The sequence below is a fragment of the Salvelinus namaycush genome, chromosome 23 (genome assembly GCF_016432855.1).
Source record: "Salvelinus namaycush isolate Seneca chromosome 23, SaNama_1.0, whole genome shotgun sequence".
Classification (NCBI taxonomy): domain Eukaryota; kingdom Metazoa; phylum Chordata; class Actinopteri; order Salmoniformes; family Salmonidae; genus Salvelinus; species Salvelinus namaycush.
The window spans coordinates 34934553-35078731 of NC_052329.1; the positions used below are offsets into that span (position 1 = coordinate 34934553).

A 144179-nucleotide genomic window follows, 5' to 3' on the forward strand; every position below is an offset into this window, starting at 1 on the left:
GAGCAAACATTCCATAACTTTAGGCGGCAGTAAATCGCTAAACCTTGGCTTTATACCTGTTCATTCAAAACACACTCTAGGTGGCAGTATGCACCCTTTCAGTTTGTTTGCCAAAATGTACTACTTCAAAATAGAGATGCCTCAATGGAACCAAAGATATTTATAACTAACCCAAAATCTAAATACCAATGGGAGCAAATGAAGCATAGTGGGCAGAACAAACAAGGAGGTGGGCAGAGCCAATCACGAGCTAGAGAGATCCTATTGACACATTCAATCATGTATTTGCATATTTCCATTAGGGAACACTTTCTTTGAACAGTGTGCACTAACTCAATTTGCCATTGCACTCCTTGTAAACAATGCCATTTTTTTTATTTGTCAAAGGGTCACGTCTACAAAGCTTAGTGCACTCTGTTCACAACAGATTCTAGTTTAGGGAACTTTAAATTGTACTGAGATCGGGCTTTTCTTCAATGAGAAAATCAGCAGAATGTCGTCCCGGTTCCATCTCGGTCCACTGCCGGCCACTGGGCTTCCTGTCCTCACCATATTTGATTGATACATCTGATGAAACATCTGGCTCCTTGTTCTCTGTGATGGCGCTGCCTGTGCGCACACAGACACCATAATGGGACATTTATAAAGATGATATCTCTATCGTTCTCAATGCTTACTCCATAGTGGCTGGCTGGGCAGGGGAAGAGAGGCTGAGCCCTCCTCCTTCAGACTTCTCTCCAGTGAGGGGCTGCTAGGTGAACAGGAGGGACACGCAGACACCACGTGAGAGTAGACACTGGAATCAAAACAAACCATATGCAGTTATGCATGATATTCAAATGACGTTAGAGAAATCTACATAAATATATATGCATTGTTGACTTGTTAAAGCATAACTTTGAGGAGCAGGTAAAATAAATATCTGCATGAAAAGGAATTCAGATGGTAAATAGGCCTAGGCCTACTAACTATATTAGTTTGACTAGGCTATAGCCTAGTCCAGGGATCATCAACTAGATTCTGCCGCGGGCCACTTTGTTCTTGAGCGGATGGTCAGGGGACCGGAACATCATTACAAATCATTTGTAGACTGCAAATTGACAGAAACAATCCCAAACAGATATAATATTTGACTAAAACATAATAATTTCAAACCTTGCATACATTTGTATACAATCACATGCTGTATCTCTCTATTATGATTGGGAATACTTTGGAAAAGATTTACAAAATTAAAATCTCTTCGGGCTGATTTGCTGGTGCTTTCAGTCTTTTATGTCCAACATTGAAAAAAATTGTTGGACATTTTGCACAGAAAAATTGAGGGGCCAAATAAAATCCCCAGCCAGCCGCCAGTTGGGGAACCCTGGCCTAGGTTATGTCACTGACATTTTATCATGTTTTATGAATAGCTTGGCTCTGATGAATATCAAGTGGCACATAAACTGTCCATAATATGGTGCTGTTAGCTTCAGAATAGAGGGAATAGAAGGACCAAATTACATATCTGAACCTCTGTTAAAAAGCTATGTCCATAAGATATGTTTACTGCCAATTACATTTCTGTCATTGTCAAGCCAAACATTATGTTTGTGCAATCCATGCCAAATACCTGTCACTCATTCTGTGAGAATAGCGATCTAGCTAATTTACAGCTCAGATTTTGCTCAAATTAAGTCTTTGATATACTAGCTAGTACTACAGTACAGCAAATGTACATGATGAGTACTGCAGAGAGCTAGCTAATAATATGCCAATCATATCAGGGACAAATACGTGCAGATTGACTCGAGCACGAAAAAGAACACGAAACAAGAACCGTGAACGGACAACGCTACGTCAGAAAATAAATATGTCAAGCGTGAAACGTATTTTATAGCTAGGATAAACGTCGAGGTTGATTACGACATGATTTCATAAACGTTACACATAATCATTCTGTACAATTTGACTGTAGCTTTCACCTGCTAGTTATCTGCAGGATCAGTGGTTTGCAATCTTGCAATTTATTACGGTTACACTAGTACGATTAGCAAACTAGATTAGCTAACCGAAACGTTACATTGCATCTTCTCTACGAATGGTCAGACTGGTCCAGACTCCACACTCAGCATCATTGAATGACCCAATGTAAAGACAATGCATCAACATGACACAACTACTATTGTTATAATACGATTGCATTAGCTAGATATAATCCAAAGTGATAGACATACATTTAATATTTTCGCATTTCCAAACTCACCTTTATTGACCTACTCTGTGTAATTGTCTTGTTGTTGATCCAGCTGTCATTGCCCCCCCTCTCATCCCGGAAATTACGTAGCTTAATAAAACGTCTGGATATTTTCCCTAGATCGTGGATGCGCAGCTTTGTACACTACATGTACACTACATGTCTTTGAATACATAACTGGTAATAATAACCAATTTACAGTCATAGGTAATGCTACTATAGCTGACTAGACTTAACACTGGTAATGATGGAAAGGCTTGATAATCAGTTTGCTGACGAAATATGTTGCATGTCGGTATCTCTGCTAAAATTTGTTCAGGGATATACTTCCTTCTCTTCTTGCTGTTGCATACAAATACACATTATGAATTAAGTTTGATGACTTTGACTGGGCAAAACCTAGTACATTCACTTGTTCACGACAAGTGTCACTGAAATTCCCCTGACTGTCAATCACTTTCTTGCCCTGTCCTGCACCGCCCTCTCCTGGTAGAGAAGCTTGTTGTTTTGGTTCAACACGAAGAGGCGCTGTCTCTACTGTCACTGTACTGGCGCCATCTCTACTGAACATCCCAGCCTAGTTTCATACTAGACGTAACATAGTAAATGTAAATTCGAGACACTCAAATGTTATTTTTGGTATGGTTATATAAGGCAGATGGTTACTTAAGGCAAAAATGAAAGGAGGATGGTTGGTCAGGGTGGATGTATAACGCAAACGTCTAGCAACCCAAAGGGTGCATGTTCAAATTTGATCAACTTTTCAACTGTTTAATACTTTTTAGCAACTTTACACCTACTTAGCATGTTAGCTAACCCTTCCCCCAAACCTAACTATTCGTAACATATTGTAGGTTTTGCAAATTCGTAACATTTTTAACTTTAGCAAATTCGTAACATATCATACGAATTGTAATTTGTAACATATCATACCAAATGGATGATGGAAATCCACAATTTACTATACCCATATGAAACGTAACATATCGTACTAAATGGAGTGTCTCGGATTTATGTAAAGAATAATAGAAAATACTCTGAGACAAGATTGAACACCCTGGTGGAGTAGAAGAGAACCAGGGCCTGGAGAGCCACCACTGTGTACTAAACACACTGCAGGCTCAAATGGTTGTTGTTGTTAAGGTAAATTACTGTTGTTACCTTACATGAAAGTGTAACAGAAAAGCTTCTTGGGAAAAAACGACTACAGGAAGTTTCCTCCCACTGAGTGGTGTAAATTTGACTCAACTAAACATTTTATTTTGCCACCTAGTTGGACAACAGGAAAGCTCTGTTTACTGAAAAATAGGTCCTATACTCCTGAACTGACCAAGCACTTTTCCGACATTGCCCAAATACACCACCTACCCATATGACCCACCCCGCTGTTTTCTTTCGGAAACCAAGCTTGAGTCTCGTCTCTGTAACACCCCTGAGTAATGAGAGAGGGACTCTTTGGGTGGATGGGCGGGAAACAAAACAGAAAGAAATAGCATTGTAAAACACAAATAGATGCAGACCTACACACAACAGTTGTGCTGTAGCTTTCTGACCCTGTAGTTAGGTGCCAGAAAACAGCTATGGCAGAGGACTCCATCCAGACAGCGCATGGTAAGATCTGTCTGTGAACCTTGTTTTCCATTCAGGTTGGTTACCCAGGAATTGTCAGCTCAGCTCTGTCAATGAAAACTTTACATGATTGGTTTAACCCTCTCTCATCAATGAAATAAAGGAAAGTAAACAGCAGGCCCTTCAAAACACTGAGATGATTTGGGAGTGAGGTCCCATCAATATCCCATCCTTAATGGTAATTTAAAACAAAGCCAAAATATTTAATCTCTGTTGTCGTTTATTCTCATTTAATTCGATGATTTATGTACAATTTCAAGGTAGATCGATTATTGCATCCAGCTGTTCAATTATGGAACATCACAGGCAGGGTGAACCGATGAAACGTTTTAAATCAGTGTGTGACCAAAGAACAGGTGGAGTAGTCTCAGTCCACAATGTCTGCTTGTTGATAAAACAATTATAATAATAAGGCTACTAAAAATCAAATAAAAAGGTGCAGTATCAATCTAATTATCTGAGGATTACAATATTTAAATGATCAACAATCATGAATAACAGTAATTATTAACTGTTTAATTTACAGAGGTAAAAAGTACACAGCTGAAAATAATCTTTATCTTAATCTTCGATGATGGCGGTCAGATTATTTTAGTCAGGGTCTCAGCATTTGACAAAACCTGGGGAAAACACACGCTTGAAATGACTACACATTCGTTTGACTGGGATTTAGAGTTTGACATTGATTACAAGACAATCAAACCACACTACAATAAATACGTTCATTGGTTGGTACATAAATAGGCAGTTCTGATTTCATCCATTCACACAGGCTTCAATCGTCTCTTGAGTTGCTCAACATACATTAGCCCATATACTGTATGTCACAAAATGAAAATAAACTATGAATCTTTTATTTTAAATACAATGAAAATCAGCACAGAGATGATAGATAATAAAAATGATGTAGTACCTTAGATCGAGCCTTTATCATGTGCAACTGTAAAACAGACTCCAACTTTACCCATATCAATGTCAGCACGTTATGGGATTATATGTGACATTTTGATTTATTTATTCCAAACAGTGCTCTTGATCAGTAGTACTGATTTAAACCATAGTTCCTATGTAACCCTCATAGTCACATACAGTATGTGCAGTATTAAGAATCTTCCCCAATAGGTTGCTTGTGTCTCTTTCCACTGCCCTTTGTCAAAAGGAGTCAATACCAACAAACCACAGAGATTCAAGTCCACAAAGTCCTCTTAAATTGGTCTTTTTAAATGTGCACTTATGAAAGCTCTTCCCCAGTCTTTCTCTAGATGAGTAAGGACTAGGCAATATCGCTCACAAGGGAAACAGCCGTCACACTTTCTTTATCTAGGTGGCTGTGAAAAGTGAAAGGTCACAACATGGCTATTCTTTCCATGTGTTGTTCCACTTCCTCAATGTGTTGTGCTGTCCGCCCCTGGTATCGGCACCATGTGCAGAACTTGACGACGAGCTCCATTGTGACTTGCTGTTAAACAGCTGTCTGTCTGCTTGAGTCATCGGAACGTTTCCAGAGCGGTTGGGGCCGTTAGAGCATGTCGTCGTACGCCTCTCTGACCGGGGCCCTCTTGGTACGGCGTGGTCTCAGGCTGGAGAAGCAGGAGGAGGCAGTGAGGGCGATGCGGCTCAGGCCCAAGTTCAGGCAGTGCACCTCGGATGTGACGGGCACCTCGGAGAAGAGGGCACGGTCGCGGGACAGCCGTGTCAGTGTGTCACTGTTCTCAATGTCCTTCACGATATTCAGGATCTCCTGGCGCTCCGTCTGCCGAGTCATCCCCCGGATGTTCAAGATGGCCGACACATGTTTCTTCCTGCAAACAGAGGAGGAGAAAGAGGGCTTAGTCTAGTTCATGTTTTGATCTACCAATAAAAATGTATATGCAACAAAGATGCCATATAGGCCACATCTAGCCAATAAAGATTGAGTTGATTTGAGAAGAGTGTATCTTGCATCACTGCAATGGCAGAGTCAACCATCACAAGGACATGATAAGGGTAGGAATAAAGAGAATCATGAAAATACATTATAGAGAGGGCAGTCGGCCCTGAGGCAAGTCACTAAGGAACAGGGAAAATTGGACGAAAGAGTTTGCAAAATACAGTTAGTTAGAGAACATTCCCAATGGTTGGGTCACACACTTACATACAAACACACACACAAAATGAATAAAACATCTGCCTGACTGGCCTTCAATTCGACACCTTGGCCTCTGGAAGTCTCCCTGCAGGAAAGCAGGAGCTGCTCTGATGCCGCTTCCTGTCTGTGGCGACACAAGCTGAGCAGCAGCACGAGGCTGAATGACAACCAGCTCTGAAGACTAAAAGCAGCCCTAGCCCTGGGACGGTAGTAACTCCACCTTACCTGACACCCTAGACCCACTACCTTCAACACCATAGTGCCCTCCAAGCTCATCACTAAGTTTGGGGCCCTGGGTCTGAAACCCTCCCTGTGCAACTGGGTCCTGGACTTCCTGACGGGCGGACCCCAGGTGGTGAAGGTAGGCAACAACACCTCCGCTATGCTGATCCTCAACACGGGGGCCCCACAAGGGTGCGTGCTCAGCCCCTCCTGTACTTCCTGTTCACCCATGACTGCGTGGCCGTGCATGTCTCCAAGTCAACCATCAAGTTTGCAGATGACACAAAAGTGGTGAGCCTGATTTCCAACAATGACAAGACAGCCTACAGGGAGGAAATGAGGGCCCTGTCGAAGTGGTGCAAAATGAAGGAGATAATCGTGGACTTCAGGAGACAGCAGAGGGAGCAGAGGGAGCACGCCCCCATCCACATTGACAGGGCCGCAGTGGAGAGGGTGAAACGCTTCAAGTTCCTCGGCAGTCACATCACTGACCACCTGAAATCGTCCATCCACACAGAAAGTGTGGTGAAGAAGGCGCAACAGTGCGTCTTCAACTTCAAAAGGTTGAAGAAATTCTACAGATGCACCATTGAGAGCATCCTGTCGGCCTGTATCACCGCCTGGTACGGCAACTGTACCGTCCGCAACCACAGGGCTCTCCAGAGGGTAGTGCGGTCAGTCGAACGCATCACTGGGGGCCACTTCCTGCCTTCCAGGACATCTACAGCACCCAGTGTCACAGGAAGGCCAAGAAGATCAACAAGGACCTCAGCCACCCGAGCCATGTCCTGTTCACCCCTGCTACCATCTAGAAGGCGGAGACAGTCCAGCTTCTATCTCCAGGCCATCAGACTGTTAAATATTCACCACTAGCCGGCCTCCGCCCAGTACCCTGTCCTGAACTTTAGTCACTGTTACTTACCGGCTACCACCCATACTCAACCCTGCACCTTAGATACTGCTGCCCTATGTACATAGTCATTGAACATTGGTCACTTTAATAATATTTACATACTGTTTTACCCACTTCATATGTATATACTGTATTCTAGTCATGGCTCATCCTATATAACTACTGCTGTACACACCTTTTCTATTCATATACTGTCCATATTGTCTACAAACACTATCATATACATTTATATTTATATTCCGGACAAAGACATTGCTCGTTCTAATATTTCTCAATTCCTTTCTTAATTTTTTGGGGGGATTTGCGTGTGTTTTTTTGTATTGTTAGGTATTACTGCACTGTTGAAGCTAGGAACATTAGCTTCTCTCTACACCCGCGATAGCATCTGCAAAATATGTGTATGTGACCAATAACATTTGATTTGACTTTGATGATAGAGCCTCAATTCCTTGAGGCTCTATCATTGAAAAACTTGAAAAACTCAATTCCCACCATGACCAGTGATTATCATCCAAAAGAATACAACGATAAAGGGGTGGGCATCTTGGCTTCCGGGAAACCTGAATTTAAACTTTATTTTTTGCTGTTAGCTACTACGGAGGCTTAACTAGCAGTTACATGAAACCAGTTGATTGCAATTGGTCTTTGGGAGCGAATGATGTCATAAAACCAATGAGGGTATTATTCTACATAGTGTATAGGATATTTTGAGACTCTGAAGGGTCAATGCCTGGCACAGTTGCAAACATCAGGTGTGTACTTTACAGAGGGATTTAACACTGCAATATGTCAAAGATTGTACGGTACAGTTCCTGTTTTCAAAAGGAACTGGGAGAACCCTGAGGACAACGGTAAGCATTCTCCAGATCCAAGTCAAGATTCCAAACAATACATGTGGGTCTGTTATGAGTTAAGGATGGAGACAAATCTTAATTTAGAAAAGATTCCATTGAGGACTGCCTCCTCACGCCTGTGTGTTCCTACGGGACTCTTTAGTAGCCGACTGCCAACGCCAGGTTATGCTACACAGCTACCATGTCACGCCTGGGCAGGAAGTCCGTGTTTTTGCTTCGTCTTCGCCCAGGACCCGAGACGGACAAACGAACAAGACCCCCCCCCCCCCCCCCCCCCCGTCCCGTCCCGTCCTTTCATGTGCGCCAGCGACGGCCAAAAAGCTCCCCATAAAAATAAGGAAACGACTCAGCTCTTGTTTGCTTTTAACAAGTTCCTCATTTGCCATCCACAATCAAGACAGAACAGTAGTCATGTTTGTTTGGGGGTGTTTCAGTCAACCTGAGCTTTTGGAAATGTTGGTGATCGCATGGCTCGATGGAAGTCCTGAAAATATGACTGTCATTCCGCGTAAGTGATCGCTGCCTCCCGTGTTCCTTACCGAATATCTGGGAACTCCCTCACCAGGACCCCCACCTCCATTTGGATGGAGGGGATGTCTTCCAGGAGGATGATCTCAGAGAGGTGTGGGATAGCACTGTCCAGCCAGGAGGAGGGAGATTCCTAAAGGGGAGAGATAGAGAGAGAGAGATGTGATCAGAACAGATCCTCTACACAGCACAGATGAGGATACAACAGTATTAACAGGGCTATTCATGTTCAAATACCTCTGCAGCTCATGACAGGTCAACTGGCTATTCTCTGACTCAAAGCCTTTGAATCTTAGACCTTGGCAACGGATTAAACCCAGAACTAGATTACGTGGTTTCAAGTCTTAATGGTTACAACGAGGGAACCATCAGATAACATAGACCCAAAACGCCAAGGTTAGAAGTACACCGACAGTACTGAGCATGCAAACTCAATTACCTGAGCATCAAAGTGACCCTGTTATTCTGAGAAGACTAAACCGTGTGGTCGACCAGAGGTCCATCCTGGTCCTCCACTCGACCCGAAAGGCCGGTCAGTGCTTCTAAAGCCCAGGGCAGGATGCCAGACCACTCGTCTCTAAACAACGCTATCCTGTTGTCCAGAGAGGTGACAAACGGATGTTTTATCTAGAGCAAGGGGCGGACGCCACAGGGGAAGGATAGGGAGTGGGCTGGGGTGAGGTGATTGCCCACTTGTGCATACGGCCTGTCTGGTCATTCATCTCTATCTCGGCTACAGTATCCATTCTTCACTTGTCTCCTTTGTTCGAACTCATCCGGAGTTGTTTCAGTAACCCTCACAGACAGGCCACATACCAGTCAAACGTGATTAATGAGCACACACTCGTGAGTGCAAACACACACACACACACACACACACTGTCCGTTGTGTCATGTCACAGGCAGCACCGTTGCTCTGACAACGCTTCTCTAATATAGTTGTTCTAGAATGGCTCACCAGATCTTTGAAGAGCACTTCCATCTGCTTGCCCTCGTCGCGCAGTCGTCCCGCCATCCTCTTCCTCATTCTGAACGACGTGCAGATGATCCTCCCCCTCATGATGGAGCGCAGGTATTCCATCAGAACCCGTCTATGCACCTCTCCCACCAGGACCTGGGAGAACAAGGGAAAGATTAATTCACTCATTCTATCAACCAATCATCCGTTCAGTCAATCGATTAAAAAACAAACATGTTGCTTAGAATTAAAAACAGTACCAGAACTATGAGTTATTAGTGTACATTGTGCCGGAGGACCTTAGCACCTCCCCATGTTTACATGGCTCATACTTGCTGTGTCTCTGCCATGTACCTGATAGGGTGGGCTGTCCACCCTGCGGAACTTCTTGAAGTGTTCCTTAATATGGGACTCGATTTGCTCATAGGTCTCTGTGTTGTTCAGCCACTTCCTCTTCACCAGCTTGTCAAAGAAGGGCTAAATATGGCCAGGAGAGGGAAAATGTGAGGGAGCGAGAGAGACAGGAAAATGGTGAGAGAATGAAGAAGAGAAGGAGGCAGAGAGATGTGGGTGTGGAGACGGCCACGTTACCTGAGTCAGATCCTTGTTTGATGCATAACTAAACTGTCCGACTGGAGTTGTGTCTTCCTATCAGGATGTGTGGGCCGTTTGGACCACAAATTCCATAGATTGTGACTTCCTACCCGACGACAACAGCATAAAAAGCCCCAGCTCGGTCAAGAGGATGCGACATGCGGCTCTGTGCCTCTGGAGGACTGGCAATGCCCGTCTCTATGGCGGCTACTGAAGAGGAGTGGAACTTCATAGCCTGCCAGTAACTATGTGGCATGCTGCCAATCTAATCTTATTTAACCATGTTTGTCACATTGGAGCGTCTATTTTAGGGCCTCAGTTCCTCAGCACATCCCTGAGAACTTTGAGGGCAAGCCATGAGGAGAACACTGATAAGATGTGCTTTATATTCTGGGACACTTGGCAGACAGAGGGACGCTTGAGGGTGTGTGTCTGTGTGTGTGTGTGTGTGTGTGTGTGTGAGGGGGGGGGGGGGGGGGGGGGTGTAAATGTTTCACTATTTTTGTGAGTACCAGGAGTCATCATAAGAATAGTAAACCAACTAAAATTCTGAGAAGTGAGGACAAAAAGGCTATTTTGGGTTTATGTGTTAGGTTTTGGGTTAGGGTAAGGGGTTAAAGGTTAGGGTTAGGGTAAGGGTTAGATTTAGGGTTAAGGTTTAGGGTTAGGGGTTAGGGAAAATATGATTTTGAATGGGAATCAATTGTTGGTCCCCAAAAAGTATAGTAAGATATAGCTGTGTGTGTGTGTGTGTGTGTGTGTGTGTGTGTGTGTGTGTGTGTGTGTGTGTGTGTGTGTGTGTGTGTGTGTGTGTGTGTGTGTGTGTGTGTGTGTGTGTGTGTGTGTGTGAGGTTGTTTACATGTTGTTTTGGAAAGCTGTGACCATGGGTGTGTTTATGAATCCTTTGTGTGAGTGTGTGTATGTGGCGTGTGTGTTCGCCTGCGTGCGTGTGTGTGTTAAGAACACTTACCCTTATGCGCTCATACAGTCTGTCGCTCAGCACCTTCACTCCCTGGTTGACTATTCGGTCCAGGGAAGTGTTTGCTCGCCTGGCTGAGTCCTCACTGATGGCAGGGTCGCACTGCACACAGCGCTGGACAAAACCCCTGCACACACACAGTCACAGCAGACTAATGAATACATTGTACACTTACATGATTTATGCATGTTTTAAGGAATACTATGATGCAAAACACATCATCGAGACAGTTTTTGCTCTGTACTTGAAAACTTAACGGCTGATATGCACCATTTTGGGCGATTGTATTAACAGTGGACTAATGGACAAAATACTAAAATCTTGTTTTTGAGTATAGTAGTTAAAAGAAAACTCCACTCAAAAAATGTTTTGGGTATTTGTTTTATTAGTCCATTGTTGATATAGTCTCAGGATGTTTTGCATGTCTGCAATCCAGTTTTCAAGATATATAACTTAAAGATATATCGAAAGGATGCTGCGTTTTGCATCATACTGGCTGTATTTCTGTATTATTGGGGAAATAGACCTACTATAACACAATGCAGGCTACTCCTGCTACAACAGTCCTACCTGAAAGGGGGACAGCAGTTGACCAGGGCGATGGTCTTGGAGACATATCCATCCTCGTTATCCCCAACCATGTTGACCAGACCCTCGTGGAACATCTCCACTTTCCTTTGGAAGCTGGAAGTTAAGCAATATTAACAGTATTAGAATGTCTCATAGAGATGTTCCTTTCCATATTCCAGTTGAACTGGTTGATTCCAGTTGATATATTCTAGAATTATTGCACAATAAAATGTTGCTGGCAGTGAGGAAACTATAGGTTTGGCCCTGTGTCATTCTATGAAGGATGACAGAGACTTTGTTCTAGGCCTCAGTATGTAATATGTAATGATACAGTGTGTTCTAGGCCTTAGTATGTAATATGTAATGATACAGTGTGTTCTAGGCCTTAGTATGTAATATGTAATGATACAGTGTGTTCTAGGGCTTAGTATGTCATATGTAATGATACAGTGTGTTCTAGGGCTTAGTATGTCATATGTAATGATACAGTGTGTTCTAGGCCTCAGTATGTAATATGTAATGATACAGTGTGTTCTAGGCCTTAGTATGTAATATGTAATGATACAGTGTGTTCTAGGCCTCAGTATGTAATATGTAATGATACAGTGTGTTCTAGGCCTTAGTATGTAATAGGTAATGATACAGTGTGTTCTAGGCCTTAGTATGTAATAGGTAATGATACAGTGTGTAACATGTCATTCTACAGTGTGTGGTCCTCTCACCTGTACAGGAAGTCAGCTAGACCATTCAGACTGCACTGAGCCACACGGGAACCCAGGTTTCTGTTGATGGCAGCTGACTGTTCAAGATCTACCTGCAGCCTCTGCGTGCACACACACACACACACACACACACACACACACACACACACACACACACACACACACACACACACACACACACACACACACACACACACACACACACACACACACACACACACACACACACACACACGATGTTACGTTGGCAAATGTGTATTATGTGTGAAGTGCTAACAGACGCTTTCTTTTTCTCTTCCACGGCATCTGTGAAACATGAACTGAAGCATTAATGACGATGATGCATAGAAAGTGTTAGTATCAATCATGGCCACTAGAGGCCAGTGAAGTGACTCTAAAACAGTGAGCTGTGATGGAGTTCTAAGGGAAGTGTCTGTATTGACTTTGGCTGCTGCTTGAGGAATGTTTTCTCTGCTCCACCAGATGGATGAGCTTATCCTCAAAATACAAAATGACCACATTTAGCAGCAATACAAAACAATCAGGACCGGCCTCATCAAAATCAGGGGAAGAAATCAGTTATTTACATAAGCTCCTGATGTGTGTGTGTGTGTGTGTGTGTGTGTGTGCGTGTGTGTGCGTGCGTGCGCGTGTGCGTACCTGGATGACGGTGCGAGCCAGTGTGATCTGATACTCCTCGATGTGCAGCGTCTCCATCCAACGCTTCTCCTCCTCGTCCAGCACCTGAGACAGCTCTGTGGTCACCTTCTCCTGAAACACAACCAGACCTCGCAGTCAGACACAACTCAACCATGCACTGAACCACTGTGAGCTCTCCAGCCACAAACTATCGAAATATTTCCAATTGATGCCATCAACACATCAAGATGGAAAAAGTTATAGAATCACAGATAATACTGTAAATCTGACTTGGTTTGTTATGATACTGTATATAGTATATCCCCAGTAACAGCTAACCCCTTGTAAATACCCCCCTATATTTAAAGTTAAGGTTTCCTCCCATTGTTGCTTGACTCAGCTGGTGCTGATTGCCAGCCGACAGGCCACGCTGCCAATAACCCCTGTTCTCTTTTTCCTCTGTGCGATTTACTTGTGGACTATCATGTCTACCTACGTGGACCCTCCATCGCAAACACTGCCTGGAATACCACATACAACAGTGTTCTAGCCTACTTGGACCTGATAATGACCTAAGCTAAATGGCCTGTTGTCTGGCTTCCATTGTGTGGTGGTCGTTGCAGACAGGAAAACCCATGGGCTGACCCTGAGACGCCGCGCACTGATTGGCTGCACTGGTCGGAGTGATAGCCCTCCCTTTAGGTGGACAGGAAGGACCATAGGTGCACCCTTTCCTCAGGCCGGTAGGGAGACACGGGGCGCACCAAATGAAGGGGGGGGGGGTTGACGGGTGGATGGTTCGGCCCTTACCCTGACGGAGTTGAGGCAGTCCTGCTCCAGTTTGTCCACGGTCTCCGAGGGCAACAGTGGCCCCAGCTTGGACCTGTTGAAGGGCATCGTCATGCTGACTGTTCCAAGGACGTCCCTGGAGAGATTACAGTAGGAGGACAGAGTCAGTGGCATACTCATACAGTAACACTTAACTAATTAACGATTGTTTATGTACAGTATAATTGACAGTATTTATGTACAGTATTATGAACAATAACATTACACCACCTTGTAACATGCGTTACAGTGAAAGTATAAAGTGAAAACGAAATGAAACATTTTATGACAAGTTATGCAAGTTTGTTACAACCTGACATTTAGCTACATACTTTTGTTCTTTCTTGTTTTTTATGCAATTCTGCTACTTCCAGAATCTGATATGTGTAAAACCCCAAGTTGCAATACACAATTATTGAATGGATGGACACCCACTTGTTATAGATGTTGTAGAGCCAGTCCAGCAGAGAGTAGATATCAGTAATCAGCAGCTGGTCGTCAGTGATGCTCTGCAGTCTGCGGGCCACCGCCTGGTGGTAGCTCTTTAGGTACACCTGGAACGGTTCATACTCCTCTGGGTACACTGGCACCACATTCCTCTTGGCCGCCCCCAGGTCCTCCACCACCCGGGTCCGCACCCTGTCCAGGTAGTCCGCCAGCTCCCCGCCCTGGGCCTCGTTCCTCTGGGGCAGGCTCCCGTTTGCTGCCTCCGCCAACGCCTCCTTCCACTGCTGCTTCAGCTGCCTGGGTCTGGGGCCTCCGGGGAGCGCCCCCTCACCCTGCGCCCAGTCCCGATCCGCCTGCTCCTCCTGCTGCAGAACCTGCACCACCAGCCCCAGGTTGGGCCCCGCCGTGGGGGAGCGCAGCGACTCACGCACCACCGCCCACAGCTCCTTCTGCAGGGCTTCGTACAGCAGCTCCACGTCTTTGGCTTTGCGCCTGCCGCCGTCTTTGCTCCCGGGGCTGTTGAGGTCCTCTGGGATAGCACCACCTGCTGGCGATGAGGGCAGGGTCGCTGCGGCCGCCTCGTTACACTCCTGCTCCAGCTCCAGGATGTGTGTGTCAGCCAGGAACAGGTCTCTCTTAGTCACCAGCTGCAGAATTTCTAGAACTAAAGGAGAGAGGAGGAAAATGCATGATACAACTCCACATAACACATGATAAATCATGCGTAGGCAATACAGCTGTATTAAGTCAAAAGGTATAATGGAGACACGATCCTAATGGAACGATCTGGGCTCTCACCTGTCTATCTGTTATGGTACACAACCCACGACCTGGTCAGATGGTCCTATGTAAATCCAAGACCTACTCAAATAAACATGACTATTCTTTGCTTTGAACGTGTCAAAGAGCTATGTTTGTTTTCACATCAAGCTCAAGGCTAAGCCACAGTGTCACTTCCAACACAGGTTCCCACGTCAGATCCTATCCATATCAGAGGCTCCAGGCCTGAGAGACAGATGTTGTTTGTCCCCTTTTGGCGTGTTGTTTTTGGGCAGATTGGACACGGTTAGACCGATCTCTCTGGAGGTGGGTTAGTTTCATCTCTACTTCAGTTGCACACTTCAAAAGATCCCATCAGGGACATGTGGGTGCCAAACATAAATCATCCTACAGTAGATTCCCACAGAATGGCTAATCGTGTGTCCACTCACTGTCCTCTCCTTAGACGCTTCCATATCAGTTTGAGGCCTCTTATACGGCTAGCATAGCTATGGAATAGTATTTAATAAAAGTACACAGTGCTTTGCATTAAAGTGGAGAAATTGTATTTCTTGTGGAACTCCATCTTGGCTTCAGAGAGTTCCATTAAGTGTATATAGACTTTTAGAGCCCAGTCTCACCCACTGAGGTGATCTCATCATCTCTTACTCTGATGTGGTTTGAGAAAAAGTTTTTAAATTAGTACTTAAACCAGTGATGAAGTCGACCATTTCCCATCGAAGTCACCAGACACTCCTCTCTGACATCACCCCTCGCCCTCTGGGAGGAGCAACACAGCCCGTCAAAATCAATGAAGTCCGATTGTCAAGACCAACCCCGTATTTTATGTCTAATAGCCCTTTTTGATTCAGTTCACAGAAAAGTCTGGTTGTCAAATCAAATCAAATCAAATTTTATTTGTCACATTTACTGAATACAACAGGTACATTTCACCGTACAGTGAAATGCTTACTTACAAGCCCATAACCAACAATGATTTAATACGTTTTAAGATAAAAAAAAGTGTTAAGTAAAAAATGGATAAGTAAAAAATGTAAAAATAAAAGTAACAAATAATTAAACAGCAGCAGTAAAATAACAATAGTGAGGCTATATACAGGGGGTACCGGTTCAGAGTCAATGTGCGGGGGCACCGGTTAGTCAAGGTTATTGAGGTAATATGTACATGTAGGAAGAGTTAAAGTGACTATGCATAGATAATGAACAGAGAGTAGCAGCAGTGTAAAAGAGAGGTCTGGGTAGCCCTTTGATTAGGTGTTCAGGAGTCTTTTGGCTTGGGGGTAGAAGCTGTTAAGAAGCCTTTAGGTCCTCAACTAGAGGAAAACACAAAGTAGATTCGTCATACAAGAACACGTGCGCGCTCAGATTTGTCCAGTTAAAAAAAAAAAAATTATGATATCCTTTGGAAGGCAAGAAGGGTTCTTTGGAAGGCATTAAGTGTTGTACATAGAACCATACCTGTACATCATATCTTCCCAGCATGCTCTATTGCAGGGTGATTTAATGAATTGTTTGTTTTAAAATCTGTGTTTTTGCTTATACGTTGATTGGTTGAATAATTGTTTGCTACACAAAGATAAATAACATATATTTTTCTAAACTAATCCAATCTGTTAGAAGTTGGGCTTATTGCATCCGTTACTGAGATGGTTGTTCCAGTTTAGATGATTGAGGTAGTCTCAGTATTCAGTCTTCCCTACCCTGGCAGTCATTCTGAATGCAGGTTGCGGGTGATTATAAGTTAAAATTGTTGGATATCCTAACTCTGGCTGGATTCCAATAGGAACTACACATCACTTTGCAAGCCAGCTTAATGTGACTTGCAAGCATGATGTGGCCTGTAGACCAGGAGTGTCCTAACGTTGCCGTGTTAGGGTATAACTAGGCCATCAAAGAAAGGCCTCTATATATATATATATATATATATATATATATATATATATATATATATATATATATATATCATAAGGCCTTTCTTTGAGGACGTATATATATACAGTACCAGTCAACATTATGGACCCACCTACTCAATCTAGGGTTTTTCTTTATTTTTACTATTTTCTACAAGGTAGAATAATAGTGAAGACATCAACATTATGAAATAACACATATGGAATCATGTAGTAACCAAAGTAGCCACCCTTTGTCTTGATGACAGCTTTGCACGCTCTTGGCATTCTCTCAACCAGCTTGGAACCACCTGGAATGCTTTACCAACAGTCTTGAAGGAGTTCCCACATATGCTGAGCACTTGTTGGCTGCTTTTCCTTCACTCTGCAGTCCAACTCATCCCAAACCATCTCAATTGCGTTGAGGTCGGTTGGTTGTGGAGGCCAGGTCAGGTCAGGTCTGATGCAGCACTCCATTACTCTCCTTCTTGATCAAATAGCCCTTACACAGACTGGTTGTCTTGTTGAAAAACAAATGACAGTCCCACTAAGTGCAACCTAGATGCGATGGCGTATCACTGCAGAATCATGTGGTAGCCATGCTTGTTAAGTGTGCCTTGAACTCGAAATGAATCACTGACAGTGTCACCAGCAAAGCACCCCCACACCATCACACCTCCTCCTCCATGCTTCACGGTGGGATCCACACATGCGGAGATCATCCGTTCACTTACTCTGCGTCTCACAAAGACACGGCGGTTGCAACCACAAAACTCAAATTTGGATTTCCACCGGTCTAATGTCCATTGCTCGTGTTTCTTGGCCCAAGCAAGTCTCTCCTTCTTATTGATGTCCTTTAGTAGTGGTTTCTTTGCAGCAATTTGACCATGAATGCCTGATTCACACAGTCTCCTCTGAACAGCTTATGTTGAGATGTGTCTGTTACTTGAACTCTGGGAAGCATTTATTTGGGCTGCAATTTCTGAGGCTTGTAACTCTAATGAACTTATCCTCTGCAACAGAGGTAACTCTGGGTCTTCCTTTTCTGGCTCATGAGAGCCAGTTTCATCATAGCACTTGATGGTTTTTGCGACTGCACTTTCAAAGTTCTTGATATTTTCCGTATTGACCTTCATGTCTTAAAGTAATGATGGACTGTCATTTCTCTTTGCTTATTTGAGCTATTGTTGCCATAACATGGACTTGGTTTTTCACCAAATAGGGCTATCTTCTGAATCAAATCAAAATCAAATCAAACCAAATCAAATTGTATTGGTCACATACACATGGTTAGCAGACGTTAATGCGAGTGTAGTGAAATGCTTGTGCTTCTAGTTCCGACAGTCCAGTAATATCTAACAAGTAATCTAACAATTTCCCAACAACTACCTAATACACACAAATCTAAAGGGGTGAATGAGAATATGTACATATAAATATATGGATGAGCGATGGCCGAGTGGCATAGGCAAGGTGTAATAGATCGTATAAAATACAGTATATACATATGATATGAGTAATGTAAGATATGTAAACATTATTAAAGTGGCATTATTTAACGTGGAATTGTTTAATGTGACTAGTGATCCATTTCTTAAAGTAGCCAGTGATTGGGTCTCAATGTAGGGAGCAGCCTCTCTGAGTTAGTGATTGCTGTTTAGCAGTCTGATGGCCTTGAGATAGAAGCTGTTTTTCATTCTCTCGGTCCCAGCTTTGATGCATCTGTACTAACCTCGCCTCCCAGATGGTAGCAGTGTGAACAGGCGGTGGCACGGGTGGTTGTTGTCCTTGATGATCTTTTTGGCCTTCCTGTGACATCGGGTGCTGTAGGTGTCATGGAGAGCAGGTAGTTTGCCCCCAGTGATGGGTTTGGCAGACCTCACCACCCTCTGAAGAGCCTTGCGGTTGAGGGCAGTGCAGTTTCCGTACCAGGCTGTGATACAGCCCGACAGGATGCTCTCGATTGTGCATCTGTAAAAGTTTGTCAGGGATTTGGGTGACAAGCCAAATTTTGTCAGCCTTCTGAAGTTGTCTGTATAGGTGGACCATTTCAGTTTGTCTGTGATGTGTACGCCGAGGAACTTAAAACTTTCCACCTTCTCCACTGCTGTCCCTTCTATGTGGATAGGGGGGTGCTCCCTCTGCTGTTTCCTGAAGTCCACGATCAGCTCCTTTGTTTTGTTTTGTTGAGCGAGAGGTTATTTTCCTGGCACCACTCCGCCAGGGCCCTCATCTCCTCCCTGTAGTCTGTCTCGTCATTGTTGGTAATCAGGCCTACTACTGTTGTGTCGTCTGCAAACTTGATGATTGAGTTGGAGGCGTGTATGGCCACGCAGTTGTGGGTGAACAGGGAGTACAGGAGGGGGCTGAGCACGTACCCTTGTGGAGCCCCAGTGTTGAGGGTCAGGGCGGGTTTGAGACCCAGGACCTCCAGCTTGATGATGTGCTTGGAGGGTACTATGGTGTTGAATGCTGAGCTGTATTCAATGAACAGAATATAGGGCAGTGTGCAGTGCGATGGCGATTGCATCGTTTGTGGACCTGTTGGGGCGGTATGCAAACTGAAGTGGGTCGAGGGTGGCCGGTAAGGTGGAGGTGATATGATCCTTGACTAGTCTCTCAAAGCACTTCATGATGACAGAAGTGAGTGCTACGAGGCGGTAGTCATTCAGTTCAGTTATCTTTGCCTTCTTGGGTACAGGAACAATGGTCGCCATCTTGAAGCATGTGGGGACAGCACATGCTCTGAGGACGTGGCTAGAGATGCCGTCTGGGCCAGCAGCCTTGTGAGGGTTAACACGTTTAAGTATTTTACTCAGGTCGGCCACGGAGGAGTAGAGGGGGGCCCAGTCCTTGTTAGCGGGCCACAACAGTGGCACTGTATTATCCTCAAAGCGGGCAAAGAAGGTGTTTAGTTTGTCTGGAAGCGTGACGTGGCTGGTTTTCATTTTGTAGTCCGTGATTTCCTATAGACCCTGCCACATACGTCTCGTGTCTGAGCAGTTGAATTGCAACTCCACTTTGTCCCTGTACCAGCATTTTGCTTGTTTGATTGCCTTGCGGAGGGAATAACTACACTGTTTCAGCCATATTCCCAGACCTCTTTACATGGTTAAATGCGGTAGTTTACGCTTTCAGTTTTGCGCGAATGCCGCCATCCATCCATGGTTTCTGGTTAGGGTAGGTTTTAATAGTCACAGTGGGTACATCATCTAAAATGCACTTATTTATGAACTCACTCACCGAGTCAGCGTATAGATCAATGTTGTTCTCTGAGGCTGACCGGAACATATCCCAGTCGGCGTGATCAAAATAATCTTGAAGCGTGGCTTCCGATTGGTTAGACCAGCGTTAAATGGTTCTCGTCACTGGTACATCCTGTTTGAGTTTCTGCCTATAAGACGGTACGAGCAAGATGGCGTCGTGGTCGGATTTGCCGAAGGGAGGGTGGGGAAGGGCTTTGTATGCATCGCGGAAGTTAGAGTAGCAGTGATCGAGTGTATTACCCCCGCGCGTAATGCAATCAATATGCTGATAGAATTTAGGTAGCCTTGTTCTCAAATTTGCTTTGTTAAAATCCCCAGCTAAAATAAATGCAGCCTCAGGATATATATATCCAGTTTACATAGAGTCCAGTGAAGTTCCTTGAGGGCCGTCTTGGTGTCTGCTTGAGAGGGAATGTACACAGCTGTGACGATATCTGACGAGAATTCTCTTGGGAGGTAATATGGCCGGCATTTGATTGTAAGGAATTCTTGGTCGGGTGAGCAGAAGGACTTGAGTTCCTGTATGTTGTTATGATTACACCATGAGTTGTTAATCATGAAGCATACACCCCCGCCCTTCCTCTTCCCAGAGAGGTGTTTATCTCTGTCGGCGCAATGCATGGAGAAGCCCAGTGGCTGAACCGATTCCGACAACATATCCAGAGAGAGCCATGTTTCCGTGAAACAGAGAATGTTACAATCTCTGATGTCTCTCTGGAAGGCAACCCTTGCTCGAATTTCATCTACCTTGTCAAGAGACTGGACATTGGCGAGTAGTATACTTGGGAGCGGTGAGTGATGTGCACGTCTACGGAGCCTGACCAGGAGGCCGCTTCGTCTGCCCTTTCTGCAGCGCCGTTGTTTTGGGTGGTGGTCCAAACAGAGGATCCGCTTCGGGAAAGTTGTATTCCTGGTCATAATGTTGGTAAGTTGACATCGCGCATATATCCAATAGTTCTTCCAGGTTGTATGTAATAAGACTTAAGATTTCCTGGGGTAACAATGTAAGAAATAATACATAAAAAAAACAAAATACTGCATAACTTCCTATGGACTCGAAGCGAGGCGACCATCTCTACGACCACCCCTACCTTGTCACAACACAACCGATTGGCTCAAACGCATTAAAGGAAAGAAATTCCACAAATGAACTTTTAACAAGGCACACTTGTTAATTGAAATGCATTCTAGGTGACTACCTCATGAAGCTGGTTGAGAGAATGCCAAGCGTGTGCAAAGCTGTCATGAAGGCAAAGGATGGCTACCTTGAAGAATATCAAATATAACAAATACTTTGATTTGTTTAATACTTTTTTGGTTACTACACGATTCCATTTATTATTTCATAGTATTGATAAAATAAAGAAAAACCCTATATATATATATATATATATATATGGTCAGGGATGAATTGATGAGGGAAGTGAGGAAGTGTACAGACAGCTCAAAAGGTATGCTTAGATATAAAAATGCTTGGTTTAAATGTAATCTGGCACCTTATGATAATATCTTGATGTTTGTGTATTCATTAGGATGAGATAATATGTGCCTGTATTGATGATGTGTGTTATGATCCCATGTACTGTGTTGTAACTTCGATGTAATATCCTAGGCATGTTCGTGCAGTATATTAAAAGATGTGTGATTTACAGCAGTCAGAATAAAACACTCATTAAAATGAAAATGTAACGGGCAAAGAGGTATGCTTAGATAACTAATGCAGAAAAATATACTATTTTTACGTAGTGATTATGGCTGTAGATTGCAGGAAAAAGCTTTCGTCACATACTTCTCTAAAACAATGGGTGCATGACGCCCCTGAGACCAAGCCCTACTTTATGGCTTTGATTCAATCTGTGGTTTTGCCGCCCTAATGTAATTGGCTTATATACTATAAGGCTCCTTGAGTCCTTTTCACTTGACCTCACTCACTGAATGCAATTGTGAAATGGAAAAGACCCATTTTTAGGGATATTGTGCAAAACACTGTGGCTTATTTACATAGTTCATTCCAATAAACAGTCTTAAGTGCCATCCTTTTACAGGTACTGATGCTTTTGAAAAGCTTTGAAATGCTCTTCTTGTCTGGGTCCCATGAACTGTATACTGCGATAACATTTTAGACCAAAGTTCAGTCAGTTTTTATCTGATGGCAAAGTACCCATGTTGATTAACTTATTGGTGGTTATGGGAGTTGGCTGGCAAAAGTGCCACTCTCTGCATTTTTTTAATTGAACCTTTATTTAACTAGGCAAGTCAGGTAAGAACAAATACTTATTTACAATGACGGCCTACACCGGCCAAATACAGACGATTCTGGGCCAATTGTGCGCCACCCTATGGCACTTCCAAACACGGCCGGTTGTGATACAGCCTGGATTCAAACCAGGGTGTCTGTAGTGTCACCTCTAGCACTGAGATGCAGTGCCTTAGACCGCTGCGCCACTCGGGAGCCTATGGTGGGACCCGGCGGGTAACAAAAGCATAGCAGAAGTTCAAGAGGACATTAGGACAAATGGGGAACGGTCTCACATTCTAAGTTGCTTATTAACTGACCAATCCAAAGATCAGCCATCGACAGAGTGTTCCCAGTACCTGAAAGTTTTCCCAGTACCTGAAACAGGTGGATGGAGGAAGCTTTCCAATCATACCTACAAAGCAATAAAGCTAGCATTATGTATATTTCAATACAGACATATTTAAAGCTTCTAAGCTCTATACAGCAAGGAACACGTCAAGGTATATATTACCATGTTTTACCGCACCAATAAACCAAACCGTTTTATGACTTACAGAGAACTAGTTGTGGGTCCAAGCTATCAGAGTACGGGACAACTACACCTTTATAAAGCCAACCCTTCCATTCAAAGCAACTAACTACAGTTTGAGAAAAAAACTATTGAATGCTTGCTTGTGAAACATACAGTTGAAGTCGGAAGTTTACATACTCCTTAGCCAAATACATTTAAACTCAGTTTTTCACAATTCCTGACATTTAATCCGAGTAAAAATTCCCTGTCTTAGGTCAGATAGGATCATCACTTTATTTCAAAAATGTGAAATGTCAGAATAATAGTCTAGAAGGATTTCTTTGAGCTTTAATTTCTTTCATCACATTCCCAATGGGTCAGAAGTTTACATACACTCAATTAGTATTTGGTAGCATTGCCTTTAAATTGTTTAACTTGGGTCAAACGTTTCGGGTATCCTTCCACAAGTTTCCTACAATAAGTTTGGTGAATTTTAGCCCATTCCTCCTGACAGAGCTGGTGTAACTGAGTCAGGTTTGTAGGCCTCCTTGCTCGCACACACTTTTTCAGTTCTGCCCACAAATGTTCTATAGGATTGAGGTCAGGACTTTGTGATGGCCACTCCAATACTTTGACTTTGTTGTCCTTAAGCCATTTTGCCACAACTTTGGAAGTATGCTTTGGATCATTGTCCATTTGGAAGACCCATTTGCGACCAAGCTTTAACTTCCTGACTGATGTCTTGAGATGTTGCTTCAATATATCCACATAATTTTCCTGCCTCATGATGCCATCTATTTTGTGAAGTGCACCAGTCCCTCCTGCACCAAAGCACCCCCACAACATGATGCTGCCACCCCCGTGCTTCACGGTTGGAATGGTGTTCTTCGGCTTGCAAGCCTCCCCCCTTTTTCCTCCAAACATAATGATGGTCATTATGGCCAAACAGTTCTGTTTTTGTTTCATCAGACCAGAGGACATTTCTCCAAAAAGTACGGTCTTTGTCCCCATGTGCAGTTGCAAACTGTAGTCTGGCTTTTTTATGGCGGTTTTGGAGCAGTGGCTTCTTCCTTGCTGAGCGGCCTTTCAGGTTATGTCGATATAGGACTCGTTTTACTGTGGATATAGATACTTTTGTACCTGTTTCCTCCAGCATCTTCACAAGGTCCTTTGCTGTTGTTCTGGGATTGATTTGCACTTTTCGCACCAAAGTACATTCATCTCTAGGAGACAGAATGTGTCTCCTTCCTGAGCGGTATGACGGCTGCGTGGTCCCATGGTGTTTATACTTGCATACTATTGTTTGTACAGATGAATGTGGTACTTTCAGGCATTTGGAAATTGCTCCCAAGGATGAACCAGACTTGTGGAGGTCTACAATTCTTTTTCTGAGGTCTTGGTTGATTTCTTTTGATTTTCCCATGATGTCAAGCAAAGAGGCACTGAGTTTGAAGGTAGGCCTTGAAATACATCCACAGGTACACCTCCAATTGACTCCAATTATGTCAATTAGCCTATCAGAAGCTTCTAAAGCATGACATCATTTTCTGGAATTTTCCAAGCTGGCACAGTCAACTTAGTGTATGTAAACTTCTGACCCACTGGATTTGTGATACAGTGAATTATAAGTGAAATAATCTGTCTGAAACAATTGCTGGGAAAAATACTTGTGTCATGCACAAAGTAGATGTCCTAACCAACTTTCCAAAACTATAGTTTGTTAACAAGAAATTTGTGGAGTGGTTGAAAAACGAGTTTTAATGACTCCAACCTAAGTGTATGCAAACTTCTGACTTCAACTGTACATGGAATGCTATTGTGTTACAATAGTTTACTCAAAAGAAAACTCAAAGAGTTGTTTACACATTCTGTGTGATAAGTGCAAGGGGGTAGGTCTGGTATTTACAGTCATTACACAATGTGATTAGAGGGGTTAGAGTAGTGAATCACTGTGTCCTAGAGTGTTTGGAGATGCTTGTCTCAGCATACCGGCCAGCCCAAGTGAGGTGACTGGAGCATAGCACTTGGAGGAGAAGAAAACTGTTGGATGAGAACCAGGAGGAGTCAGCCATGTCTCTTACTATCTGCTAATGATTGGGCTGCTGTGTGTCTCAGCATCAAGTGTCAAACTCAATAAGGCTCCCGATCTGCTTGCATAGCTCATTTGTGGCTCTGGGCAGCCGGATAGCAATTCACATGCTGTTGTCCTGTATAGCCCAGCAGCATGGCAGGATATGATGTAATTTCCTACTCCTCCAGTCCAGTGGTGTGGTAACTGAACACAACGACCCCAGGAAAAGGGGCAGGGAGGTGTGGGGCTGGGGCGGTGACATGACACCACTTTGGGGACTCTCTCTTATAGGCCTACGAAGCACATCGCACCACTGATATGGTGCGTCACAGATCAGCTGTGTAAATAACCATCCCTCTTTCTCTGTTCGGGGCACCGCGCGGCTTCCAGGAGCCTTTGCAGTGCTGAGTTGCCCGTTTAGAGGATGCGGGGGCGCTCCGCTTCCGGCCTGCCGCCTTGCTCATCCTTCCCTGTCCCGCTTGAGGAAGAGAAGTAGCGCCCAGCGATGCCATGGCTCCGCCGATACCCCTCCCCCCAACAACACTCCATTATGGCCAAAGTTGCCTGCCAACGCAGCGGAAGGACATCTAAATATAAAACACAATGCAGCCAGGCACATCTCCCTTAAAGAGAGTGGGTGGTGGAAAATGACTGTTCTTCCTCCCTTTAGGAGGACACCACGTCTTCCACATGATGGGTGTCTCCCCCCAGACAGAGCCCTCAGCCTGGGCGTTACCTGTCACATGATGTAGCTGGTGGTGACGTGTCACAGAGGGTGTAACTGTGTCACCCACTGGGACGATTAGTTCGCCGTGGCTCAGCCTGCGCCCAATCACCACGTTAAGGTGAGAGGTCAGTGGACCTCATGTTTAGTAGAGATGGGGGAATTTTTAGAGACCCAAAACGCACCAGAACTGGATTGCCAGATGTTTGAGGGCTCTGCACAGAGATTTGACGGCCTATCCAGGAGTCATTAAAAGCACGGATTGGCCTGGAATGGGCAGTTCCACAGATGCTTAGCTAAGCTACACAGAACAGGGTCTTTTGTTCCAAGGCACTTGCCCTCTAAGCCTGTCATAAGCAACAAACCCAGCTAATGTATAGCAGTGGCACCACCCTTCCTCAGTGAAAACCACAAAAGGTATAATGTTGCGAGGGCCGCCTATGGGATCTATGGAGGCTTACATATTATGTAACTTTACCTTGAGGAATTTAGGGAGAAATGTTGGGCTTTTGTATTCCCAAAGGGAGTAAAATAAATTCTTCACTCAAATAAAAGCACTGACTAAGCAAGATATGTAGTGTACTCTCTTTTCAAATTATGCAGGGTATCAACGCACCTGCAGAACTGCCATCGAGACGCTCTCCAGTCATGCTGCTCAGAGCCTAGCAGCACAGAGGGTTATATTGTCCGGGGGTGTCAAACACAAAGTCAAATATGAGCCTCCTTCCTGGATGGCAAAACCACAGTTCTCTCTGCAGTGAATTCAAAGCAGCATCATATGTTCCCCTTAAACTGTATGTCTAAGATCGAAGACCCCCATCTACGCCCACCACCTCCTTAGTCCTCTGCAGGCTTTCTATGGGTACTGTATGTGGACACCTGAGCTCTAGAACCTCACCTCCCATTCTCTGGTACCCATTCAGCCTTTATCTAGACAGAAGCAGCCTAGCCTGGTCCCAGATCTGTTTGTGCTGTCGTAAAGCCAACTGCTATGGTTGTTGTCAATGCCAAACAGACATGGGACCAAGCTAGAGGCAGCCTGCCCGCCTTCACATCTAAGCGCGTGCGATCCAAAATCAAAAAATCAAATAAGCAGAGGAGCATCCAACAATTTTCCCACAGCTCCACCAAAATCCCCCATATTCCTGCAGGCACAGCTGGGTCAAATCTGTTCCCCCATTTCCTTCCTATCCTCTCCTTCCATCCCTTTCTCCACAATCCTAAATTCAGCCACAACAAAGCAAACCTGGCCCTGACCTGGCCATGTCCTGAGAAAGCCTTTGGTCCCAGGCAAGCCCTCCAGGCCTCGGTTGTCCCTCTGGATGGAGAGTGACATGGCGTCCATGTGAAGTGAGCGGCGGCCCAGAAACAAAGAGGCCTCCTCCCCAGCCACTCCCTCCCGTCAGCACACGCCCCGGCAGGGCTGGGACTGATCACATTAACTCATCCTGGAAGTCAATAGTGCACTGTACTCAAATTCCCCTTTCTCCTCATTGCTCTGGACATTCAACTGACACTGACAAAACAAACACTAATCGGATCATAGGAAAAGTACACTGCCTGGGTTGTTACTCCGGCAGAAAAGGCAGCTCTGCCCAGTTTTTTTTTACCAACTGATTGCTCGTTATACTGTTTTTCTATTTGCTGCCATAGTGAGGTATGAAAACACGTGTTACTTTTGGCACACGGAAACTTGAAACTGACTGTGTTACAGCTGGTGTGTTTCAAGGTCATATATTGAATATGAGAGGAAGCAGCATGCATTTCATCATGGCTAATATAGCCATTTGTTGCTAGGATCCTGACCTGGACACAGTTTTCACAGCAGTTACTGCAGGACATGAGCCAGTGCTAGTTACGGTTTTATGGTTCAGGGGCCTTGGGGTTGTCATTTGGCAAGGCCTGGAAATCATTCACTAGGCTGTGGCCTGCACCTCCTATATGGCCCTGTTATCAAGGTGCTCTCTGATGCCGTCTGGACCTCTGTGAACTCAACCCAATGTGGACGCACCCAGCCAATCAGAGGGGTATGACACACAGAGATTACGACTACCATGTTAGCTGGGTAACCAGAGAGGGCTGATGATGATGGGGAAAGTGGGTTGGAACAGGAGGCTGTGGGCTGAGGGCTTGGTCAGAATATGTTGTAATCTCAAATCAAATCAAGTTTATTTTATAAAGCCCTTCGTACATCAGCTAATATCTCGAAGTGCTCGAAACCCAGCCTAAAACCCAGCCTAAAACCCCAAACAGCAAGCAATGCAGGTATAGAAGCAGGTATAATCTGACCCTAGCTTTCTGAATACCTGAGGCCAGGTTGGTTGCCACACTTATCTGATTGGAAGAACACTGAAGGGGAAATCCCATGCGGAGGTACAGGGAGCAGTGTTGAGGTTGCTGTATCTTTGTGCCCTTTCACACTATACATATGTAACTGCTTTACTTTCAAGGTACAGATGGGTTGCAAGACGTGCTGTGGTTTCACATATGAATATGTGTTTCCTTAGTTTCAATACCTATCATGGCTGCATTCTCTTTTCTATATTCTGTCTTGAATTATTTAGCATCAACACACTGCATCTTTGATTGAGGGATCATTCAAATGTAGCTTTCAATATGTCTGAAACAGTTGGCAAATAGTCTGAATAGTCACTCACTCTCCATTACTGAGGTATTTCCTGACACTTGAGCACAGCCACACAGTCTACTTAGCCGAGCACAGACTGTTTTCTTTCTGGAATGAATGCCACAGTACTGATGTCCGCAAACATACACTGTCCGTTCTGTTTTCCTTAGCTCCTGACTCTTTTTTTAAGGACCAGTCTAGAAACAAACAGCCTCAAGGAACAAAGGCTTGTTCCATGTTGAAGGAGGGCCCAACTCTTTACAGAGGGATGGCCTGGTGAGAATGTTACTGCTACTGCTATTAAACCATCTTGTCTTAATTGTTTTATTTAACTAGGCAAGTCAGTTAAGAAGAAAATCATTGGGTTAACTGTCTTGTTCTGACACGACTTCTGCCGAAGTTGGTCCCTCTCCTTGTTCGGGTGGCGTTCGGCGGTCGACGTCTCCGGCTTTCTAGTCACCACCGATCCATGTTTCATTTTCGTTTTGTTTTGTCTTATTCATACACACCTGGTTTCCATTCTATTAATTAATGTTCCTTATTTAACCCTCTGGCTTCCCTCTCTGTTTTGTGTGTTATTGTTTGTCATGTGGGTTCGTTCAGTTGTGCTCTGGTATATTGTGTTTTTCCTTGGAACATTTCTTATATATATATATATATATATATATATATATATATATATATATATATATTATTTTTTATTTTTTTTATTTTACCCCCTTTTCTCCCCAATTTTCGTGGTATCCAATCGCTAGTAATTACTATCTTGTCTCATCGCTACAACTCCCGTACGGGCTCGGGAGAGACGAAGGTCGAAAGCCATGCGTCCTCCGAAGCACAACCCAACCAAGCCGCACTGCTTCTTAACACAGCGCGCCTCCAACCCGGAAGCCAGCTGCACCAATGTGTCGGAGGAAACACCGTGCAACTGGCCCCCTCGGTTAGCGCGCACTGCGCCCAGCCCGCCACAGGAGTCGCTGGAGCGCGATGAGACAAGGATATCCCTACCGGCCAAGCCCTCCCTAACCCGGACGACGCTAGGCCAATTGTGCGTCGCCCCACGGACCTCCCGGTCGCGGCCAGCTGTGACAGAGCCTGGGCGCGAACCCAGAGACTCTGGTGGCGCAGCTAGCGCTGTGATGCAGTGCCCTAGACCACTGCGCCACCCGGGAGGCCCTCATTTCTTATATTTTGAGTAAATTCGGATTATTACTCATATCTGTGTCCTGCGCCTGACTCCGCATTTTCCCATTCACCAACAACCTCACTTGTTCAGGGGCAGAACGACAGATTTTTACCTTGTCAGCTCAGGGATTCGATCCAGCAACCTTTCTTTATAAGACAATGATGGTGTTAATAAATATTTACCAGCTTCAACATAACCCTGAAAAGACCTTTCAAGTAGAAGTTTCAGTTTTGTAGAATGAGGAAATGAATCTAACAAGCTATGACTGAAAGAAACAAGAGTTCCCTACTGGTCATGTCTTTTTGATTTAAGCGGGCTAACAACCACTGTCACTGTTCTGCTGCACAACAGTTTGTGCTGACAGCTGAGAGAACAATGCCAGAAAGAGCCATGTTTCCCCCTAACAAACACGGTCAAATAAACAAATATAACGCCTCTTCGCTGTGGGTCAGCTGGAGGGAGGGGGGGTTCATCCAAGAAATAACACACATGGTTGAAACACACAGAGTGGAGCACGCATCCCATTCCTCCTCCGTGGATCCCTCTTTCATCACTCTCTTCGTACGGCACTCATGCATGGATCCCCGGGGCGAGTTGTAATGGTGTAAAGCTTTGATATGACAGCCCGTATGGCTGAATTTCTAAAGGCGATAAGGCCATTCTGTCCTGCTTCACTAGTCTCAGATATGTCATGGGGCCCAGTGGTGCAGGTAAAATGGCATGAACATGGAGAAGCAGCATCTATATAAAGACTCAGAATGTGTGACGTGTCCTCTGGGTCACATCAATGGAGCCATGAAGCCAACAGCCTGTAAACCACACATCTCAGTGATATTTTGAGCGTGATACGATGGTATTTGGACTGCTTGCTTAGTGAAAGGCCAGGACAAAGAGCGAACATGTCTGATCCTGAGCTCTCAGCAGTGTTTATGTGCTGTTGGTGAAACTGGTTAAATGAACTTGTGCATTCTTTATAAAAACTTTTTTTTTTTTTAAATGGGGCTGTTGCTACCACCTTTAGCCTTACCTTTACTCTTCACACAGAGAGACAGGCACATCCTGTTGGTATTAAACATGAAAGCTGATCTCTAGCCATGCTGACATGGTGGAATACCGTTACTGAGTGCCCTCACGCTATCCCGAACGTTAAGCTCTGGATTATTTAATTCAGACTCAAGGAATCAAGTTCTATGCTTTATAAAGATTTAAAAGACCTATCGTTAGAAAATGATTAGTGTATAATAAGGATTCAATAAAAAAAAGTCATTTTCCAGCAGTGGTTATTCTAAGCAGAATGGAGTACATTTTCCAGCAATTGTGTTAACTGTAGTCTTTCATCCTGGAGATGCAATTTAATGAACAAAGGTTGGGGACAGAGCAGCACATATTTCATGGAGAGGAAGGCCAGTGTAATAGTGAGTAAAGCCCCACAGCCCCATCTTACATCAAATATTTCTGTGGGAAACCCTTTGGTTGGTCCTCCTGCATGGGAATGACCGCATCTCTCAGCAGTGGCCCAGTTGGACCTGGTCTCCTCTATCCCAGCGACATCTTTCTCCCATTGTTTCCAAAGTGTCCAAAAATAGCCCAGACATTGAGACATTCATAACATCATCTCTGTTGTGAAAATAGTAACATACTGCAGAGAATATAGCGGGAATGATTGTTTGCTGGAAGGGAGGCTGACACTGTTATATGATAGACCTGTGAAACATGGAATGCTCAGCTGAACTGAAGTAAACCTTGGCCATAACCATCAACTAACTGTTTGGGTTATTATCAGCCATGATCTCCATTAATTTGAGCAGTATCTTATCTCTTCAAATGTAATGGGGAGATAGCATAACCTTACTGGTTCAGTTACCAATCAACAGTCATTGAAATTCATCATAAGACCCCTGTTGGAATCATTCAGAGTGGATCCCAGTGCATACTGGCTAACCCTTAGTAACCCAGAGCTCCACTGAGGGCTGTCCTTACCTGAGAGGGGCTCCCTTGGCTTCACCTCCTCCACCACCTCCTCCTCCACCACTTCCTCTTCATGAGACGAGTGGTCGGCCATGGACTCCCTCTTCAGCTTACCCAGGCCCACCATCTTCATGAAGGAGAGCCGGCGGCTGGAAGAGTCACCCCCTTCGCTCTCTGAGCACAGCTCCCCGTTGGTCAGGCTTTCCTTGCGAAGGCTCTCCCTGCACTTCCCTGCAAATCTGTGCAGAGAAGAGGTGAAGTTAAGGGTTAAGGGGTTATGTTATAGGAGATGTGGGCTGAGCTCAACATCCTCTACTAAACCACTCCTCAACAGCTTTTCTCTACACCTCTCGTACCTGAGTAAGCTTCCTTCTGAGCTCCGTCGGCCCTTCTTCTTCTTCTCTGAGGTGGGGGTGCTTGCTACGGACCCCTGAGGGGAAGGGGTGGCAGTGCCCTTACTGCGGCCTGACATACGGAGCCCCTTGCCCAGCTTGCCCAGAGTCTTCAGCGGGGACACTCCTCGGATGCGTTCAAGGGTGCCCTTGAACGAACTCTTCCCGCCACGTCTCTCCTCGTTCGCTTCGTTCTCATCCTCCTCGTCCTCGAAGGGATTACGGTCTCGTGGCACGCCCCCGTCCAGGAGTGAGTTCGCCTGAGCCCATTTCTCATTGTCACTGGGCTCCTCAAAGGCGCTGGATTTCAGGTTCAGGCTCATTTTGCGAAGGATCAGCTCACCACGCGTGTTCTCCAACTCCCCGTTCACCCTGCTGCCTCCCTTCAGCCGCGCTGGGAGGTTCTTGAGGATGGGCATGCTTCCACTTGGGGTTTAAACTAAGGAACAGAGAGAGAGAGAGAGAGAGAGAGAGGAAGAGATGTGGAATGATTACATGGGACCTCTTCCAAGAGATGCTTCCATTAAATTGGACCTGAATGAAACTGATAGCACAGTATGTCACACATCTTTCTTTGTTCATTTTAGTAGGCTACCTAATAAGATTTCGTCTGATACAGCTAACGAGGATAGTTACTAAAGTAACTCAGATATACAGTTTAAGATAACAGTCATCTGTTCACCCAATGTTATCGCCCCACCCTTGTGTCAGGTAATGAGAGAGTTCAGATATAGGATGGTTATCAGCAATCATTAATCATCTTTAAAGAGAGAGTCATCTGATAAAACATTAACAGGTAACCTTCTGCCTTACCACCCAAACAGGAATCACCATGGAAACCCCAACCCTGCTTCCGTTTGGGTGGGAAGACGGTTGTGAATAGATGTGCTATGCTATCATAGTCATGTGGCTGAGGTCCAGGATGTGGGCCTATTTTATTAGGTTTCAGATCCTTGTTCTACTTGTTTATGCGCTACAGTCTTTGATGCCCTTTGACCCTTTTCAAGAAAACATGTTTGTCCCTCTTCATGGTCTTCCTGCCACACCGAGCGCCCTGGGATATTTACGGCTGGTGACAAGGGGAAGGGACAACGCTGAATCACTTCCTCCTTATGTGTATGTGTGTGCTCAACAAGCTTTGGGAAAATGAAGGAGACCGCTATTTCCGTGCCCTTATTTTGGGGAAATTGAAAGTGACCTCTGAGAACATTTGAGTGGAAAGTCCTGAATTGATCACTTGAAAACTCAAGAGACCTCTGCTCACCAATTTACAATGTTCTCCTTCCTACTCCTACTGATACCTGATACAAACATAAAAAGTATTGATTTTGTTCTAATTAATAAAAATTCCTTAATGAATTCTGGTTAAACTATAAACTAAGTCAAACATTATGAATGATACGCTTGGATATAGCATATTCTAAAACACATTCCATATTAGATTTAAAAAATTACTTGATTTATGATGTTTCACAATAACGTGAATGGCTTTACACAAATTATTATGGTCAGGGCATTTTAAATTCCTAAAGAAGACCTATTGTTTTGTAGCTTCCCTAAGTGTTTTAGAATGACAGTGCTTCTGGATGCTTTTTCCATGTGGGTAGCTGGGCATTCAAGGTTTCCATGGACAATCAGAAAGCCAACCTTCAGATGAACCACACTGAGAATATTGTGATATTGTATAGGAGCTTTATACACAGCTGAACTTATTTAGACCAGGTCGCCGGCTTGGAAAAAGACCCACCTGTCTAGAGAGAGGAAGTAACCATGGGGCAAAGGAAACTGCTACGACTGAAACGTACAACTGATGACTGGTTTGTGGCAAGGGATATTATATAACAGTGAACCCTTTCATTTTTGTTTACACAACATGAACTTAGCCTATACAATGGCTATATGAGTCCAATAGATGTGACCGAATAGGCCTGTACATGAATCTGGTTATAAATGTGTTATTACACACCCTTACTAATGAAGTTAGATCTTGTCCATTTGGTTCCATGTCATGACTTGCAGAAAACGCATATGAGCAAACAACAAGAAGCAAGTGCAACTAGCGGCAGGACAACAAGGAAACAAAAGAAGATAGCGAATAGTTCTGCAAAGAAAACGATAGGCCTATCCTTGACCTTTAGTAGTCAACACAAAGCCTCATGAACAATGGCTTTCTCAATTCACAGATATCAACGTGAAACGTGATGTTGACAACCCGAGTTACGTAAGCATGTGGCATTGCAGACAGTTGGTGACACGAGCGACACGGATGTCTGATAAGCTTATGAGAGCGGCTGTAACAAGTGGTCCCGTGGACAGCCCTCCCTGTTGTTTACCCCCTGCTCTCCCACACCTCCTCATCTACTCAGCTACTAAAGCCACACTGCAATTCCTGCTCTAATTATAACCTAATCAGAGCTGCCATTATGAAAGCAGCGGTTAGATCACTGGGGGAGATACGGGGACCACTTTCCCAGACTAACTCCACTTCCTGTCTCGTCCAGGACCAAGTAGCAGACAAAAGGGACAGGTCCCCATTGGTCCCCTCCTCTCCACCTCTCCAACAGGCCAACAGCACAACTCACCAGCCAGGCCAGACATCTCTGTTTCGTTAACACACACTATCGTGGGTCTCATCTCTCTTGACACAGATACACTTAAAAAGCTTGTACATCATGTCCTTCTGGATTGGCTGGATATGTATGATGCCAATGTGTTGTTTTTTAGCCATATCAACAAATAACACTATTTAATCTCATGTCTTGAATAGGCCTACACTCAGGCTTGACCTCCAGCTATTTAACATTTTAGAGACTTAGAAAAAGGCTTAGAATAAGTTTGAACTGTTGAACTGAACCCAATAGTGTGTAATTAAAGACTTCACTTGGTCCAAAGTCCCCTCTCTGCAGACATCTTGTCTCTTCAGAAGGGAGAGAGCGGGCATCAGGCTACTGCAGAGAGGCCAGGCCTGCCGTCAAGATGTGTCAGATATGAGGGGCTCCGCTGCGGCTCCATTCTGGCCTAAGGCCACTCGCTGATGGCAGTGGTTAGAGGACAGGCCCAATATTGTTGGAAGGGCCCCAAAAACATACGGTCTTGTATAACTTTCCTTGAGGACAGAAGCTGCTCTGAGAGTGACAGTGTTATGGAGACTGGCGACATGGGTAGGTGAATCCAAGAAAACATATTAGCAGCATAGGAAATACCTGTATGAGTAAGTACGATTACTTTGGAAAGGCTGCTTTTTTTTCTCAATTATTTCCTCATCTATGAGGTAAAATGTATCGACGTGATTTTGCCCTTCAACGTCCCTGATTGGCCAGATTTCATCTCAATCAAGGCTTCCAATCACAGTGTTGGCTTTGAACAATGAGCTCTAATACCTTGCCAATCATCAGGATCATATTAAAGGATGAAGCAAAGCAGTTCACTATCATATCAGCATTGCTCAGTAGCTGCAACAGTTAACACAATGGCTATGCGTGCCCTACAAGACTTCTGCAAAGATTGTGTTTTTTTACCATGACACTTCTCTTATTTCAACATATTTAGGGCAGTAAATTGTTAACTGACACAGGGCTGGCTGTGAGCAGAGCTAAAGGGGGGGGGGGGGGGGGGGGGGGGTTCTTTTTCAGGACGTTTTGGGATTTTCTTCTGCAGGAAGAAAATATGTCACAGTCAGCTCATTTAGAGTTCAGTTCTCCTAAGAGTAATACATCATGAATCTCTTGAAAATGCTTGAGTTTATAAAGAGAGTTAATAAATCATATTTATTCGACAAAGGTTTGGCCTGAGTTGTCTCAGAATGAATATGATTTATTAACTGATCAGGTTCATCTCTAACGCAGAACCCTGAACTTGACTCTCTTTAGAAACTCTAGCATTTTCTACAGATTCAGGAATGAGTCACATCCCTCAACTAGCTACAGATTGTAACACCAGATAATGTGTAATCATTGTTCAATTGTCTAGTATTACAATCTGTAGCTAATCCCAGACCAGAGTTGGTCATAGCCTACAGCCACAAAAATATAACACAAATGCTAAAAATCGGAGATGATCTCTGCAAATACCTTTCAATTAAAGACCCCCCAAAATATAGCACTTTATGTTTCATCATACACAACATAACAACACTGAAAACGAATTCATACAATAACAACGTCTAAATGTATCACATTTCCCTAGACATTACTGTTTGTAGGTTAATGCCATTTGTCAATGTCATCAGTGTCAGTCCATTAGTGACAAAATCATAATGAATATCCAATAACAATCTGAGAAACACACAACAGATTAATCTACTTACATGATTCATGATTAGTCGCTTATTAAAAACATGCACCAAAAATACAAATAAAAGTGAAATCCTTGAGCTAGTCAAAACCAAGATACGGTCGTCTCGTCAGGTGAGAGACTGCTGCGCTCAGTGCGCTGCGGAAAGTTTCATAAAGCTTCCACCCTTTATTTTCTGTGGGCTGGTTTCTGGACTCCTCGCCTATCGCTGTCACTCGCAGCAGCCGCGTTGGCATCGCGCAAAGGCATTGACAACTGTGCGACTGAAGTCTCCAGAGTTGCTGTTAGAATCAAGTTCCTAAGTTTTATCTTACAGACTTGTCATGCCACTCTGTCTTTTCCGCGCATTTCCATTAAAATAGTATACATCCGCGTAATGGAAGAAAAAACATAGATGGGATTCCCCTTGAATTTCCAATTAGGTGCTACAGTGCTACAGTAGGCTACCTGTCACATTATGACCCAGGCTCAGCCAATATCATGAGCTTCTGGCAATCATCCCAACTGATGATTTATTAGGAATGTAGACAGTTTATTCACGAAAGAGATGCAGTATGAAATGTTATGTGTTATGCATTACATTATTGTGTTATGCAAGCCTACCTATTATGACAAGCATTGATGGCAATGTTCAATGACGGATATTGTAGGATAGGTGTTGCCATAGAGTTAGAAATTAATCCTAACAGGCTCCCTACACATATTTCTCCAAAAGAAAATGTCCATGAACCTCCACAGGATTGGTGGGTCCCCCGCGGGACAGTTGAGCTAACGTAGGCTAATGTGATTAGCATGAGATTGTAAGTAACAAGAACATTTACCAGGACTGATATTGCCAGAAAGCTTAAATTCTTGTTAAACTAACTGCGCTGTCCAATTTACAGTAGCTATTACAGTGAAAGAATAACATACAATTGTTTGAGGAGAGTGCACAGTTATGAACTTGAAAATGTATTAATAAACCAATTAGGCACAGTTGGGCAGTCTTGATACAACATTTTGAGCAGAAATGCAATGGTTCATTGGATCCGCCTAAATCTTTGCACATTCACTGCTGCCATCTAGTGGCCAAAATCTAAACTGCGCCTGGGCTGGAATAATACATTATGGCCTTTCTCTTGCATTTCAAAGATGATAGTACTACAAAAAAACACATATTTTATTCTTTGTATTATCTCTTACCAGATCTAATGTGTTATATTCCCCTACATTCATTTAACATTTCCACAAACTTCAAAGTGTTTCCTTTCAAATGGTATCAAGAATATGCATGCCCTTGCTTCAGGTCCTGAGCTACAGGCAGTTAGATTTGGGTATGTCATTTTAGGCGAAAATTGAAAAAAACAGACGGATCCTTTAAGACTGAACGTAAAAGTTCACCTTGTGCCTTGTGAAAGAATGGAGCACACCCCTCAACAGGTCAATGCCCTGTCTCTGCCCTTCTCTCTGGCCTCACTGGCCTGTAAGTTGTCCAGAACAAACGGCCTCAGCACGCGCTGAAAGGAAGTCACTCAAATACAAATCAGTTCACTCTCAAAAAGACAATAGGAGTTGTGTACGAGTGCGTCTGGACGGGATACATTTCATTTGTGGCTGCCAATAAGGACGCCATTGTTTGGAGCCGTGTTGGACGAAGCACCCCAGACAACATAAACTCCCGTTTTCCTCGCAATTCTGGCACTCAATATAAACATTGAGAAATCCGTTTGAGCCTGGGAGGCTGAGAGTACGGTAAACAATTGGGTAAAGCTTAGCCGCTGATGTATTGATGCATAAACAAAGGATGGTCCGGAGAGTACCCTTTCAGCCTGGCTGACCTGGAAAACCATCTTAACATTCTACAAGGTTAAGTCATGGGGGCAAGTCAGAGAGTCTAATACACATTCATTACAAATATTTACTCTCCATAGCTGGTGGACACTTTAGAACAGCAATGGTTTCTTCTAAGTGTTTTTTGCACAACACTCACCAAACAAGCATCAACCTTTTAGGGATTTTGACTTTGAAAATGGATGGTGATACTGATTAACCTGGGCTGCCGCCGGACACAGACTCTGAACCGGAATAATTAGTGGCACCACCAGTTACCTTGGCTAAGGCAGTTGGCCTGCAGTTCTGGACAGTTGTGTACTCAGTTACCCCACCTCACATAGTGCCAAGTCATGGTGGAATGCCATTATGCACGATAACTTATTTGTCAGGACCAATGAGTTGCACGAAGATACACTACAGCAGGGGTGTCAAACTCATTCCTCGGCGGGCCTGGTGTCTGCGGGTTGAGAGTACTGCATGGATGAGAGTTGGAATGAAAGATATCATCTTTGCCACTTTTCAGCATTCCATTGAGTGAGTCCCCGCACGACCTGTCCCAAACAGACCGAACTAATCAATTACAGAGCAGCGATTGGATCTGTCTGAGTGGAAGCACTGTGAGCACACCACTAGTCAGGTCTGTTCCTGTTGATTGCCATGGGGGTGGCGAGAGGGACAGGAAACATGGCTCCTGGCAGCACATCTAAGGCCTGCCGTGAATACAGAGTGGCTATTTCACTGTGTGCCTTGGCTTCTATATGGAGGAGCCTGCAATTGGAGTGTATTTCAGGCTTTAGGGAACAGGAAATAGCAACGCATAAGATTGCCTTCTTCATTGTTAAGTGCAACATTCTCTTTCTGTCTCTCCATCCCTTTCCACAAGCTGTCACCACAGTCCACCTTGGCAGCGTTTCAACGGTTTCGCAACGGCCCCCAGCAGACCTGTTGGTTCATGTTGGATTCTAAAGGGCCAGATGTACTATTATTTTGGTTTTAGATAGTGAGTTATCTTCAGGTCATCTTCCTGACTGCGGAAGATAGGTAACAGAATGAGGGTAGTTCTAGTTGCTCAATACTTTTTTTGTAGAAGTTCTACCACTGAGGTTGAGGAATTCCTAAACGAACAAGATTATATAATGTTATTAGAAAAGGGTTCCATCTTTTGTGTTAACTTTCACGTTCTCAAACTCTGCATAAATGGGCAGGTAACATTTTGCTACTGATAAGCTATAAGATTCTAAAAACAAATCCAATCAGGACATTTTTGTTGTTTGTCGCCATGGTTATGTAACATTCCCCAATGCAGCACCTGTGTGTGGGGTCAACGGGGGGCGCTCCAATCATAGCCTGCATGCATCCTGTACTGATCGCCCCACACGGGCCACAGGAAGCCCCCTCGGAGCACCTCTACCACCCCTCACTGAGTGAAGGGCCCCTATTGAATGCCCTCGGTTCATCAGTCTCAGTGCATCAATCTGTCCCCTGTCCCACTCAAACACACACAGCCAACAGCACAGGAGGAATTAAGGTTATCCTTTATTTGCGCTGACTGCAGTAAGTAGCATCCTGGTGCTTCACGATTCACCCATCTGGGGAGCGGATAGACGTCAAACTCGTTCCCTGACCCGAAGAGGTTCAGAGTGTTCTAATTCAGGTGGACGGAGGAGGAAGGTAGCCAGCCTATCACTCAGCAGGCGAGTCATTTGTAATGTAGACTGTAGGAATAAGAGGATAAAAAAGGATCTCACAGAACCATTTTTTGTCACCAAAGGGTGTGCTGTAATGGCTTGGTGACAAACATAATTATGTACAGTATACTCCCACACATCCCATGTTTCTCTCTCTGCCTCAGTTTTTCCTTCCTGAGTTCAACTCTTTTGTAATCATGACATTGGTTCCGCTGACCTTGGCAACATGGCCATGATGTCCTTAGTTTGGCAGGCCTTATTGTTGACAATTAAGTTGCTCTTTGTTTGTCACGTTTGTATTGCTTGCTTTTGTTTACGGGTCATAGTACACTGTGAAAATAGAAAGACTCATAACACCATGATTGTGTATTGAAACCATGAAAAGTAATGCCTCTAAGCTGAGATCTGGTGTTCGGAGCGTGCTGGAATGTAAACCCAATGTACAGTCAAAGGTTTGGACACATCCACTCATTCACGAGTTTTTCTTTATTTTTACTATTTTCTACATTGTAGAATAATAGTGAAGATATCAAAACTATGAAATAACACATATGGAATCATGTAGTAACCAAAAAAGTGTGAAACAAATCTAAATATATTTTATATTTGAGATTCTTCAAAGTAGCCACCCTTTGCATTGATGACAGCTTTGCACTCTCCTTCAATTTGGTGGCAGCTCAGTTGCCACTAGTTTTGGCGTTACAAAGCAATTCATTTTAACGCTGTAGCTATCCACTTAACACACTTTATCGTCTGAAAACATTGTATTATCTCTCATAAGGTACTGTGACTGCTATATCTCCTGCATTACTGTACTGACTACAACATTATGTTAGATCACACCATGTAGCATCATTTAGGCTAGACAGAAACTTTTACATGGTAAGTTTTGAAGTACTGGTCAGATCGTTCAATGTTGAAATCCTTAGTGGGAACAGGTCTTGTTCCCTTGAACTGTCCTAACTTTAATTGTCTAGGTGTACCTGTGCCCACAGTTGTATTACGGAGTGATTAATGGGGGCCTTGGTTGCATGGTTCCTCACTATGAGACATCTCACAAGAACGCTTGTACTGGCCACTGTACATGGGCTTATATTAAGCTACTGTTCATATGTTGCATCTGTCATGACGTTGCCCTCTTTGGGCACAGCAAGCCCCATCCCCCTCTCCCTGCCTCTCCCTGCCCCCTACAACTAGGCTGCTGTGGTCAGTGAGGTCGTAAATTCCTAGGGAAGACCCTGCCTCATGGCCACACAGTATAGAGATAGAGTGAAGTTTCATAGAGAACAAAGGAATTTCTTCCACCTCACAGAACTTGAGGTCCGAACAACGTTTACGTTCCGGAGAAGGTATAAAAGATCGGTGAAGAATCCAGCTACGAACTGGTCCAGCTACGAACTTTGTTATAACTTGGGGAAGCTCATGGGAGACGGTGCGGCCACATTACCATAACGCTGTTTATATAATAGCCTCAGATATGAGGTTTACATCTAATTGTTGTATAAGATGAATGAGTGAGTATGATACTGTTTGTAAAATTGTGTAATGTGATTTTGGACTGTTTAATGAAGGAAACTCCAATTAACTTTTGAGTTGAACTAAATCAGAGGACCGCCCATGAACCCAGTTAGGGTCAGGCATCCCGGGACAGCCCCTTTTCTGCAATTCCGAATAAAACCCCAATCTTGAGAATTCCTCAAGTAGACCAGCTTACCTCGATAACGAGATGGCCAAGGTTTGAGACCAGACTGCTGAATCTTTTAACCATACCACGTGGTTAAACTCTTAGACTATCGATACCGACAGAATAAGAACAAGTCTTTGATATTAATTACTAGTCTGCAGCTAGGAATTCGGTGTCATTGAACGCGAAGGACGACAACCGCCGAAACCTCCATTCTATAACGAAATGAATGAATGTCACTCTGAACAATCCATCCTAACCACGACAGAGAGAGAGCGAGAGAGAGAGAGAGCGAGAGAGAGAGAGAGAGAGAGAGAGAGAGAGAGAGAGGACGGAAACTCTCCAACAGAAACTAACTTTTCAACAGTGATCAAGACGACACACTGAGCGTAAATATATATATTGATTGCAGTTGTTCCTGAATGAGTGAGCGTTCATGTGCAAAGGATTAGCATTTCAATTGTTATAATTATCAACTCTGTAGTGACTTCTCAGCTGACCCCCACTCCTCGTTTTGTCCACCAAGCCGCGATGCCGGTTTAGCCCACTAGGGCACATTCCCCTATAATTTCTTGTAACCATATTTACTTTGTTTGTTTGTGTGTGCATTTCTGTGAATTACTTAGTTAGTAAATAAATGATTTAAGACAATTGATGTATGGATGACTCATTGTGAAGACTGGGTTCGTGCAGATAACCAACAATTTACGACGTTTGGAATGAGACTAACGTGAGGTAAAGTAAATAATTCATTAATCAGAAGACTATTGATCAGATATGAAAATATCTGAAAGGTTATATTAGGAAATTATAACTTTGTAATCTGAATATTTTCCTTGGTGCCCCGACTTCCTAGTTAATTACAATTACATGATTAATCAGTTTAATCGCGTAATACTAATTACAGAGAATCTTTGATAAAAACTAAAAGTCTTAATTTAATGATAGTAAAGACACGACACATCTTTAGACTTTGTCATTGTCGCTCTAATGTTTATAGAAAAAGTTATTGAGATTTTCCTGTGACTGTGCGTGCATCACGAACATGCAGGGATAAACAATACAGACAACAGAGGTTCCCTGAAGGACACTCAGATAACCATCAGTGACTCATCAGATTGCTACTCCCTCAACACTGGACATGTGGTCAGCGGTCAGTGTAATTCAAATGTGCTACACCGCATCAAACAAGGCTTTTATACCATTGAAACATTGATTAAAACGGCACCGAAGTCAGAGCTTCACCCACGAAGTTCTGTTTTAAAAAAGTACAATGTACTCTTCACATTTCATCCATAAAACATGATAAAAACAGCCAACAGATGAACAGCTGTGGATAGTCCACTATGTGGGCTGTTTCTAGAAGGACTAAAGTTAAGCAAATCTGCTCTGTATGTACAGTGCATTCAGAAGGTCATCAGACCCCCTTACTTTATCCACATTTTGTTATGTTACAGCCTTATTCTAAAATTGATTCAATTGTTTTTTTTCCCTCCTCATCAATCTACACACAATACCCCATAATGACAAAGCAAAAACAGGCTTTTAGAAATTATTGCAAATTTAATTAAAATACTTTGTACTTTGTTGAAGTACTCAAGTACTCAGTACTTTGTTGAAGCACCTTTGGCAGCGATTACAGCTTGGGTATGACGCTACAAGCTTGGCACACCTGTATTTGGCTGTGTGCTTAGAGTTGTTGTCCTATTGGAAGGTGAACCCTATTAGATGTTCCAGAGCCCCAGTCTGAGGTCCATCAAGGATCTCTCTGTACTTTGCTCCATTCATCTTTTCAGAGTGACCATCGGGTTCTTGGTGACCTCCCTGACCAAGGCATTTCTCCCCCAATTGCTCAGTTTGGCCGGGTGGCCAGCTCTAGGAAGGGTTTTGGTGGTTCCAAACTTCTTCCATTTAAGAATGATGGAGGCCACTGTGTTCTTGGGGACCTTCAATGCTGCAGACATTTTTTGGTACCCTTCCCCAGATCTGTGCCTCGACACAATCCTGTATCGGTGCTCTACTGACAATCCCTTCGACCTCATGGCTTGGTATTTGCTCTGACATGCACTGTCAACTGTGGAACCTTATATAGAGAGGTGTATAAATTAGCAAACATTACGAAAAGCCTGTTTTCAATTTGTCTTTATGGGGTATTGTGTGTAGACTGATGAGGATTTTTAATTTTATTTAATCCATTTTAGAATAAGATTGTAACATAACAAAATGTGGAAAAAGGGAAGGGGTCTGAATACTTTCCGAAATGCACTGTATATTCATGTAGTTATCTATGCATGGCTTTTCCTGATCCACAAGGCTTTGGAGCCCTGTCTGTATTATAAGTGCTGCAATACATGCTAACAAAATACTGATCTTGGCAGAAGTTGTATTTAAATTATGTTATTCTATAGGCCCTAGTAGAGACACAACAGCAGACACATAAATATTCCATAAAGACTATACATGAAACAGTGATATACTGTATGACTCTGAAGAAAGCAAACAGAACGTTATCCACTGAATACTGCCGCTCTCTGGTCTCTCATTGGTCTCCGCTCTGACCAATACGGAACCCAAGCCCTGCTCTCTATGAGTGGGTGAGGACACATGCTTCTGAGGGGAACTCTGACTGTAGCCAAACCAAATCAGGGGCACCTGGACAACATGAAAATGAGATGAAAAGTCTTAAATGGCTTCACCCGGACCCAGAGTCCAGCTCTTACCTTGTTATGCTGTTAAGAAGAGGATCCCTGTGGTTCTCACAGCAGTGGCATCCCTGGCCACACGGGCAATGTAGCTGGTCGAAGTGGGTGTGTGAGTGGCTGTGTCCTCGTAGGTCCGACAGCTCAGAAGTAATGCCTGCTTCTCTGTTCCAGAGGCTCGTCTGGACTCCAGGGCTGGCGTTGGCCATTTCCTGGCTATAGCGCAAGATGCTTTTTCCTGAGGAAGCGGGCCATCCCATTTTTGCCCCCCCATCCCTGCCTCCTCCTCCACAGCGAGCTACAGGCCCCTCAGGGAGAGAGGCTGACTATACTAATTGCATTTGGAGAGGGGGGGGGGGGGGGGTTATTGTGGCTAGACTTTCATTTAGTTTATTAATTTGTTTGTTTGTTTTAGACCCATATGTATATTGAATCCCCCCACCTCATAGAGATGATCTATTTTAAGTAATCTACCATAGGCAACCCCCTATGCCCTATCCACCGGATCTAGGATTTGTTTTGGAGTATTCTCCCATTACCTAGTTGTTTTGAACTTTGTTTATGAACGTATTCTGCAATGAACACACCTACACACGGATGTGGTCATAGAGGTCATGTGTACGCTCTTTGTTTGAGGCCCATGTTTGTTTATGTGCTTTGAGCATCTGTGAGACTTTGGGATGTATTGATGCTGTGGAACAATGCACTTGGAATTCTAACCCTTTACTGTATACTGTTTGTCCAGCCTACTTAATAGCCTTAGTCTTTTGGATCATGAATTGTCAACCTTTTGAGTAGTGTAAAAAATGTTTTGGGGATTTCCTCTCATTTGAACATTCTGTCATAAAGAGCACATGTTCAACTTCATAAAAAGTGTTTTCCCATCTCAAGAGGTTACATTTAGTACTATAGTGAATGCCTATTAAGTAACAGGGTTGATGATTTCATCTTAAAACAGAGGTAAATCCCCTTGTGATGGGGGGGAATGGAAGTTTGTTGTGCGCAACAGGGAGAGGCGATTGAAATTAAGCGTAACAATTTTTATTTTATTATTTATTTTGACATTTACAGCCTGTCTAACTACGGGTAACAGGGTTGACATCTTATGTTCGACCCGCTCATTTCCCCACCACAAAACACCAAAACATAGCCAAAAATAGTAGGACCAGCTCACCTGCTCTTACTCTATGTTTGACTAAATGTTCAATGTTTGGTTAGATGTTCAATGTTTATTTTGAGAGAAAAAAATATTTGAAAAGGAATAGTTTCACCACATAAAAACGAGAGTTCAGTTCACGTTACAGGGTTGACTTTCAAATGAGGTAGACATAAATTATTCACTAAAGACATTAAAGAAATCATCATTTTCAGAAATGACTTTGACTTTGTCAAACAACAAAATACAATGATGTGAAAACTTGGGAGAAATTTGCAGATTAAGTGGGTTAAAATCTTCCTAGAAGTCACAGAGGGTGCAAGGAGGGACATGTCAAAATGCAGAATTTTTACACTTTAGCAAGTCTTAATTTTAAAAATCTGATTTTAAATAGGAATAATGTATGTAGTCTGTATTAAAGGGGCATTTATTAATATAACCGGCTTTTAAAATGCAATAGTTGTGGACAATTTCTACTTCAAATATCAAAGGGACGCAGAAGGCAATCATTTTGTGGAACGACCCTTACAAGGTTAAATGCATACGCATACCAAACCATCATGTCAACGGGGAAAGTTCACTTCACAAGTCCATCTGATTCCATGATCATGACACACGAAGACATTTCGAAATGTGCACCTTTCAGACCAGAAGTCCTTAACGCCGGGTGGAATTTGTCATGTTTACTTCACAAACATAGACAAAGGTGTGTTGAGCCTGGTTGGTCTGTGTCTGGTGGAACAGCGGAGCTTCAGCAACAAACAGGCATATACATACACAGAGCGTTTTTTGAGCAACGGAAAATTCCACAGAAAATTCTTAAATTGAGGCTAATGTCCGTAGCATGATGCTGAGCTAAAAAGAGATGCCCCATGATGTACTACAGTACCCATAATGCTCTGTAAGCGGTTGTATCTTACTAAAGACGTTCTTGAAGCTGACTCTATGGTGTCCTTAATATAATGTGAAAGGAAATGTTGACTTGTGTTCTCCTGCCATCTACAGGTTATTCCAATGAACCATGACAGTCTGTCAGATTAGATAGTATTGGATTGGTTTGAGCAATAGTTCATACTGTATGATTGCTATGATAAAGTTATGGGTGCTTGAAAAATCTGACCCGTCTCTGATATTACATGCATCCTCAGGCTGACACTTCAGTTAGCATCATATAGGCTTCTATCTATCTACCTACCCTCAGTCACACCCTAGCAATCTATTTACAATGTTGGTAAATGGGTTGACCCCTATGGGATTAAATAAACACCCTGTTTGTCAAATGCGTGTAGAGTACGGTCATGCCAAAATGTAATGTTGTAAATTATTCAGTACATTTAGCCAGAAGAGGGCGCTGTTTATCCATACGACTCATAGCGTAAAAAAAAAAATGTTTTAAACACGGGCCTTCTCTATGGTACAGCAGCATGTAAATACAGCCTTTAATCTATAAAACACTATGCTGGTAATGATTCAAAGTTACTCTAGGAAACATTGAATTCAAAATGTATTTAAACCAATACAACCAACCGAGATCTACACATTTACAAACCGTGTTGAAACTCGTGTAAAAAAATGTTTTTAAACATTAGGAAACATTTGTGTACCTGAGGTGGCACATAGGAGTACAGTAAAGCAGTTGGGTTTCTATCCTTCAGCTGACTGAAAATCCTCTACAGATATACAAACATTTTGGTAAGAAATAAATGACCTGGTGTTCCTGACAGCTTAAATGTTATCTTAAATTATCCTTAATAGCAAATCTAAACCATCTTTGAGTGGCAGTTGACAACCTACCAAGCCATATTGCTTGGTCTTCATAAAAAATATCCTTTGTAGTATTATCTATATGGTCATTAAAATCATTGGGAATATCACAACAATATTTCTCCCCTTTTTAATATATATATTTTTTTTTTCAGTTGACCTCATGAGCTATTGTCTCTTCTGTTACTGGATGCAGTTTGAAAATATGGTAGACCTGCTTGTAGCGAGGAACCGTTGACTAACCCATTGGGGTATATGAAAGCTCTATAGAGTCTTTATTACCTTCAGACTGACATTGGTATCTACAGTACATTGCTGGACTCTTTGGTTCTGGTTTATGAGCTAAACAGAATCAGAGGTGCATCTCACAACATAAGACCCACTGACCAACAGTCGATACCCTAATGAGTTTTCCAATAAAAGCAATTCAAGGAAACACACAACACAAGTAGCGGTAGCGATCCAACAGAGAGCAGCATGTTTCAAACATTTCGGACACGGAGTTAACAAAAATAAAACTGAATTCATTTGACATCGTAGAGGTACAAATGTTGCAGGGACTGCCTGTGCATTGTGGTTGTGTGTGTGTGTGTGGACAGAAGATAAGGTGTCTGCAAAGTTTGTGATAAGTTGTCAGATCTGGCTAGCTGTTTGATGTGTATTTGACAGTGTGTAGAGCACAGTGTAAAGACCAGCAAGACCCCATGTTTTTCAGATGAGGTCCGTGGCATCAGGCTGAGGAATGGGGAGTCGGGCTCTGGGGTTGAAGGGTAATATAACAGGGCCTTCAGATCACCTCTCGGTCTGCAGAGTTTTGCCGGTTGGGGAAGATGTGTAGCTGGGGTTGTTCGATGCCATTGTTGTGGAGGTCCTCCTGTTTCTGCAGCCCGTGGAGTTTCAACACCAGCTCCTTGATGAAAACCTGTGTGTGCAGGGAAAAAGGGCAGTCGGTCAACATACGAAACATGCTCAGAATGGATACAGTGAAAGGCAGTGACACACAGCGTTGGTAACGTTGGATACTTCAGTGAAACAACAAGGAAACATGTTTCAGAGATATCACTTCATTTCCTGTGTATGATATCAATGTGTGTGTGTGTGTGGGGGGGGGGGGATCAACATAGTCTGTCAACAGACAGGTTGAGTAACACTGACTACGAAGGATACAGGGACAGTGTGAGAGAAAGACCTCGCATATGAGGGACAAGACTAGCATTGTCAGCTACTATATGTGGAGTCATCATTGGCTACTTCTGTTCCTGAAAGAAAGAGCGAGGTGATGATCGAGAGAGGGAGAAAGGCAATGATGTAGTACTTGAGTTTAAGACTTGGACTCAAGTCACAATTTTCATGAATTGTGACTCAACTCAGACTTGACCAGTGGTGATTGGTCCTTCTATAATGACATCATAACCCTGTTCTCTGATTGGTCCCTTCATAATGACTAGGGTTGAAAAATTCCAGTAACGTTCAATAAATTACCTGGTTTCCTCAAAATCCCAGGTTGGAGGATTTCCCAAAATCAGGAGGGAATAAGAAAAAAAATCCAGAATCCTCCAACCAGGACAGTTTTGCAACCTTTATAATGACATGGTCATAACCCTGTTCTCTGATTGGTCCCTTAATAATGACTTCGTAATCCTGTAATCTGACTGGCCCCTTCATAATGATATAGCCCTAACTGCTCTCTAATTGGGTCCCTTCACCATGACATCATTCTGTATAGTCAGTCTATGGACATAAATGGCATAAAATACTACCCAAAACAATCTTAAAAACACATGGTTAGATATTACTCTTTTATATAGATTACCTCACTTACCTCTGTGTTATTGCACGTGAGAAACATTTCCTGGAAAAAAATCCCCAGACCAAATAAGATTTTAGTTCATCTGGCCAGCCTGCTGCTGAAACAATATATTTAAAATAGCAACCAAATATACAGCTATTACTGTTATTCCCACAATCAAAACAGTACAACTTGTTCACACAGCTTTTAATTGATAAAATGATCAAGTCCACAGATGATTTTGCTAGTGAGTAGTACAGTTCACCTGGAGCCTGTGCGTTCTCTCCTCGTCACTCTTCAGGTCTAACAGCTCGTCAATGTTCACCTCCTCTGGCATCTCCTCCTCCTGGGGACACAAGGTGACCGAGTGTCAGTCAAACTGTCCACCCATCTGTAGGCATCCTCCACTACACTCCACCCAGGGCAGTATCCTAACATACAACATCACATACCCCATATGAAAAGGGACAGGCTCAGATACAAGCATATAACATACGTCAGTCGCAAAAAAAGGACAAATCAGGTCTTGCCATGTTCTGAGTTGCGTGGGTCTTACAGACACAGAGGAAGAGCTGTGCGTGTTTTTAGCGTGCAACACACAGATTTTCCACAGACCCTGAAGCACTGCAGTGTGTGTGTGTGTGTGTGTGTGCATGTGTGTAAGTGAGCGTCCATGGTGGCTGTTGAGTCAACATATGCATGATGCAGGATGCTTGATGCGTGGGCTGGCAATTAAGGGCTAGGGATGATTGGGGGGGTGAACTATTATTTAGATGGCTGTGCCGTCTTGGAATCGGTCAAGTGCCTCCATAATCTTAGGATTTAGTTTCAGTAGGAACACTGCATGTGAGGAAATGCCTTTGAGGAGAAGGGCGAGGAGAGAGGAGAAAGAAGGGGGGGGGGGAACGAACGAACCAGGCTACTACTAGTCTAGGTATGCTGCAAGGACGGAAGCCACCACCAATGCCAGACATTCTCCATCAGAGATAATGAATACTATGCTTTCTCACGGCCTCCTAAAATTGGTCATACTCAGTGCCTTCAGCTCCCCCCAAGTCTCAGAGAAAAGCAGAGACTATTTGTATAACAGTCTATGCACTTAATGATCTGTGACAATGTCCCAAATGAAGTAACTACACTGAAAAAATATATTTTTTAAACACAACAAGCAACAATTTCAAAGATTTTACTCAGTTTCATTTAAAAAAAAAAATCTATTAAAATTAATTCAGTAGGCCATAATCTATGGATTTCACATGACTGGGAATACAGATACTGTATGCATCTGTTGGTCACAAATACAGTACCTTTAAAAAAAAAAGTAGGGGCGTGGATCATGGTGTGACCACCATGTCTCATGCAGCGCGACATCTCCTTCGCATAGAGTTGATCAGGCTGTTGATTGTGGCCTAATGAATGCTGTCCCACTCTTCAACGGCTGTGTGAAGTTGCTGGATATTGGCATGAACTGGAATACGCTGTCATACACATTGATCCAGAGCATCCCAAACATGCTCAATGGGTAACATGTCTCGTGAGTATGCAGGCCACGAAGAACTGGGACATTTTCCAGCTTCCAGGAACTGTGTACAGATCCTTGCGACATGGGGCCGTGCATTATCATGCTGAAACAAGAGGATGGCGGCGGATGAATGGCACGACAGGATCTCGTTTACACTGCATCTCTGTGCATTCAAATTGCCATCAGAAAAATGCAAATGTGTTCATTGTCCATAGTTTATGCCTGCCCATAGCATAACCCCACCACCACGGGGCACTCTGTTTACAACGTTGACATCAGCAAACTGTTCACCCACATGACGCTATACACGCCATCTGCCCGGGACAGTTGAAACCGTGAAGAGCACACTTCTCCAGAGTGCCAGTGGCCATCGAAGGTAAGTATTTTCCCACTGAAGTCAGTTACGATGCCAAACTGCAGTCAGGTCAAGACCCTGGTAAGGATGAGCACACAGATGAGCGTCCCTGAGACAAATTTTTGCACAAACTGTCAGAAACTCTTTGGTTGTGTAAACCCACAGTTTCATCAGCTGTCCGGGTGGCTGGTCTCAGCTGATCCCGCAGGTGAAGCCAGATGGAGGTTCTGGTCTGGCATGGTTACACGTCGTCTGCAGTTGTGAGGCCGATTGGATGTACTGCCAAATTCTCTAAAAGGACATTGAAGGCAAAGTGGCCTTTTATTGTCCCCAGCACAAGGTGCATCTGCGTACTGATGCTGTCTATGCTGTTTAATCAACTTCTTGATATGCCACACCTGTCAGGTGGATGGATTATCTTGGCAAATGAGAAATGTTCACTAACAGGGATTTAAACAAATTTGGAACATTTCTGGGATCTTTTATTTCAGTTCATGAAACATGGGACCAACACTTTACATGTTGCGTTTATATTTTTGTTTGGTATAAGATGTAGTCGCCCCGAACACACCCCGTTTTCAAACTGCTTCTCTCATTCTGAACAGGAAAACATTCCACAATGGCTTCTGGCCAAACACTTACCAAGCGTCTCATGGTGAGATTCCACCTTATTTATTTTTCCCTTGGGGCAAGTCTGCTCATTGGCACAAACAGCAGATTCAAAGGGAATTATTCATGATGTGCTGCTATCAACATAGTGAGCCAAAAATGAACCCTGATCGTTTTTTTATTGCCCTTTTTGGTAATGCAGAGATTCTTTGAATAACATATGGAAATTGATGAAGACTGCAAATATCATTTTAGACTAGATGGGAGGCTGTTTTCAGAACCTAATCTGAACATCAACCACAGTACACAACAAAGACGCGCACATGTGACATGTTGACTAGTGACACTCATGCAACAGGCCATAGGAGAGTTCAGTCTGACCTGAATGCTCAGCAGTAAGGCTAACCAGCCCCGTTGGGTCTGTCTGTGGGTGCCGTCGGGGCGGAGGGACTTAGTGATTCGGATACCGGTAGTGTAAAGGTCCGTCCAGGCAGATCCAAGCAGTCCCTTCCTACCCAGGCATCCCTGACCTTTCTTTCAACTCCAAATGCCAATGAAATACTGTCTCATTCTGCCCACACACACATATATAAAAAATAGTCACGTGAGCAAGTCCACAATCACTCTCATACCACACAGACAATGTAATACATGGTGTTGTAATATAAATATGCAACAAAACGACACGTGCACACCAGCAGATCTATTCCGTAATCTGGCAGGAGCTGGTAAAGAAAATCTGAATTCAAACACTAACATCAAATATTGTAATGCTCAACTCATGCTGGGGATAATGAGGCTCTGTAAGCAGCTAAAAATCACATTCCTGGCAGGGTTGAGTAAACACAGCCTCCATCGTGAGACAAACATGATGACTCAGGCCTGTCAGGATGCGTTAAGTCACTTCAGGCTGATGCAATGCTTTAAAAAAACGATTTAAAAAAAGAAAAAAAATGGGATTCAACTGCTTTCATTGTCCATGTCTGGATTTCACATTATGCTTAGACCAAATTAGTTTTCTGTGAGGGGATGTGTGATGTCAGGTGGGCTAATGTGTCCCATCCTTTTTCCTATCATACTTGTGCAGGAGGCTAATAGTAAAGGTGAGCAGACAGGTGCAGATACAGCCCTCTTATGTAAAAAAAGAAAAGAAAAAAAAGAAAAATAAAGTGCCCTTTTGTTTGGTGGCATAATATATTTTGTCTCCGTTCTCTCGTAACTTTGAATGCAACGACTTGGCCATCAAAGTAGACCATTTCTCAAACATATTGCTGCACTCTTCCTGCATACACTAGTGCAAAATTAATTCCACCAGTAGGTTACAAGCAAAGACTAGTTCGCAAGCATAAATAACTGATTCACGATGATCTGACGATATAGCCCACCCCAGTATGTTTAGCAGTCGTTGATTTCCAGCAACGATAATTTTAACAAACTCCCTTTCATTTGTGGTTTTAGTTTAGCCTGCACTGTGTGATGACTGTGTTTTAGCAGAACATTAAGGCCTGTTAAAAAACTAAAATTGGCTAAAGGGGCAGTACAATTCTATGAACGCAATTAAAAAGGTGAGAATGTAACACCAGCAATAATATCATGTATAGGTGGTACTTTGAAATGAGTATGGCTGGGCCCTCACTCCTCTGTAGCAGAGACAGAAAGAAAATGGGAGCGAGTCATTCCACCCAGTTTCACATCAGTCGAGGGCTCGAAAGGCAGCAATTTAGTCCACATCACTTCCAGGCCAGTGGGTTGAGGGTAATGTGTTTTTTGTTTGCTTGGGTACTCTGGGTGATAGTCCACTGGTCCCTGTGTCAGTGTCCAGCTGTGCACCTGTGTCCATGTGTGTGTGTAATGTTTTCCATAGCCAACACCCTGATACAGTAAGTGGTCTGTCCCACACTGGTGACAAAAGGAATCTGGGTCAAAATACCCTGTCAGGTTGAACTGAAGACTAATGTAAAGTAAATGCATTTATAAAGGGAAGCAACCACACTTTAAAAATGCACATTAATTTCCATAATCCATTGAGGTGGAAGGTCATAATTTATAAAATAATTTAAACCAATCAAAATACACATAAAACATTCAGCCTCAATACATTTCCCTGATGATGAGCCACTATACTGCACTGACACAAATTATTAGAAATGTCTCATCGTTAAAGTCATTGTTGTGGGTCAGTTTGTGTACACCATGTTAACCCTCAACTGTTGGGTTTACTTTGGAGCCTGCAGTATTGACAGACGCTTATCTGGCTTGACTCAAGTTTCCAAACCACCATTTCCTCCAACCCCTTTCATTCTACCATTGCATATCCTGTAACAGGCCGACTGCTAAATGCAGACCCACTACAATATCCATTTACCCCTAATACAGTACATTAACATGTCATTTCCAGATTCATGATTGTTCTTCTCCGTTTAATATTCATATCCTCGTTACTGCCTGTATGACATGCCATTACATGTTTCCTCTCTTCTACCGTTTCTCACACCTTGTCTCTCTAGGCCATCCCCTGCTGTCACATCCTAACAAGTCATTCCTATTCAAAACATCAGCATAACTAGTTTGCACCAGGTGCATTCCCACAGTTACTTACTGCTACAGCAGATAGATTCTACACCTGCATTGCTTGCTGTTTGGAGTTTTAGGCTGGGTTTCTGTACAGCACTTTGAGATATCAGCTGATGTAAGAAGGGCTTTATAAATACATTTGATTAATATGATCTAGCACTGGGGTGCGAAACCTGCAGACACTCGTCCCGCCGTGGAATGAGTTTGACACGTGATCTAGTATTAATTACAACAATATTAGCATGTGGTCAGAGCACTGGCAAAATGTATCAGTCAAAAAAAATATGGTTTAGCGCCGTCAGTGAAATCATGGTTATTGATTGGGTGGGTGACTTCATTTCCAAGTAAAAACCATAATGATTGAGATATATGAACGGCACGGATTTCCAAGAGGTTCTCTCTACACCAGGAAATGGGCCTGTTCCTCACGAGATTGTTGACTGTTTCATCTACATAGGCATGCAAATTAAATGCATTTCCATTAGATTATTCATTTATCACTAAATTGTGGACAGCTGTTCTGGTTCAAGACATACACAATTATGTGATGTTATGTATGTGATTTAGATATTTGATGAGTCTTATGAGATTAAGTTCCATGTCGTCGACAAATTGCATTCGTCGGGGAACCAGCTGTTATAGATCCGTTACAATAGATGTTTCACATCCATTAGATATTCATTGTTCCTACAAAAGTAAACAATTGCACTCTAAAAACCTTAGTTCGCCGATGCTTTTCGCTCCCAGTTTGCAGTGGTAAATTGCATAACAACTGGCTGTCACATCTGTGTGGCTTAGTGGGCAGTGACGACTCAATAGAATGGTTATAAATGGCTGGGTGTAGGGGTGGGACTAAAAGTGAAAAGACCTCGAGCCTCGCAGACAATCACGCAGATAGCAGAACACTGCGGGGGTCTTAATCTGGGCCTCCGATTGAGCGTTGATCGAGTGTTGATAGAGCGTTGATACGAGACTAATTGCCCAAGCAATGTTCTACATTCAATGCTTTGAGCTTCAACAACAGGCTCTGTGATGGGGGGAGGTATTCTCTTTGTGCTATTTGGTGACATATGGGACCTTCACTTCCTCCAAACCCCCCCATCCTCCCATTCATAAGAATCATCCCAGGAGACAAAGATGTCATCGATCAATAACTGGGATAGTTAGCGTCCATTCAGGCCTGGTCAAGGGGTTTTCACATTGCAGGGGCAGCCAGTGTGGGCTTTGGTCTAGGAGGAAATTAGTATGGGGGATATCTGATTACACCATCATTACACATGCCTGTTCCACTATCAGCACAGCAATTAACTCATTAACAAAATATATAAAGCTGTGGCCATGTGTTTGTGAGAAAGCATAAACATAAAAAGCATCCACAAGAAACAGAATGGTACACTAGGTCAAATTGTCATGAACACTAAATAGGATCAAAAGCTATATTTATATATTCTCTATTCTTTATTAAGTGGTTATAGAGAGACCCTATAAAAAATATGATGGCTCACTGATGCAGCTTTTACTGTCATTGTATGTGTCAGGTGGTGGTCTTTGCAGAAGACACATTGGTTTTACTACCATGTTTCATTACTATGTTATAAATTGGATGTCGAGAGTAGATGCTGAAAAAAAAAACACCCAGAAGGCTGTGGACTCAAATAGGTCTCAACACATCATACAAACAGAATTTGACACAGAGCGTCCAATTTCTATAGTTAAATACATTCTGAGCAGGAGATGGTTGTGTCTGATGGAGATTATTGGTATGGAATAATCCCAACATCTGTACCATAGCACTGACCCCATCCCTACATCAACCATCCTCCCCAACCTCGCTCAGACTCCACCATGAGGTGCCTTGGCCCAACGCCCACCAACATCCTTTGGCGGCCCATGCCCTCGCTGGTGATGCCACACACCGCACCTGGTCCCCCAGGATCCTCCTGTTGTGTCCGCCAGAAGCCATACACACTCAAGGCTGTCCATGTAAAGCAACAAGCACCAAGCCACAGACCAGTTATGTTTCTGGGAGCACTTTCAATTGGACCTCTGATCTTTCCGAAGTCACCCCTTTCAGCGAGACAGCATTTCCCACTCACAGGGAGTATACTGACCCCTCCATGTCTTTCAATGACTGTCCATCCCCTTACATACAACAGGAAGGGAACAACATGAAAGGAATCTACCATATCTACATTTGTATTTTTCCTTGGATGCCAAGTCTATTTTTTGTGCTAGGTCTTTCCACTCTTTGCTAATATTAGGAAGCATGCCAGGCAGGTGTATAACACCTTGGCTGGTGCTCTTCCTACAGCAGAATAAACCTGTTCAACTGTGGTGTGTGAAGTGTGATAGATATTCGTTCAGCTAATAAAATACACAGACAACACCCTCATTTCCTTAATGACTGTAGAGAAGGATGACATGCTAACAACATTGATGTCATAGGCTAACAAGGGTGTAAAGGGAAAACAAAGCTTGACATGGTTAACCTTATTGTCCTCTGCACGTGCTCCATGGCCTTGCTAATAATGGCTTTGTAGACAATTCTAATCCCGCTTCTTCTGGCGACAGAGAAATGTTTGCTTTTATTATTAACTAAATGAAAGGTGTCCAGTCAATAGTGTATGATAAGAAAACACATGCACAATACTATTATTAATCTGGATTTGATGAGACTATTAATTTACCAATATGACAGCCAGTGTTGACTCGACAGTCAAAACACTAGAAGGCATCCATCTACACATTCTTGATTCATCGAATGTCAAGCAGACAGGGCGCAAGGAGACAGGGCAGCCAACCCCCCCATGTAAAATTGATTAACGTCGTAGCCACATCCCATATGGTAAGTGCACGAGGCAGTACGATCTCTGAAAAACAGACTTAATGACATTCTGTTCATAGTTGTATTTACATATCTTGAGGAGACTGAAAATAAGCCATTGCTGCGTACCCGCTCACAACATGACTATTGTGTTCCCAAATGCGCCAAACCGATATATTCATTATAGCGATTAAGTCCCACTGAAGAGTGATGTGCCATGCTACAATGGATTTCGTACACCGAAGCTGCTGCCAAAGTCGCTTTATGTCATTCAGTGGACACTGATGCTAAGATGAATAATTGTTATTGCGTAAAACCCGTTTTGTATTCTTACAATAAGTCAAATAAACGTTTCCCATTGGTAAGTGACTGTATGCGTAGCCTATCAATAGAGATCCGTTTCAGTTCAAATTGATAGGACTCACCCTGCCCAGATAGAGCTCGTCCAGACTACAGTCAATCCACTTCTCCACATCCAAGCGTCTTTGGAGCTCCTTTCTGTTGTACTTTACCGTGACCCGTGCTTGCCTCTTCTGCAAGCTAAGCCCCGGGTCCCTACCTGGACCCCTACTCGGGGAATGGACCTTGTTGTTACATCTCCTCCCGACCCGGTTCGCAGCCATATCCACTTCGGATCACAGACACGTGCAAACGGTGGCTAGAGAGTGGAAGAGGTGCGCTATCATTGGCAATAGTAGGGCACTGCTGGAGAACTCGGCTATGGGTCCTAGTGCCCCACCCATACAGGTTCGGGAAACAGTTGTGCGCCGAGAGCAATGTGATAAGTATTTAATTGAACTTAGCTCTGTACAATTGTGTCCATAAGGAAGTTCTACACTTTCTGAATTGTGTGATAAGAATTTACAAGAAATATTAGTTATTCAGTATTCTGGGGAAAGGACAATGACTCACCATGATGGTCACCACTATTTATAAATGATTTAGCCTACACATAAGGAATGTTAGAGTCCTCTACTGGCTAAAAGGCCAAAGCCATATTAGCATGGGCAACGCCATTGAGGGCTTCCACCGTTCTAATGTAGACAACTGGGTCGGACTTCCAACTTCATTGGCTGATTTCTCCTGGTGATCAGCCAATCAAAGAAAGAAGAAAATTGACTACTTATAAATGGAGATTGCCTCAATGGCGCTGCCCATGCTGTCACAGACGATATAATAGCACAGATACAAAGATGAGTCCTCTATCTATCTCTATGAGCCTACATGACAGCCTGCCCTTTTTCTGGCCTGCAAATTGATTTGGACAAACAAAAAAAATAATCAGTTTGCCCACCCCTGGCCTAGTGCATGAGGTATTCAAATCTTACCCTATGAGGTGTGGAGCCTTCTGGTTTTCTGTTCTACCTGATAATGATTTGTATCCACCTGGTGTCCCAGGTCTAAATCAGTCCCTGATTAGAGGAGAATAATGAAGAGGGAAAAAAGCAGTGGAACTGGCATCATGGTCCAGATTTGAATTTGAGGGGCCTAATGCTTCACCCTGGATTGACTTTATATTTTCATTGGTTATTTATATCCAGAAAGCCTGAACCCCCATAAATCATGAACACAGCAGAGGATAATATTTGGTCATTTTAAGGTGATTTATAAACATACACAACTGTCATACTGTAATGACAATGATTTAGTTGAATGTAACACACACCTAGAGGTTAATAGAGAGGTGGGCCAGCAACTAGAACAGGGGTTTCCAACCCTGTTCCTGGAGCGCTATCCTCCTGTAGGTTTTCGCTCCAACCCCAGGTGTTACTAACCTGATTTATGTTATCAACCAGCTAATTATTTGAATCAGGTGCTCTAGATTAGGGTTGGAGCAAAAACCCACAGAGCAGTAGCTCCCCAGGAACAGGGTTGGAGAGCCCTGAACTAGAGGGTTGCAGATTTAAATCCAATGTCAGACGGAAATAAATATGGTCAAGAGTGGGCCAGCAACGGGAGGGTCACTGGCTACTACTTAGCATGTTAGCTAACCCTTCCCCATAACCTTAATCCTTTTAGCTAACCCTTCCCCTAACCTAACTCATAACTCCCCTGGCCAACATTAGCCAGCTAGCTAACATTAGCCACAACAGATTAGAATTCGTAACATATCACGTTTAGCAAATTCATAACATATTGTACTTTTAGAAAATGCATAACATATCATTTGAATTGTAATACGTAACATATCATACGACATGGATGTTGGAAATCCAAAAATGAATACATACCATACGAAACATAATATACTTGTATTGAATTTACGTACAGAATAATACGGAATGCTCTGAGACCAGGTTGAGGAATCACGTTGACTATTCACAACATTTATATCTGCAACGTTCGAAAACGTTTGGTGACTGAACGTGGCCTTGTTCATTATTCCGTGGGCGGGGAAAAGAGCACCTCGGCTACGGTGTATTCAAGACAAAGGGAAGTCGCTTCAACAGGGAAGTAGTTTAACTTACTTCTTATAGCCTAAGAGAAATTGCTACTTCGATCAAGAAAAGCTTATTTGGAAGACGATTATTTACCTGGACGAAGGCTTTCACGGGGGGAAAAAACAATGAAACAGGTGTGGAGCTGTGGTGTACTGTTCCTACTGCGGGCGGTACTGGTCCGCGGTCAGTTCGACGAAGAGAAACAAGGATGCGCTTGGGATGTGGACACCAACCCCGACCAAGGTCTTGACCCAAAATCCCTTGAAGCTGGAGCCAGACATTTGGCTCACCTGCCAGAGATATCAGACAGCAAGGGGTGTCAGGATGCGTGCTGCGGCAACCAGGACTGTCAGCTCGCTTTGATTGGAACCCCAGCGGATGGAACATCGGAGTGTTTTCTCGTCAGCTGCATGAAAGATGGAAAGGACGTCTGCGTGTTACAGTTCGATACACAGTTCAAGGTCTACCGCAAAAAGACTCAGCCCAAGACTACAAAAGTCGAAGTTGACGGTCTTAGTGAAGCTGTTGTCCCCAGGGAAGTCAACTCACCAGGTATGCATATTGGTCTTTAGGACAATGGAAATCCAGGTGCGTCATTGACACTTCTAGGGACTGCTTTAGCCAAGTAACGTTAACGTTGGGTTAGCCTAGGCTATATCAGCCCTTTGCCAATAGCCTATTTTGGGGGGGGGGGGGGGGGGGCAATATGGCTTATAAATTAGGGTCATGTGGCAGAGGACCATTCCCCAGCTCTGTCCTGGTTTTGCAATCCTTTTTTACCTAAGGAGTCATAGTGTAAGTTAAGCACTCTAGTAATTCAATATGACCTGGACTCTAGCGCCTCAGTCAGTTTAAGTGAGAAAATGACTTGTGGACCACCACTCAAGTTTATACAGTATTTTCTCTATTTGATTCTTCCCATACACATTATCCTAGTAGCGACCTGTGCTCATTCTTCTGGATTTCATTCTCATTATTTCTAGATCGATCAATGGTGCTGTGTGTGCATCTCACATACGCCATGCACTGCTTTGCATACAGTCATACATTCGTAGCCAGGCCAGGTGCGTTTTCCAAAGTGGAACAATTAGGAAAGAGTGGTTTTTTTCTGTGCCTGGGGTATTGACTCCCATTGGAGTTTACAGGAAGTTGTTGTGTGTAGCAACTCCACCCAATTTCTCTGGCACGCACACTTACTTCCTGATAGGTGAGCTTTCATGGGGACATATGTTGCTTTCAAGACAACTGGGAACTCGGAAAACGAGGTCAAATTATGACGAAATTCGGAGCTCTAGTCTAGAAAGTGGCCCGAGTTCCCGAGTTTGATGAGCGTGAAACGATTTTTCCCCTTCGGAGGTCTTTTTTCCGAGTTCCCAGTTGTCTTGAACGCTCGGAAGTCGGAGATTTCCGAGTTCCCACTTCGCAGTTGTTTTGAACGCCGTAAGAGACTGGGCCAACCAGTCAACCAGGTTTGCATGTGCACAACAGGATTAATTTGTGTAATCGGATGGAATGTTTTTCTGACCTGTAATAAAGTCGTGCTGAATGCAAATAATGTCCCAGAATATACATGTCTATAGTAATGTGTGCTGGGACACACAAACATGCCTACAATACACATTGTCTCTCATTTGAAATGCTATGAACCACGTTGTGGTTTTGACCGTCCTATGTGTCCACCCTGCTCCATAGGTGTGGAGAGACTCGGGTCTCAGCTCTTTGTCCTGTTTTGTTTGTCCATTCCAGCTCTCATGGTTTCACTCGGTATGTAAATCATAGGTAAATAAAAGCTTGAGAGACCTACAGCAGGCCTACTAACTCCCCTCCTAGAAAGGTGATTTTCTTTTCTTTGGCAGCTAGGCCCTCATCGTACATTTTATTTATACTTCTATTATTGTGTATTGTTGTTAATCATATTTTCATCTTGACCAATGAAGTTCACGATTTACTACTCTTTGACTATAAAAATTGCACTTTTTAAGCATTTAACTTCTCTGGTATGTGGGACGGTAGCGTCCCACTTGGCCAAAAGCCAGAACAAATGCAGCGCCAAATTGAAATATATTACTATAACAATCAATCTTTCATGAAATCACACATGAAAGACACCAAATTAAAGCTACACATGTTGTGAATCCAGCCAACATGTTTGATTTCAAAAAGGATTTACGGCGAAAGCACACCAAACGATTGTTAGCTCAGTACATAGCCACAGAAAAACACAGCCATTTTCCCAGCAAAAGATAGTAGTCACAAAAAGCAGAAATAGAGATAAAATGAATCACTAACCTTTGATGATCTTCATCAGATGACACTCGTAGGACATCATGTTACACAATACATTTATGTTTTGTTCGATAATGTGCATATTTATATCCACAAATCTCGGTTTACATTGGCGCCATGTTCAGAAATGCCTCCAAAATATCCGGAAAAATTGCAGAGAGCCACGTCAAATAACAGAAATACTCATCATAAACTTTGATGAAAGATACATATTTTATATATAATTAAAGATACACTTGTTCTTAATGCAACCGCTGTGTCAGATTTCAAAAAAACTTTACGTAAAAAGCACACCATGCAATAATCTGAGTCGGCGCTTAAACATAACAACATTTCTCCACCATGTTGGAGTCAACAGAAATACGAAATTACATCATAAATATTCCCTTTGATCATCTTCATCAGAATGCACTCCCAGGAATCCTAGTTCCACAATAAATCGTTGTTTTGTTCGATAATGTCTATTACTTATGTCTAAGTAGCTACTTTTGCTAGCATGTTTAGTGCACATGTCCAAACGCTCGCACAAATGCAGGCGAACTCGGACGAAAACTTCAAAAAGTTATATAACAGGTTGAATAAACTGGATAAATTAAGTAGAGAATCAATCTTCAGGATGTTGTTATCATATATATCCAATAACGTTCCAACCGGAGCATTCCTTCATGTCTGTAGAAGTTATGGAACGCAAGGCGATATCATGAGGAAAGCGCGTGACCAGGAACTGGCAATCTGTCAGACCACTGACTCATTCCCCTCCCATCCGGCCCCACAACACAGCATAAGCTTCATTCCACGTTCTACAGACTGTTGACATCTAGTGGAAGGCGTAGGAAGTCCAAACAGATCCATATCTTACAGGGAATTGAATCGGCGATGAGTTGAACATTGACCAGTCTCAGAATTCTCACTTCCTGTTTGGATTTTTTCTCAGGTTTTTGCCTGCCATATGAGTTCTGTTATACTCACAGACATCATTCAAACCGTTTTAGAAACTTCAGAGTGTTTTATATCAAATAGTAGTAATAATATTTATATATTAGCATCTGGGACAGAGTAGGAGGCAGTTCACTATGGGCACTCAATTCATCCAAAAGTGAAAATGCTGCCCCCTATCATAAAGAAGTTAAGCAATGTTTCCTTGTGAATTGAGCTGATCATCGTGACCAGCTTCAGTGTTAAACTATTGTCGGCTCTTTCCTGTTCCCACAGATAAGTGCCGCATGCCCAGGGTAGTGGGTTCCTTCCATACAACTCTATGCACAATGACGACGACTGAACAATTTACGCAGTACATTTAAACATTTTAAAAACATTTACTGGGAATAACTGTGCAGATGCAAAGTTTGGTAACAGAATAAAAACGAGGGCTCTTTTACTGTAATTCTGTTACCCAACTTTTCATCTGCACAGTTTTTAAAATGTTTAAATTTACTGTGTAACTTGTTCAAAGTCATCATTGTGCATAGTTTGAAGTCAATGGTTAAAAAAAGAAAAATCTGTGAAAAATCTGAGTCAGTGTAATTCTGTCACTGTGTAAATATCCCGGGTTAAAAGACAGGCCATGTTAGGGTTAAGTATGTTTTCTTGGTAATTAGGCCAACCAATATCATTTTTTTCTCTACATCTTACATTTCCCCCTGCCCCAACTTGTGTATTGTTGATCATTATTTAATGTGCATTTAATCTCCCAAAGTCCTAACTCCTGAACTGGATTTGGCAGTACGTGTTTTGTTTCAACTCAAACTGCCAAAACACAGAATGATTTTGTCAACACCTTTTTCAGCAGGCTCTACTGCTTAGTGAATTCCCTTGTCTTTTTCACAGCAATCGGTAGTGGTTCTATTGTTGTTGCTTTGCTGTAGGGCAGGGATGGGCAACTTTGATGGGGGTGGGGGCATAAAAAAATCGGAACTCATCGGCTAATTGAGTGACTGACATAACAATAGAAAACCTGCTGATGCACAACCAAATTTCGATAGTGCATCTTGTGTATTCTACACTGAACAAAAATATAAACGCAACATGTAAAGTGTTGGTTTCATGAGCTGAAATAAAATATCCCAGAAATTTTCCATTTCTCTCATTTTGTACACTTTTCTTTATATCCCTGTTAATGAGCATTTCTCCTCTGCCAAGATAATCCATCCACCTGACAGGTGTGGCATACCAAGTAGCTGTTTAAATGGCATGATCATTACACAGGTGTACCTTGTGCTGTGGACAATAAAAAGACACTCTAAATGTGCAGTTTTATCATACAACACAATGCTACAGATGTCTCAGATTGTATGGCGTCGTGTGGACGAGCGGTTTACTGATGTCAACATTGTGAACATAGTGCCCCGTGGTGGTGGGGTTACGGTATGGGCAGGCATAAGCTACGGACAACGAACACAATTTGGATCTGTACACAGTTCCTGGTAGCTAAAAAATGTCCCAGTTCCTCCATGGCCTGCATACTCACTAGACATGTCACTCATTGAGCATGTTTGGAATGTGGGACAACATTCGGTCTACAATTTAAAGTGAATTAAATTTGAGTCTCAAGTGTAGTTCTATTAGCTTGGAACGTGCAAAGTTCTAACGTGCATCACTATGGCAGTTTACTGCATATACTGTTGTCCTTTAAAAAAAAAAAATGGTCAAAATAGAATCTTCTCCTTAAGGTCACAAGCCTTGTCAGTGGTCATACACAGAGCATTAAGCCTCTTGAAGTGGTAATCTACTGTTCAACAAAGTGTCCCACTCCAAACCACAGAAACCTCCACCACAGTGCACCCTATGGAGGGACAGGGAGACGGGCCAAAATTCATCTGTGGCTTGTGTTCAGACACACTCACTCCACTAGGGTCCTGGTGGAGTGCATCCTTAAGTGTTTCACATCAGTCCAGCAGGCTTCTAGTCCAACTCATGTCTATGTTTCCTACTTTATGAGTAGGCTACTGAAAATATAATTTATGGCTGTCCCCGACAAAAATAAATAAATAATATGTGTTGGCTGTTCTTTCGACCACTCGAAATGTGTAACCATGTATTTTTCCATATATAGACATCCTATGTATTTGCATCAAATCATCTACTGTATATGCATTGAGCTTTTCTGATGCTTTAAGGGAACTGTTTGACAAAATAATGAAGACACACATGACTAAAGGCAGTCCAACCGCAATTGATCAAAACATTTTTAAAAAGACAGCGCGAGACTGTGTGACTAGCACCCGTTGTCTCTCTCCTCCCTGCTGCAGCGACCGCCACAGAACGTCAATGTAGCGCTGTGCGTGTTGCTGAAGCTGCAACAAAATTACAGCCATTTCTGACTGAAAAGTTACGTTCCCGAAATTCCTCATTTGTTTAGGAAAAACATTCCCTCAACCCTTGCCCTCTTTACATGACACATGTAGGCTTTGCATTTACGTGACCAGTAGGACCTATATCATAATCACATCAATAAATTGGTTGAAGTAAAAAATCTGAACACTGTAACACTTGACAGCAAAATGGCTGCAGAGGACGTGACAAACTTGAAATGGGGGAATGTTTACTAGTTGTGCATGAGGTAAAGGGGAAGTCATGTGTGGAATAAATTTGTTTAGTTGTGGAAAATATGGTATGGAGCAAGCTCTGTGTGCATATTAGGCCTATGTGTGCCAAATAGGTGTTAGATTACAAAAAATAATTTCTGACTGTTTGGAATAATGTAAAAAACACCAAATAAATTATAAGCGTGCCAGAGTTTCTAGTAAAGCCTTCATTACAGCGAAGACTAAACGGTCTCATTCATTCATGAATGCAATTTCCGAAATGGAACGGTTTAGGCCTATTTATTTTTTACGCTAATTATTCAAGGGTCGCTTTGTTTTATTTTAAAACTACAATGCTTGATTGCATTTCACATCATGAATGACTCGTGATGACATGAATGAATAAATGATTGGTACAGTAGCCTAAATAAGTATTGCAATATAGGCCTGAGTAAGTTATGGTATTAACTAAAACAGGATGTGCTCTTAGGCCTACAGGTCGATGGTGGTTATACAAGGCTGCTATACTAAGCTTACTAATGATAATGACATGATCATGAAAGTAATAACAATAAGGAGATCAAGGAAAATGGAGGATTATTATTATTATAGGCTATTAACCAAAAACTTAAACAGGGAACAGAAGCTGGATCTGTCTTACATTAATATACAGTGCATTCCAAAACTATTCAGACCATTCACTTTATCCACAATTTGTTACATTACAGCCTTATTTTAAAATGGATTGAACTGTTTTTTTCTTCCACTCAATCTACAGACAATACCCCATAATGACAAAGCAAAAACCGGTAGGAAGGTAAACGATCTGAAGCAGGTTTTCATCAGATCTCTCTGTACTTTGCTCCGTTCATATTTCCCTTGGTCCTGAATAGTCTCCCAGTCCCTGCTGCTGAAAAACATCCCCACAACATGATGCTGCCACCACCATTCTTCACCGTAGGGATGGTACCATGTTTCCTCCAGATGTGACGCTTGGCATTCAGGCCAAAGTGTTAAATCTTGGTTTCATCAGACCAGAGAATCTTGTTTCTCATGGTCTGAGAGTCCTTTAGGTGCCTTTTGGCAAACTCCAAGCGGGCTGTCATGCCTTTTACTGAGTGGCTTCCGTCTGGCCACTCTACCATAAAGGCCTGATTGGTGGAGTGCTGCAGAGATGGTTGTCCTTCTGGAAGGTTCTCCCATCTCCACTGAGGAACTCTGATCTCTATCAGTGACCATTTGGTTCTTGGTCACCTCCCTGACCAAGGCCCTTCTCCCCTGATTGCTCAGTTTGGCCAGGTGGCAAAGAATGATGGAGGCCACTGTCTTCTTGGGGACCTTTACTGCCGCAGAAATGTTTTGTTACCCATCCCCAGATCTGTGCCTCGACATAATCCTGTATTGGAGATCTATGGACAATTCCTTCACCCTCAATGCTTGGTTTTTGCTCTGACATGCACTGTCAACTGTGGGACCATTTTATTTATACATGCATACATACATACATGTGCCTTTCCAAATGATGTCCAATCAATTGAATTTACCACAGGTGGACTCCAATCAAGTTGTAGAAACATCTCAAGGATGATCGATGGAAACAGGATGCACCTGAGCTCAATCTTGAGTCTCATAGCAAACGGTTTGAATTAGGGATGCACGATATATCGGTGAACATATCGGAATCGGACAATATTAGGTAAAAATGCGTACATCTGTATCTGCCCGACGTCTACTTTAATGCCGATGTGCAAAACCGATGTCAAAGCTGACATCCATACCTATATAACGTAGGTACATGATGTAATAACGGCATGAAAAATACAGCACTAACCTAGCCCACAATGTCTGCTGTGTGCATCAGGCAGTCAACAAGTCGAGCAGTCATTTGAAAGAGTAAGAACATTTCTGCGAGACAACTCAAAGGCGAAATCCATTAACACCAAGATGATGGAATTAATTGCCCTTGACAATCAACCGTTCTGTCGTGGGTGATGATGGTGTTCGTGACTGGTCGAGCACCAGTACACGCTACCAAGGGTGCTATTTTTCAGATGTTGCCCTACCGGAGTTAACACAGTAATAGCGTCACTGTTATTAGCTTCACGGCATACAATGTAACGCCTTTTGGGTCTGCGTGTCAAAAAAGATAGATACACGTCAAATAACACTATTTGACAATAACACTATTGACGTGTTAAATAAGCTTTTAATTTGACATGTCAAAAAAGTTCTATTATAGAATGTTGTGTGTTCTGAATTTGAACCTGCAAGCCAACTGCCACCACTACTATCAGTAGCACTGTCAAAGCTGTACAAAAAAGTATTCTAACACCGGCCACGAACGATGTGTTTACAATACCCCGTTGGTAATAAACCATTATTTGTTCGACCACAACTTCTGGGGTAGCTAGCTAGCTTTAGCTTGGTACCTAGCTAGCAACAATACAACCAGCCTGAAAACAATGACCAGTAGAAACTGCAGTCATTTTTGTTATTCTTAGCAATGATTTGTTGTTCGCCTATTGAAATTGAACTTCAGTTCATGAAAATAAATAGCTTGCCAGCTACTTAACCCTGTTGCCCAAAGCTAACGTTATAAGCAGCCAGCTAGCTTCATCTGACTAGTGAAGCTCGACCGGACCGTGTTATGAGTTGTGAAGCTAGCCACAATAAGGATTAGGCACAATAGTGGAATTTGCAGTTTGCCTTCAAAATAAAAGTGCATATTTGAAAGTAATGCAGAAGGTTACAATTGGTGGAAACATACCTTATTTAGACTAGATAATGGTAAACAAGGTTGGAATGTGAAGCAATGAAATGGGCTATTAGTTTACTCCGTGACACCCACAGAACCCAACTGTGAAGAGTTGACGCAAATATTAGCGTTATAACTCTTATCGCGGGACTGTGTGTGAAATCACCTCCCCAGTCAGTCTATTGTGTGTATTGACATTCATATTGCACTGCACAGCTTTACCTAAGGATTGGGGGTCAATGAAATGGGGTAACAGTATACTCAATACACTATCTTTTTTCCCAATGTCCTCCTCAGAGTAATCAGACTCAAAAATCCACGCAGTATTGTTTTCCTCAGGAATAGTGTTAAATACACATAGGTTGACAATAAATGTGGCTCAATTCAGTTGTTTCAGAGTCCCGCAATAAGAGCTACGGCGCTAATGTTCTCTGGGTGTCACGGAGTAGACTGATACCCCATGTCATTGATCCACAAACCATACTGTAGGTAAGGCTGTACAGTGAAATAAGTTTGCCCACAATGCAATTCTAAAGTATAATACATCCAGTGTGATTTCAACAAATTTGTCAAATTAACAGTCTCATTTGTTGATTTTTATATAACATTCCAACCTCGTTTAGCATGATCTATTCAATTATGGCATAATTCTACTATTTGTATTAATTTGCATCACTGTCAATGACATACTTTTATTTCGAAGGCTAACCGCAAAGTCCACTATTGTGGCTAATTCTTATTGTGTCTAGCTTCACATAGATGGGTCCGACCACCATTAATAAAATAAGAACCGTCTTATAAATTAGGGTTATTTTAGATGATGACACCTGGCTATATAGTTAGCTAGCTAACAATAGCTACCTAAACAGATTGTCGTTTGTTATGTTTTTGGGGAAGAACATTGTTTGCATCCATGAGCTAGCTAGCTTTTTTTTTATGACCAGCACTGTAGGTGCACGAGACAATTTTACCAGCATCATAGCATACGTGTCGATGAATCGGTGTGACATATGAAATACGAGTGATAGTGTAATAAATACGTAAATTGATGAACGTGTTAAATTGTGACGTGTAGTCCTATTCAGGTCCTGATTGGTCAACAAGCTTATTTAACGTGTATCTTTTTTGACACGCAAAGACCCAAACGGCGTTCCATAGAAATAGGTTTTTGATTATGTTTTACTGGTAATGGGGCCATATGTAAATGTCAACAAAATAACTTTTGTGTGTGTAACCTTTTTATTTAACTAGGCAGGTCAGTTAAGAACATTTTTATTTACAATGACGGCCAAACCCGGACGACGCTGGGTCAATTATGCGCAGCCATATGGGACTCCCAATCACACCCAGATGTTATACAGCCTGATTTCGAACCAGGGACTGTAGTGACACCTCTTGCACTGAGATGCATTGACTTAGACTGCTGTGTGTGTGTGTGTGTTAACTATTTACCTGTACTAGAATGCTTAATAGGCCGCAATTTTTTTAAAATATTGGTATCGTTTTTTTTGGCCAAGGAAAATATCGACTTTCGGTATCGGCCAAAAATGTAATATCGGTGCATTGATTATTTTTATATATTTTTTTATATACATTTGCAAAAATGTCGAAACCTGTTCTCACCTTGTCATTATGGGGTATTATGTGTACAATACCAGTCAAATGTTTGGACACATTTACTAATTCCAGGGTTTTTGTTTATTTTTACTATTTTCTACATTGCAGAATAATAGTGAAGACATCAAATCTATGAAATAACACACATGGAATCATGTAGTAAACAAATCAAAATATATTTTATATTTGAGATTCTTCAAAGTAGCCACCCTTTACCTTGATGACAGCTTTGCACACTCTTGGCATTCTCTCAACCACCCTCATGAGGTAGTCACCTGGCATGCATTTCAATTAACAGGTGTGCCTTGTTAATTTGTGGAATTAATTTTCTTCTTAATTTGTTTGAGCCAATCAGTTGTATTGTGACAAGGTGGGGTGGTATACAGAAGATTGCCCTATTTGGTAAAAGACCAAGTCCATATTATGGCAAGAACAGCTCAAATAAGCAAAGAGAAACAACAGTCCATCATTACTTTAAGACATGAAGGTCAGTCAATCTGGAAAATTTCAAGAAGTTTCTTCAAGTGCAGTCGCAAAAACCATCAAGCTCTCACCAGGACTTACACAATTAACTCATAGGTCATTTTTAAAGGCTCAGTTGGAACAATAAAACAGAACCAGAACCATTTAATGTGAGTCTCAACTACTAAGCTAGTTAGTTTTACATCATCCTTTTTGAGGTGTAGAGTGTTTGTCATGTGCATAGCTAGTGTTATGATTGTTTGAGCTTACCCTATACCAAACCGGTTATGCGACCTCTATACGATGAGATGAACTGCATTTTTCACAAGGGTTGGCTTGAGCCGTGCTCTACAAAGTCTCACCTCGGGATCAACTGCTCATGGTCAGGCTCTTGCGGTTAGAGCTAATATGTATATATCGGATCATATCTGTGCTGTGTCTATTGTAGCTCAGGCTTACTTCCACGACCATCCAATGAACGTCTTCTCTGGTTCCTTTGGGTCATGTGAGCCTTCTGGCATTGTGTTTTCCAAATTCTTATTGGACTAGTAGATGGGAGATGGGTAACTAGTGAAAATGTCTTGCCAAAGGATCTAGCGTATTCAAATATATATGGGAAAAAAAGTATGTATGTGATCTGAAAACAAGATTCAAAGATGTCTGCAGGAAGAATGGAGTGTCTCTCTTTTGGTTAATGAACTACAGTAAATAAGTTGGATTTATTTACGGTAACAGAATTTCATCATGGGTCCTTGAGCTGTACTACATAGAAATGCATAATTATGGATATGAATGTAATTCTCTTCATAGTGACGCATCCTAAATAGGTAAACAAAGGTAGAAATCTGCAATATCATTTATTTTTTGCGTATTTGGGTCTTATTCTATACACTGGCTATTATTTTAATGAGCTCCGCCCCCAAACTAGACTAAATTTGATTGGACCGGACCAAATCTGAACCAATTGTAGACGTTTTAATGAGTTTGTACATCAAAGTACAGTACAGTAGAGTACAGTGTGCGTGGACAAAGAGCTCTATTTTCATATCATCCTACAAATGTGAACGCCTGGAGTCTGCTAAAAGGCATTGGCACTCGGATTGAAACTGGTGATATGGTCAGTGTCAATAAGGATGCATGAGAAGAAAATAACCCCATACCTACTGTAAAATATAGTGGTGGGACTTTGCTTTTATGGGTGTATTTTGCTTCCACTGGTCCATTTGTTAAGATCAACGGCATCATGAACTTTACCCAGTACCAGGACATTTTAAAATCTGGTTGCTCCCGCCCGTGGACTGAAGCTTGGCCGCAAGTGGATCTTCCAGCAAGACAATAACCCCCAAGCGAGCATGAAAATTGTTAATTGACCACAAAATAAACATTTTGCAATGGCCATCTCAGTCTCTGGATTTGAATCCCATTTGAGAACCTGTGGTTTGAATTGAAGAACTACAGACGCCTCAAGTCCTGAACTGGTAGCTTCATTAAATAGTACCCGCAAATCACCAGTCTCAACGTCAAGAGTGAAGAAGCGACTCCGGGATGCTGGCCTTCTAGGCAGAGTTGCAAAGAAAAAGACATATCTCAGACTGGCCAATAAAAGATTAAGATGGTCAAAAGAACAGACACTGGACAGAGGAACTCTGCCTAGAAGGCCAGCATCCCGGAGTCGCCTCTTCACTGTTGACGTTGAGACTGGTATTTTGCGGGTACTATTTAATGAAGCTGCCAGTTCAGGACTTGAGGCGTCTGTTTCTCAAACTAGACCCTAATGTACTTGTCCTCTTGTTCAGTTGTGCACCGGGGCCTCCCACTCTTTCTCTTCTGGTTAGAGCCCCCCAAAAAATGTAATACTTTCTGAAGGCTCTGCTCCAAGTAGGGCTGGGCGATATGGCCTTAAAATCATATTTTTTTCCTGACTTATGGTCGATTCAAGATACAGTGCATTTGGAAAGTATTCAGACCCCTTCCCTTTTTCCACATTTTGTTATGTTAGTCTAATTCTGAAATGGATTAAATACATTTTTCCCTTATCAATCTACACACAATACTACATAATGACAAAGCAAAAACCCAAACTCACCAATAAAAAAACATATCACATTTACATAAGTATTCAGACTCTTTACTCAGTACTTTGTTGAAGCACCTTTTTAGCAGCAATTACAGCCTTGAGTCTTCTTGGGTATGACGCTACAAGCTTGACACACCTGTATTTGGCGAGTTTGTCCCAGTCTTCTCTGCAGATCCTCTCAAGCTCTGTCAGATTGGATTGCTGCACAGCTATTTTCAGGTCTCTCCAGAGATGTTCGAGCATGTTCAAGTCCAGGCTCTGGCTGGGCCACTCAAGGACATTCAGAGACTTGTCCCGAAGCCACTCCTGCGTTGTCTTTGCTATGTGCTTAGGGTCGTTGTCCTGTTGGAAGGTGAACCTTCGCCCCAGTCAGGTCCTGAGTGCTCTGGAGCAGGTTTTCATCAAGGATCTCTCTGTACTTTGCTCTGTTCATCTGTCCCTCGATTCTGACTAGTCTCCCAGTCCCTGCTGCTGAAAAACATCCCCACAGCATGATGCTGCCACCACCGTGCTTCATTGTAGGGTTGGTGCCAGGTTTCCTCCAGACGTGAAGCTTGGCATTCAGGCCAAAGAGTTCAATCTTGGTTTCATCAGACCAGCAAATCTTGTTTCTCATGGTCTGAGAGTCTTTAGGTGCTTTTACTGAGTGGCTTTCGTCTGGAAGCCACTTCTGTGTTTGTAAACATTTCTATAAACTTGTTTTTCGCTTTGGCATTATGCGGTATTGTGTGTGTGTAGATTAATGAGGGGGAAAAATGTATTTGATACATTTTAGAATAAGGCTGTGATGTAACGTGGAAAAAGTAGAGGGGGCTGAATACTTTCCGAATGCACTGTATGCATGCATACATACATACATACATACATACATACATACATACATACAGTTTCAATATGGTAGACATTGCATTTGTCTTTATCAAGTTTACAAACTATAATTTCAAGTTTATCAAAGTTTCATATCTTTAACTTCTCAGATTCAGTTCTCTAAATTCAGATTAAAAACCAGAGACAACATCCTGGTACTTTGACAGCTAGGAAGGACAAGACCAAAAAGACAACATGAGAACAAGTGGACATAAATGAAAATGTAAAAAAATATATAAGAAAACAGGTTCTTGTGATACAGGCATTTGGAATATTGTGCAAAAACAAAGTTATATCGCCCAGCCCTAACTCCTAGGCATGCTCTGAATCCTGAATATGTGCATTTTGTTACTACAAAGATTAGCTAAATAAATTTGTCTTGACACATTGCATCATTGGTTAATAACAGGGAAGCTGATCTCTGATTCGCTGAGATTATTTTCCTATGCCAAAAGTAGAAGTGCTGGCCTATTCAAGTACACTGGCTGGGAAGCATGTGATTTTTACAGCACAGGTCAACATACTGTATCCATGGTGTCAGTGTAGTGTGGGATCACTGTAATTCAAACATTTTTGACTAACGTTAAAATGGGTCCCTAGCTGCCAGTTCTGAGGATCCTGCCAGTTCTGAGGATCCTGCCAGTTCTGAGGATCTCCTTCCCAAGATGACATCAGATGACTTTATCGGCAAGTTGTCTATTTGTCTGACTCCTGTTTCTTTTTATTCCTGTTGTCTTTCCTTCCCTGTAAATTTAAATTGATAACCGTGTTTAGTGAATGATATCCTCTCTCTCCTTCCTATTCTCTCTTAATCTGTCACTTCCTGTTTTAGTGGCGCTGACCTTCAAACTTTTTCTCCTGTCCAATTAGAGCTGTGCCAGGCCAGTCCAGAAACAGGGCCGTGCCGCGCCTCCCATCGCCACTACTACTACGACAGCTCCACCGGCGCCTGCCAGCCCTTCACCTACGGAGGCTGCCTTGGCAACAAGAACAACTATGATACCGCCGAGACGTGCCTCGCCACCTGCACAGGTGCTCTTCAACCTCCCCCTCTCTCACCTCCTCCCATTTATTACCTGACACTACTCACCTCCCAACAGGCCTCCCCACCCAGCAACCCCTCCCCCTCTGACATTGACTTATTTTTAATCTTTCCAGTGACCGTCATCCCTGGCTCTAAGGGAAGGAAAGGGTCTGGTGCAAACAAAGCTACAGATGACAAGCGCATTGAATATAAAGGTAACTGGATAGAGGACATATATTTCTGCAGTATGGCTTTTGGCTAGCTCCTTTTTATGTTGCGTTTCAGTGTAAACCATTCCCCCTGCACAGTGTAGTTAGCTGTTCTGGGATCAGTCTCAAACATGTCCTTCCTGATGTGATTGCCTTTTTCACAAGTTGAGGTTATCAGGTTTGTGATCAGTTTCGATTGTCCCCTGCTCCTCCTCTCCTCCACAGATGCTTGCGTGGTGGCCTCGGACTCGGGCCCTTGCCGTGCTGCCTTCACTATGTTCTACTTTGACCACAGCACTAGCACCTGCCAGCATTTCATCTACGGTGGCTGCAAAGGAAACAGCAACCGTTACCGCACACTGGACGAATGCATGGCCCGGTGCACTGGAGAGGACGGTAAGGATGGACTGCATTTCAGCGATATGACAAATGGGATGATAATATAAATTGTGTGGTTATGGGAGTGATTTTAAGTTAGCTTCAGCCTTCTCACAGAGTTCAAAATCCCCCTTGGAATATTTCACATTTTGTTGCGTGAAAAGTGATTGAAATGGATTTCGTTGTGATTGTGTTTGTCATTGACCTACACAAAATACCTCATAATGTCAAAATGAAAAGAAAATTTGACAAATGTTTACAAATTAATATAAATATTTACCCCTTTATTTAGGCAAGCCAACATTAGTTAAGGAGTACCATTTGGCTTAACAAATCACATAATAAGCTACATGGACTCACTCTGTGTGAAATAATAAGGGTAGACATGATTTTGTTTTATGACTAACCCTTCCTCTGTCCCCCATACACACACAAAGACCAGGGAGCTTTTCAATAGCTTCATAAAGAAGGGCAGTGACTGGTAACAATAACAAATGTAATGTCTCTTTAAGCATTGTCAAGTTAATAATGATGCTGTGGAGGATGTATTAAAGCCATCCAGACACAACAGAGAATCAGTAGTCTTTCCGAACTGAGCTGCAGGGTAGGAAGGAAATGTCGCCATGAGGCCATTGGTGATTTTTAAAACAGCTACAGAGTTTGATGGCTGTGAAGGGAGACAACTGAGGATGGATCAACAACATTGTAGTTACTCCACGATCGTGCTGAATGATTAGTGCTTTTTGAGGTTGGTTCGATAATTTTTTTTTTTATATAATCGCGTTTTTTTTTTTTTTAACATTAAATGCACTCTGCATTATGTGGTTGAATTCTGTAACACGGAATAAAACAATTAACAAATGTCTTATGGTGGTAGTGACTTCCCATGACTGCTTATCACTTATTAACCGTCAGTTATATACAACAAATATTTCATTAAAATAGTCGTGTGAATTACATTTGTTTTATTCGATGACTTTGTTTAATTCCAAGTCATCTCTTCTCTATAGAGCTGCTGTCTTGACAACGTCACTATTTTAGTAATTCTTCAAAGTAAATAAGCATACATTCATAACTGCTGAATACCAATAGTTTGCGAAGCGACTGCTCTCTATGTATCCCCTCTCGATCCCCACATTCTTGTCTCTTACATAGCAGGCGTAAAAGAAACAGACCGGACAAGTAGCAATGGATTATGGTCATTGTAGTTAGTTTATCACAGAAAACGTGATCAATTTTGTAGAACATTGGCCTGTTGAAAACATTGCACAGTTCGTGCATGATCATATTTATATCTAGAGCAACTGCAGCTCAATAGGGCTCGTTCAGCTTGTAGTCCTAAAACCCGGAAATGAGTTATCTCTCGTTCGTTCAGCCATTCCTATAGGGAAAGAATAGCGTTTAGGGAGGAACTCCAAAAATAAGGTCTGAGGTTAACACCGGCTTAGGAGATCTTTATACCTTTTGTTCTATGACATAATATCCATAGGTTAACGTGACATTTTATGAATTATGAGAAATTCACAGCGACATTAGCTGATGACGATTATCTCATAGAACAAAACTTATAAAAATCTCCTAAGCTTGTGTTTACAACAGACCTTATTTTTGGCGTTTATCTCAAAACTAAATGTATTTCCACATAGGCTTTGTCCAGCTAACCATGACGGAGTTGTGTTCCTATGCTTCCCACCTCCCGAAACAATTCATTAGAGTTTGTGCAGTATTATGACATTTTGCAACGTTTTGGACTTCGGTGAGGGTTTTTTCGGGTGTTGGGGCACATTTCTTTTCTGGAGGCAAGCCGAAGTTTGGAGACCAAGTTAACACCCTTTCGTCGGTGATTTGGTCAACAGCAGAGGTTCTTCAATAAAGTCTTCGTTGTCATTCAACGAGAGACAACTCGTTTTCATGCACATCTTTTCATTCAAAAATACTGCACCAAACATCTTGGTTAGATGTAAAATTGTGCGACTAAAATCTCGGCAACGTCAAAATGAATGCCAGATTTTTTTTTTGAGTAGTCTTTGATTAATTCTGACTTGGAAGAAGTGACTACAGTCTCAAAATGGACAAACAGTACTATTGCTGCTTTTTTTACAAGTTTTTCAAGCGAAGGTCTTTTAAGGAAGTATGGTAGCACACCCGTTCGGTTCGTCTAGCCGAGTTTGGCTAAATGGAATTCTAATAATTGAAACATTGTTCAATTAGTTTAAAAAAACAAAATAACCGACATATCAGTTAATCGCTAGGCACTAAACCACGATAATCGCTTAAATAACAGACTGAAAAGAATATGAATATTCTAAAACATGCATTAAAGTAATACTGCAAAAAACAGCAAAGGAACAACGTTTTTTGCCTAAATACAAAGCCTTATGTTTGGGGAAAATCCAACAGAACACGTCACTGAGTAACTGCCGCCTTATTTTGAAGCACGGTGGTGGCTGCATCATGGTATGGGTATGCTTGACATTGGCAAAGACCGGGGAGCTTTTCAGGATAAAATAAATGGGATGGAGCTAAGCACATGCAAAATCCTAGAGTTCAGTATGCTTTACACCAGGCACTGGGAGAGGAATTCAACTTTCCTACTTGGAGACAATGAAATGTGAGCGTTCAATGCCTGCGCTCCCATTCCAACACCAAATTGAATATTCATGGTCTTCAGACTTTCAATAGTCAAGTCAACAAGATGAAATTTGGAAGGATGTTCACGTGAGGCAAGGATGAAGTGGATGTAGTGATATATTTTTCTCTTTTCCGATTCCATCCTTTTCACAGGTGAGCATGGGCAACACAATGGCCGTAACCGGATGACACCAGGTAAGCTAACCTTCCTTAAGTTCTAGGCTGGCTGGGAGGTTTAAAGGGTTGTGTTCCACCGGGTGTGATATAGCAGCACTTAACAGTTCTGAATACAACTTCAGGAGAGTCTCTAAAGAGGTTTGGGATTCACATTTTTTTGGGGGGGGGGGGGGGGGGGGGGTGTAGTATATGAACTTGGCTTGTGCGAGTCGGAATGGCTCATAGGAGCAGGAGCCCATCTCCTGTTTCTGCAGCTTGAGGTACAAGTACAACCCCCGGACAGAACGCTAGTCTGCATTACCACCAATCTGTCTACTTAATGCTGAGTGCCTCAGGCCCCATTTGTACGGTCTTTGGTATGACCCGGCCGGGGATCCAACTCCAAACCTTTCAACCTGAGGGCGGACACTAACCACAAGCCACTGAGTTGGTCTCATTGATAAAATTAGACACTTATAGACAACACCACGTGATGTGAAACCAAAGAGCGATAACGAACTACCGATACATTCACTGAGAATATACTGTGTAGAAGACCATTAGGAACACCTTTCTTTTGCCTCAATTCGTCAGGGCATGGACTCTACAAGGTGTCAAGTGCTCTACAGGGATGCTGGCCCATGTTGACGCTAATGCTTCTCATAGTTGTCAAGTTGGCTGGTCGGCCTTTGGAACCGTTCTTGATACAGAAGGGAAACTGTCGAGGAAAAACCCAGCAGTGTTTCAGTTCTTGATACTCAAACAGTGCGCCTGGCACCTACTACCATACCCTCTTCAAGGCACTTAAATCTTTTGTCTTGCCCATTCAGCCTCTGAATGGCATACACACAAGCCATTTCGCAATTGTCTCGAGGCTTAAAAATCCTTCTTTAACCTGTCTCCTCCCCTTCATCTACACTGATTTTGAAGTGGATTTAACGTCCAATAAGGGATCACAGCTTTCACCTAGTCAGTGGAAAGTGCTGGTGTTCATAATGTTTTGTACACTCACTGTATAATCCACTACGTATTTATTTGGACAGTGACGCTACAACTTTTGAATTTGAGATTAAATGTTTCAGCGCCAGTACAGACAGAATGTCACCTTTTTGAGGTTATTTTCATGCATACTTCGGAAAGTATTCAGATCCCTTGACTTTTTCCACATTTTGTAACGTTACAGCCTTATTCTAAAATGTATTAAGAAAAATATATATCCTCAGAAATCTACACACGATACCCCATAATGACAAAGCAAAAATGTTTTGGGGGGAAATCTTTGCAAATGTATAATAAAAAAAAATATTACATAAGTATTCAGACCCTTTGCTATGAGACTCAAAATTGAGCTTGGGTGCATCCTGTTTCCATTGATCATCCTTGAGATGTTTCTACAACTTGACTGGAGTCCACCTGGAGTAAATTCAATTGATTGGACATGATTTGGAAAGGCGCGCACACACACACACACATCTGTCTATATAAGGTCCCACAGTTGACAGTGCATGTCGGAGCAAAAACCAAGCAATGAGGTCGAAGGAATTGTCCGTAGAGCTCCGAGACAGGATTGTGTCGAGGCACAGATCTGAGGAAGGTTACCAAAACATTTCTGCAGCATTTGAAGGTCCCTTAGAACACAGTGGCCTCCATCATTCTTAAACGGAAGAAGTTTGGAACCACCAATACTTCCTAGAGCTGGCCGCCCGACCAAACTGAGCAATCGGGGAAGAAGGGTTTTGGTCAGGGAAGTGACCAAGAATCCGATGGTCAGTCTGACAGCCCGGAGTTCCTCAGTGGAGATGGGAGAACCTTCCAGAAGGACAACAATCTCTGCAGCACTCCACCAATCAGGCCTTTATGGTAGAGTGGCTAGACGGAAGCCACTCCTCAGTTAAATGCACATGACAGCCTGCAAGATTCTCTGGTCTGATGTAACCAAGATTGAACTCTTTGGCCTGAATGCCAATCGTCACGTCTGGAGGAAACCTGGCACCATCCCTACGGAAGCATGGTGGTGGCAGCATCTTGCTGTGGGGATGTTTTTCAGCGGCAGGGACTGGGAGACTATTCAAGATCGAGGCACAGATGAATGGAGCAAAGTACAGAAATCCTTGATGAAAACCCGCTCCAGAGCGCCCAGGACCTCAGACTGGTTCACCTTCCAACAGGACAACGACCCTAAGCACACAGCCAAGACAGTGCAAGAGTGGCTTCGGGACAAGTCTCAATGTCCTTGAGTGGCCCAGCCAGAGCCCGGACTTGAAACCGATCGAACATCTCTGGGGAGACCTAAAAATAGCTGTGCAGCAACGCTCCCCATCCAACCTGACAGAGCTTGAGAGGATCTGCAGAGAAGAATGGGAGAAACTCCCCAAATACAGGTGTGCCACGCTTGTAGCGTCATACCCAAGAAGACTCGAGGCTGTAAAGCTGCCAAAGGTGCTTCAACAGAGTACTGAGTAAAGTGGTTTTTAAATGTGATATTTAATTTTTTTTATTCAATTTGTCCAAATACTTATAGCACCTTCAAATGGGAGGACTAGATACATAAAGTGATTTAATTTCTAAGTGGTAAAATATCTGTACTATTGCCTCATAAAACATTTGATCCAAAATCCTGGAGTATATAGCCAAATTAAAACTTTTAGCTTCACTGTCCAAATAAATACGTAGGGGAGTGTACTCAATAAATAAATGCGTTCTTCCTTCCCCTCCAGCGTTCTTCCTGGTGGCTACGCTGGCAGTGATTTCAGCCCTGATCCTGGTGGGTCTGATCCTCATCACCATCCGGCGCTCCAGGCTGCAGCGTGACCACCGCCTCCTCAGCGACAAGGAGGACCTGCTCCCCTACGAGCAGCTGTCTGAGGAACAGCTGCCCGAGGAAGAGCTCCCCAAAGTGGCCACCGCACCATAAGGAGGGAGCCCCCCCCCCCCCCCCCCCCCCCCCTCTTGCTCCTGCAGAACGCCATGGAGCCACTGTCGCCTTACTCCACTGTCACTTTCCATTCTAAATATCACTGACCCAGAATGCCTGCATCTGCTGATTTGTCAAGGGATGTATTCATATACAATGGGAAAGTGTTAATTTTATTAATTATGGCTTTTTGTCCAAATAGCCACTGTACTAATTACTTAGATAAATTGACCACCCGAGAGGTGTTTAGGCCAGGGTTTGACGTTTTAGTGAGTGATTTAGACTGTGCTTGACTTTTTCAGATCGTAGTGAATTTCTGCTGCTGTCATTTACTTTTGTTTATTTAAAAGGCTGAAATTTTGACGGGCAGTCTCCCATCACAGATTAATTCTAATCCTGGAGTAAAACACAAACTCAATGGAGAATCTCCACTTTTAAAATGCTTTTTAGTCCAGGATTAGGCACGTCAATGTGTGTCCAGGAAACCCCACCTGAATGTGGTTTTAAAACCCTTTGTGACCTTTGCTTTAGTTAATGAACGATCTGCTATACTATGCACTCTTTTACCTGTGAGATGTTATTTTGTACGCCTATATTCAATGGCAAAATTGCCTTTTTAAATCAAAATATAATCAAGTAAATTTAATGAATGAATAAAATATGTAATGCAACATGTTTTACTTACAATTTAAATCTTAAACGTGACATGGATGACATGACCATTATTTTTCATGATTTACACTAATACCGAACACTTATCTCCTCCATATTGAATGTAAATGTTCAGTGGCTTATTGTGGGCTTTGTTGTTCTACTTGAAATGCAGCAGAGAGATGGATGATGTCAACAGTGCGTCCTCTGTATTAACTACTGAATGCATTTACTAAATAAAATATACTGGTACTTTTTTTTGATTGCTGAATGTCTCTTTATAAAGCAAATTCTGTACAATGCAGTGCAAAGTGCTTCACATAATGACTAAAACATAATACATTTATAAATGAGTACATAGATAAATGAAGATGGTTAAACAGTAGACAATTAAAAGTGCCCTATGTAAAAGGTATGTGCTTTTTCTTAATGTCAACAGTTTGTCAACTCACTCCCATCTGCATGTTTTACTAGAGATTGGAGAGGACAGGGCTGGAGTTGTTCTTACCTCTAGAGGGCAGAAGTGACCATGATACATACCAGTGGTGGAAAAAGTACCCAATTGTCATACTTGAGTAAAAGTAAAGATACATTAATAGAAAATGACTCAAGTAAAAGTCACCCAGTAAAATACTACTTGAGTTAGTCTGGAAGTATTTGGTTTTAAATATACTTAAGTATCAAAAGTAAAATATAAATCATTTCAAATTCCTTCTATTAAGCAAACCAGACGGCACCATTTTCTTATTTTTTACATTTTACGAATAGCCAGGGTCACACTCCAACATTCAGACATCATTTCCAAATGAAGCATTTGTGTTTAATGAGTCCGCCAGATCAGAGGCAGTAGGGATGACCAGGGATGTTCTGTTGATAAGTGTGTGAATTGGACCATTTTCCTGTTCTGCTAAGCATTCAAAATGTAACGAGTACTTTTGGGTGTCAGGTAAAATGCATGGAGTAAAAAGTACAATATTTTCTTAAGGAATGTAGTGAAGTAAAAGTAAAAGTAGTCAAAAATATAAATAGTAAAGTACAGATACCCCCAAAAACTACTTAAGTAGTACTTTAAAGTGTTTTTACACCACTGATACATACTCCCTGGTGAAGAAACTAGACTGATATTTGAGGGCACTCCTTAAACTGACCCTATTAGTACATTTTACGTGAAGTTTTATTCTACATCAAAACATCCTATTCAGAATGATCATAGTAATGTAGGTTCTTAAATGCCATTTGTATTTCACTATCAATTTATCACTTTGCACATTTTGTCGCCATGCAAAAAAGCTCATGATAACCTCTTAGTTTATCTTGATGGGGTGAGTCGTTTTGTATTAATTGCAGAAATGGGCTAAACATTTTCATTCCAATTTTGAAAATGACCTAGCTAATTGAGCAAACTTAATTCCGTATGAGTTGGTTCCAGGCCTGGGAAATGGTTAGTGATAAAGTAGGTAGTCTACTACAGAGGCTGTGGAGTTGATGTGGTTCTGTGTTGTGTTCCTGGCTCTTTCTCAATTAATTTATCTTGATTCCTTGCACCCTCTCTCCTCGCCTCCTTCTCAAAATCCATTGGAGGGGAGTGACTTTGGACCTTCTCCTCGAATGCTGTTGAAAAGGAGGCGCAGAGATAGAATGCGAGGAACCACGGAAAGACATTGAGATAGCGCCCCCCAGTGTAAAGTTCACCTTACTCTCCTGTTCCTTTCTGCTGAAGAGGCTCAATACGAAGCAGCTGGCCTCCTTGTCGTTGTGTCCTTGGGTACTAAAGTCCTCTGCTTTCGCTGAGCTCTAAAATGAGGCCCTAAAGACAAAATGATTAGCTCATTTCCAAACCATGTAAATCCAACTTCTCCTCCCGCAAACACACACACGCAATCACACTCTCATTATTAGTCAATGAGATTCAAACTCATTTCCATAAACAGTCAAACAGAATGATCATTACAATTGTGCCTCGGCTCAGACACAAAGCATGTAGGTAACTGATGATCAAAGAGGATGGTGGGGGTAGGAGGAGAGGGGGATAGATAGAGAAACCAAAGAGAAAGTACAGGGGAGTGTTGGCGATAAGGATGTTGGGTAGAGCAGAGAGACTTCAAAAGCAGAACTCCAACAGCGCAGCATGGGGGATAATGTTTATAGAGAGCCTGTAACCCTCACTCACTGTCTGAAAGCAGATACTCTGGACACTGCCCACCCCTATAACTCTCACTGATTGTCCAAGGTAAGTCCATAGGACACTGTCAGCCCTGCTTCTACAGTCTAATCCTTCTCTTCTCTCCACAGCGTGCTCCCAGGCCTGTAACTTATAACTCTCCTCCTGCAGTTCCAGTGGTGTGCATTATGCAGGGCTTTGTTCGGCCCGGTGTGTACCCTGGCCTTGGTAATCTCTCTCAGTGTTGTTGTCAGTGCCTGTGGTCATCTGTTTTCCATCCGGTGTTGGTGTAATTGTGCTTATTTAGCAAGACACCCCCTCTCCTCCTCAGCCCCCAACCCCCAACCCCTAACCCCCCACCCCCTTTACACCTCCACCACTCACCAGCTGCCTGCAAATTTGAGGGATGCTCTGCATTCCTGGGGCATGAGTGTGACTGTGGTCCCCCCTTTTCCCATTCTCCAACAAAAATTGTGTGTTAGGGTTTGTGTGTCAGGAAGTTATAGATGGTGTGTTTGTCTGTTTGGTATTATGGCAAGGAAAAGTGAGTGAATTTGTGTGTTTATGTGTGTGTAAGCTCTTCATTCTGAAAGGCACCTCAGTCTGCCCCCCCCCCCCCCCCCCAGCAGGATAGGACCTGTAACAGTGGGCCAGTTCACCCCCGGTACTCCCCCTCTCCTCAAGCCCGCTCCCACCCATCACCTCATCTTTAGCAGGCTGATGACAGAGCCCTGAAACTCCACAGAGCCAACCACAGGAACTGACCCCAAATCAGCCATGCCAGAGACGAGGAACAGAGGAGAGAAAGAGAGAGGGAAGGAAGGAAGGAAGTTATAAAAGGAACGAATTAGAGGGAGGAAGAGTTGGAGAGGTTATAGTGTGATAATAGAAAAGAGTGAGAGACAAAAAGGGAGGAAGGACAAAGGGAATGTGAGGAAATGCGAGAGAATGAAAGTAGTGAGGTAAAAGCTAGGAAGAATACTTCTCCACTAAGTATGATGTCATGACTTTGGCTCTCTAGAGCGTGGAGGGGAGGTCCTAAAGGGAAGTTGATATCTTGGTAGAAAAGGGGACTGAAATCCGAGTGACCCCGACTAAAATTGAAAGCAGTTGCGAATCCTCTGGAGGACCGAAGTGTTTGCGATCCAGACTCCGCTCCCAGTTCCCACGACACCAAGCGACCTCCACTTCTCTTTTTTTCTCCACTTCCCCTCTATTTTCTCTTTCTTTCTCTCATTCTTTCGTTGGTCCCCGTGCCTATAAATGGGAAGTCTGGTGGCATTTTGGACCGTTGGTCATAACCAGTCACACTTAAAAAAGCAAAACGAAGAGGGGGATGGGTTCACTGGGTTGGAGTGGAAGATGCTTATAAAAAGCGACCTTGAGAATGATAAAATGTCTATGAAATGGAAAAAGGTTTTGGCGGATGGTTTAGGAGATGGTGAGGTGGCTAGACTACACCATGTCCCCTCTTTTCCTCCAAACACTTCCTGGTATGTGGCTCTATTTCACTGATGATTTTGATTTGTGAAAGTGTGAGAGGAAAAACCGAGAGCAGTATGATGATAGAGGGAATGTGTGGAGGAGGGAAAGTGTTGTCAAAGACATATGTTGGGCAAAGTGTTGATGGGTTTATACATGTTTGTAAGTCGAGGCCATGAGAACCTTTCAGGCCATGAGAACCTTTCAGGCCATGAGAACCTTTCAAGCATAAAACAAGATTGACAAGATACAAGATATGTTATGTAATGTTAATATAATAATAACAATATATAACATTTAGCAGAAGCTTTTATCCAAAGCGGCATACATTTTACATATGGACACCGGGAATCGAACCCACAATCCTGGCGTGGCAAGTGCCATGCTCTACCAACTGAGTCAATGATGGTGAAGTGTTGTGTATGGGTATTTAGTCTATTTAACAGTATCCAAGTTAAATATGTGGCTACACCTGTATGAAGAGGTACGTACTGTGTATGTTCTCCCAACCTCTTCATTTCGGACGCCCATTCTATGATAGAGTGCCATTATCACGACTTCCGCCGAAGTCGGCTCCTCTCCTTGTTCGGGCGGCGTTCGGCGGTCGACGTCACCGGCTTTCTAGCCATCGCCGCTCCATTTTTCATTGATCCATTTGTTTTGTCTTGTTCCCTGCACACCTGGTTTTCATTCCCCAATCACACTGCATGTATTTATTCCTCTGGTCCCCCTCATGTCTTGTGTGAAATTGTTTGTGTTACGTGTTAATTGTTGACACGCCAGACTGGTTTGCTTATACCGTGTTGTTCACGAAGATGTTTATTGTTAAACATCAATTATTGTGACTGTTTTGCACTTTTGCCTATGGGCTGGAGGTTTTGACGCAGTTGCGTCCGTCTGTTGGTTTCTCCTGCCTCAATAAATTGTGCGCCTGAACACAACTCTCTGCTCTCCTGCACCTGACTTCGCTACCAGTACGCACACACCTGACAGCCATAACAAATATTGGTCTTTCTTTTAATGCAGACTGTATGCTAAATGCCGCCAGACTCCATGTTACATCAGGGATACGTTTATAACCTATTGTTACCTTGAGATGAAGACCAAATGGCCCTTGATGGCTGTACGTCTCTAAACCTCCCTTGCCAGGACAACAGACCAATCAGGGCCTTGATGGCTGTACATCTCTAAACCTCCCTTGCCAGGACAACAGACCAATCAGGGTGTTGTATCTACTGCGAGTTAAAGCCAGGTGAAATCTGTGTCGTATTCCTCATGGTAGCCAAGTCGATGTGTGTGGTAAACTTTACAGGCAATTCACTGTATTGATGACATTAGAGGAATGGGAGAGAGGCGTTCTTAGTCGAGCAGCTATTCACCTCCGGGGTAGGACTCTTCAGTTTGGTGTCAAACCTGAGGGAAGTTAAGCTATTTTCAGGTTATTTCAGTTGTGGTGAAACTGAACGACTTGGACTTTCGTCAGAATGACCCTATTGTGTTATTACGAGATGCAATCGTCAGTGTTTAGGATTGTTTTGGTGGAGATTCAAATGTGTAATTAACCGCTAGTCAAACAACATTGCGCGTAGAGACTGAGAAAAAAGTTGAAGACATGCACATTTTTACCACGGTCAGTATTTCATTCTTATGGTTAGACCGGTAATGTGGAAACCGTGTTAGTACTTTGCTTGTAATGACATGATGAGGTGAAATTAGCCTATGAAACGCTGGCTATGAAACGCTCTACCCATAATGCTTCTCCTCCTCTCTTGAAGTCTTCTCCCAGACACATGTCAGTCACACCACTCAGACACAAACAGGGAAATACTCTGGAGTGAGACATGAGTGGGGTAGCCACTTTGTAGTTTGCCAGCGATGATTACAGACCACATCGAGCTATTGAGCTATTTAATTTGAGCCAATGAAAACAGAGATACCAGGGAGTTTACCTGGGGGGGGGGGGGGGGCGTGAGAAGCAACTGTACTCTCTCATTACCCTCAGAGACACTTCCATGGTGATCCTGCCGCAGGGAACAGATGAGTAATAGATAATTGTGCAGACATAACGGATGATTCATTGTAGGCAAGGCGACAAAGTTGACACTGGCACAGTCATGAGTTCAAATGTGGCTACGTACATTGCGCAACTGTAAGATTATTCAGTCTTATATGAATAATCCATGTTTACTGTTCGAAGGGAGTGCCGCTGGTTTGAACTTGACTAGCTCTCTGTATGCATATGACCATGTTAGGTAACTGAAGTCATCTAAGAGCTGGCTTTTATTTCCCATACACCTGGAGGGATGGAGCTTCATCTGACACCTATATTTGGCTGAATCATTTTGTGGTTTGAGCTGTAAGGTCTAAGTGAAACCAGGCGAGTCTCCTCAGGCCACAGGCTCGGAGTGGGTCTTTCACCACGGTTGTGGAGGTAGAGAGAGGACCCACTGCAGGGAAAAAAGATGAGAGGCTTTTAAAGGTGTGCTGACAAAGGTATTATGAACAGGGAGACAATAAGACAGTGTAACAAACTCTCTCTCTCTCGCTCTCTCTCTCGCTATCTCCCAGACAATCATGAAGTACACACATTCCAGACTAACCAACACATCCTAGTAGGCTACAGAGATATTTACATAAATAACTTCCCAGACACATCATCATATGCTACGGTCACAAGAAGCAGGCCTCCTTACTGTCCCTAGAGTTTCTAAGCAAACAGCTGGAGGCAGGGCTTTCAACTATAGAGCTCCATTTTTATGGAATGGTCTGCCTATCCATGTGAGAGACGCAGACTTGGTCTCGACCTTTAAGTCTTTATTGAAGACTCATCTCTTCAGTAGGTCCTATGATTGAGTGTAGTCTGGCCCAGGAGTGTGTAGGTGAACGGAAAGGCACTGGAGCAACGAACCGCCCTTGCTGTCTCTGCCTGGCCGGTTCTCCTCTCTCCACTGGGATTCTCTGCCTCAAACCCTATTACAGGGACTGAGTCACTGGCTTACTGGTGCTCTTCCATGCCGTCCCTAGGAGGGGTGCGTCACTTGAGTGGGTTGAGTCACTGACGTGATCTTCCTGTCTGGTTTGGCGCCCCCCCCTTGGGTTCGTGCCGTGGGGGAGATCTTCATTGGCTATTCTCGCCCTTGTCTCAGGATAGTAAGTTGGTGGTTGAAAATATCACACTAGTGGTGTGGGAACTGTGCTTTGGCAAGGTAGGTGGAACTGTGCTTTGGCAAGGTAGGTGGGGTTATATCCTGCCTGTTTGGTCCTGTTCGGGGGTATCGTTGGACGGGGCCACATTGTCTCCCGACCCCTCCTGTCTCAGCCTCCAGTATTTATGCTGCAATAGTTTATGTATTGGGGGGCTAGGGTCAGTCTGTTATATCTGGAGTATTTCTCCTGTCTTATCCGGTGTCCTGTGTGAATTTAAGTATGCTCTCTCTAATTCTCTCTCTCTCTTTTTCTCTCTTTCTTTCTTTCTCTCTCTCGGAGGACCTGAGCCCTAGAACCATGCCTCAGGACTACCTGGCCTGATGACTCCTTGCTGTCCCCAGTCCACCTGGTCGTGCTGCTGCTCCAGTTTCAACTGTTCTGCCTGTGGCTATGGAACCCTGACCTTTTCACTGGATGTGCTAGCTTGTCTCAGACCTGCTGTTTTCAACTCTCTAGAGACAGCAGGAGCGGTAGAGATACTCTGAATGATCGGCTATGAAAAGCCAACTGACATTTACTCCTGAGGTGCTGACCTGTTGCACCCTCTACAACCACTGTGATTATTATTATTTGACCCTGCTGGTCATCTATGAACATTTGAACATCTTGGCCATGTTCTGTTATAATCTCCACCCGGCACAGCCAGAAGAGGACTGGCCACCCCTCATAGCCTGGTTCCTCTCTTGGTTTCTTCCTAGGTTGAGTCACACCTTTCTAGGGAGTTTTTCCTAGCCACCGTGCTTCTACACCTGCATTGCTTGCTGTTTGGGGTTTTAGGCTGGGTTTCTGTACAGCACTTTGTGACATCAGCTGATGTAAGAAGGGCTCTATATAAACAATTGATTAATATACAGTATTGTAAACAGTCATTCAGACACACACACACATCCTAACCAACTCGTACCCTACTATTTCCACAGTGTGAACAGGAACCATGCTTATGCAGCAAATGCCACTTGACTTGATCCAGTCACGCACGCACACACATGCGCGCACACACACGCACACACACACACACACACACAGAGAAACATACACACACAGATACATACAGTGGGGCAAAAAAGTATTTAGTCAGCCACCAATTGTGCAAGTTCTCCCACTTAAAAAGATGAGAGAGGCCTGTAATTTTCATCATAGGTAAAAAAAATCCAGAAAATCACATTGTAGGATTTTTAATGAATTTATTTGCAAATTATGGTGGAAAATAAGTATTTGGTCAATAACAAAAGTTTATCTCAATACTTTGTTATATACCCTTTGTTGGCAATGACAGAGGTCAAATGTTTTCTGTAAGTCTTCACAAGGTTTTCACACACTGTTGCTGGTATTTTGGCCCATTCCTCCATGCAGATCTCCTCTAGAGCAGTGATGTTTTGGGGCTGTTGCTGGGCAACACGGACTTTCAACTCCCTCCAAAGATTTTCTATGGGGTTGAGATCTGGAGACTGGCTAGGCCACTCCAGGACCTTGAAATGCTTCTTACGAAGCCACTCCTTCGCTGCCCGGGTGGTGTATTTGGGATCATTGTCATGCTGGAAGACCCAGCCACGTTTCATCTTCAATGCCCTTGCTGAAGGAAGGAGGTTTTCACTCAAAATCTCACGATACATGGCCCCATTCATTCTTTCCTTTACACGGATCAGTCGTCCTGGTCCCTTTGCAGAAAAACAGCCCCAAAGCATGATGTTTCCACCCCCATGCTTCACAGTAGGTATGGTGTTCTTTGGATGCAACTCAGCATTCTTTGTCCTCCAAACACGACGAGTTGAGTTTTTACCAAAAAGTTCTATTTTGGTTTCATCTGACCATATGACATTCTCCCAATCTTCTTCTGGATCATCCAAATGCTCTCTAGCAAACTTCAGACGGGCCTGGACATGTACTGGCTTAAGCAGGGGGACACGTCTGGCACTGCAGGATTTGAGTCCCTGGCGGCGTAGTGTGTTACTGATGGTAGGCTTTGTTACTTTGGTCCCAGCTCTCTGCAGGTCATTCACTAGGTCCCCCCGTGTGATTCTGGGATTTTTGCTCACCGTTCTTGTGATCATTTTGACCCCACGGGGTGAGATCTTGCGTGGAGCCCCAGATCGAGGGAGATTATCAGTGGTCTTGTATGTCTTCCATTTCCTAATAATTGCTCCCACAGTTGATTTCTTCAAACCAAGCTGCTTACCTATTGCAGATTCAGTCTTCCCAGCCTGGTGCAGGTCTACAATTTTGTTTCTGGTGTCCTTTGACAGCTCTTTGGTCTTGGCCATAGTGGAGTTTGGAGTGTGACTGTTTGAGGTTGTGGACAGGTGTCTTTTATACTGATAACAAGTTCAAACAGGTGCCATTAATACAGGTAACGAGTGGAGGACAGAGGAGCCTCTTAAAGAAGAAGTTACAGGTCTGTGAGAGCCAGAAATCTTGCTTGTTTGTAGGTGACCAAATACTTATTTTCCACCATAATTTGCAAATAAATTCATTAAAAATCCTACAATGTGATTTTCTGGATTTTTTTCCCTCATTTTGTCTGTCATAGTTGAAGTGTACCTATGATGAAAATTACAGGCCTCTCTCATCTTTTTAAGTGGGAGAACTTGCACAATTGGTGGCTGATTAAATACTTTTTTGCCCCACTGTAGCTGCAGGAAGTAGGGGTGCTGCACCCCCTGAAAAATCGTAATGAAATGTTTTTTTTAAATTATTTTTTATTGTAATGTATTTGGGCACTGGGCCTTTACATGTCCTGTATTAGCGGACCGATATAGCAATCTGCAGCGTGGACAAAACCTTTTTTCCAGCCCCCCCCAGAGAGAAACATACACACGCAGTATATGCCAATACCAGGAAAGAGGGTGACAAACAGTTAGGGAATGTCTGCCACTTAGGGGGGCTTAAATCGAGGGCCCGCCTCCCGTTAGGGGAGCTTGCTGTATTCAATTAGTGTGTATTCACCACATCATGAAAATACATGTCCCTTTCCCTGACCTCCTCTGGGTCTTTTAACCCTTTCTCTATCATGATGTAGGTAGTCACATGTTGTCCTCTGTGGTAGTCACATCCTGGTCTGTTTCACCTGTCCTTGTGCTTGTCTCCACCCCCCTCCAGGTGTCGCCCATCTTCCCCATTATCCCTGTGTATTTATACCTGTGTTTTCTGTCTGTCCGTGCCAGTTCGTCTTGTTTGTCAAGTCACCCAGCATTTTTGTCTCAGCTCTTGCTTTTCCCCAGTCTCTCTTTCTCGCCCTCCTGGTTTTGACCTTTGCCTGTCCTGACTCTGAGCCCACCTGCCTGACCACTCTGCCTGCCCCTGACCCTGAGCCTGCCTGCCGTTCTGTAACTTTGCCCCACCTCTAGTTTACTGACCTCTGCCTGTCCTTGACCTGTCTATTGCCTGTCCCTGTTGGATTATTCAACTGTTGTTTATTCAATGTTGTCTGCATCTGGGTCTTGCCTTCAAACCTGATAGGTAGAGCATGGCGCATGCAATGCCACGATCGTGGGTTTTATTCCCGCTGTGGGCCACCCAAACAAATCATGTTTGCATGCATGACTGTTAGTCGCTTTGGATATATAATAATACATGACTTCTCCTTTAGGAGCTCTCCTATTGTCTGATGGGTTATTGCTGTTTCAGCGATTAGCAACCACGACTGCAGACCGTCTTGCTCTCCCAGACTCCAACATCTGTCACGAGTTTCTATCTCTGTCGGCCTCCCTTTCTCTCTCTCTCTGTTTCTTCATCCCAATGTTCCCATATCTGGTGAGCTGGAGCCAGGATCCCTGCATAGTGAGAGTAGTAATCAAAGCATTGGGTTCTTATTCGTCCTCGTATGACATCAGAGGGTGATGTAATTTGCCAAATTAGATACACAGTTAGAATGTTCTACCACAGCCCTCTCTTTTCCCCAAAGAGACCCTATAAAGTACACATCTTAATGTTCGTTCTAAGCATACGAAACTGAGAGACAAAGGAAAGAGATGATGTGTGAAATAGTTTGGAGACACAGTTAAGCCATCTTGATAAACTAATCTGTCTGTCGCTATCTTTCCATCTCTTTGTTGTTCGCTTAGTCTCACAATCTTTCTCCCCCTCTCTCAAATCTGTTCACTCCTTCTCAATCACTCTCCCCAATTCCTTCCCCTCCTCCCTCTCTTCCTCTCTTCCCTCTCCCCTGCTCTCTCCAGTCTCACGCTAGAGGATGTGACAGTGTGTGTGGGGTGGAGGCTGTTCATCTCTTCCCCCTAACCTCTGCCCCACACCGCCCTCCCTATGACGCTACTAGCTTGACACACCTGTATTTGGGGAGTTTCTCCCATTCTTCTCTGCAGATCCTCTCAAGCTCTATCAGGTTGGATGGGGAACGTCGCTGCACAGCTATTTTCAGGTCTCTCCAGAGATGTTCGATCGGGTTCAAGTCCGGGCTCTGGCTGGGCCATTCAAGGACATTCAGAGACTTGTCCCGAAGCCACTCCTGCGTTGTCTTGGCTGTGTACTTAGGGTCGTTGTCCTGTTGGAAGGTGAACCTTCACCCCAGTCTGGGGTCCTGAGTGCTCTGGAGCAGGTTTTCATCAATGATCTCTCTGTACTTTACTCCATTCATCTTTCCATCGATCCTGACTAGTCTCCAGTCCCTGCCACTGAAAAACATCCCCACAGCATGACGCTTTACCGTAGGGATGGTGCCAGGTTTCCTCCAAATGTGACTCTTGGCATTCAGGCCAAAGAGTTCAATCTTGGTTACATCAGACCAGAGAATCTGGTTTCTCACGGTCTGAGAGTCTATAGGTGCCTTTTAGCAAACCCAAGCGGGTTGTCATGTGCCTTTTACTGAGGAGTGGCTTCCGTCTGGCCGTCCGTTCCGTCTATCATTATGGTCTGATTGGTGGAGTGCTGCAGAGATGGTTGTCCTTCTGGAAGGTTCTCCTATCTCCACAGAGGAACCCTGGAGCTCTGTCAGAGTGACCATCAGGTTCTTGGTCACCTGCCTGACCAAGGTCCTTCTCCCCCGATTGCTCAGTTTGGCCGGGCGGACAGCTCTAGGAAGAGTCTTGGTGGTTCATAACTTCCATTTCAGATCTGTGCCTCGACACAATCCTGTCTCGGGGGCTCTATGGACAATTCCTTCGACCTCATGGCTTGGTTCTTGCTCTGACATGCACTGTCAACTGTGGGACCTTATATAGACAGGTGTGTGCCTTTCCAAATCATGTCCAATTAATTGAATTTACCACAGGTGGACTCCAATCAAGTTGTAGAAAAATCTCAAGGTTGATCAATGGAAACAAGATTAGGTATTATGTATTAAACTAGATTATGTATTATTTCTTACAATGTTCAAACTGAAATGGTCCACCCACACAGACAGTGTAGTGAAGAAGACGCAACAGTGCCTCTTCACCCTCAGGAGGCTGAAAAAATGTGTCTTGTCACCTAAATCCCTGACAAACTTTTACATATGCACAATTGAGAGCATCCTGTCGGACTGTATCACCGCCTGGTACGGCAACTGCACCGCCCTCAACCGCAAGGCTCTCCAGAGGGTAGTGCAGTACAGGTGGATCAAAGCTGGGACCGAGAGACTGAAAAACAGCTTCTATCTCAAGGCCATCAGATTGTTAAACAGCCATCACTAACTCAGAGAGGCTGCTACCTACATACAGACTCAAGTCATTGGTCACTTTAATAAATAGATCATTAGCCACTTTAAATAACGCCACTCTAATAATGTTTACATATCTTGCATTACTCATCTTATATGTATATACTGTATCTTATACCAGCTATTGCATCTTGCCTATGCCGCTCGGCCATCGCTCATCCATATATTCATATGTGCATATTCTTATTCCATCCCTTTAGATTTGTGTGTATTAGGTAGTTGTTGTGGAATTGTTAGATTACTTGTTAGATATTACTGCACTGTCGGAACTAGAAGCACAAGCATTTTGCTACATTCGCATTGACATCTGCTAATCATGTGTATGTGACCAATAACATTTTATTTTATTTTATTTTGACCTGAGCTCAATTTTGAGTCTCATAGCAAAGGTTCTGAAAATTATGGAAATAAGTTATTTCATTTTTTTTTTTATACATTTGCAAATATTTCTAAAAACCTGTTTTTGCGTTGTCATTACAAAGTATTGTGTGTAGATTGATGAGAATTTGTATTTATTTAATCCATTTTAGAATATGGCTGTAACGTAACAAAATGTGGAAAAAGTCAAGGGAATACTTTCCGAATGCACTGTACATGGGGTTCATGTAGCTGTGAATGCTCATGTCAGAGAGGCTTTCCTTAGAGGCTCTTCCTGATCCACACTTTATGGGTGGTCAGTAATCATATGGCTCTGCACAGCTGCCCCCACCAAGAAGACCTCAGGGACTAGATTACAGACAGTTAGTACAACTCCACCAGGTCCACTTATTCAACTCTTCCCTTTGTAGACTAATGACCACAACTGTTTGGGGAGTTATTTTTTACAGTGTGTCAGTGTAGTGTGTCTTGGCCCTGTTGCTAATGTGTAGATTCATCCTCATTAAGGTTTGGATCCCATGTGGGGTGATACCCCCCCCATGGCGCACCTCAACTCCAACATTTTCAGACACCATTTAAGAGTGTGAGGGTCTTGAGATAGAGGTGAGAGGGGGGTTTAAGGACAGGGGTGCAAACACTGTAACTGCCACCAGCTGTGGCAATAGAACACTATTGGCAAAGCACTTCTTATACCCCTGTTGTCATAGCAACGGGTGAAAGGGAGGGCAAAGGGGTAATTTTGCTGAACTTCGGGGTCCTTGGCAACCCACTGCTGGAAGGTGAGCATCGTCTTCTAGTTTCAAGATGCACGGGGCAGGAAGTTGGGGGACTGTTTTCTTGGCCAAAGGCTACGACCATTTCCTGTTGTTGGTCTGGTCACTGCATGCTCAGGCCTGGGGTCGATGGGCCCTATGTCGTTTACCGTGCTCATTGTCAAAATATAGTGTCAACGCTACAGTATGAGCCGCACAAAAGCTGAAACTGGGAAAGCCCATGTGTGCATTACACTCTTAGAAATCAAGGTGGAACCAAAAAAGATTATTGAGAGCGATGCCATAGGGAACCAATTTAGGGTATCTGAAGAGCCATAAATGTGATGATTCTTTGAAGAACCAAAAAATAAATAATCCAAAACGAGAAACGTTTCAGCTCTCCAGGACTGGAATTGAATAGTCCTGCTGAAGGGTTTTAAGCCTTATTTGCATATATCCCAGGGTGCATTTTGAGTGAATTTTGGAGTTAACAGTGCCACCTAATACTGTGTTTGCAAGTAACAGAGACATGTTTGTTGCATTCATTCACTTTCAGTTCTGTGGCTTTCACCAAGTGAGATCCTAAGTGAATAAGGGTGTCATTAAAATGTTATTATTTAAGAGAATACAATACATTTTTTCATAAGGCCTTCTTTTGGGGGCCTGGTTTTAGCCTGAAACTCATAGTTTACAGGCAACATCAGGCTTGGAAGTCACATTATGCTGGCTCGCAAAATGATGTGTAATTCCTATTCAGCCAAATTGTGGATATCCAACATTATTAATTTTTACTCACCCGCAACCTGCATTCGAAATGACTGCCAGGGTTGGGAAAAATAACATATGAGACTGTCTTAAATATCTAAACTGATACAACCATTTCAATAAGTGCAATAAGTTCAGGTAACAGATTGGAATAATTTAGAAAAATTTACACGACTAATTAGTCCATCAATATACACGCAAAAACATATATATCAAAACCAAAAAATTCAAAAAATCAACCTGCAATAGTGCATGGTGAGAAATATGATAATGATAGGCTAGCTTTTGGTTCAATTCTGGTTGTTAACACCAACACTGCGTTTTGAATCATCATGATGATTTGGCTGTTGACACTTTGCTTCTTGAAAGTCCAATATCTTTCAAACTTGACTGCTGACATGCAAAACATTTTGGGACTGATTACCAAAATATTGTTTTTGAGTGGAGTTTTCCTTATCAGGTAAGAGATCTCCAAGGAACCTTAAGAGCTGAGGAAGAACCATTTAAGAACCTTTATTGTTATTCAGTGTAGGGAAAGGGGAGGGGTTACTTAAAAAAAACACATGGTAAAGTTTTTTCCAAGACCCAGAGTTCTCTCTGAATAAAAGTATTACTGCTGGTTCTTATCTGCTCTGGAGATTCTAATGTAAAACATGACACTAATTATTTTACGTGCTTGGTAAGCTTGTTGATGAAGGAACATGTTCTCCTAGATAGCATCCATTACATCAGAAGATAATGAAAAAACTTATCAGCTTTTTAACTTCCATCTTGAGGAAAAAATTGTTCAGAGGGATAGGAATTTGGACACAGGTAATGTTAAGTAACAAGAACAGCCACATCTGAATTGTTGCGTCACTTGTTCTTGAAATGACAAACAGCAGAGGACAAAATGACATGGCCGCTTCCACTGACACTGTTCCCCCATACTTCTCAAAATATCGGCCTAACTACAGCCTCTGTCGGAGGCCTGTAATTTCCTCCACTGTAACAGGCCTAGAGCTAGTAACTGTCAGCTGTGTGTGTTCCCTAGCACGTGCTCGGACTCATCCAGGTAACCTACGCAATCCCTCCACAGGGATGTTCAGCTGCCATTTTAAAATCAAAAAACCCTTCCAGCTCACTCACCTTATTACTCCAGCCAAGCTGTCCCACCTCGGCTGTTGCTACAAGTCTGACGTGATGACTGGTTTCCCACAGCAGGTGCCTGACAGGGTGATTAGTCAAAGGGCCAATCCCTGGCTTCCCAGGGTGAGAGGTGACCTGTGCTGGAAAGCGGGTGTGTCTGTGTAAACCACTGGGTACAGTAGTCACCTGAGGGCTGCCACTCAGTCACTCATCATAGTTCGGATGGAGCTCTGTGCAGTTAAACAGCTACGGGTCAATGCCAGTGACCAGGCAAGGGTAATTAAGAGTAACATGAGCCTGCGCTACTCTGGGCCCGGACAGTGCTAGCTGCTAGTGGTAACAAGGCTCACAGGGCCAGGCAGGGGCTAAAAACCACCGCAGTGTATATGTAGGTCATTGGGATGCGTGTGGCTTTGGCTGGGCCCCGGGCCTAATCTACGGGCTTGCTCCAGTCAAGCACTTTCAGCTGTGGTGGAGATGGAGCGTGTGTTTTTCCCCCTGCACTCTGCGGCTGGTGGTTTAGGTTTAGCAATGCTGGCTGCAGAGAGACTGGCTATAGTCCTGTGATATTTCAACATAGTGGAATGAATGATATTCTAACTCCAGGGGCCAGAGATTCCTCTCTTTAATCACCATTCCTGCTGTTCATTTTGATCTCGCTCTGTACTTTGAGGTGCATATTAAAAAGCTATATCTAAGACCACATGGACCTGTTAGAGGAGTATTGTTGCGTGGTGAAATATGTAGCCTTTCCTCTCCTTCAACGCCTGTCCTGTACAATTCTCCTACCATCTTTCCTCCTTGATAAACTATTCAGCAGCTTCAGCGCAAGCAGGTCAGTCGTTGAAACAATGCTAAACCATATTACGACTTCTGTTTGGCTTCCCTCCCCTGACCTAGAATGGAATGCAGGATTCTCTGGATAGTTTTGACTATTGGGCTTGAAAGCCTCTACATGGTTAAAGCACCAGTCACCCATCAGACATCTGCAGACCCCCTCTGGCCCAGCTTCCTGCTAGCTTCCTGTTTCTACCCAAAATGCACTGGAGTGGAGCGTCATGGGATGGCATTACGTTCAGCTATATCTGAAGTCCAGAATGTTCTGTGGAATCACTTAGAGTTTTTAGCTGTCTGCTGCAAATTCCATCTGGTCGTCAGAGTCAGACTGGGTCGGATGCGTCAATGTAACCTGCTGGGTCTTCAACAGTAATGATATGGGAAACGGTTCCACATGGCTGCAGTGTGTGATTATTATCAATGAAAAAGTATAGGATTATTGGTATTGCAATAGTAAATCAAAGACGGTATTTGATGGCATAACAGATCAAGGAGCGTAGAATATGGTCATCGTGTGGAACTACAGTAGTTTGAGCTGTGCTTATTTTATTGACAAAGCACTGTAATCATTTGACATTCCGTGACCCCTAGCATGAGTATCCACTCCAATGTGCTACTGGCTCCTCATTTGAATGGAATGTTAGCAGAGAAAATGGGACTCAGAAATATCTCATCTGTGGCGCCAAAGACTCACATGAACGGAGCAAACATGGCATTTCTCTTTATCTTCCCAAAATAAACCTTGTGCCCATGCAGACTGGTCAACTCCTGTTCAGTCTGATCCTTTTCAAAGCAGGGATGCTGTTTGTTTGTGTTGAAGTCAGATGTGCCTTTGGAATGTCTTACGCTTCCCCTCCTCTACCCTTTCTCCCCACACTCTCATTATACTTAGTGGGTCTCTGGCCATTGCACGTGTTTGTGTTCAGTTGTGCATGACTGAATGTGCTTGAGTGTCTAAGCGCATACAGTGTACAGTACGGCAGCGTGTGCAAATATGGACCTCTAAAAATGTGGGTCTTTTGTATCACAATGTTTCATTGGCTCATATGATTAACAATACATTTTCATCTTATTTTTTTTACACAGCTGTTAATTGGTCACCACTCTATTATATAGAAGTAAAGACAAGTACAGTAAAATTACAAAGTAAGTAAATACAAAACAGTGACTGATGTTACTACTGTGTAATTACAGGTAGGCTGTAAGAGCAAATGCTCCTATAACGACCGTAGTCAAATGAATTCAAAGGAATGAACTGTACTATTTCTATAGGCCAAGGCCACACTATCATTTCTACTAGGTGAACCCACAAATGGTTTCCTGACGTGTCCAAGACAACCTTCTGTGTTGTTGGTAATGAAATACCTGTCCAGATGTCAGAGTACATCAGTTGACTATGGGAACCCCAGGCTACGAGTGAGGACTCACATCGTTTCGCCTAGCTTATGTTGCTATGTCTGAACCGTGACTGACTCACACCATATTAGGACGATTTTGCTACTATAGGCTTTTATGTGTTTCAGGGGTAGATTCTCTAAAACGACGTTGGAGGCGGCTTATGGTAGAGAAAGTAACATTTAATTTTCTGGTAACAGCTCTGTTGGACAATCATGCAGTCAGCCTGCTAATTGCATGCTCCCTCAAAACATGTGACATGTGGCACTGCACATTTTAGAATGGACTTTTATTGTCCACAGCACAAAGTGCACCTGTGTAATGATCATGCTGTTTAATCAGCTTCTTGATATTCCATACTTGTCAGGTGGGTGGATTATCTTGGCAAAGGAGAAATGCTCACTAACAGGGATGTAAACAGATTTATGCAAACATTTTGAGTGAATAAGCTTTTTGTGCATATGGAACATTTCTGGGATCTTTTGTTTCAGCTCATGAAACATGGGACCAACACTTTACATGTTGCGTTTATATTTTTATAGTTAAGGGCCTAATGAATTTATTTCAATTAACTGATTTCCTCATATGAAATGTAACTCAGTAAAATCTTTTAAATTGTTGCATGTTGTGTTTATATTTTTATTCAGTATATACTGTATATATAATGTTTATTTACAGTCGGGCCTCAACTTACTATTGAGAGTAAAAATAGTCGCTAAGTCATTCAATTAAAAAAAAAAAAAATCTGTAGTGTAACGAATGTCGTCGGGAGAAGGAGAAGAGGACCAAGGTGCAGCGTGGTAAGTATTCATAATACTTTTAATAAATACGAACACTTGAACAAAAACAACAAAGCGACAAACGAACAGTTCTGCAAGGTGCAATACACAAAACAGAAAACAACTACCCACCAAGCACAGGTGGGAATGAGCCTACCTAAGTAAGGTTCTCAGAGACAACAGACAGCTGCCTCTGATTGAGAACCACACCAGGCCAAACACCTAGAAATACAACATAGAACAAAACATAGAATGCCCACCCCAACTCACGCCCTGACCAAACCAAAATAGACATAAAAAAGGAACTAAGTGTCACAATCGTCTTTAGGTGAAAGAGAGGACCAAGGCGCAGCGTGATATAAATACATCTTCTTTTTAATAGAAGAAACGAACACTAATACAAACTAGACAAAACAACCGTGACGCTAACAAACGAAAGTGCAGACACAAGCAACTAACGTCAAGACATAGACAATTACCCACAACCTACCTAATGCCTATGGCTGCCTAAATATGGCTCTCAATCAGAGACAACGATAGACAGCTGTCTCTAATTGAGAACCAATCCAGGCAACCATAGACTTACATAAACACCTACACTGAACACAACCCCATGAACTCTACCAAAACCCCCTAGACCAGGGGTGTCAAACTCATTCCACGGAGGGCCGAGTGTCTGCAGGTTTTTGGTTTTTCCTTTCAATAAAGCCCTAGACAACCAGGTGTGGGGAGTTCCTAACTAATTAGTGATGTTAATTCATCAATCAAGTACAAGGGAGGAGCGAAAACCCGCAGACACTCGGCCCTCCGTGGAATGAGTTTGACACCTGTGCCCTAGACAATACAAACACCCTAGACTAGACAAAAACACACAAACATCCCCCAAGTCACACCCTGACCTAACTAAAATAATAAAGAAAACAAAGATAACTAAGGCCAGGGCGTGACACTAAGGTCAGGGCGTGACAGGTAGTTAGTCTAGCCAGCCTAAACAACAGTACTTTCTCTCTTTTACAAAACTTTTCTGTCAATATATTATAATAAACCGAATCAGAATTGTTGGTGCAAATGCCAGCTTGCCACACGTTTGCCGGTGGCCCTGCTGTGCTGATCTCTGCAACATGGATAGATAGAAATCACCACATAATGCTACAAATAAAGAAACATATCCTATATGCATGTTCTATTATCTCAACATTTCAAGTTAGTATTTTGACATTTTGAGTTTGTGTCTAAAAATGTCAACTTAATATCGCACATTTTTTGTTAGTATCTGGAAATGTTGAGATAGTATCTGGAAATGTTGAGTTAGTATCTAAAAAAATGTATCTAAAGATTTTTAGATAGTATCTTGACATTTTGAGACAGTATTGATCTATTGATCTTTTTTGTTTTCGCGGGCGGAATGGGCTTCCATAGCCAGGAGTTCTTCCAGGACCTGATTAGAAAAAATAACCTGATTAGAAAACCTCTGTCTATCAGTGTATCAGTGTTCTGTTACTTGTCATGTGTTGCGTTTTATTGTGGACCCCCTGGAAGAGTAGCTGCTGCAAAATCTAACAGCTATCCAATTAAACAAATAAACATATTATATTATAAATAGCCTATTATATTAAAACATTACATTCTAAAAATGTTTCACAGCAGGTTTATTACTATGTGTCACGTTCCGACCATAGTTCTTGTGTGTTGTGCTTGTTTTAGTGTTGGTCAGGACGTGAGCTGGGTGGGCATTCTATGTTGTGTGTCTAGTTTGTCTGTTTCTATGTTTGGCCTAATATGGTTCTCAATCAGAGGCCGATGTTTTGTGTTGTCTCTGATTGGGAATCATATATAGGTGGCTTGTTTTTGTGTTGGGGATTGTGGGTGGTTGTTTCCTGTCTCTGTGTTTTCTCTGCACCAGATAGGGCTGTATCGGTAAGACACGTTTGTTATTTTGTAAGTGTTCACTGTTTAATCGTCATTATTAAATCATGTTGAACATGAGCTACGCTGCGTCTTGGTCCGATCCCTGCTACACCTCCTCTTCAGACGAAGAGGAGGAAGGCTGCCGTTACACTATGTCATACCCTTCAACTAAGGCCCAGAGTTTTACCTGCTTAGGTTAGCCTACCAGATCAGGAAAATCTCTTGGCCACACCACAGAAAAACAATCCCCCCCACCACTACTCTGGGATGCCACCTCTGAAATCGCCACACAAGGTTACAAATTAAGAAACATATCTGTATGATCTACTGACAGAATGTCTACATACTATCTAATACTGTTGACGTAGTACCTAAACATTTAGACTTATGTATCTCGCATTTTCAACTTAGTATCTAAAAATGTTGACTTGCATATCTCAACAATTTGAGATAATATCACAAAATTCTGACACATACATGTCTCCATTTTTTTTGCGGCTGAGTATTTTTCTCCGTTCATACAGGAGTAATAAAGCCCTAGTGCATTCATTTTGTGGGTGGATTGCAGCACCCTCAGCACCCTTAATTACCGCGGCTATGCACACAGGCCTACTGTTAGACACTATAATACTATTAGTGTATGTGTAATGTAGTACTGGTAATCAGAGACGTTCGCGACGCCTTTTCAAGGAGGAAAGAAAAGGAAAACCATATACGTGCATGAGTTTTCAGAGGCGGTGGGAAATCGGACTTGTCCTCGGACTCGGAGCACTTTTATCAAGTGCTGGGTGATTATGTTGAGGAGACCTAGAGCTGCATAGATGTGTCACAATTTCCCAGGATTGTCATACAATTGCGAACATCGATCAGGTGAAGCAGTGATTCAAGCCAAAGGGGATGGTTCCTGGCATCAAGCAACAAGCGAGGCTTGTGCCAAGAAGGGGGAAGACCAAGAATTGAAAGCGGGGTTTAATTTCTCGTTTTTTGGAAGTCTTGTGCGCCGAAGACACCGAAATCAAACTGTTTTCCTGTTCGGGAAAGGCGTTATCCACCCCAAAGCGTCCGGACTGTGTGATACATCAACAACATAGTAGAGTGACAAGGTACAGGTTGAGTCAAAGGAGTTTATCAGAGTGCGGTGGGAAGAGGAACACTGATCAAGACAGCAGCACAGCAGCATAGGTTTTCATGTCTCCTCTCCACACACCTGGAAAGGTAAGTTTATGCTCTCTATAATAATGTATTATTAGATGATAATGCCAAGTGATTTATTTAGTTTCACCTCACTGAATGACAACGTCGCATGATTAACACCCCTGGACAAACCTATCATAAAAACATGTTTGTGTTTTTTGTTTCTCTGTTTTATATACATGTTATTAATAGCTATGTGCATACTCTATCCTCTCAATCTACATACTTTAAGCTATCCTCTCTATCTACATACTTTACGCTATGTAGGCGTATTGTTTCATATTGATAATGGCACGTGTTTGTCTGCCACAAAGTGAATGAGGATAGCCTTTGTATAGTAGATACGACACAGACAGTACAGTATATGTGTTACTGATCATATAAACGATTTACTGGTGTAATAATAACAAACTTTCTGAGCATGTCAAACAAAACGAGTGAATGTGACTGATCATTTGGCGGCCGCGTTGAGTCATTGATAGCATATTCTAATGAGTACGCAGAGACGTGATCAAAAACCCACAGTTGAATCAAAAATGATTTATTTGGCCACAGTAACATTTCTGTAGTTATTCACCATAATCTTCACCACAATTTAAAGTGTTTAATGGAGTATTTCTTTGCCGGTTTTGAAAGCCTGTCCCCGACCCTCTTGCCAAAACCGCACTGTAGCCTACAGTACTGCATGCAAGGGAATGTCCACGATCTCACTCAGAGATGATGAAACAATGTTTTCATTGCAGATTTTTTGGTCTGGTTTCCTGGTGATAGATTAAGCCTATAGTCCTGGACTAAAAAGCATGTTCCTTAAAGTAGCTCAGGAGGGCCCTTCTTGCTCAAACAACATGAAGTTCTCCAGCAAATCAGCTGGAAAGTAATCTATCCAGAGTGGACAAATAAAACATCTCAGTACCCCTTATGATCTTAATTAAAGCCATAAAGATTCTATCAAAATACTAGAGGGGCTGTGTCATACTATAATGGGGCAAAAATGTCAGCCATCCTGTTCAGGGAGAAATCCAAAACCAGTATCATTGCAAATTAATGGCAGTAGAGGCTTTTGTGATGCATTTCCTGCTTTTATTTATGCAGGAAAATAAAAGTAAGGCATGTGATGTATCAGAAATTGTGTGATAGAACTATAGCCAACCTAAAATATTGTCATATAATTATGAATACAGTTTATACCGTTTTTATACAAATGTTCTGTATAAATAGCCTCTAAAATATATACCGTAGCATTGTTGGATACTTGTTTCTGCTTGTCTTGAAGGGCATTCTAGAGCGTGCGTTATTTCCCTATAACAGATGGTATATTAGCACGGTAGAATTCAATGGCTGTAGTTCATTCATACTCTACATGTTCTATGTTAGAGCTGCTTTTGAAAGCAAAAGTCAAATTTAAAACGTTATTGGCATTGTTGAATTCGATTTTCATAATAGTGAGCTAGGACTGATGGTTTAGTTAGCTAAACAATCAAGTCTTTGTTTGTTTACCAAGCCAACTACTGTAGCTATCTAGTAAACTTGCTAGCTACTTCAGTGGGTTTTGAACACATTTCTACCTGTCACGACTTCCGCCGAAGTCGGCTCCTCTCCTTGTTCGGGCGGCGTTCGGCAGTCGACGTCACCGACTTTCTAGCCATCGCCGCTCCATTTTTCATGTATCCATTTGTTTTGTCTTGTTCCCTGCACACCTGGTTTTCATTCCCCAATCAATCTACATGTATTTATTCCTCTGTTCCCCGTCATGTCTTTGTGTAAGATTGTTTGTGTTATGTGTATTTTGTCTATTGGTGTTTTGGTCTATGTTCCGTGTTTTGGACACGTGTTTGTGCTTTTGATATTCTACCGGACTAAAGTGTGCACCTGTTCACTTCACTCTGCTCTCCTGCACCTGACTTTGCCTCCAGTACACATCAAGTGACACTACCGGCAAGTGAACAAATGTCTAGCGGCAAATGTGTTAAATTATAGCAATGGTATAAAAGGGATAATCAACTTAGCGTTCTATGCGTTCTCTGGAAAATAATGCAACTCTTTGGAAGGTTAGTTCCACTCCGCTAGCAAGTCCTTGAACACACCTTCCACGTCGTTCATTATTTTCCATAGAGCTAGCCCCTCGTTGATTATCCCTTACGTAAACAGACCATAAATGTCTCAAATGTTGTTTTATTGGAAAGCTGTGAGTCCTATTATATGATACAATATCACTACTTGTTACATTTACGACTTGTCTAAGTCCTCAACTGAATTGAGTCAGTGTATGGCTGTGGAGATTGACTGCATTGTTTAAATAGAATGTTGTCATATTGGCAGTTAATTTGAAAAATGTATCATTCGTCTGAAACTGTCAGTCTAGCTAACACACATACAGTGCGGACATTTTATTCACATTCATTGTTTTACACAATATCTTATAGCAGCACTGGCAAATCACAGTTGACCAACTCCCTGACCAACATGGCTGACCTTTGGACCGTCATAAGAAGGTTCATGGCCATTCTACTATTCTAATTCCTAATTTTATAATTGAGCACCCCTCCCCATTCCCTCTCTTGGCCCTTGACAGCATATTAGTCATGGGAGAGTTCATGGCAGAAAAAGAGAGTGAGGATTGTATTTGTGTAGTAATAGTTTAATCTGAAACAATCACAGTCATCCCTGGGTATATTTACAGTTGAAGTCGGAAGTTTACATACACTTTAGCCAAATATACTTAAACTTTTCACAATTCCTGACATTTAATCCTAGATATAATTCCCTGTTTTAGGTCAGTTAGGATCACCACTTTATTTCAAGAATGTGAAATGTCAGAATAATAGTAGAGAGAATGATTTATTTCAGCTTTTATTTCTTTCATCACATTCCCAGTGGGTCATGAGTTTACATACACTCAATTAGTATTTGGTAGCATTGCCTTTAAATTGTTTAACTTGGGTCAAACATTTCGGGTAGCCTTCCACAAGCTTACCACAATAAATTGGGTGAATGTTGGCCCATTCCTCCTGATAGAGCTGGTGTAACTGAGTCAGGTTTGTAGGCCTCCTTGCTCGCACACGCTTTTTCAGTTCTGCCCACAAATTTTCTATAGGATTGAGGTCAGGGCTTTGTGATGGTCACTCCAATACCTTGACTGTTGTCCCTTAAGGCATTTGCCACAACTTTGGAGGTATGCTTGGGGTCATTGTCCATTTGGAAGAACCATTTGCAACCAAGGTTTGACTTCCTGACTGACTGATGTCTTGAGATGTTGCTTCAATATATCCACATAATTTTCCTGCCTCATGATGCCATCTAGTTTGTGAAGTGCACCAGTCCCTCCTGCAGCAAAGCACCCCCATAACTTGATGCTGCCACCCCCGTGCTTCACGGTTGGGATGGTGTTCTTCGGCTTGCAAGCCTCCCCCTTTTTCCTCCAAACATAACGATGGCCATTATGGCCAAACAGTTCTATTTTTGTTTCATCAGACCAGAGGATATTTCTCCAAAATGTATTATCTTTGTCCCCATATGCAATTGAAAACCGTAGTCTGGCTTTTTTTATGGCGGTTTTGGAGCAGTGGCTTCTTCCTTGCTGAGCGGCCTTTCAGGTTATGTCGATATAGGACTTGTTTTACTGTGGATATAGATACTTTTGTACCTGTTTCCTCCAGCATCTTCACAAGGTCCTTTGCTGCTGTTCTGGGATTGATTTGCACTTTTCGCTCACCAAAGTACATTCATCTCTAGGAGACAGAACGCGTCTCCTTCCTGAGCAGTATGACGGCTGCGTGGTCCCATGGTGTTTATACTTGCGTACTTTTGTTTGTACAGATGAACGTGGTACCTTCAGCCGTTTGGAAATTGCTCCCAATGATGAACCAGACTTGTGGAGGTCTACAATTTTTTTTTCTGAGGTCTTGGCTGATTTCTTTTGATTGTCCCATGATGTCAAGCAAAGAGGCACTGAGTTTGAAGGTAGGCCTTGAAATACATCCACAGGTACACTTCCAATTGACTCCAATTATGTCAATTAGCCCATCAGAAGCTTCTAAAGCCATGACATCATTTTCTGGAATTTTTCAAGCTGTTTAAAGGCACAGTCAACTTAGTGTATGTAAACTTCTGACCCACTGGAATTGTGATGCAGAGCTTTATAAGTGAAATAATCTGTCTGTAAACAATTGTTGGAAAAATGACTTGTGTCATGCACAAAGTAGATATCCTAACCAACTTGCCAAAACTATAGTTTGTTAACAAGAAATTTGTGGAGTGGTTGAAAAACGAGTTTTAATGACTCCAACCTAAGTGTATGTAAACTTCTGACTTCAACTGTATAGTCAAGGTGGATGACTTAATATCAGCCAGGTCTTTAGCAGGGATCAACTGGTTGGAGCTATTTTCAAAGAACATCCCTCCTTCAATGTCACTCACTGCCAATATAAACGGGCAAGATTTCCCCTGCGAACATGTTGTGTGCATATGCACCTAGTCAATAGCAAACACAGATTATTCACTGGCATTGAACTGAACTGAAATATAGTTCCTTGTCTTCTTTGACAAGCCTTCTGAAGATCTTCGTTGGACAATTTCCAAACGCGTGATTCATCATTATTTTCTCGTCCAGCACAGTCCGGACTTACTAGACAAGCATTTGAGTGTTGGCAAACACTTGACAGGCAAGGCCTTTGGTGTGGCAATCTTAATAATTCCTCTCTCATAGCAAAACATCTATGAAAACACGCAGTGAACTGTGTCTTACTTATTTTGAACATGGCCATGTCGCGCGATCGTATACATCATCTTGGGAGCTGGGCTGAAGTCGGAGTCTTGTGGGAGAAAGGGTATTGTTTAGCTATTTGGACCATATCAAAGGGAATAATGGGAATAGGAATTGGTCATGGAATCTGAACGGAGCAACAGGAAGTGTCCCAAACCCTCCCTCTCTGCCCTGAGTTTTCAGGCCCCTGCAATCTGGAGCTTACATGCAGATAAGTCCTGTTTGCTTTGAAAGCTGGCATTCCGTTCCTTCCTCAGCCCAGTTCCAGCCTTTTTGAAATAGAAAACAGCCCCCTCTCTTTCAGCAACTTGTCCTGTCTTCGTTCCCCCTAACCCCCTAACTTCAGGAGTGTGAGCCCCCTTCCCCCAAATGCTCAGAGGGAATAGACGTAATCCCCATATCCTTCTGGAGCACAGGTCTCCAGCTCCAGGAATTTGGACGAGTTTGGACTGATGAGCTTCCCAGCTCTGTGCAACTGGGTCCCCCAGCAGAAGCAAAGAGACAGCCTGCAAATACCAGCAATGCACATCTGATTATTCAGCACAGTCAGAAACCTGCACACAACAATGTACTCTTAGTTTGGCCTCTAGGTTTTTATAAACTCAGTGATGTATGGAAACAGACGTATGTCTTATTGGTCTATGTGGGTTTGCCTGCATATGATGAAAGTATATGTTTTGAATGGCAAGATATGGTGATCTGTATTTTGGTCTTATGTACGTTGAAGCAGACACACACGGCTCTGATTTGACGGTCACTTTTTAGGACTCTCTACATCCTAAATTAACAATAATTGTAGAGCATTTGGCTGGGAAAGACAAAGAACTACCATATTCCTCTGAGATAAGCAGCCTCTACGCTGCTCAGAATTTAGCGGCGACAGTGAGAGAACGGGATACCGCAATATTACGGACCTCACAGCTCACTTAGTGGCTGGCCTGTGGAGGAACAAGACCCTGGAAGCATTTCAAAGGGCTGTCAGGTTTGAAGATGTCACGAGGAAAAGAGACAAGAGAGGAAAAGAGAGAGGGTAGAAAGAGACCTTTTTTTCCTCTCCTCTTTCTCCTCTCCTCTCCTTTTTCTCCTCTCCTCTTTCTCCTCTTTCTCCTCTCCTCTTTCTCCTCTATCTCCCTCCTCCCCTCTTTCTCCTCTTTCTCTTTCTCCTCTCCTCTTTCTCCTCTCCTCTCCTCTTTCTCCTCTTGTCTTTCTCCTCTCTTCTCCTTTTTCTCCTCTCCTCTTTCTCCTCTCCTCTCCTTTTTCTCCTCTCCTCTTTCTCCTCTCCTCTCCTCTCCTCTTTCTCCTCTCCTCTTTCTCCTCTCTACTCTTTCTCTCCTCGTTCTCCTCTCCTTGTTTTCCTCTCCTCTTTCCCCTCTCCTCTTTCTCCTCTTTCTCCTCTTACTCTTTCTCCCCTCGTCTTTCTCCTCTCCTCTTTCTCCTCTCCTCTTTCTCCTCTCCTCTTTCTCCTTTCGTCTTTCCCCTCTCCTCTTTCTCCTCTCCTCCTTCTCCTCTCCTTTTTCTCCTCTCCTCTTTCTCCTTTCCTCCTCTTTCTCCTCTCCTCTTTCTCCTTTCGTCTTTCCCCCTCTCCTCTTTCTCCTCTCCTCTTTCTCTTTCTCCTCTCCTCTTTCTCCTCTCCTCTCCTCTTTTCCCTCTCCCCTTTTTCCTCTTTCTCCTCTCCTCTCCTCTCCTCTCCTCTTTATCCTCTTTCTCCTCCTCTTTCTCCTCCTCTTTCTCCTCTCTTCTTTCTCCTCTCCTCTTTCTCCTCTCCTCTTTCTCCTCTTTCTCTTCTCGTCTTTCTCCTCTCCTCTTTCTCCTCTCCTCTTTCTCCTCTCCTCTTTCTCCTCTCCTCTTTCTCCTCTCCTCTTTCCTCTCCTCTTTCTCCTCTCCTCTTTCCCCTCCCTCTCCTCTCCTCTTTCTCCGCTTTCTCCTCTCGTCTCCTCTTTCTCCTCTCCTCTTTCTCTTTCTCCTCTCCTCTTTCTCCTCCCCTCTCCTCTCCTCTCCTCTTTCTCCTCTCCTCTCCTCTTATGTTGGGGAGCCCTTTGGTTTTCCTTAAGGCAGCTGGGATTTTATTCCCACGTGCCGGTGTGTATATTGTGTGTGTGTGGTTATGTGATTTTATTCCCATGTGCCGGTGTGTATATTGTGGTTGTGTGTGGCTGTGAATGTGTTCATTTGTCTGTCAGGTGACTCAGGACCACACTGTCTCTTGGGAAGGTTTTCCATGAGTCATCAATCCCACCTCTCCCTCTCACGGCACACACACATCAAATCAAATCAAATCAAGTTTATTTTATATAGCCCTTCGTACATCAGCTAATATCTCGAAGTGCTGTACAGAAACCCAGCCTAAAACCCCAAACAGCAAGCAATGCAGGTGTAGAAGCACGGCGGCTAGGAAAAACTCCCTAGAAAGGCCAAAACCTAGGAAGAAACCTAGAGAGGAACCAGGCTATGAGGGGTGGCCAGTTCTCTTCTGGCTGTGCCGGGTGGAGATTATAACAGAACATGGCCAAGATGTTCAAATGTTCATAAATTACCAGCATGGTCAAATAATAATCAGGAGTAAATGTCAGTTGGCTTTTCATAGCCGATCATTAAGAGTATCTCTACCGCTCCTGCGGTCTCTAGAGAGTTGAAAACAGCAGGTCTGGGACAGGTAGCACGTCCGGTGGACAGGTCAGGGTTCCATAGCCGCAGGCAGAACAGTTGAAACTGGAACAGCAGCAAGGCCAGGTGGACTGGGGACAGCAAGGAGTCATCATGCCCGGTAGTCCTGACGCATGGTCCTAGGGCTCAGGTCCTCCGAGAGAGAGAAAGAAAGAGAGAAGGAGAGAATTAGAGAGAGCATACTTAAATTCACACAGGACACCGGATAAGACAGAAGTACTCCAGATATAACCAACTGACCCTAGCCCCCTGACACATAAACTACTGCAGCATAAATACTGGAGGCTGAGACAGGAGGGGTCAGGAGACAATGTGGCCCCATCCGATGATACCCCCGGACAGGGCCAAACAGGAAGGATATAACCCCACCCACTTTGCCAAAGCACAGCCCCCACACCACTAGAGGGATATCTTCAACCACCAACTTACCATCCTGAGACAAGGCCGAGTATAGCCCACAAAGATCTCCACCACAGCACAAACCAAGGGGGGGCGCCAACCCAGACAGGAAGATCACGTCAGTAACTCAACCCACTCAAGTGACGCACCCCTCCTAGGGACGGCATGAAAGAGCACCGGTAAGCCAGTGACTCAGCCCCTGTAATAGGGTTAGAGGCAGAGAATCCCAGTGGAGAGAGGGGAACCGGCCAGGCAGAGACAGCAAGGGCGGTTCGTTGCTCCAGAGCCTTTCCGTTCACGTTCACACTCCTGGGCCAGACTACACTCAATCATATGACCTACTGAAGAGATAAGTCTTCAGTAAAGACTTAAAGGTTGAGACCGAGTCTGCGTCTCTCACATGGGTAGGCAGACTATTCCATAAAAATGGAGATCTATAGGAGAAAGCCCTGCCTCCAGCTGTTTGCGTAGAAATTCTAGGGACAATTAGGAGGCCTGCGTCTTGTGACCGTAGCGTACGTGTAGGTATGTACGGCAGGACCAACTCGGAAAGATAGGTAGGAGCAAGCCCATGTAACGCTTTATAGGTTAACAGTAAAACTTTGAAATCAGCCCTTGCCTTAACAGGAAGCCAGTGTAGGGAAGCTAGCACTGGAGTAATATGATCAAATTTCTTGGTTCTAGTCAGGATTCTAGCAGCCGTATTTAGCACTAACTGAAGTTTATTTAGTGCTTTATCCGGGTAGCCGGAAAGTAGAGCATTGCAGTAGTCTAACCTAGAAGTAACAAAAGCATGGATTAATTTTTCTGCGTCATTTTGCACAGAAAATTTCAGATTTTTGCAATGTTACGTAGATGGAAAAAAGCTGTCCTTGAAACAGTCTTGATATGTTCGTCAAAAGAGAGATCAGGGTCCAGAGTAACGCCGAGGTCCTTCACAGTTTTATTTGAGACGACTTTACAACCATCAAGATTAATTGTCAGATTTAACAGAATATCTCTTTGTTTCTTGGGACCTAGAACAAGCATCTCTGTTTTGTCCGAGTTTAAAAGTAGAACGTTTTCAGCCATCCACTTCCTTATGTCTGAAACACAGGCTTCTAGCGAGGGCAATTTTGGGGCTTCACCATGTTTCATTGAAATGTACAGCTGTGTGTCATCCGCATAGCAGTGAAAGTTAACATTATGTTTTCGAATGACATCCCCAAGAGGTAAAATATATAGTGAAAACAATAGTGGTCCTAAAATGGAACCTTGAGGAACACCGAAATGTACAGTTGATTTGTCAAACCATTCACAGAGACAAACTGATATATTTCCGACAGATAAGATCTAAACCAGGCCAGAACTTGTCCGTGTAGACCAATCTGGGTTTCCAGTCTCTCCAAAAGAATGTGGTGATCGATGGTATCAAAGGCAGCACTAAGGTCTAGTAGCACGAGGACAGATGCAGAGCCTCGGTCTGACGCCATTAAAAGGTCATTTACCACCTTCACAAGTGCAGTCTCAGTGCTATGATGGGGTCTAAAACCAGACTGAAGCATTTCGTATACATTGTTTGTCTTCAGGAAGGCAGTGAGTTGCTGTGCAACAGCTTTTTCAAAAAAAATTGAGAGGAATGGAAGATTCGATATAGGCCGATAGTTTTTTATATTTTCTGGGTCAAGGTTTGGCTTTTTCAAGAGAGGCTTTATTACTGCCACTTTTAGTGAGTTTGGTACACATCCGGTGGATAGAGAGCCGTTTATTATGTTCAACATAGGAGGGCCAAGCACATGAAGCAGCTCTTTCAGTAGTTTAGTTGGAATAGGATCCAGTATGCAGCTTGAAGGTTTAGAGGCCATGATTATTTTCATCATTGTGTCAAGAGATATAGTACTAAAACACTTAAGTGTCTCTCTTGATCCTAGGTCCTGGCACAGTTGTGCAGACTCAGGACAGCTAAGCTTTGGAGGAATACGCAGATTTAAAGAGGAGTCCGTAATTTGCTTTCTAATGATCATAATCTTTTCCTCAAAGAAGTTCATGAATTTATTACTGCTGAAGTGAAAGCCATCCTCACTTGGGGAATGCTGCTTTTTAGTTAGCTTTGCAACAGTATCAAAAATAAATTTTGGATTGTTCTTATTTTCCTCAATTAAGTTGGAAAAGTAGGATGAAAGTAAAGTAGGATGACATAAATGTCTCCTCCCCCGGGTCCATGGCCCCCACTCTTTTCTTGCGACCCCTTCATTGTAAATACCCCGTCTCCCCATCCTCACTCCTCCAATTTACATCCCCATCTCTTTCCCAATACCTCTTCAGCTCTTTCTCTCCCAACGTCTCTCCCTCCCTGGCTCCATGCACTGTGTATGACACCTTTCTGCCTTTCCTGGCACCTCTGTGCCCATTAACCCCCCCCCCCCCCCCCACACACAATACAGTACAAAGACAGCAGACTGTGTTGTCACCCCCTACAGTACAGTACAACACCACACAGACAGACTTATTCTCTTATATAGTACGTCTCAGCATCTATAATTAGTCCCGTACATGCACGAAGAGAAATGGAATTTCCCTCCTGGCACGCTGTTTGACTGCCTCGTGGATCCCAGTGCCTCCCGCATTGCCTTTCCTTATGGCCCCATTCTTTACTACAGCCGATGACACTTTTATAGAGCTCCAGAAAGTTTGGATGTTACAGCTTTACCGGGCCAATTTGATGGATTTTCTTCTCCCCTTAAGTTCTCTAGGGGATTGATGGCCAGAAAGGAGCAGAACACAGGATAATTCTAGTCTTTTGTCTCTGATTGCTGACATCACAAGGTTGATGTCAACTACCCCATCCATGCCGGGTAGTGTCCCTGTTACACCAACTTTTCCCTGGTGGCATCGCCACATTGTTTACTTGGTAATTGCTCACATGTAGCACGTTACTGAAGAACACAGCTGTTATTTTGATGGAGCGGCTGCTTAACGTAGTTAACCAGAATTGCAACTTCTCCGTTTTGGACAGAGTGCCCTCTGAGAGTTGTGGTTGGGCGTGAAATAAATAAACAGCATAATTTCATAAAACGGGCCTACATAGGCCAACAGATGTTGACCCTAAGTCAACCCGGCTCAAAACAGAAAGCCTGTCCATCACACCCAATTGAAAATCTTCTCAAATCACATTTAGTGTTCGTCGTTGGCCACAGCAGCACGACTGTGTCCGTCTGCTTCAAATAACTTCCGATGACCAGTCCAGATCATAAATAAAGTGTCTGCTATGAAATGGCACATATTACACCTATATATTTCGCTAACATTTAAATCAATGAGCTTTTAACCCTTGCTCCTCCGAACCACTGAGTCTACTGTAATTCACCATGACTCAACAAAACTCAATTTATTATCCGCTCCTGGTCAGCTGACTCGACAGAAGAATATTGTCTCTGACTAGAATTCTGAGGGTCATATTAATTTAGCGGTTGAGACGACTGAGTGTTCAGCTCATTAATTGAGCGCCGAGATAACAAAGAACAACTGTTGCACGGCAGAACCATGAGCGAACAGAGACAACGTACCGTGTGCCCTACATACAGTCGCTTATACTCCACCACTGGACCGGTCTCTTTAGACAACCACCCTTACCTCTCTTGACCAAACACTTTCAGTTTATTCTATGTGCCTGTGTGTATATTTCTGGGGGACTGTATGAGTTTGTCTATGTGTGTTAGTGTGTGTTCCACATGCCCGTGCCGTCCCCCTACCCAGCGTTTTCCATTAGGATCGTGGGCTTGTCCAGCCCTCCCTCCCTGCTCCCTCCCTGACACAGAAGAAGCCCTTTGTTGTCTGAGAGAATAAGGAGGTGGCAGGAGAGAAGAGTCTGGGCTGTGGCCCACTATGGGCTGCTGGGCCTCTCTGATCCAGGGGGAACATGGACTCAGCTGGTCCTCTGACAATGGCCGCTGCCCGCTCTGCCTCTGGATGGACAATGGAGCGGCCTCTCTGTCGCTGATGCGCGCCCCCGTTGTTGTGGTCCCTAGCGGTCATCGTCCCTCTCTCTCCCTCTGTATTTATTTGTGTTTTTGTAGCCCCCCCATCCCCCTTGCCTCCAAAACTGACCCCATCTGTGACCCTGTCAACTGTTGAACATCCCAAGGTTGCCCCCCCTCTTCCTCCCTCCCCACACGCATACTGTGTGTTCAAGAGTACAGTGTGTGCGTGTGTGCGTTCAATTGTTCAGTAGGTTGACCGTTTCCCTCGTCACATCCTTGACACAGATTCCAGGGACGTTTGATGAGGTCATAAACACTGCGCTGTGAATTTGCGCTGTGAATTTGCGCTGTGAATTTGCTTATCTAAAACAACAATCTCACAAATCCAATGTTACCTAGTGATTTTCCCAGGATCACTTTGTGTGTTTTTGGGATTGTGACATCAGTTATCTCAAGTTAGTAGAGCTATAAGCTGTCAGCTCAGATGGTAGAGCTGAGGAACCTATGGCAGTGGGTGGAGATTTACAACAGTTCAATTGTTGTATTATTGTTTCTAGTAAATTTAGCTAGCTAGCTTTCTGGATAGCCAATAATTGTTTGGAATCCTATCTTGCGTCATGCCTATAATTTTGAGATAGGACATAACGGCCAGCCAGATGGGACCAGTCGGCTGGAATTGTTAATAGGAATCAACTATAACGGCTCGACTGATGTCTGCATGGTTCTGTGGATTGGATCTATGTGTCAGGTTTCAGGTAAGACCCAAGTGCGGACTGTGTTGAAGTAACAATGTTTATTGTAACAACAGGGGCAGGCAAACGACAGGTCAAAGCAGGCAGGGGTCGATAATGCAGAGAAGTGGCAAAGGTACAGGACGGCAGGCAGTCTCATTGGCTGGCAGAGTGGTCAGGCAGGCGGGCTCAGAGTCAGGACAGGCAAGGGTCAAAACCAAGAGTACAAGAAAAAGAGAGACTGGGGAAAAACAGGAGCTGAGAAAACGCTGGTTGACTTGAACAAACAAGACGAACTGGCACAGACAGACAGAAAACACAGGTATAAATAACCAGGGGATAAGTGGGGAAGATGGGCGACACATGGAGGGGGGTGGGGACAAGCATAAGGACAGGTAAAACAGATCAGGGCATGACACTATGAGTTCAACAGCATAAGAGACACTTGATCAATGAGTTCAACAGCATAACAGACACTTGATCAATCAATCAATCAAATGTATTTATAAAGCCCTTCTTACATCAGCTGATGTCACAAAGTGCTGTACAGAAACCCAGCCTAAAACCCCAAACAGCAAGCAATGCAGGTGTAGAAGCAATGCAGGTGTAGAAGCACGATGGCTCGGAAAAACTCCCTAAAAAGGCCGGAACCTAGGAAGAAACCTAGAGAGGAACCAGGCTATGAGGGGTGGCCAGTCCTCTTCTGGCTGTGCCGGGTGGAGATTATAACAGAACATGGCCAAGTTGTTCAAATGTTCATAGATGACCAGCAGGGTCAAATGATAATAATCACAGTGGTTGTATAGGGTGCAACAGGTCAGCACCTCAGGAGTAAATGTCAGTTGGCTTTTCATAGCCGATCAATGAGTTCAACAGCATAACAGACACTTGATCAATGAGTTCAACAGCGCAACAGACACTTGCATTAGAATAACAAAGAGCATGATAGTTAAGCTGACTGCAGAAAATGAACTTTAGAGGGGATGCCTGGAATTAGAACACAGTCATTTGTACTGGATTTTACGCGTATGATTAGACTCGTGGTGGTTTTGATTAGAGTCATATAAACGTTTGTTTAACTAGGAATAGAGCTTTATCTAGTATGGCCTTAATGAGCCGCATTATGGTTTTGTTTCGAGTAACTGTTTTATGGAAAAGGAACACATCCGTTACTTAAACTGTACATCCCTAAAGAAAAGTACAGGCCTGAACTAAGTTAAAAAATATACAACTCAAGGCTGTAGTCAGTGAAAAATGCACATCTAGTGCAATTTTATTTCGCTAACACAAACAGGCATAGAGTGACACAGTTACACATACACTGACACAATCACACACAGCCACACAGAGCACACACAGAGCACACACAGAGCACACACAGATGCATGCCCATGCCCATGCGCACACACACATGCACATACACACACGCTCTGAAGCAGCTGTTCTGTCCCGTAGCTGTGTTCTGTCAGCGCGGAGGTTGGTTTCTATCCGTCGGCCGTGTCAGATAGCATAGCTGAGCTGAAAGAGCTCTCGGATGCACCTGGAGCAGCGGCATGAGAGATGCGACCGAAATGTGCCTCTCACGGGCTATCCTTCATAATGATGTACCAGGAACATTGTAGAGTGCTCAGAGAACATTACAGTACACAGGGTTGTACAAGGGGGCTTGGGGGTGGCTGCTATGCTTCACGCTTCAGCAAAGTCCCTCTAACCTCACTGTAACCTCAGAGTTAACCAGATGTTGCCCCCCCCACAGACAAACACTATTAGAAACTACACTTAGGAGGTTTTGTGGGGGAAGCAAAGTTAATTCTTACCACAATTCAGGAATTTCCCAGCAAACAAGCGGTGGAGCCAAGAAAATGTATATGGGGTAGACCCACAGGGCCGAGTGGTGTTGTGAAGTATTCTGAAGGATTCATCGTAGTGCTTACAGGAAGAGACGTGGCTTTTAATTAGGTAATACAGTACTGTAAACAGGCCCTGGAAATGAAATGGGGGAGTTATGGTGAGATATGTTTTTGAGGACATGGCTTGGAATAGCTCCAGGACAATTTCTTAATTTCTTATGGTTGCAAAAAGTCCAGAACAGATCATTGAACTTGGCTAATGAAGTAACGTTTGATTTCCATCGCAGACATGAACCATTATGATAGATGGAGAGAGGCCTATGTGGCCTGCGTCATGCCAACACAAACACAAAGACACAGTTCTTTGTTCCCAATATTGAGGCTTTCAATTTGAACTCCTACACAACCCACAGAAAGGTCTTCAGTTGGAGGACAATGACAGATTAGAGGGATTGCTTCATTCCCAGTAGATGAAGCCCTTTCCTTGCTCTGTCATGCTGTGGAATTCTTGGCAAAACAAGCAAGTTAGAAGAGTTCAAACAGAAATGTCAAATTTCGGTGTCAAGAACATTTCCCTCCGATACTGGACTTGGACTACCCAATTCGCTGCCACTCGCCGTACTTCCTCAATGATGTTTCGGCTGTGGAGAAAGTGACGGCCGGGGCAGGTGCCGAGGAAGCCAGGGCCCTGTCTCCCGGACATAAACTAACACCTCACATCTACTGTAACATGAAGCTCTGAACCTTCCATTGTCCCAGTCTGTAATCCCCAGATATTTTAGGATGACTTCCATCATTCCTGTTCCCAACAACTCTAAAGCTTCAAGCCACAGTGACTAATGCCCTGTGCTCACATCTGCAATCATGAAGTGCTTTGAAAGGCTGGTTATGGCACACATCAACTCTAGCTCAGCGTTTAACACCATTGTTCCCTCCAAGCTCGTCACCAAGCTTAGGACCCTGAGAGTGAACACCTCTCTCCGCAACTGGATCCTGGACTTCCTGACGGGCTGACCCCAGGTAGTGAGGCTAGGCAACATCACCTCCGCCACGCTGACCCTCTACATGGGGGCCCTACAGGGGTGTATCTTTCAGTGGCGGTCAGTGCTCTCTAAGATGAGGGAGGACAATTTATTTTTCATGAGCATGACCTTATTTCTATTACAGCATATTGGACGACTCTCATCCAAAATGCAGGTATGTTTACCCCCTGATCACGTGTAAACACAGTTCACCCTCATAACAGTTCCTTCTCTTCCCTTCGCTTGTGGTCTTCAATGCACAACACATCAGCTGTATGTGACCAGGCGAAAAAACCTTTCCAAGCCAAACCATATCATAACCGCTACACACAGCCTACATCGTTGTCACCATATTAGCTAAAGTAACATCATAGTCAGCACAGCTAATAGAACTAAAGTGTTAGTAAACCTGCTACAATCATGCAATAACTTTAGTATACAGTCAGTAAGCAGTTACACCGGTGGGCCACGGTGGCAATAAATTAGTAATACCAAAAGCTTACCTTGACTTGGAAGAGTTCCAGTGTTGTTGGAAAGTCATAGCCAGCTAGCTAGCATAGCATCCCTCTGTTTCATTGGGCTAAACTAGCTAGCTGCATTTGCTAGCTAAGAAAGTGAAAATGAAAGTGAAAAAACATGACAATCTCTCTCTCTCTCTCTCTATTTCTCTCTTGCTTCTCCTTCATTTTGGAAGAAATACATTTCTTCTAAACTGTTCAACTATTGTCTTTCTCTCTCTTTGAGTCAACTACTCACCACATTTTATACAATGCAGTGCTAGCTAGCTGTAGGTTATGCTTTCAGTACTAGATTCATTCTCTGATCCTTTGATTGGGTGGACAACATGTCATTTCAGGCTGCAAGAGCTCTGATATGTTGAAGGACGTCCTCCGGAAGTTGTCATAATTATTGTGTAAGTCTATGGAAGGGGCTGAGAACCATGATCCTCCTAGGCTTTGCACTGAAGTCAATTTACCCAGAGAAGGACGGAAGCTAGCTGTCCTCCGGATCCTCACTACTCTGGACGGTTCTGACTTAGAATATGTGGACAACTACAAATACCTAGGTGTCTGGTTAGACTGTAAACTCTCCTTCCAGACTCACATTAAGCATCTCCAATCCAAAATCAAATCTAGAATCGGCTTCCTATTTCGGAACAAAGCATCCTTCACTCATGCTGCCAACCATTGCAGTCTATCACAGTGCCATCCATTTTGTCACCAAAGCCCCATATACTACCCACCACTGCGACCTGTACGGTCTTGTTGACTGGCCCTCGCTTCACAATCGTCGCCAAACCCACTGGCTCCAGGTCATCTACAAGTCTTTGCTAGGTAAAGCCCCGCCTTATCTCAGCTCACTGGTCACGATAACAACACCCACCCGTAGCACGCGCTCCAGCAGGTATATCTCACTGGCCATCCCCAAAGCCAACACCTCCTTTGGCCGTCTTTCCTTCCAGTTCTCTGCTGCCAGTGACTGGAACGAATTGCAAAAATTGCTGAAGCTGGAGACTTATATTTCCCTCACTAACTTTAAACATCAGCTATCTGAGCAGCTAACCGATCGCTGCAGCTGTACATAGTCCATCTGTAAATAGCCCACCCAATCTACCTACCTCATCCCCATATTCTTTTTATTTACTTTTCTGCTCTTTTGCACACCAGTATCACTACTTGCACCTCATCATCTGCTCATCTATCACTCCAGTGTTAATCTGCTAAATTGTAATTACTTCGCTACTATGGCCTATTTATTGCCTTACCTCCTCACGCCATTTGCACACACTGTATATAGACTTTCTTTTTTTTCTATTGTGTTATTGACTATACGCTTGTTTATTCCATGTGTAACTCTGTGTTGTTGTTTGTGTCACACTGCTTTGCTTTATCTTGTCCAGGTCGCAGTTGTAAATGAGAACTTGTTCTCAACCACTTTACCTGGTTAAATCAAGGTGAAATAATAAATAAAAGAAAAAAAGAAAAAACACACACACACACACACACACACACACACACACACACACACACACACACACACTCACCACATACAATCTTAATTTATGCTGCTGCTACTCTGTTTATCATACATCCTGATGTCTAGTCACCTTACCCCTATACATCACTCCAGTCTCCCTGCACATTGTAAATATGGTATAGGAACTGACCCTGTATCATAGCTTCTTACTTTCTTGTGTTCTTCTTATTTCAAATGTTTATTTCTTGTGTGTTTTTGTTCAACCTCACGTTATCTTTAGTGCCACTTTGACATTGTTCACTGCATTGTTGAGTTTAGAGTTTGCAAGAAAGGCATTTCACTGTACTTGTGCACGTGACATTAAAACGTGAACGTCGCTCCGAAAGACTTCCTGTCTGCCAGCGCCACAGCCCTGGTCCCCCTCCTCCAGAGCGCATGCTCAACACACTGCTATAGAACCAGAGAAGAGCACATTCTTGTTTAACAGCCAAACATTACATACGTTCTGTTTCCTCGTTTTTTGTTGTGTGTGTGGAGAAAGAAAAGAATTCTTCCATGCGGCTGTGTGTGCCCTCCTCCCCTCTTATTTCCCAAACAGCATCTCTCATGTTTCAGCCTTTTAATTGCTTTGGCTCCAAGTTTTCCTTCCCCCCCCCCCCTCCCTTTCTATGCTTTCGTCTCCGAGTGAAAGGAGCGGAAGGCACTTCAGTGCTGATAAAGTCTGCTTTTGGCTTCCCTCTGTCTAAACCAAAGGGAGTGGGCTTCACTGGATTGGAATCATAGCCTGAGAAATGCCCTTTTGAATTAGAAGATCTTGCAACTCTGGTACTTTCTCAGGTATTTGTTCTGTGTCTTTGTTTAAGAGGCCTCAGAAGTGACACCCAACCAGTAGAGAGAATGTATCCGTGGAACATCCACTGTGTGTCGTGCAAAAGTGGTTTAAAACAGCCACCTGAAAGCGGTGAACGGTGAAAGAATACATTCCTAAAGTCTGTTAAAAGATAGAACCCGAGTGAAGTCATGCGCTAATTCTGTGCTAGTGCACATTGCAGAGTTACACATTACACAGTCCTTTTTTGTATTCCCATCAAAAGGACTGTGTAATGGGGTCCAATTCAGATTTACACTGTAAATGGGGGTCCAGTTCAGATTGACTTAGGTACACACTCTCTTGTGGGCAATAGATAGAAAATAAGTTTCTTTGCAGAAATAATCATACTTTCATCGCAGTGCTGTCTGTCCTACAGTATGCCCTACAGTATGTCCTACAGTATGTCCTACAGTATGTCCTACAGTATGCCCTACAGTATGTCCTACAGTATGCCCTACAGTATGCCCTACAGTATGCCCTACAGTATGTCCTACAGTATGCCCTACAGTATGCCCTACAGTATGCCCTACAGTATGTCCTACAGTATGCCCTACAGTATGCCCTACAGTATGTCCTACAGTATGTCCTACAGTATGCCCTACAGTATGCCCTACAGTATGTCCTGTGTTGCACAATGACAACTGTATTTTGCTAATTTCTTTCATTGTTGTGATGTTTTGGTTGATTGTCCTTTACAGGTTTCCACTTCCTGTGACACCATCACACCATGCCTGAGGGGGCGGGCCTAGGCAGCCAGAGAAAGCTCAGCAACCAAGGTCAGAGTTCAACACTGATACTGTCACACCTGTGACGTTATTGTTGTGTAACGTCAGAGTATTCTATTCAACTTCCGATGTTTTAATATACTCTATGTCAATGTATGCAAAAATGAATGTACCTACTGTAAATTCATATTTACAATGTGTTTATCTTGTTTGGTTATTGTTATCTCAGCAGTTTCACACTGTAGCTACAATATAGTTAAAGATGCACTCCGGGATCTTAAGCACAATACATTTGTAACGAATTGCACAAATTGGATTCGCAACATATCACACAAAATGGATGACGTAGTACACAATTGGATGACGTAGTACACAAAAAAACGGGGACCCGTTTTGGCTCTTGAGCACCACTTTCAAAACTACTGGCTGAAACTATACAAAAGTTTGAGAGTGCATCTTTAATGATAAAGACTGAAAGAGCTCAGTAATGAGCTAGCATTAGGAAGAGCCACTAAGGTTGATTTTTGGTGTAACATTGGAGTTCTTGTTAACGGGATAGAATTAGAGTGCATGTTCTGTTTACTGTATGTTTCGTGGCCGCTCGCAAAGTATAATGTTGAACAATGTTTAGGGGTAAAAAGAGAAGAAATCTCTCTATTCAGATTATACAGAAAAGATAGGCTACAGAGCACGCCCAAGATAAGGGTGTCCAGTTAGCATAGGAATGACAACATGTCCAAATTGTCAAATTGACGAGAGGGAAGTGGTGAGACTATGGGAGGGCACTGCACGTGACTATATTTAGGCCTTAGTCTGCCCCTCTCCCACACCCCAGTTTTTCCCAACAAAGAGAGTGCTTATATTAACGGAGTCGATCATGACTGAAAATGTTGTGCAAATGCACATACAATGTGGATTGTTTAAAACTTCTTAGACATAGGGGGCGACATTTTCACTTTTGGATGAAATTATGCCCAAATTAAACGGCCTCGTACTCTGTCCTAGATCATATGATATGCATATTATTATTACTATTGGATAGAAAACACTCTGAAGTCTCTACAACTGTTTGAATTATATCTGTGAGTAAAACAGAACTCATTTGGCAGGCAAACTTCCAAACAGGAAGTGAAAATTCTGAAATGGGTCGCTGTGAAAGGCATCGCCTATTCAATTGCCTAATATTTATGGATATGTATGCACTTCATACGCCTTCCACTAGATGTCAACAGGCAGTAGAACGTGGAATGAAGTGTCTAGCCTGATGTGGGACCGAATGAGAGCCTTTGGAGTGACAGGTCAGTCATATTGCCAGTATTTGGCCACGCACTTGGGTATGTCATATCTTTGTCTGCAAATCGTTAGATAGACATGAAGAAATGCTCCGTCTGGGACGTTATTGGATATATATGAGAAAAACATCCTGAAGATTGATTCTCAACTGAGTTTGACCAGTTTATTCAATTTGTAATATAACTTTTTGAAGTTTTCGTTCATTAGCGCAAAGTTCTTTGGACACGTGAGCTACACATGCTAGCCAAAGTTGCTAATTCGACAGAAGTAATGGACATTATGAAACAAAACAACGATTTATTGTGGAACTAGGATTCCTGGCACTGCATTCGGATGAAAGTTCATCAAAGGTAAGGGAATATTTATTATGTTATTTCTGTTGACGCTGTTGACTCCAACATGGCGGAGAATGGCTGAGCGCTGTCTCAGATTATTGCATGCTGTGCTTTTTACTAAAGTTATTTTTTTAAATCTAACACAGCGGTTGCATTAAGAACCAGTGTATCTTTAATTATATGTACAACATGTATTTTTCATCAAAGTTTATGATGAGTTTTTCTGTTATGCTAGTCAGCTTTTCTGATGACAGTTATCCCGGTTTCGGGATGGGTATTGAGTCCTCTGTAAACATTGGAAAGTCCTCTGTAAACATAGGGAAGTTGGAAGGTCTTAGAGTGGCCTAGCTTTGGCTCGGCATTGTGAAGGGTCACAAGGTCAAATTTATGGGATTTATTGTACTGCATTGCAGGGTCATTTATTCCAACATAGAAAATACTGTTTTACATAATGCAAAGTATATTGTACTGCTTTTATAGGTATTTTTATGGATTCGTTTTTTCACCCTTTATTTAACCAGGAAAGCCCTTTAGTCGTTCCGGGGTCCACTATAGTTTCACTCGCTTCACGGGGTCTCCTTATATGATGTTTTCTTTCAGGTTACTAGTACAGCCTCCTAACTCATTTGTACCGTCTAAAGCATTATCTTTCACTCACTGCCTGTCCCTCAGGTGTATTTAGCTCAAGTGAGAATTTTTGTTTTGCAGAATGCCCAGTGAGTTTCATCTAGATTAACACCCAGAAACACAGTGTGCTTGTTCGTCTGTACTCACGGAGCCCAGTGGAGGCTCACCAGGCAGCCCACTGTACTTTATGTAAAACACATCTCACAGAGACTCAGCCAGAGGAAAAGAGAGCTACTTTGTTGCCCTGTGAGCACTGGGTCAGTGTGACTTGGCCAGTTTGTGGTTAGTCGGACTCCCTACTAGTTTGATGTTGCTGATGTTTTGGAATCTGCAAATGACCCTTCAAAGTCCAGTTAACGCGTCTCTCATTGAGCTCACTTTCCCCCTGTCGCCCCTAGCAACTGCACCGAAGTGAAGCGTGTTCTCAGCTAAAAACAGTGTGTTGTTGATCCCAACCACATCCTCTGGTGGGTTGTCAGGTGCAGGCCTCGTTCTACACACAACAGGCTGTACTGTTTTTGTCAGTTAGCAGAAGATCCTCTTCCCCCTAAACTGTGTCATCGGTTTACTTTCTCTTTTCCAATATCAGACCTCAGGATAAGACCCAGATGCAGACAGTTCGAAGTAACAAAAGTTTATTGCAAAAACAGGGGGCAGGCAAACGACAGGTCAAGGGCAGGCAGAGGTCGGTAATCCAGAGCGGAGTCCGAAAGGTACAGAACGGCAGGCAGGCTCAGGGTCAGGGCAGGCAGAAAACTAGAAAACAGGGACTTGAGAGAAAACAGGAGTACGGGAAAAACACTGGTAGGCTTGATGAGACAAGACGAACTGGCAACAGACAAACAGAGAACACAGGTATAAATACACAGGGGATAATGGGGCTGATGGGCTACATCTTAAGGGGGGTGGAGACAAGCACAAGTATAGGTGAAACAGATCAGGGTGTGACACTCAAAGCCCGTCTTTGACACACACACACACACATCTGACTTGAAACTCCCCCAAATAACCAGTATTCTAAAACACCAAATAAGGCGAATGCAACATGAAAGGCCAGCATGTCCTTGTGGTTTTCTCTGCATGGTTCAGAGCTTTTTTTCACTTTCAGAAAGAGCAGAAAATAGCAGCTGTGCCAAGCTCTCACCTCCTGTCTGCCCTTGCTTCATAAGTGGCTTGCACCCTGACGTGTACTAAAACAGGAAATCTAAAAAATACTTTCTCTCTCTCTCTCTCTCTCTCTCTCTCTCTCTCTCTCTCTCTCTCTCTCCTCACTCTGCATGTCTCTTGCTAACACTGACAGTTCCTGTCTCTGTAGTCTGTACAGTCAGACTCACAAAGTGCTCTAGGCAGGCCATTGCCAGATGAACGAGGTGAGATGGAGGTGTGCTGTCGGGGGGAAAAAACAATCTATTGTAGTAACTGTTAGTTGAGTTGGAGTGTGGTTGACGTAACTGAGTTTGGTTCAACGCCGGGCGGGCGGTGGATCCAGGCCAGAGGGTTCAGTGTGGGGTGTGGAGCTGGCTGGTCAGTGGTCTGAGAACTCTGCCTGTATGGGACTGTCTGGGAGCCGAGCCCAAGTGTGTCAGTAGCAGCAGCAGTGTGGTGAATTAGTCGTTGACAGGGACATGGCTGTGGTTTGGATCCGGTAGTTTAAACAGGCTGACCTCATGCGTTCTGGAGGGCAGGGGAGAGGCTGAACTCACTGTTTAGCAGGTAGGTGACTGTTTCTGTTTGCTGGAGTAGGTCTCTAATGGGTTATAACCATCAGTAGATGAAGGCATGCCCCTTTTGGCACTGCAGGAGACTGTTAGTACTGGTGATTGAGTTAGTGGGGCTGTCCTTAGCCCTCATTGGACCATTACTGGATAAATGGAAATAGTAGAGTGTTCAAGGCCTGCACTGACCAGTGTGCATATGCTTTATTTTACAGTAATATTTACCTGATTTGACTGTCTGGTTACATGGTCAATTGTTATTACACAATTCTGACCTAATAACTCATTCTTGTTTTTATGGTATTAATGGTACTGTTCACCATTTTGTAGCAGGTAGTTAACAATACTGTGTTTTAATTATTATATACTGTGCCAGAAAGTACCCATTGCTGCCACGTAATGTCTTAGCAAATACTAGGGAAATGGCAGCTGCAACAAATATACCGCCGTTTATAAACTGTGTGGTTCCAGCACTGAATGTTGATTGGCTGACAGCCATGGTATATCAGACCGTATACCACGGGCGTGACAAAACATTTATTTTTACTGCTCTAATTACGTTGGTAAACAGTTTATAATAGCAATAAGGCACCTTGGAGGTTTGTGATATATGGCCAATATACCACGGCTAAGGGCTGTGTCCAGGCACTCCGCAGTGCGTCGTGCGTAAGAACAGCCCTTAGCTGTGGTATATTGGCCATATACCACACCCACCTCGTGCCTTATTGCTTAAATATACAACTATGGTTATTAGGTAGGTTAGTGTGCACAGGAATTGTCACCTCAGATATGGCTTTGGCCATATATCTATGTTAACATGTTTAACCCTGATTGCAGCAGTATTGTTCAGTGTGTGACCTGTATCCACTCCAGACCTTTTTGGGCTCTCTGTCAGACGTTCTCTCTGATCTCATCTCAGCCCAGATGTCTGTGTTTTGGTGGGCTGTCTTAAACATTTTGACGCCAGGGGAAAATACTGCAATTGTATATGCCTACCATGGAGCAGCTTTGGTGATACGTCAAGTGTTCCACTTGAGCCCACATGGGTCTCTTGAGTTGAATTCATTATACTCTTACGACTCAATTGCCAGTTTCCCCCCCCAAAATATGTGATTACGGTGACATTACTGTATAAAAAATTATTAGTTGAATCAACAAAATCCTACTCATGCTAGTAGCCCAGATTGGCTACACTCTTAGAGAAAAGGGTTCTACCTGGAACCAACAAGGGTTATTCAAAGGGTTCTCCTATAGGGATAGCCGCAGAACCCTTTTAGGTTGTAAATAGCACCTTTTTCTCTAAAAGTGTTAGTTTTTCTGAATGGGAGTGTTGGGAAACAACAGCTACCGCCCCAGCTTCAGGGTGAGGATAAAGACAATGGGTCAGGTATCATCTTTGACTAATGCAGTAAATATAGCACTGCGTATGCCCACGGAAACTCTATCCATATACACATACTGCAAGTTTATAGTCTGTGTTAGCCTCGAATAAGGTAATTCCCAATTGGGCAGCCATGAGGTGGATACTCTTCATGGAAAACCACTCAGATTGGTTGTAAAAAATGTCTGCAATTAGAAAGTATAATAAGAGTTTGGAGCAATTATACTGATTAATCCATTTTTCAATATAATTATTGGTTAACGATGCATCTGCCCTTTTGCAGTCAAGAGTCTTAACATAAATATCCAATGTGTTTATGGGATAAGGGCTATTTGACCTCATTTTAACCCATTGTAAAAACAAAACAATTTTTAAAAAAAGGAATTGAATCCTTGTTTATAATACAATTCATTTTAATAGGATAGCTTATCATAATTGACCTTTTTTGTTTCCCAAAGTGCTAAGATTTTTTTATGCACAGTGAGTCTCACCCGGCATCTTACTAAACAGATTACCACCAGTCAAGCATCCACATCTATGTATAGTTGGAGGGCATATTTTGCTGTCTTTCTCTTTTCTCTCTACTGAAGCCAAGTCATTTTCCGTCCATATAAGACTGGAGTCATTCTACTGCTTTTCTTGGAACCAGGCCAACGTAGATAAACACTGCCCTTCAAGTAGCTCACGAGTTTGCTTAAATCAAATTCGGAACAATTCATTCGGCCAAAATGCTTTAGAATCTTGTGTGAATGCCCTCGAGCAAGGAAACCATAGTGAATGTCTACAACAGCTAGCTAATGGTTAAATGAAGCTTCTGATAGATGGGGGTACACACCACGGTCACAGACGCACAATCATGGCTCATTGCGATTCATAGTGATTCATGATTACTTGGTGGAATATGGGTAACATTTGAACAAAAAAGCAGTGGCCCTTGGTTCTGCTGAAGATTATGTAGCTAAATAAGGAGTTGTTGTTTTCGTTGTCGTCGTTTAAGGGTTAGTGAGCTAGCGAGGCAAGTACCAGTCGTCTGAATTGAACAATTATGCCACAGGCAGTTATGGATTGTTCCTCTCGGTTGGCCCTCCCTTTCTAAAGTGGGCAGCCATTGTAGCACCACCACTTCTAAATTTTACTCTCAACACAGTGAAAGTCTTTTTTTGTAGCCTGGGCTTATTTCATGCTCATTTACCGTGACAACCAGTCTATTTTCTTTCCAATTGTTTGATTTCAGACAGAACCGTTCTCTGTCTAGTGTTCTGTTCCCTGTGTTTAATTGGCCTTGCCTGACAACGCTGAGATGGTCCCAGTAAAGGGGGTCACTGGGACCTCAGTGAATCTACTCCACCGACCGGCGGATAAAGCCGGGGGGGGATTGGTCTCTGTTTCCTGTCAGCCCTGATTTGGCTTTGTGTGTTTTTGCATAAAAGTGCAGGAGGTTGCCAGAACAAGAAGATTGACGGCGCGATTGTAGCAACCAAACTGTGAGAGTTGTTCTCGTAGTTACACCTTTTTTTGACACCCCTTGTTTCCTGCATGGCAGCTTTGTGGTCATGTTCAGAGGAACACAAAGTAAGCTGTTCCGTCAGCCTGTTCTGACGTTCATGGCAGAAATCAACCTGCACATTAGTCTTGTAGTACTGTAAGTCTTTTGTCTTATTGTTCCCCAAGAGAAGAAGTGTTCTGGCACCTATTTCCCAACTGCTGATGGTTGGTTGGAATAGTTTGTGTTGATTTATGTTGACATGACATTGACTGTCTCCTCCTTTTCTCTCCTCCTTTTCCCCATCTTCTCCCTTCATCCCTCACCCAGCTGCCAAGCGCCCCTCCTCCGTGTCCTCCCTGAGCAGCATTGTGGGTAGGATGGCCTCGTCGGAGCGCGCCTCCCGCGGGAGCTGCACCTCGGTCAACACGGTGTGCTCGGACAGCGACCGCACGGCCAGCCTCAGCTCCTCTGCCTCCTCCGCCTCCCTGCAGGACGTACACTCTTCCTCCTCCTCGCTGCCCTACGGGGCCGTGCCTGCCTACCCCTCCTCGCCGCAGCGCAACGGCTCCGACATCAGCCTGGACCTAACCCCTCTCTCCCAGCTCCCAGCGGGGGCAAACCCTGCCACTGCCGCGTCCCCGCCCAAGCTGTCTCGCTTGGAGAGGGTGGCGCTGGAGATAGTGGAGACGGAGCAGGCGTACGTGAGGGACCTGAAGAGCATCGTAGAGGTAAGAAAGAAGTCCTCCTCTCCCCTTCCCTCCCCTCTCCTCTCCTTTCCTCTCCTCCTGTCCTCAGTACAGTCTGTGTGTCTCCTCTCTGAGATATGGCCTGCTGCTGGTACTGGGCTGAGGGCAGCTACACCTGGCCAGTAAATCTAGCTACGGGCATTACCACCACCATTCCTGGTACTTGGTACCATATTGAATAGGGTTTAACATGATCATCATATGGTTTACATATTGGCATGTATACAGTTTACAGTATACATATTGAGTTGATTATTTCTGAATTGGAAATACCAGAATGCCTAATGACTATAATGAAACTGGAACTCATGAATACTGTAGTTGTGTCAGCAGTTTTTCCATCCCCTTTCCACGGAAGAACTCCTCGACTCTCCCACCAGCTTCCGATAAATAAAATGTGAACAATGCTTTCATCCCCTCCTCGTTCAGTGGCCATCTTAGAGCCCTGTCTGGCCTCCCCGTGTGCCTCTGTGGCTCCATCCATCAGTGGCCCAGGTGGAACGCGAGGCGGGCAAGAGGAGGGCATGGCACAGGATGAGAGCAGCAGTAAATCCAAGTCATTACTTCAAAAGGATGTTTCATACTCCTATCCGACAGGGTCAGCTGACTTGTGACAATGAGGAGTCTGTGACTGATCACTCACTCACGCTAACGCTCGCGTACGCACACACATACTCACACTCACACACACTGATACCTCACACGTGCGCGCACATTTACGTGCACGCACACACACAGATGGAGGATCGTTTGAGAAGGAACAGAGTGTGGTTGTTGAGTCAGGGGACCTTTGGGTGGACGACAGTCAACACGTTTATCATATTGCCATTGGAAGCGGATGAAACTAGAGGATTTAGCTGTGCCCTTTAAGGTAGGTCAGGAATCAGGAGTCTCTCTACGGGATTGAGGAGGAAAAGAGAGGAAAGACAGCCATAAAGGAATAGAGGAAGTGACATCACTTTGATGTCTCATTTTTGTTTTGGCCAGCGCTCCCTTGAAAAAGTAATTTACATCTCTTTTCCTGGTTTAGTGTTAGGTTTAGGGTTAGGGTTAGGTTTACGTTTAGGGCTAGGTTTAGGTTTAGATATAGGTTTAGGGTTAGGTTTAGGTTTAGGGTTAGGTTTAGGTTTAGATATTGGGTAGAGGTTAGGGTAAAAGTCTATTTATACTTGATCTGAAAATGTGGACGGAGGCGCCGTATGTGTGATGCAATTGCGGAGCTTCCAGAGGCTTCCAGAGGCTTCCAGAGGTCAAATCAACCTCCGTACCACATCGCCGTGCGCCTCTCAAATTTTGCAACAATGCGGAGAGCTCTGCATTGACAGGATTGGCTGACGGTAGGTGAGGGTGGGAGGCCCTGTATAAACACAAACTCACTTCCTTGACAACTTCCTTCACAACAGCTCTGCTCCGTTAAGTACAAGAAGTATGAAAGCCCTGACGCCTGCGGAGGCTGCGTTGCAGTAAATGCTGTAAATCAAATCAAATCAAATGTCATTGGTCACATACACATGGTTAGCAGATGTTATTGCGAGTGTAGCGAAAATGCTTGTGCTTCTAGTTCCGAAAGTGCAACAAAATCTAAAAAGTAATCTAACAATTACACAACAACTACCTAATACACACAAATCTAACTAAAGGGATGAAATATGAATATATCCATATAAATATATGGATGAGCAATGACAGAGCGTCGTAGGCAAGATGCAATAGAATATATACATATGAGATGAGTAATGCAAGATGTGTAAACATGGTTAAAGTGGCATTATTAAAGTGACTAGTGACCCATGTAATAAAGTGGCCAATGATTTCAAGTCTGTATTTTGGCAGCAGCCTCTCTGTGTTAGTGATGGCTGTTTAACAGTCGGATGGCCTTGAGATAGAAGCTATTTTTCAGTCTCTCGGTCCTGGCTTTGATGCACCTGTACTGACCTCGCTTTCTGGATGCACGGCCACTTCAGACGTTGGATTGACCATGCAGAGCATTTAAGGGTTATGGTGGTGTAAGGGTTCAGGTTAGGGGCATGGCTAGGGTAAAGGCTCATGGATAGTTAGTCATCTTTAAACAACCTTTTGGTTGTATTTTCTTTTTGGTTTTATTGTGAAAGCCAACCTGATGGACCTAGGGTTAGGGTTGAGGTGCAAGACAGTGTGGTTCATGCAGGTCAGGTCGGTGCTGGAGTGATCTGATTAAGGGGTTCTGCCTCTGCTTTGATGTGGAGACAGAGAGGGAATGTTGCCAATGGCACTCATTAGCAAGTGGAAGTCAGCAGGTGGTGCAATCAGCACCCTGGGAGAACGGTGCTGAGAGCAGAGGGTTAAATGTGCATCTGTGTGTGCGCGGTTACGAGAGAGAGAGAGAGAGAGAGAGGGTGGGTGAAAAGAGAGAGGCAGAGAACGTTTCTTCAGGACATGTGATGATAGGTGTGTGGGGTATGTGTTAGAATGCCTGAAATGGAACCCTAGTTCCTTTTGCTTGACAGTTCTCTTGAAGTTCAGGCTTTTACGAGCCAATAAAAAGAGCAGGCATTTGACTGAGCTAGCCTGTGCAGGGATGCCTTCCAGATCAAATGTCCATACATTTGTTTTTGCGGACAGGGATTTGGGCCAGACCACGGCTGTTTTATCGATCTGTGGGCCCCTGAGTTGATGGAATGGAGTTCGCTGTTGGCTGACCCAGAGTGCTGACTGTGTGAGTTGCACATGTGATGTCTATCGGCTCGAGCGTTCATTAGGCTCAGCCTTTACCAGTTATGGAAATCTGGTTTTGATCCAGGGATGATGTCAAAGTTGCTGGTAATAAGAACCAAGTATGATGATGATTGGAGTCTGTGTGTGTGTGTGTGTGTGTGTGTGTGTGTGTGTGTGTGTGTGTGTGTGTGTGTGTGTGTGTGTGTGTGTGTGTGTGTGTGTGTGTGTGTGTGTGTGTGTGTGTGTGTGTGTGTGTGTTTGTGTGTGTTTGTGAACAGTTTATTAGCTTGCCTTCTGGTGTGTGTGTATGTGTGAGCTCCCATATTGCTCCTATAGGTCTTGAATGTGCAATATACAGTGTTTTGGAAGACACAGGAGGAGAAAGGGGGAGAGAAAATGGGGAGAGCCGGGGAGAGCGAAGCCCCCTTTCGTTCTCGCTGTACTCCTGCCAAATAGGACAGGAAATTGGGGGTGGGTGTTTGGGGGAACGGAGCGTTTTTAGCCTCTCTTTGGCTGTAACCCCCAGTTTGGGCCACATGAGGAGGGGATGGAGGGGCCCTCGCAGGCAGCACAGAGGGACAAACTCCTTTCTCCAAATTCTGACCTAGATTCTCAGACAAAGAGACCAAAACCTGCCGGCTGCTCCGGCCTCTCTCTCTCTCTCTCTCTCTCTCTCTCTCTCTCTCTCTCTCTCTCTCTCTCTTTCCTTCTCTCTTTCATTCTAGCTGTCTTTCTTCCTGTCATAGTGAAACATTTATCTCTTTCTCTTCTGTCTTTCTATTGTTGTGCTCTCTTGCGTTTAACCCTCTTATGTCTCAATTTCCCCCTCTAGTCTCTTCCTCATTCTTACTGTCTTCTCTCTTCTTCTGTCAATTTCTCACTCATCTGTCTGTCTCTCTCTCCTCCTCTCGCTATGGGCCCTAATTGCCCTCCCAAAGGGGGGGGGGGGGGGGGGGGGGGGGGGTGTGTGTGTGTGTGTGTGTGTGTGTGCGTGCGTGCGCGCGAGGGGGAATTCTTGTTCACCCATGACAGCCTGTAAGTCGACAATAATTACAGTGCCAGTGTACCCTTGCCTTTAAAAGGTGATGAGTGTGACGGGAGCCTCACTTATTTTCACCTCATTTTGCCCTACCTCGGCCTGTTTGCTTTCCCAGAACCCCGGTGGCTCTGGAAACAAACACAACTGGAGACAAAGCAACAACAACAAAAACTCCACATTTTATCCTCCAGGAATGTACCCTAGGAGCGCTCCACTCTGCTCGACTCCGTCAGGGTTGGGGGCCATTGAAGCTCCCTTCCCGGTCATAACGCCCTGCCATCCCCACCTCTCACCCCCTCCCACCCCCCTCTCTCATGCATACTTTGTCTGTTTGTTTATTTACACCCGTTTATTTTTGCAGTCAAGTTGGCTTCATCTTATTTTAACGCCTCTTTGTTTTTCTGTTGTTGGCTTATTCTCGCTGGCCAGAATGGTAACTGGGTCTCTGGGTGGACCGCAGCCGCCCTCACGGTTACTCAGATCTCTCTGTTAAACTCAGACCAACAGAATGAACAGCTACCCTGGATAGGTTCCTTAGTGGTTTCTCCATCGGGTTGGCATCTGGAGAGAAAGTTGTCTGTAGGAAGTGGTGTTATCAGATGGGCTTGTTGGCCACTTAAAAAGCCTGCTGGTTATGGGACTATTGGGCCCTGGAGGGCTCTGATAAAGCGCTGACAGCTAGCCTAGATAAGGCCTTTTAGCCTGACTACTGATCACTACATTGGAGGTGGTAGACTTGGAGAGTTTTGTGCTCTGGGCCTGTGGATTGGCCAGACACATTTTGAAGCCCCCTTCTTTCCTAAGGCCCTTAGCCCAGCTCGGAGTGCTCTCTCCCAGGCTTCGCGGGGATGTTAGTCTGTGTTTTTAGGGGGGACATACAATTTTTCTCATTAGACTAGAGCATGGCTCTATTTCCCAGGTCAGAGAGAGGAGCACGAAAGGAAAATACAAATATTGTAACTGTCAGGCCTTTGCCACTTTATTAATTGCTAGGTTTGCTTTCTTGGGCTTCTCAGTGTGTTTACAATAAGGATCGGTGTAGGGCTCAAGTATACATGTTTTTTCTCACGCAGAAAGCCTTGATGATAGTTCAATTACAAATGACCCTAAGACAGCTAACAGAGAATCATCTGGATGAACTGAAGGGACGACGCAGGAGATGGACAAAGAAGGGACTTTTGTCCATTTGAGCAACTATGCTTCGGCATTTTGTGTTATGAAGTCAGAAACAAATGAACATGAAGTATGAATGATGAGATTATGATGAAGATTGTATTTTGTTTATTTTGTCAATAAACATCCTGACATGCATTTACAGAATCACATTCACAGTATCTCTCTCTCTCTCCCCCTCTCCCCCTCTCTCTCCCCCTCTCTCTCTCCCTCTCCCTCTCCCTCTCTCTCTCTCTCTCTCTCTCTCGCTCTCTCGCTCTCTCGCTCTCTCTCAGGACTACCTGGGTTGCATCATTGACTGTGGGGACCTGCCACTCAAGCCGGAAGAAGTCAGCACTCTGTTCTGCAACATTGAGGACATCTATGAGTTCAACAGGTGGGTTAGTGTGTGTTGTCTCTGTCTGCTTACATGTTAGACCTACTTCATCCTCACTGGTCACCACAGCTGTTAGACTGTATCAGCCCTGAACTGGGGTCGATGAGATGTGTCCTCATGCTTTTGTGTAGATCTTAGCATGTCACAGGTAGGCTACGTCTTTCATCTCAGTGCAATGTCTTAATGGTGATCAATGCTACCACCTGTCAACGAAAATTGAAACTTTTCCATTTCACTCGGCTCAATTTCACTCAGCTCTGGTCCGTGTAAAATCCTACAACTATGGTGGTGAAATCTCTCCTGCAGCTGCTTTTAAACCCTACCCTCCTTTCTCCTCTGTTTCTCCGCTTGTCTCTGTCCTCTCATTCCTCTGCTCCATGCTCTCTCTCTCTCTGTCTGTGTCGAGGCAGCTTGTGTACAGGCTGCAGCCTGGGTGGCAGGGATGTCTGTTTAATGTGCTGCAGACACAACGGCTGGCCCAGGCCCCAGGCCTCCACCAGACAGACAATGTGCAGACACAGAGGGACAGAGGGACAGAGGGACAGAGGGACAGAGGGACAGAGGGACAGAGGGAGTATAAGATACAGAGACAGAAAGAGTATAAAGAGACAGAGACAGAAAGAGTATAAAGAGACAGAGACAGAAAGAGTATAAAGAGACAGAGACAGAAAGAGTATAAAGAGACAGAGAGAGAGAGAGGGGAAGGGAGGGAGGGAGAGAGAGAGAGAGGGGAAGGGACGGAGAGAGAGAGAGAGGGGAAGGGACGGAGAGAGAGAGAGAGAGAGAGAGAGAGAGAGAGAGAGAGAGAGAGAGAGAGAGAGAGAGAGAGAGAGAGAGAGAGAGAGAGAGAGAGAGAGAGAGAGAGAGAGAGAGAGAGAGAGAGAGAGAGAGAGAGAGAGAGGCAGAGAGGCAGAGAGAACGCAGAGGCAGAGAGAGAGAGAGAACGCAGAGGCAGAGAGAGAGAGAGAACGCAGAGGCAGAGAGAGAGAGAGAACGCAGAGGCAGAGGCAGAGAGAGGCAGAGAGAGGCAGAGAGAGGCAGAGAGAGAGAGAGAGAGGCAGAGAGAGAGAGAGGCAGAGGCAGAGAGAGGCAGAGAGAGGCAGAGAGAGAGAGAGGCAGAGGCAGAGAGAGGCAGAGAGAGGCAGAGAGAGAGAGAGGCAGAGGCAGAGAGAGGCAGAGAGAGGCAGAGAGAGAGAGAGGCAGAGGCAGAGAGAGGCAGAGAGAGGCAGAGAGAGAGAGAGGCAGAGGCAGAGAGAGGCAGAGAGAGGCAGAGAGAGAGAGAGGCAGAGGCAGAGAGAGGCAGAGAGAGGCAGAGAGAGAGAGAGGCAGAGGCAGAGAGAGGCAGAGAGAGGCAGAGAGAGAGAGAGGCAGAGGCAGAGAGAGGCAGAGAGAGGCAGAGAGAGAGAGAGGCAGAGAGAGAGAGAGGCAGAGAGAGGCAGAGAGAGAGAGAGGCAGAGAGAGAGAGAGGCAGAGAGAGAGAGAGGCAGAGAGAGAGAGAGGCAGAGAGAGAGAGAGGCAGAGAGAGAGAGAGGCAGAGAGAGAGAGAGAACGCAGAGAGAGAGAACGCAGAGAGAGAGAACGCAGAGAGAGAGAGAGAGAGAGAGAACGCAGAGAGCAGAGAGAGAGAGAGAGAGAGAGCAGAGAGAGAACGCAGAGAGCAGAGAGAGAACGCAGAGAGCAGAGAGAGAGAACACAGAGAGCAGAGAGAGAGAACACAGAGAGCAGAGAGAGAGAACACAGAGAGCAGAGAGCAGAGAGAGAGAACACAGAGAGCAGAGAGAGAGAACACAGAGAGCAGAGAGCAGAGAGAGAGAACACAGAGAGCAGAGAGAGAAGACACAGAGAGAGAGAGAAGAGAGAAGACACAGAGAGAGAGAGAAGAGAGAAGACACAGAGAGAGAGAGAAGACACAGAGAGAGAGAGAAGACACAGAGAGAGAGAGAAGACACAGAGAGAGAGAGAAGACACAGAGAGAAGAGAGAGAGAGAAGACACAGAGAGAGAGAGAAGACACAGAGAAGACACAGAGAGAGAGAGAAGACACAGAGAAGACACAGAGAGAGAGAGAAGACACAGAGAAGACACAGAGAGAGAGAGAAGACACAGAGAAGACACAGAGAGAGAGAGAAGACACAGAGAAGACACAGAAAGAGAGAGAAGACACAGAGAGAGAGAGAAGACACAGAGAGAGAGAGAAGACACAGAGAGAAGAGAGAGAGAGAGAAGACAGAGAGAGAGAGAAGACACAGAGAAGACACAGAGAGAGAGAGAAGACACAGAGAAGACACAGAGAGAGAGAGAAGACACAGAGAGATAGAGAGAGAGAAAGATGCAGACAAAAAAAGACAATGAGAGAGACTTGGAATAAGGGGTAATATCCAGCGAGCCCAGTTATGGTCACAGCAGCTCTCAAAGTGAAGGTATACGTCTTAAGTCTCGGTTCACCAGATTTTGCATTCCACAACCACAGAGGAGGCTTGAGATTGATTATATGTGTGAGATTATGTTCCGTACACAGTGGCACGGCAGCATATCTGAGCTGCACTCCAGCTAGATGTTATCAGATTGCTGTTTACGCTGATAGTAGAGATCCATTTATATGTTTCCTGGAAACCGTTTACAGGAGAGTAAGGAGACAACCATTTGGCTCACTATAGTTGCTCAAGCAATTTCACTTTGTTTAACTGTAGCCTGATTTTCATACATTTCCCAGTTTCAGGAGTGATGTATTGGTACAGTATTTATGATTATTTGTCTAGAATAGTGAATGTGTCAATGAAAAACCTAAATGATTACTATGTCAGTAGTTCAGTCGAGTGATGGGAACGTTGAGGAGGGAGAAATGGCACGGATGAGTTTGGACCCGGCGGCTTCCAGCGAAGCCCTGGGAAGAGTACCGCTCAAATTCTTCATATTTCCTCAAAGCTCCTCGCCCTGCCCCCCTGCTGACACTCTTGTTTTCACACTTCAGTCTCAGGGCCCATGCCAAGTCGTCTCTTTTCATTACATACCCCCCCCCCCCACATGAGTAAGTACTCACACCCTTCTCCAACTCCAATATGCTTCCTGCCCCCGGTTCTCATGGGAAATGGCCTCACTGTTGCAGAAAGAAACAGAGCGAGAGAGAGTTCGGGATTTCTCCCGTCTGCTCCAGGCTCTGTGCAGTGTAACTCATTGCAGTACAGTAAAGTATGTACATCAGTGCCAGGGGTTTATCCCCATCGCTCGTTGCTGTGGGGCTAGCTAGGCCATAAATTACATTTGTTTGTAATGAACAGAATGAGAGCAGTCAGTTCCCTAACAGGCTCCCAGGGAGAGAAAAAAACCGAATTGTATGCTAACTCTCTTTTTTTCATCACTCAAAGTAGCACACTGTTCATCTCAGGAAGAAAAAAAAGGATTGACCTCATTTTTATCCTCTCCTTTCCCCAATAAGAAGAGAAAAAATCAACCTTTTTCCTCCCTTGTCCTTTTTCTTGTTCTGCCTTTTCTAAATCTCATCTCCTCATCGCTGTGGTATGCAGCCCCTGTATCCATACTGGTGTTGTTACGTCTACTTTCTTGGCCTGTTCTCCAGGCAGCATACGGATGTCGTTTGCCGTGGCCCGCCGCGGTGGACAAAGCCCGGTGTAGAGTTCTGGACCCTGCTGTGAGCAGACCGAACCGCAGCAAGAGACAGGGCACAGCCTGGTGAACAGTACAGCCAGGATAAACAGACAGACAGACAGACAGACATGCTCTGTACTATTCTAGTAGTTAGTCAAAGGCCAGTAGTGCGTTCAATCTTGTCCATCTTTATTAGATTCACGCTGAGTAGAAACAGTGGCTGAACAGGCCACTATGATAGTCAGATAAGTGCTAAATTGTCTAGTCTGTCACGGAAAAAGGATCCTGCATCACTGGCCTGGTACCTTATAGATTTATCTCTATGGATACGTGACAAATACGTGGAATCGTGACCTCTAACTTTTTCTAACCCAACTCTTAATGAGTGACCGAGAGACAGACACGGAGACAGAGAGATTAGTCAGGTCTGAGCTTATCAAGATGACTTAACCGTCTCTTGCTTAGAATCCCTGCCCATCCTCTCTTTCGTCTCTCTGTTCCAAATCCCTCATTTGGAAAGTTTGCCAGATACGTTGAATCCTCTGTAGTCTAATACAGCGCTTATGAGAAACACAGAAACAAAGAAACAGAGAGACAGAGAGAGATAGAGACTTTACTACTGCACATGAAGATGTTTAATTGCATTGTTTGAGTGCCATGATTTATCTCTTGTATCTGTCTAAGGCCTGGTGCAAAGCCAGCCACGGCTCACACGCAAAGTACATTTCAACTAGAAACGTAGACGTTTCAAAATGAACACATTTTTTGTTGCGTGCAGCCCCTGTACAGTATAATGACAATGAGAGGTAGAGGATCTGATAGAATAGCCTAATAAGAAACACATGTTCTGTATAATATCACGAGTTTCAAAGCTGGCTATGGACAGCGTATAATGATAGTGCATGACATTACAGTATAAACAGATCAATTACCTCCAGTGGCTGTAGATAATGGTTTTATAACCCGTTTGGTGTACCACCACTATTTCTTATACTGTTGGTATTTAAGTTGTGCCATAGAGTTGAAGTCAATTGGAATGTGGACGTGTGGCACCATAGAAATATAGAAGTATAATTATTGCAATGGTCTGAGGGGCTTTTCCCCATTCTAGAAATTATATTTCTATGTGTGACTATGTATGTCTGATTCATTCAACTTCTCATGGAGTAGACGCATTGCTTGTGGAACGTACAGTAGGGGGGCTGGGCTCCTGGGGCCCATCGCTCATATCCCGGTGGCGGCCTGTGTGTGGTGACATTTAGTCAAGCCTGGTTAGTTCCTCCACTACGTGTTATTTAGGTCTCACTGTGACCCCTGCATGCATGGCTCGGGTCACGGCTCCTATGAAGTCCCACACGAGAGACATAACCCCTTACCCTCTCACTCTTGTCCAGTCAGAGTCGTTCTGAGTGCTAAGCCCCCTCACCTGTTCACAGTCATCCCTGTGACCCGGTGGTCTGCCTGGGAGGGAATCTTCCCTCTTACCCTGGTTGGCTGGGATCCAGGAAGGGCCAGTCCCCCAAACCGTGCTGTCTGTTTTTATCTGCCGTGGCTCGTGTGGGAGTGGCTGGTGTTGCTGAGGATGCGGGTGTCACATGAAAGAAGTTCTCACTTTGAGAGAGGCGGTGAAGTCGACATGTGAAGATACTCAGGGAATGGATTGGGAACATAAAGCCAGCAAAGTTCAAGTGCATATAAACATTCTGATTTAGGGATGTAGATAGGTCTCTGTTGTTTTTGTCTGGCACTTACTGTGTAGTTGCTAAAGAGGAAACAGATCTGCAAGTGCTTTAATCTAATGCAGAGATCGCACTCCGTGAGAGAGGGATGCTTATTAAAGGAGAAAGGAGGGAAGTGAGGCGTACAGGAGGAAAAGAGAAGGGGGAACTGGCTGTATGGGAGGTAAATAAACTAGGGCTCCCCACAAGCACAATGAAAAGAGAGGTTCAGAAGTGCGTCAATGGAAAGAATGAAACAAAGGGAGGGAGCGTGTGAGTTCATTGATGCAGTGCGCCTCGCAGGTGACCCCCCCCCCCCCCCTGTTTGACTGTAATGCTTTGTGAAATATATGACTGTAGAAGGATCATCTAGAGGAGGCTCCTCTTTCCTCTAACAGTTCACCCTCTATCTAGAGGAGGAGCAAATGCACATACGTTAATAACCAGATTGTCATGTGTCATCTAGCACAGGGAAGAACAATACACAAATAGTGAGGAAATAAAATCAGTAGGCTTGATTTAAAACTCTAGTTTTTCTCTGACTTCAAATATGGAGCATCTCTGTTAAAAGTCTATGGATGGAGTGTTTTAGTAACGAAAAGCTGAGAAAGCAATTAGTAGGTTTGTTACAAGCATAACTCAAGTCCAAGGCCCTGACAGCCAAATACTTTCCAGGGCTTTTGTCTTAAAGTACCAGGCCCTGCTAGTAAGTGCCAAGCCTTAATTAAATCCAATGTTTGCAAACATGCTACAGCACTGCAGATGTAGTCTTGTTGAGAGCCCTTTGCTCTTGCAGATGGAGGAAATGTCTCCGTGGTGGAATGTTCTTTGTTCCCTCTTTCTCTTTGTCTTTGTCTGTCAACAACAGGATTCAGACATCAGTCAAGGCCAGTGGCACGCAGAGACACCCTGCTCTGTGGCCATTTGATAAAAACCACCCGTAATTCCCCCTTGCTTCCCGCAAAACCCTAATGACGCCCTCTTACCGCGGAGGGAAGCCGCGAAACAAGCCTCGTCTCCGAGGGAGGAGAGAGTGACACGAAAGAATGGAGGGCTGCGGTTTCGCTCCAAACGTTTCCCCACATCCATTTGAAGGCGAACTCCGGGTGTTTACAGAGCACCTCTCTATTTTCCTTTGGAAGAGGGGGGATCCCGGGAGACTGACCAGTCCGGCAGCCCTGGGCCTCTCAGAGATGCGGAGAAGTTGGGCTTCGCTAATGAACTGAGTGCAGATGGGCTGCTCATCACGTCGTGTAACCTCAGATATGGGCTGATGGGGCTGCGGTGAATGACACCTTCAGTTTCAGCTCACTGTCCAGGAATGTGAGGCTAGTTGTCTCTGTCGAGATGTCCCAGTAAACCACCAGAGACTGACATTACAGCCATTAGCCACATCAACCTCCATCTTCTCCTAATCGGAGCCGCAATTCAAAACGCATCGCTGTCCCTCAACCCTCCCCTCCTCACTACTATTCCTTACCTTTTCCACCATCTCCAGCCAAGACAATTCTGCACTGATAGTTTTGATTCATTCAGATACTGAAAGGAGAGACCTGCCGCTCTCTCCCCCAAATGACATCCATGAAGTAGGATGTTAATCAAAAGTTACAGGCTCCTGGAGAGAGCTTGCATATGTGTTTCATAAGAATTCTGTCCATGGTGATGACGGGGCTAGGGTGAGCTCGTGGCACGGGACCACAGGTGAAATGGGTGCACGCGGTTATTTGACCCTTGAAGTAAACACTCGCCCCCTGTCCCCTGTTAAAAGTAGTCTGATCCATGTCTGTGTTTGTAAGGTGTTGGGGAGGCGGGGGGGGGGGGGGGGGGGGGGCTGTAGTGGGACAGCTGGAAGGGGGTTCTGGTTGGGGTTGGCTGATGTGGGGCTCGATGTGTCTCATCTGCATGCATTTAGGAGATAGTTTGGAAGGATCGGAAGGGGAGACATAAATGAATCCTTTGTGGTAATGGAGTTGGGATTTGGGATCCGTCCCTGCCAGGACCGTCTTCGACACCAGCTCCAAGGGCCTCGGTGGAGACGGAATAACAGTCTCCAAACAAAGTTCTCATGAACTCTCCTAGACCTCGACAAACTCACATGCACTCATAAGCACTGCACCGTGTCTACCAAGCAATGTCTGTGCTGTCCATTTTATATAGCAGTGTATGTGCTCATCATTATGTGTTATGAGTAGTTGTTACATGGATGTTACAGTATTTGACAGGGATATGTTTTATCATGACTGAGAGCTGTTGTACTGATTTGTAGAGCATGAGTCCCAGGGATGTAGACGAGTTAACAGGGATGTTTCCATGACTTCTGTGTGTTGCAGTGATACGTTTACATTGCTGTACTGGTGTTCTCATGGCCCATAACTGACCTCTGTCTGTCTGTCTCTCCCACAGTGAGCTTCTGGAGGACCTGGAGAGGAGTCCTCATGCGGCTGCCATCGCCGAGTGCTTCATTGAGAGGGTGAGTCACCACATTGTCGTGATAAAGCACAAACAACCAGTACATTCACATTACACATTTTCTTGTGGGTGTTCCGATGTTCTAAACCAGTGTTTCCTGATTGGTTGGTCACAGTCAGCCCCTCTTGGGTCATTGCTTAAGACTGGCTTGCTGTGTAGGCTAATAAAGGCTATGACAATATGGTGCTTGTATACAGTAGCTATTTTGTTCTCTGGATGCAGAGCGCTGTTAAAATGTCAAGCGAGCAGATCGTGTGAAACAAACTTTTGTTTCGGGCCAAGTAGAGAACCACAGCTGTTTGAAGTGGGCCACTGACATTGGGTAGTGTGTCAGAGGAAATGTTTGTACTTGGGCTATGTGAGTGTGCGTAGGCCCGTGACCAGAGAGGTATGGTGATTTGGTCTGGTTCTGAAGCGGTGGTGGCGCTGACCCTTTAACCCATGTGCTCACTACAGTTGAGTGGGTCTGCACACCCGCATGGTGCCGTACTGTAGTCGCCTGAGTAATGACACAGAACCACCACTGATAAAACAGGAACAGTGAAGGGTCCAATCGACCAGGGAAACAGGCTCTCCTTTGTGTCGGCTGGGAAAATGGCCAGCGTCTATGTCCCTGACTCCCGGGGTATGCCTCCATATGTGGGGCTGCAGACGGACACGCCTGGCCCTGCCAAAGCTGGAAAAAGACCCAAGAACCAGAATCCCATTTACGGTCCAGGATCCAAGGGTGCCTATTCTTAGTCCCGTCTCCAGCCTATACTTTCCAGACCCTCTTATCCAGCAGGTCGCTATAGTTCTCTGCTATTGAATGGGCTACTGTTGTGGCCAATTATAGATGGCTGGGGAAAAAAAGAGTACATTCGATTAAGCCATTACCGGCAAGGTTATTCTGGGTTTTGCGATGCTGCTCTGAGCTAGACTAACCTCTCTAAACACGGTGAGGACAACGGCCCCTCGCTACTGCAGACTACGTGGAGGTGGCGATATAGGAAATAATCAGGGCCAGTGTGGAACGTGGGAAACGCAGTTCAAACGTGACCGTTTCTGCTTGGAATGAGGCCGTACGTGCTCTTAGGTTAGGTGTAGTCAGACACTGGGTCTGTATGGAGTCAGCTGTAGCCTGTAACAATTCACCATCTGCTAAGCTATGAATCTCCAACCCTAGACCTGCTGGCTATATGTACGACTGAGTGGTAAAGACAAGTATACATACATACATACACAAGTGTTTGGAACATAATATTCAGTTGACCTCACAGAACCATTATCTAAACCTGTAGCAGCCATTTTGGACTGTTTATGAGTTGTGTGTATGTTGTCTGTCAAGGGTTATTTTTTTTACTCGTTTTGTACACTAGAGGGGTCATGGGTCACTGGTCGCATGTGTATATAGGTAGCACAGGTGACCAGGAAGGGTTAGAATAGGTGACCAGGATGGGATAGAACAGGTGACCAGGATGGGTTAAAATAGGTGCCCAGGATGGGTTAGCACAGGTGACCAGGATGGGTTAGCACAGGTGACCAGGATGGGTTAGCACAGGTGACCAGGAAGGGTTAGCACAGGTGACCAGGAAGGGTTAGAACAGGTGACCAGGATGGGTTAGCACAGGTGACCAGGATGGGTTAGCACAGGTGACCAGGATGGGTTAGCACAGGTGACCAGGATGGGTTAGCACAGGTGACCAGGAAGGGTTAGCACAGGTGACCAGGAAGGGTTAGAACAGGTGACCAGGATGGGTTAGCACAGGTGACCAGGATGGGTTAGCACAGGTGACCAGGATGGGTTAGCACAGGTGACCAGGATGGGTTAGCACAGGTGACCAGGAAGGGTTAGAACAGGTGACCAGGATGGGTTAGCACAGGTGACCAGGAAGGGTTAGCACAGGTGACCAGGAAGGGTTAGCACAGGTGACCAGGAAGGGTTAGCACAGGTGACCAGGATTGGATAACAAGGTGACCATGAAGGGTTAGCACAGGTGACCGGGCAGGGTTAGCACAGGTGACCGGGCAGGGTTAGCACAGGTGAGAGGAGAGGGCATACAGTTCTTATCGTATCACATATACACCTTATAGAATGCCTCTCTGCACCTTTCGTACAGGAATATGTGTTTCAGAGCTATTTATATTTATAGACACAATAAATGGGAACTTCACCCCAAAAGAGTAACGTTTTGTAAAGCTGATTTGTGGATGTGGACAGCTCTCTCCTGTGCCAGTGGCAGTCATAGGGAATCGCCACTACAAAGCCTACTTAAATGTAAAATG

General features: G+C 43.7%; 4 protein-coding genes across 6 annotated transcripts in view; 2 read left to right on the plus strand and 2 right to left on the minus strand.

Annotated features, from left to right (window-relative positions):
* Nucleotides 1-4078: 4078 nt before the first annotated feature.
* On the minus strand, nucleotides 4079-44245 carry LOC120018363 (tumor necrosis factor alpha-induced protein 2-like). Of its 3 annotated transcripts, none has more exons than XM_038961521.1 (13): nucleotides 44098-44245; nucleotides 31865-32339; nucleotides 31521-31747; nucleotides 14237-14912; nucleotides 13784-13898; nucleotides 12995-13105; nucleotides 12335-12435; nucleotides 11613-11726; nucleotides 11034-11169; nucleotides 9823-9945; nucleotides 9469-9624; nucleotides 8522-8643; nucleotides 4079-5667 (listed from the first exon to the last, which is right to left on the minus strand). In XM_038961521.1, the coding sequence occupies exons 2-13, from the start codon at nucleotides 32317-32319 to the stop codon at nucleotides 5385-5387; spliced, it is 2619 nt and encodes an 872-aa protein (XP_038817449.1). In that variant the 5' UTR covers nucleotides 32320-32339; nucleotides 44098-44245; the 3' UTR covers nucleotides 4079-5384. The 3 variants fall into 3 exon arrangements, with proteins under 3 accessions (XP_038817449.1, XP_038817451.1, XP_038817452.1); XM_038961523.1 differs by lacking the exon at nucleotides 44098-44245 and adding an exon at nucleotides 36207-36312; XM_038961524.1 differs by lacking the exon at nucleotides 9823-9945.
* A 2519-nt stretch (nucleotides 44246-46764) lies between these two features.
* Nucleotides 46765-57303, minus strand: LOC120018846 (protein phosphatase 1 regulatory subunit 14A-like). Its single transcript, XM_038962064.1, has 4 exons — nucleotides 57095-57303; nucleotides 49051-49131; nucleotides 48819-48848; nucleotides 46765-47918 (listed from the first exon to the last, which is right to left on the minus strand). Exons 1-4 carry the CDS (start codon nucleotides 57290-57292, stop codon nucleotides 47784-47786), a joined length of 444 nt encoding a protein of 147 aa, XP_038817992.1. The 5' UTR covers nucleotides 57293-57303; the 3' UTR covers nucleotides 46765-47783.
* Nucleotides 57304-59041: 1738 nt separating this feature from the next.
* Nucleotides 59042-80918, plus strand: LOC120018806 (kunitz-type protease inhibitor 2-like). The gene is made up of 7 exons (XM_038962019.1): nucleotides 59042-59662; nucleotides 73299-73385; nucleotides 73569-73730; nucleotides 73857-73937; nucleotides 74157-74327; nucleotides 77094-77135; nucleotides 79814-80918. The coding sequence occupies exons 1-7, from the start codon at nucleotides 59236-59238 to the stop codon at nucleotides 80008-80010; spliced, it is 1167 nt and encodes a 388-aa protein (XP_038817947.1). The 5' UTR covers nucleotides 59042-59235; the 3' UTR covers nucleotides 80011-80918.
* Nucleotides 80919-101854: 20936 nt separating this feature from the next.
* The window catches only part of LOC120018364 (serine/arginine repetitive matrix protein 2-like), a 62092-nt gene continuing 19767 nt past the window's right edge, over nucleotides 101855-144179 (plus strand). The window contains exons 1-5 of the mRNA XM_038961525.1: nucleotides 101855-102318; nucleotides 121231-121308; nucleotides 128422-128822; nucleotides 134022-134122; nucleotides 141849-141915. Coding sequence (XP_038817453.1) covers nucleotides 121260-121308; nucleotides 128422-128822; nucleotides 134022-134122; nucleotides 141849-141915 — 618 coding nt within the window. The 5' untranslated portion in view covers nucleotides 101855-102318; nucleotides 121231-121259. The remainder of the gene's footprint in view (nucleotides 102319-121230; nucleotides 121309-128421; nucleotides 128823-134021; nucleotides 134123-141848; nucleotides 141916-144179) is intronic.

Bases quoted from the DNA above. Each gene is read 5' to 3' on its own strand.
- LOC120018806 (XM_038962019.1), top strand. From the start codon at position 59,236: ATGAAACAGGTGTGGAGCTGTGGTGTACTGTTCCTACTGCGGGCGGTA. The intron at 73,386-73,568 runs GCAAGTTGTCTA...CTGTCCAATTAG, and splicing joins GACATCAGATGACTTTATCG to AGCTGTGCCAGGCCAGTCCA. The intron at 73,731-73,856 runs GTGCTCTTCAAC...TAATCTTTCCAG, and splicing joins GTGCCTCGCCACCTGCACAG to TGACCGTCATCCCTGGCTCT.
- LOC120018363 (XM_038961521.1), bottom strand. From the start codon at position 32,319: ATGCCCATCCTCAAGAACCTCCCAGCGCGGCTGAAGGGAGGCAGCAGG. The intron at 11,727-12,334 runs GTGAGAGGACCA...CTTAACTTCCAG, and splicing joins CTAGCTGACTTCCTGTACAG to CTTCCAAAGGAAAGTGGAGA. The intron at 9,625-9,822 runs GTACATGGCAGA...TTGTTCTCCCAG, and splicing joins TGGACAGCCCACCCTATCAG to GTCCTGGTGGGAGAGGTGCA.
- LOC120018846 (XM_038962064.1), bottom strand. From the start codon at position 57,292: ATGGCTGCGAACCGGGTCGGGAGGAGATGTAACAACAAGGTCCATTCC. The intron at 48,849-49,050 runs GTGAACTGTACT...ATTTTTTTCCAG, and splicing joins AGAGAACGCACAGGCTCCAG to GAAATGTTTCTCACGTGCAA. The intron at 47,919-48,818 runs GTAAGTGAGGTA...CTGCACACACAG, and splicing joins TCACGTGCAATAACACAGAG to GTTTTCATCAAGGAGCTGGT.